Source organism: Pinus tabuliformis, chromosome 1_2 (assembly GCF_031772625.1).
Source record: "Pinus tabuliformis cultivar Carrire ecotype Pingquan chromosome 1_2, CPIR1, whole genome shotgun sequence".
NCBI classification, from domain to species: Eukaryota; Viridiplantae; Streptophyta; class Pinopsida; order Pinales; family Pinaceae; genus Pinus; species Pinus tabuliformis.
Genome location: NC_142298.1, coordinates 708,114,308 through 708,258,486, shown reverse-complemented (window position 1 = coordinate 708,258,486; position 144,179 = coordinate 708,114,308).

Below are 144,179 nucleotides of genomic sequence, written 5' to 3'. Positions count from 1 at the left end.
GGGGTATCACAGGGAAATCAGGAAAGATAATCAGCTCTAATGGAATGACAAAGCTTCTAAAGAAAGAACAAATAGGTGTAACTGCACAATTATGTTCGCTAGAGGTTCCCACATCGAAATCATCTATTTCTCCAAATCTCCAAAAAGTCTTGGACAATAATTCCAAGATATTTGAGACTCCCAAAGGCCTCCCACCTATTCGTGATCATGATCATGCTATTCATTTGATACCAGGAAGTGTTCCTCCAAAAATCAAGTCTTACAGATATCCATATGCCCAAAGAGCGAAATTGAACGTATGGTTGCATAAATGCTAGAGGTTGGTATAATGATCTAACCAAATTCGATAAATTAAGCAAGGGATGAATGGAAGAATGACGAAGCATGGTGGGAACTCATTCAAAAGTTGCAAAAGATCCCAGTTCAAACAATATTTCCAGAACTAGACAAGGAAGGAAAAATCATATGGGAACCTGAAGCAGTCACAGAACCAAGAAATCAAAAGCTACGAAATCGATCAATTTCATAGTATCTCATCAAGTGGAAGAACTTACCCACTGAATATTCCACATGGATGGATGATAACTTTATACAGAAGAATCCATAACTACTCAAGCGTTGAGACAACACTTTTTGAAGAAGAGGGGCATGTTATGTCCATATACTACTAGTGTAACCCCTATTATTATTAGTGCAACCCCCTTATTATATTGTTGTGCCCATGCAGTCTCCATATTGTTATTATTGTGCCCCATAGAAGCCCACTATTGTTATTGTTGTGCCCTTATGTTAGTATTGTTATGTCGACTCTGATTATATTATGACCCCTTAGACTCCTATATATAGAAAGGAGGTCTTGTCATTTGTATCATCCAAGAATTGTTCATTTGTGTAATGTAAAGGAGGTTTCCCCCTCAAAGAGGCTAAATTCTAAGGCGTTTATATTTCTTTTCTATCCTTTTGTGAGTTGGTTTCATAACATACTTCTTATCACAACTAACTACAATTTGCATCATTATACTCATTGTACACTTTTATGGATTTTAAGACCAAATGTCTTTGGAACATAACTTTGAATTGGCCTATATGGCTTTACATGTATGTATGTCCTCAAAATAGACGAGGAAACATGGTTCCAAAATATGTTTCATCGATATTGTCTATGTACTTCGACCTTGGATAGTAAACATCTTCGCACTTTAAACAGTAAATTTTCTCTATGATATTAGCTTTGTGTAGATGTCCCTTGAAATGAAGACAATAACTCCTTGAAAATGCCCCAAATGAATGGCCAGTCCATAATTGCAACAAACATCATATCCAAATCTTAGATGTGAAACATCAACACAAATTATTATTAAAGAATGCATGCCTGACATAATGGGAAACTGCTCCTTTTGTTCATCCATGAACAATGAGTTCTTCCCACCAAGCTTTGTGTTTATTTCTAGTATAACATTAGCAAAGTAATCATGCCTGCATTTTTTGACATGGTCTTTGTCCCATGAAATTTTTCGATCTGTGGACGTGGTTAAAGGTCCCCAACAACAGTGAACAATTAAACAAACAATATGATTTTGGTTTTTTGGAAAAAAAATATCAACGTCGAAATGCAGAAAACATGGTGTTATCCCATGAAAAAAATAAGGATCAAAACTTGTTTATACAACATTTGACACAACTAAAAAATCCCATCTTTCCAAACACAATTCCATCTATGAGAATATTTAGCAAGCACCCATGCTCGAATTTACTGTTGCTTCCAAAGCCACAAAGATTGCAACATATTCCATACAAGTAACACGTCTCATGACTATTTGTACAATAGGCTTGTTGCATTCCCTAAGTAATAGAACTGAAAACAAAACCTTTGTAAACAGGATAGGGGAACTAGATGAAAGAGAAATCTCCACTACTATGAGGACTTGCAACAGGAGAATTTAGGGATGAACACCTTGACCGACCATTACCCATGTCAACTAGAAACTTCCCTAAACCTCATTGCATATAGAACTGAACTAGCACCTCTGAAAACCAAGCCCATTATGATTTGTATAAGGGAAATTTATACAGTAGCTTTTTGTTTTCCATTTGTGTTCTATCTATTCATCAAACACCTTATTGATTTCACGAAACCTTTCCCCATGGTGAGTCGATGCCTGAAACTTTTGCAAGAAGGAAATTACATGTATCCCTCATGCATTATGAGCATGTGCAATATATTATTCCTATATCTCTGTCAATGCCAAAATTTCTTAAAGGTGACAATGTTATTGCAAAGTAAATCATTGTATGCTTGTATGTATATTTTTTAATTGGGAATGATATAACCCACACTCGTTGTGGGATAATGCGACACATAGATATATCTCACTACCCTTGTCAATGTAACTCGATGAGATGGGGCTCACAGCAGTATGTGGGTCTTTGATTGAGTGGGTGAAATAATGTTTCAACTCTGTGGTCATGAGTGTGTATGCGACTTGGACTTTGATAATAATATAGTTTTAAATTACAAAATTTTAATAGATCTCGTAAAAAAATCCATGTAAAAAGTTAATAAAGGCAAAAATAAGACCAAGGTCATGGGACACATATTCCAAGTTGAATGGTGGACAAAACATCCTAGTGGGTGTTCATTCGGCTTATTATGGCTAAGGAATTTGGAAAGGGCAATGGAAAAGGCTTTGGAAAGGCAAAATGGCATTTTTGGCACATTTATTTATGAAAATAATGGAAATTAGGAGAAAAGGAAGGTGAAAGGTCATAGGTTGCATGTGAGGAGGAAAATGAAGGAAAATAATGGAAATTGAATAAAATATAGGCCTCGTTAATAAAAAGACTTCTGAGGATGATTTGGCAAGAGTTTGCTAAGGTTTGGTCAGTGTAACCTTTTGCTAGTTCAGTTTTGGAAGTCTCTCATTATTCACTCTCTCTCACACTCTTGGACACTTAGAGTTTTATTGGAGCATTCTATCTTTGGAGCAAGGAAGGTAAAATCAAGAAAAGGAATGACAAGGAAAAGAAAGCAAAGCAAAGAGCAAGCAAGCAAGAGCAGGATCAAGTAGCTTCAACAGAGTACTTGCAAGTAACATATTTCATGTGTGATTTCCTAGATATTTTTGACATGCATGGCTTTGCATGTTGTTATTTGGTTCTCAGGATGTCGGTGGCATGGTATTTTCGGGTTATGACTGTGATTTTCAGCCTTGCCTTGCCTTTTTTCAGATAGCCATGGTGTGATGGGATTGTTTATTGGTTTCTAGATTTTAAATTTTCAGAATCTAGCGCAGAGGTGCTCTCAAGAAAATTCCCAAAGGCCTAGGAATCCCTTGATCAATTTTGGTGGGATACAAGGTAAAGCCTGGGGGTGGAGTCTTGGTTTAGGTCCTAGTGATCCGGTGTGGATTGTGGCAAAGCCTGAGAGACGAGGAGATGAAAAAATCCTCAAGGATAGTGATGGATTCTGGAGGCATTCCAAGCTTGGTTTGGTTTTGTGATCTCGGTGCCAGTTTTGGTGAGATCACAGTTTGGTGAGGGTGGAGGTGTTTAAACTCTAGATTCCCTTGGTTGTTTATGGATTGGTTTATCCATGAGATCCCACATTCATTCTTGGAATATGGCATGGGGGTGACTGGCTAAAATAAATATTTCGTTCAGCTATGTCTATGGTCAGGTGGTACATGGAAGTCTCGAACCTGGTTGGCACTTGCCTATGTTTAATTGAAGCTAAGTTCTCTTACTTTTGTACTTGTTATTATGTGGCCTTAATGGTTGTTATCTCATTGTTATTTACATGGTTTAATGATGGTTATAAGAATGGTTATATGATTGGTTATAGCCATGGTTATTTCATGTATTTATTTATAACTGAAAGGATAATGGATGCAAGACCTAATTGATGTCAAAACAATTAAGGGAAGAGGGTGGTGATCCTTCTTATCAAGTCTCGCATGAGTTATCAATCATTTATGCTTTGTCTTGTATTCATTTCATGTAGATTGCATTGATGCCAAGTGTTTGACCGAATGTCAGTCCCAGTTGGGGGATGGTCAGGCTTATTCCTAGAGACAGTTTTTGGTTGCAAGTCTTTTTTTCATGTAAATTATGGATTCTGAAAGCTACACAGGTTTTTGGCCAGTGACCAGGATTCGCAGGCACAACACTGGGGAAAAAAAGTCCCCATAAGCTCCCTTTCCCTTGTTGTGGGAGCTTTTGGAGCCTCCTAGATGCACCCTTGTCCATATCAAGGGAGTTTCCAGGAGTTTGATGTACTAAAAATTTAGTTGGTCTCAAGGGTTGGTTACCTAAGTGGTTGGGATGGATCCTAGGAGTTATGTTACTAATGTGGAAGGTCTATGTGGTGTGTTTCCGTCGATTCCACCCTTAAGGTGACTTAGGAGGCCGAGTCTTGTCATAGTATCCCCTCATCTCATGTTTACCCTAGGTAAGCCAGTGAAAGTGGGTAGATATGAGTGGAGGCATTGTTACAAAAATCAAAATCTTAGAGGGAGAAATTATTTACTCTTCATACCCTCACATTGAAGAACCTTGCATTTTTAAATTGGGAAAATACTTTGATAACAATATGTGGGCCTGAGGGTAGTGATAAGGAAATGCAATACATATATCGACATTGTGAATACAAATATAGGGAGAACAATTTGTGCCATCATTTTTAATAAGCCTAGAGAGGGTAGACACAATTTTTGGGGGACTTTTAACAATCATAAGAAGGGGTCATACACGTTATATCTTGAGGGTTGTAACGCAGGGACAAGTATACAATGAATCCAAAGGGATAACATGAGGTGAAGGGCTTGATAGAGGCGCCTCCTTTTAAAACAAGCACTCATATACATATCCTTTTTTTTATTTTTTAAAATCGTGATGAACACAACACTCGTATAAATGGAGTTGAGGATGGGGAGACAAATCCAACAATGGTTTGCAAAACTTTTTGAAATTGTTGATGGGCATCAACAAGATGGACCCTTTTTTAGTCTAGGACCCACAACCATGTAGTCAACTTAGGCATAGTCGCAAGGTAAGTTGTAGGAGTGGAACAAACAATCATGATGTTATTGTGGTTGTATTCAACATAGACGCAAGGGTGCCTACGAGGTTAGAGGAGAGGTAGTCGCGACAAAGGTCATGGTTTCCTCAAAGGTGGATCAACCATTCTTAAGACAAAAGGGCGTGAACTTATACACAAAGGTATTGTAAGTAATGGTGAATGATATTTTGTACTGATATATGTGTCATATCTGAATTATATTGTATCTTGAGGAGCCATCCATAACGGATAAAGCCTCATGCCCTACATAAGCATCAATAACCTGATTAATAAAAGGTGTGGGATAGTTATCCTTAGGGCATGCTTTATTCAAATCCCAAAAATTAGTACATATGCATATTATCCCCTATTTCTTCTTCATGAGTATAGAGTTGGAAACCAAAGATGTATATCCAATGGGGTAAATGAACCCACATTTGTGCAATTTATCATTTTCAAGTTTGATAGTTGCAGCTTTGGATGGATGCAGTGGTCATTGCTTTTTCCTCACTGGGGAGCATTAACTAATGTGACAAAGTTGTGTTTTACGATGGTAGTGTAGGAATTAAAGTGTAGATTCTAAATTGTTCATGATATTTACTAAATCACAAGGCTAGAAGCTACTCTACTCATCTGCGGAAGCAAATTCACAATCGAGAACACAAATCATTAACATGCATCAATATTTAACACACATACATAGATATTTATCTAGGGGAAAGCAACTGCTCAAAACCCCTTACTATATGTATTGCATTAATCAAAGAATCTCGATGAATACAATATGTTATGCTCAAGTTTGAGCTCAACCTACACCTGTATATTCTATACTATGCTTGACTAACTAAGCTTGGCCAATACTTCACCAATATTCCAAGCTTCCAAGCTCTTATTTCCTTGTGTTATTTGATGAGGAAAGTTCTCATTAAGAATTACGCAATTCCTTTAGGCCCTTCTTTGACTACATGCATGACCTGTACAACTTGGAATAGTTTACAACTGATAGTACACTGCCCTTGAACTCCAATCTCAATTGGGTAACTCGAATTATCTGCATGCATGAGTTAATTTAGGCTAATTGATCAGTTAATTGGATGACTACTCAGTATGAAAAAAGTTACACACCCTTGTCACTCAATGTGAAAAAAGTTACACACCCTTGTCATTAATAGTGAGAACTAGTTACACTGACAATAACTCAAATTAACTGAAATATATTGCTACAAATTAGCAATCAATCATGTAGAACTGAACTTAAGTATCTCTAACTCAAATTTATTGAGTTAACTAAGTGACAAGAGCCATGACACGTTAGTTAACTACCTCCAAGTATTTTGTTAAAATTGAAATTTGAATTTCTTCTAATTTAATCAAGGCAAAATTAAATTAGGAATTTCTTGCTGCATTTTCAACAGGTAGGGATTATACCAGCAATTTTTTAACATGGCCAAGCAAAGACATCTCTATATTCTTAGAACAAGGATTAGTATGGGATTTGTGAACCAATCGGTGAGACCCATAGGAATTAAGCCCTTGGTTTCCACTACGGAAATGGTGTCTATGAATGATGCATATGGCAAGAAATATTTGGGAGGAAGAAAGACTAATGATGCATGGGATCCCATGGGAACTTTGGTGTTGGCATGGCCTCGATGATATATTCATCAGAATGGAAGGTACTTGAAAAGGGGGATGGAAGTGTCATTGGGTCATGATGCATTGGTTAGCATGTGGAGGTGGTAGTATACAATCATGGCTTTGATATTGTGCTTGTTTCCATAGGACCAAGGGAGGTGGACAAAGCATAGACTAGTTTATTCCATGCCATCCTAAATGGTGTTATCTTTGTAATGGGAAAATCATTATCGACACCATGAAATAATGAGCAGACAGCTTGAACCATTATCCCTATAGAAGAAGACATGGAGTGGATAATGTTGTGTGTCATCAACACTAGGGGGGAGTATTTCGCTAATGTTCATTTATGATGAGCTAGGGGATAGTTCCAAGAGTCATTTCGATGCCATGGGAACCATGCATAAGGAAATATTTTGGCTTGGGATTGGTAAGGAATGAGATTCCTCATGAAAAACATTTGTAGGGTTCTAGTTGATGGGGGTTTGAATATGTCGATTTTCCATCAGTAGAGGGCAAAAATATGTGAAATGATTGGTTTCATTACAAAGGGCACATGGGTGCGATGTACAGTGAGTAACCATAGAGGAGGCGTAGTAAATGGTTTTAGGAGCATCATCGGCATCCAATGTGGGAGGAAGAAGCAATTCGGCTGTGGTAGCATGATGTGGTGAAATTAATGCATCATAATATTGAGGGAGCTTGGGGCAATGATGTATGTAATATATGTACAAATGGTGCAAGGATTCTTGGTACATAATCCCTTGTTACGAGGCATAGTGGCTTTTTTGCCTATAGTTGGAGAGGAGGGAACAGGTGCCTCGAGGCGTGAACAATGACTTTCAGTTTTTCTAATGAAGGATATTTATTGGTCAAGTGTCATGATATGTCGCATAATGCACATGGGAGAGGTACCCTGGGAGAATATGTGTAATTGGGGTCTTTCTTCTTGGATTTCTTCATGTCCTTTCAGGAGGTGCCCTCTGGTGTGTTTGTGAGCTTTGGTTGGCCCGCAGGTAGTAAAACTTCCCTAGGAGTGTTGGGCATAACATGACATATGGGAACTATGCCTAACATAGTCAGTGTGGCAAGTGGTTCCAATTACTAGATAGGTAACACCAGAGCCATGTTAGGCAGGGTAAGCACAACCATCATTTTATGTGAAACAAACCCAAGTGGGGGGTATAATAAAGGAGTTTGAGTAATAGAATATGGAAGGAATGTAGTATCACTTGCCATAGTATAAGTGTATTCCTATGGTGGTTTATTTCCCTAAATTTGTTTTCCATGTGATGCAGTTACTATGCACAAAAGAGCACAGAAGTGGATGGTACCACAGGAGGGTCTCCTGAATACATGCCTGGGAGGGAAGAGTTTTTGAAGATTCCTAGGAAAACCTCGTTCAAGGAAGGGACCAATTCTTTTTATGACCATATAAAGGGTACCACACTATTAGGTGAGGGGGAGGTCCTTATTTCATAGTGTGTTAACTGGTCTATATTGATGATTTTCCCATTATGGGGGAAACTCATGGTGTAAAAAACTAATGATGTAACTACTTCCATTGTAAACATGTGACTTCATCCAAACAAGATATTATAATCAATAGGGGCATTAAGGACTTTTAATACCAATGAGAATTGTGTTACCGACAATTTCAACCAAGACATCTTGCAAGAGCCCTATAGATGACTATGTGTAGTCATCATATGCCCTCAAAGTAATGGAAGAAGTAGCGACTTCAAGGGAGCAGGGAAAATTTGAAGGATGGAAATTTATCTTAAAGTTTAGAAACCTTGGCAAATCCTACTAGCCTATAATATGAAATCTATAAAATGTTTGGATATATTTTGGTAAAAATATTCAAATTTATAATATTTTTATATAGTCTATATATAATTTTTTGGCGATTTTTAGGGTAAAATAATTTCATTCTATAAAATTTGGGCAAATCATTTTTACAAAAAAATGGAAATTAGCAAATCTTTTTTTTGGATAAAGTATAGAAAATTACCCCATGGGTGAATATTAGCCCCTAAAATTTTCCCTGCAAGGGAGCCTAGCTTCTGCCAAACTAATTTTGACATAATGCATGTGGATTCCCCCTCATCAATTATGCATTGGTGGATAGTGACATTTTGAATAGTCACTGGAATTTTGAATGTGACTAAAGAGGGGAGTTGCAGCTCCCCATTGTCCAAGTCAAAGGTGATTAATCTCAAATCCAAAGGATCAATAATTCCTAATGTAGAAAGGAGGGTTTTCCATTGAGTTAGACATGTTTTAAGAACCTCCAAAGTTGACATGGCATATGGAGATTGCGCAAGATCATTGATAATGCTAAACTATATGTTACCTTTGCATTATGTGATGTTCATCATAATGCTCCCTTGACCATCTTAGAAACAAGTTCGATGGGAGGTCGTTGGATTGTCAAAGGTGGTGTAGTTTTATTTGTTGGCATTGTTGTAGGGGTTGAGGGATCAGGTTCTAAAGGGGCTCCGTAATATCAACTGTGTTTGGAGTAGGAAATATATTCCATGCATGTAGATGTCATGATTGGTAGGGTCAAATAAATTATACCCTACATAGTTTTGATATTGTGAAGGACTAACCTCATGTTATGCAACCAGATTTCCTTGATCAGAAAAAGGGTTTTGCATCACGATGGGTGGTTGATTGGCTCTAAGTTTCCCCCTAGCCTCTCACATGCATTTAAACTATGGGAGTTGGGGAAAATGGTGGGTATAGTGCCCATATTCTCCACATATTGCACAAGCATGACTAGTTTGAAGACCATTGTTCTTATTTTGTTTCTGCGGATTGTTGGTACACTAGTTCGGATTTTGGTTTTGATTGGGGGCTTGCCCCCAATTTACGCATTAATTCGGTGTTTATATTAATTTCCCCCTTTCCCTTGGTTCACTTTATGTTTGTTTTTTCCTCTCTTCTTATTTTTTGTGTGGATTTGCAATGTTGATTTGCTTGAATGATTGTTATAGCTAAAGAAAAGAAGGTTGGAAAATATTAACACCTACATTCCGCTAGGGTGTAGTGTTATTTTATGGAGGGCCATGAAAGGGAAAGTATGGATTTCCTTGGGGTGGATTTCTATAGGTAGGTTGCGACGTATATGGAACATATGATGTGCTTGTTAGGTATTAATACCTTGGATGGGAGGGTTAGGATAATATTTAAGAGGATTGGTAAAATACCTAGTAGGATATGGTGTTGGTGTTGTAGATGTACTAGTAAAGTGGGAAAATTATGGAGGATAACCATATGTATTCCCTTGATATGGGAGAGGATTCCTAGGTTGAAATTAGGTGGCATTCCCTATCAACCCATCAATAATATTAGATGCCCCACATTTTTCTTGAGTGAAAGGTTGTAGGAGAGTAGAATCTAGTATGATAGAGCAAAGGTACCCTGATTTTGTATAAAGAAGCTAAAATTTTCAAGCCTTGGCTATGGCTTCTTATTCATTTTGTGGCATGGTGGTTGGTGCATCTTTTGTAATAATAGGAAAAATATATTTGAGGAAGAAATCTAAAAGAATGGTTGGGGTGGTGTCCACCTTACAACAACTACGACATTTATGCCATTTGTAGATATGGTATGTTATATGTGTGTAGGGAGTATGTTGAAAATGTGTCAATAATTCCAACTCAATGTCATGATGAACTGGGAGTTGGAAAAAGGTGAGGAAATATTTGGCCAAAGATTCAAAGGTGTGATGTGCTCCTGAAGCCTTGTTGACATACCATTTCGTCCCAGGGCCATTCAAGGTACGCTGAAAAAGTTTCAGTCTAACTTAGTCCTCAATGATGCTATTAGAGGAACACCATAAGTGAAAAGACATGACATGGTTGGTTGGGCCTTATCCCTAATTACCTTCAAATTTTGGAATATATGATGGTAAATTGGTTAGCATGGCCATCCATGTAGGGTCATGGGATATGGGATCATTTGTCATCTTCGACAGATAAAGGAGGTTCAGTGAAGCTACAAATGGGAAAGTCTATGTGGTGTTGGTCATTATGGCATGACCTTTTTGAGATGTACTAGTGTTATATTGAGAGGAATGGGTTCGTAACAAATTTTTACCAAGTATGGATGAACCTAACAAAGTAGAAGGGATATATCAGCTTGAAGTGGAAGGTTGAGTATGGGGTGGTGCAAGACCAGGAACTACTGCCTCTAAGAGTGGGAAGCTTTCAATATGCTTAGAGTGATGGGGAGTCATGGGGTCCCCGATGGTGCCCTACTAGGTATATGAAAGTACTATGAGGGGTATTTTTATAAAACCAAAGTATAAACACATAAGATAAAGAAAAAAAAAAAAATGAGAACAGATGGTAACTCCGGGAGCTCTTTGCGCGGCGGAAACCTAGGGTTATCTCGGCGCTGGTTGCAGCCTGAGCCTGCGGCGGCTCGGCTTCCGCTGGTGGGGGTACTGCTTGCCCATCCGGCTGCCTTCGTCTGGTGCTTCGTGCTGCCAGTTTCTTCCTGCTCCGGGGCTTGCTGCATCTGGTGGTTCTGCGACCCTCGCGCAGCGCCCTTCTTCATCTCTCCTCAGCGAGACTCGATTCTTTCGGCCTCAACTGGTGTATCCGGGTAGGCTGCCTCCCATCTGCACGGCCGTGGTCCGGGGTTTTGTTTCGAGCTTAGCGGCGGCGGCTTTTCTCCTCGGCTTCCTCGGCTTTTCTCTGTTCACCGACCGACCCTTCGTCTTGGTGGTTTAAGCAAGGGTTTTGGCCCTTTGTTCTTTGTGCTGCGCCGCAGAGCGGTGTCAAGGGGTTTCGGCTTCCTGACGTTCTTCATGGGGGCGAGGTGGCTGCTCTAGCCACCTCTGCCCTCGAATCCGGCCCGCCTCTGCTCTTGTCGGGACCTGTTTTGGGCTCCCTTACTGAGGCTGGGTTCTTTTTTGGTCCTTTGCTTGTAACCAATGCAGCCATGGAGAGTGTTGAGGGATCTGAGGTGTGGAGTCTTTCTTTGCACCGATTTGTGCCGCTTTTCTATGGCTGTTGCGGGTTGTTTCTTTTTCTGGCTTCTCTGGACATATGGGAGGATTTCTTCCTCTGGCTTCTGAGGTTATTGGGGGAGAGTTGAGGGGATGGGGGAGGTGTGACTACCTCTACCAATTCGTGCCTCTCCCCTCTGTTATTTTGGCAGCCATTTTGAAATATTTCTGTACTCCTCCGGAGCTATCGTTTATTTACTGTTTTTATTTTTCTTGTAAAGGGTAGGCGTATACTCCTGTTGGGGTTTACATACCCTGTATCTGGCTGCCCTGTCTGTGGGCTTTATCTTCTGGAGGCCCTGCTGAGGGCTGTATCTGCATACTTCCCAGAAGTATTGGTTAGTGTAAGTGGTTTACCCACAATATTGCATATGCGTTTCAGCATCTACAACATGTAATTTTCTGAAATTAATGGAAATTACGCGCTCTATTTCTTCGGAAAAAAAAAAAAAAGATAAAGAAAAAAATGAAAGGTTATTTTTTTCTTTAAAAATTCTTGGTGTGTGAACAATCCAAAAAAGTTTGGCATGGGCGTTTTGCATATGAAAAAATCCTAAAGTACTTAGCATCATTCCACTCAATCAATAACTAGGCATTTATAAGTTTTTTACGATAGTGGGGTCTTAAGCCACTGGCTGAAAAAAAAACAACTATATGGATGGAGAGTTATAACGATGAGTACTAGGACCACGTCCCGAAGAAAGTAGTGACGCTTCCAACAGTTGTTCAAAATTGACTCTAGGTGCAAGTGATCCAACACCCACCACGTATATGGAAAGATACTCCAAGTTTGGCAACTAAGATACCTTCATCTAGTGGGGGTGAAAGAATCTCATATTCTGGTTGTCAAAATTGGACCGAGAGCCCCTGCCAAGAATTAGGAGATTTAAGGAGGCTTGTGATAATCCGCAGCATAGGCCCTTCCCCTTCATGAATTTCTTCTCACTACTGGCTTATTTTCACTGGGTTGTGGAGGATTTCAAGCCCCCTAAAATAAAAATTTCTATGTTTCAATATGAAATAACTAAGGGAGGTTGTTGGGATGCCTACTCTTGTGGTCTTAACTTAAACTCTTAATTATTTTCAAACCCCTGTGGGGAAATTAAATGAGTTCAAGTTAAGGTTTCTTTTAAGAAGTCTTGATTTCACTTAGAGTGTGCAAAATAAGATTCAAATAAACCAAGTACAAACCTCTAATTCCCTGCAAGATCACCAAATGGTGCAAGAGGGAAGGCGTACTCTTTAGATAAAGTTTATATGAACTTAGTGTGTGGAGTGATGTGTGTGCAAGGTGTGAATGGTGAGCATTCAAAGTGTGTTTGGATTGTAATAAAGATGGATATCATGAGATCTGTTGCAATCTCCCCCTAATTACATTAAGTAGGTTGTACCTTAAAAAAAAGGAAATGATGTGCTTATAATGGGATGCTTACTCTTCCTAATTAAACTATGTGAATTTCCAATCCTATAGGGAGATGGAAGGTAGTGATTTTAGAAACATTTATGATTCCATGTAGGATCGCCAAATGGTGAAACAAGGAAGGGTGTACTCTATTTCTTAATAATGTTATTCCTGGTCCCCATCTACAAACTTTAAATCAAATATACAAACAATCCATGTGGAAAAGAACTTGAAAAAATTATCTACTTAAGTGGCTAATGTATCAAATAAAGCTTATCTAAAAATGCATAAAATTTGCAAGAGTGAAGTCAGGTCACTAAATGTTACCTTCAACTTAGAAAAAAAGGAAATTACAATGAAAAACTATGTTTCAAGTAATTTGTTTAGGTTCTACCTACACAGTCACAAGGAAAAACATGTTTATTTTTTCGATACTCGTAAGGGCAGCCTGTGAAAAAAAAAATCAAAAATCAAAAATCAAAATAAAATAAAAAATCAATCAATCAATCAATCAAAAATCAAAACAAAACAAAACAAAAAACAAAAAAATAAACAAAACAGAAATAGAGTATTTTTCAGGAGTGTTATACGAAATTTATACCTACGGATAAGTATATCTTCCCTAAGTGGGTAGTTACACTTAGAAAAACTGAAGTAAAGATGTTTAACCTTTTCCTACAATAAACAGATAATATAAAAGAACCTACTTGTGATCCTTTGCTTTCTTTGATCTCCTTTGGGTTGCTCCCGTTGCTCACGCTCAAACTAAATTCGCTCAATTGGTACCTACCAACAAAAACAGAAGATGACAACAATCAAAGCATGTGATCTATTTATTGTAAGCAAATGGAATTGACAACATTTGAACATACATTCATCATAGATATAGAAAAAAGTATTGGAAAAGGAACAAACAATTTTATTGATTGATAGAAGGAGAAGTTACAACCAATGTGGTTCGATATCGTGTCACTCATCCAGCTTAGTCCAATCCCTCATCACACCAATAGCAACATCAATCCAGTAGCATAACATTACTTTGACAATGATTTCAAGTCTCTAAACCAACATTATTTCTCTATAATATCCAAGCCCTCTGTCTCTATGATGGGAGGCTAATTTATAGATGAATGCAAGTGGTTTTGTCATTAATATGGCATTGAATGGTTTTCCATAATTGGATGATTAGTTTCCATGTTAAAAGGGATGAGAGGATAGAGGATTAGATGATCCAAGGCTATCCTAAGTCGAGCTCATCTTGATAGGATAGGAGTTGGGTTCCTTCTAGAAGGCTCTAGAAAGGAGGAATATACTCAGGATCCAATGAAAATTTTGAGGATTCTTGCCCAGCGCAGGCTTGAGTGGGCTTAGGTGCTCTACAACGTAGCCTTGAATGGGGCTACCTGCTCTGCAGAGCACTTACCCCTGACTAGGGGTGCACTAGTGACCCAAGGAAGCACTTCAGCAGGGTTTGAAGTCAGGAAACTCTCATGGATGAAAGCACTCAATGAGGTGGCATGTCTAGGGCATGTAGCAACTGAATTAGAGTTTGATAGACCCTGTTTACACTGATTTTATTGTCGGGAGTGATGTACCCAAATAGACCTGTAACAGTTTCCCCCTAAAACATGAATTCAAAAATGATAATGTTGAGTGATATGCTTTATGATGTGATGAGGAGGATCTGAAGCAGATGGTGACCTGCATCAATTACAATACATAATATCATGATATCTTTGAATTTTTCATGAATTTCTAAGGGAAGGCATACCCATGCTCAGCATATAAACTTTTCATTACATGTACATAAATCAGATAGTCGTCTATAGATATAGATCCATGATAAGATGACTATCTGTGTAAATCCATCATACAGATGATTTAGTACTCTCCTGAAATCGCAGCCCGGATGGATGAAACTAGATCCGGGGTCCTCTATCTCGTCCAATCATTTTCTCAAGTACGATTCTAACCATGTGAAAATGTGATCTAAAGTCGAACATGGGAAGACACCGTCTAATTACCAGCGAATGATGTAAGTTGTTAACAGACGCGAGAGAAATCACCAATAATGATAATTATTCTCAAGGTACTATAGTACATTTTGCATGGCATGAATAGATGTTTTGATGTCGAACACCATATAAAGCCTTTCGGTTGATGGCCTGTGATGTCAACCTGTCGTCGGAAGCGAGAAACTTTCCATTGATGTATGCAAGCCTCAAGGTATTGGAAGGGTGTTTCTATGTCAACTTCCTGGATAATGTACTAATGTTGACAAGAAGTGAATCATCACAGGAGGGCCTTGATGTATCCCCCATCAATGACACAAAACGAGTGTAATGATTTTGAAGACAAAATGTGACTGATGACACAATGTTCAGGAATGGCGATCATGAAAATGAAGGTATATGAGTATTGCAAAGGATGAAGTTTACTGAGTGACTTCTCTTGAACATGTCGGCGACACTAAATGAATTAGCAACATTGACCCAAAACCAAAGTGATGGATGGTGTGATAGACCATAGGTATGATAACCATCAAGAAAATAACCAAACCCAAATAGTCATAGAGGTGAAGTGAAAGTGTAATGTTCAAGAGCGACTTGCTACCATAAAGTGATTTATGCTTTTTTCCATTTTCCCCAGCCATTGTTGACCAATACCTCTTTATTTTGTAACAAGCTTGAGGAGGATAACATATGCTTGATGTATAATTCTACCCTTCGGGTGAATCCATCGCTATGTAATGTTTTAATGAGTCTAGCGAAGGTGAAGCTCGGTCTTGTCATGATGGACAAGTTTGTCGATATTTGATGCTTTAATGAATTTAAGGATAATGAGAACTTGGTCCTTTTCATGTTTCGAGATTTTTAAAAGGGACAACAAGAAAACTCCGTAAGTTATTTTTCGTAAATTTGTATCTCATGTCTGAAAAAGCGTAAAATAATACAAGAGAGAACCTATTGACCATGTTCGATCAACGTATTCCTTTTTCGTAAGTAATCTATCTCAGTCCGGAAAAGGGTTAAACTTATACTAAGTAGATGTCGTTTCCAATCCATTTATGAGCTGAAAAGGACAAGCGATCGACAATATTTTCATATTTTGAGATTCCGAAAAGAGCTAAAAGAGGACTCTAGGGGGGTTCCTTTTTCGATGTTTAAGAGAGCTCGAAAAAGAGATAAAAGTATGCTTTGTGGTCAAAAGTACATTTTACGATCATGCATGTCAAATTCACTATGTCAGTTGTAAACCTACTCAAAGAACCACCAAACGGATTAAACATACCTGTTTCATTGGTAAAAATAGGTAAAAACTATAGTTTATTCATTTAATGAACATGAAATAACCAAGTCATTTTACCATTTGACATTTACCATTCATTTTTATGCTCTGAACCAATTTTTTACCTCAAGCTTCAACAGCTGATTGTGGGAGATTCTGTGGATCATTCTTCGTGCTGTTAGGACTAGGTAGGAGATCTACCTCTTCTCTTTCATTTAAGGTCATTCTTTTTCAATTTCAAGCAAAAATTTTAGGGTTTTGGGGTCCCTAGGGTAAATATATCACGCCCTAGGATCAATTCACCCTTATGCATCGAAAACTGCACTGCAGAGCAGTCAAACAGAAGGGAAACTGCTCTGCATCACATTGTCTAAAGATCAGGGGTGCGTTGGGCACAATTTAGAAATTTGATTCATCATTTCTACCCAAAATCTCTTCAGTTTTTTGCATGAAATGGATCCTAACTAAGCATATGGTGTGATTTCAGACTTTGATCGAATCAAAATGGCTATCACATGGCATGAAAGAGAACATGAAGAACATGATATGGTTGCCCTAAATGATCTTAGTATTGTTGAGGCCCTCAGATATTGTGGGTTACTCAAATATTTCAGGTTATCCGAGATGAGGCAATAGTTAGAACTATTGTAGTTCTTGGTTCATTCATGGGATCCAGCGGAACAGGTTTTTCACATAGGGGACAAAGTGCTCCCTATATTGATCGATGATATTTACTTTCTCACAGGATTGTCGAGACGTGGTGCCCCCATTTCTCTTTCAAGTTCTGCCCGTGGGGGTGAATCAGTGAGGGACTACATTCGAATATTTTGTCGACCAGGTACATAACCTAGCCAATATGGAAAGATAAACATCAGGGATGTTTGTGATATGCCCTTTCGAACAATCCTCTTTACTGTCACAAAGTTGGTGGGTAGCGTGACACTTCATGTTGCAGATAGATCATACATGCAGTATGCACTCGAGTGTCTCAAGCCAACTATGTTCAACTGGCGTGAGGCAGTATTCTCTTTGATGAAAGACCAGCTAACTAAAGTAAAAAATGGTAGGATGAAAAATTTCAGCTATGGATCGATCTTGATCGCTTTTACTTTGGAGATAATTCCATTGATGCAACCTCAGCATGTGACACTGAGTTTAGCTGGTCCTAGAGATCCACGGATGCAAAGATGGGTAGAGTTGATGGCTAGCAATGTTGGCCAGTCATCGATCTCATTTTCTATCTCATTCTTCAGTTGGCTCCATCGACAACATATTTTCATAGAGGAGCATCCATATGCAGGGACAGATTTCCATGGAGATCTAAATTTGAGATTACCAGTGGGTGCTCAATGGGGTGCTATATGTATATTGTTTTGACCATGTATTTATGATTTTTTGAGTTTTGACATGTTTTTGTGTTTTTTGATGTTTCCAAGACTAAACTAAAAATGTTCTCATGTATACAAATGTTGGCACTATTTGACCAATGGGTCATCAATAGGAGGCGGGTGAACTAGCGGGGCGAAATGTCGAGAGAGCAGTTCTCCAGGATTTAAATCTGATCAAGACACTGGCGGAGTTGCAGCATCATATAGGGGATTAACTGTCGGTATACCGGATGTTCGGATCGAGGAGTTACCGATGAGACTACAGCACCATACTATTGGTGTACCTAGCCGCTGGATGAGGCTATTGTGCATGATAGCTTAGGCAGTGACCTGTTACCATGAGCATCATTAGATCTACTTAAGATGATTTACTGTATGCATTTTGAGGTTTTAAGGTCAGATGACCAACATGTCTTGGACACAATTTTTGGTAAAAACTTTGAACATCTATCTATTTTACTTTCAGTGTTTTTGTATGGTTATGTGTAATCCTATTCAACTGTTGATGTGAATTGAAAATTTACTCTTTACATATGTCATAAATGTATGTTTAACACGTAATTCAGTAAAGAATCAGTCAATGTGTTAAAGTTTTTGGAAATGTGTTGATATTGAATGTAATCAAAATGTCTTTCCACGAGACGAACTCTAAGGAATATACGATGAATAGTTGGATTTCGGACAATATAAACATTCGTAAGTTGTAGTATGATAAGTTGTGAGTCTAGCCTAATGATGATTTGGTGAATGCCAAGTGAAATGGCATAAGAGAGTAGTTCGATCAATGTGCTATACTCAGTGATATTGTTCGTAGAATGACCGATACAAATCCCTTCAAAACTCACTAACTCGCAACTTGGAGCGAATATGGCCCATGCTGCAGAGGATAGATTATGCATACTACGACTAGCACCATCGGCATAACCAACAAATGGTTCCAAAGATTCTGACATCTGCAAAAAATGCAAAGCAGATTACTAACCACATAAAAACTCTAAAAGTCACACTGTGACACACACACAAAATCAAAGCATATATATATATAGTGTTTTTACTATGCACAATCAATCATAGTAACGTTTAAGATACAACGCGTTTCAGGGCTGCAACAATGGAATTACATCATAATCAACCAACGCCATAATGGTTCAAATTTTCTTGTTCCTAATTTATCGGCTTCCTGATCATAAAGCAAGACCAGGTCTCCTTCTCAGAATATGCAAGGCTTGACATTGCAGTCATATTATGCCTTAATTCATTTCTTATGTGCTTTGTTGGCCAATGCGGCTTCACAACATGTTTCATCTATATGGATGAGTTCTAAGAAACATGCTTCCTCATCAAAAGTGTCAGGGAACAAGTCAATTGCGAGTTTTAGTGATGAAATCTCACATTGTATTGGCAAGATTACCTCAAGACCATACACCAATTAGAAAGGTGTGAATCTAGTTTCGTTCTTACCGAGGTTCGATAAGCCCACAAAGCTGAGTACAGGATCAAATTCCAGTTTCGTTTGTGAACTCTTATCATTCGTTGAAGCATTCGCTTAAGGACTTTGGTGATGGCTTCAACTTGTCCATTATCCTATGAATAATAAGGAGTAGAAATATCATGTGAGAGTCCTAACTTGGCAGTTAATTCAGTCATCATGTGATTGCAAAAATGTGAACCATGATCTGTAACTACAGCTTGTGGTACACCAAACCATGCAACCACATGGTTGAAGAAAAAAAGTTCAATTGTCTCACAACTGTAGTTTAATGTAGGCATCACCTCAACCCATTTCGTAAAATAGCCAACGACGACAATAATATACCCATGACCCCGACCGAGTGAGGGTTACATGTCATGAAATCAATGCCCCATTTTTCAAATGGTCCAATAGCGATGACAGGATGCAGTGGTGCATGTGGTAATAGAGTTTTACGATAAAAAATCTGACATGCATGACAACTTCTCACAGCAGTAATGCAATCGTTAAATATGGTAGGCCAGAAGTAACCAGCATGGAGAATTTTCTATGCGGTAGAATAACTAGATAAATTTCCACCACAAGCACCAGAATGGAAATCATTTAGAACTTTCTCGGCTTCCTCATGTGTGAGGCACCTACAAAAAATCATATCAATACCACGACGGTAAAGGGTGTCGCCAATGATCAAATAATCTTTGGCTTGATATCAAATACATAATTTTTGCAAGAGAGAGGTATTGGACTGGAAAGTTTGGGTTTGGAGATAGATCAGTATATCTCCATACCAAGGGTCAGATGACGAGATCAAAAATAGAGACTCATCCAGAATTGATGGTTCCATTGTTGAGTCGATGGTGGTAGAGGGAAGGTCGCAAAGAAGCTCGGCAAAAACTAGAGATTTCTTTGACTTGGATTTGATGAATTCCAAATCAAATTCCTGCAAAATGACGATCCATTTTGAATATTTTCCCCCTATCAATTGATGTGACAAGATGTATTTCATAGGGTTTCAATCCAAAATGACAGTGGTCTTTCGGAGGAAGATATAATGGCGAAATCTATGTACAGCTTGAACAAAAGCCAAAAATAGCTTCTCCACGTAAGAATACTTAACTTTCGTATCATTGAGATTACGACTCAAATAATAGATTGGATGTTCAATCCCATCTTCTTCTTGGACTAAAACCATAGCAATGGTTGTATCTGCACCGACGAGATACAAGAAATAGTTGTTCTGATAATTAGGAAAATACATTAATGACGCTCAAATCAGGGTATCTTTGAGAGCATCAAAGGAAGCTTGCGCAACCTGGTCCCAATGGAAGGGAATTCTTTTTTTCAAAAGATGAGTAAATCCTTTAGCCATTTCGGCATATCTGGGAATGAATCTCCTTAGAAAGTTAGCCTTCCCTTGGAGTCTTTGTAACTGAAGTAAATTGGAAGGTGGAGGTAGATCAAGAATTGCCTTAACTTTCAAGGGGTAGAGTTGAATTCCTTCTTTGGACATTACGAAACCAATCAAACTACTAGAACCAACACAAAACACACATTTATGTGGATCGAGTTGAATTTTGTAGTGTCGGCAACATAAAAAGATGTCTCCCAAATGTTGCAGGTGATCAACCCGTTTCTGTGAATGAGCAGGAAAGTCATCTAGATAGGGTTGAATGATGTGTTTGATGTCGTGGAAGGCATAATTCATTGCCCTCTAAAAAGTTGCCCCAACATTATTCAAACCAAAAGGGAGTTTCCTATATGTGAATGTGCCCCAGGGACAAATAAAGGCAGTTTTAGATTGGTCTTCTGGGTGGATATTGATCTGATTATAGTCGGAAAATCCATCCATAAATGAAAATATTTCACATCCAGCACATTCATCAATTATCTGGTTGATAAAGGGAGTGGGATAGTTGTCTTTTGGACAAGCATGATTAACATCCCTATAATAAACACACACTCGTATTGTTCCTTGTTTCTTCATGACATGAACAATATTGGAAACCCAATCAATAAGAGGAATGGGGTATATGAAACCAGCATGTAAAAGTTTTTCAACTTCTGCTTTTATGGCAACAACCTTCTTCGGATGAACAGGACGAAAGCGTTGTCGTACCGGCTTGACATCAAGATACATTTTAATCTTGTGTTTAACTATACTAGAATCAATACCTGGAATTTCCTCATATGACCAAGCAAATATATCGCAGAATTCATGAAAAAGAGCTCGGTAAGTTTCAAGTTCCGCTGGAGAACAAGTTTTGCCAACATGGATGTTTTCTACAATTCCAAGCTTTGTCGAAATATCGATAGAAATGGTTTCTTCAATATTCGATAAGTTTCGTTTGGCATCAATTGTGCCTATAAATACAGAATTTGAAAGGAAATCAACAATTAAAGGGCGATTTAGTTCATTTGGAATATCTTCTATGTGATCTGGAAGATGGGATCGATGATGATAATCTGCCCATGGTTCTTATTCTGTCATTGATTGGATGATTCCTTCATTAGTAGAAAATGTACGTGAAAAAGGATCAGAGGAAGTATAATATTCTAACGAACGATCAACCCATACAATCAGTGATGATGGATTTGGATTTGTTGTGCAAGCCAAAAATATTGATTGCTATGCGAGCTCAATTGGGCTTAGCGGCATGGTTTCATTATGCATATCAACTTCGGAATTATTGGAAATCTTCCATGAGTCAGATGAAGTGGAAGATATCATGTTCCAGGTCTCAACTTTTGCAACTTCCACCGTTTGTGATAGTGACGGTAGTGAAAAGGTGACCATTATGGAAGAATCTTTGAAGAGACCTACTCCAATGTTCTAAAGAGATAATGGAGGTCCGTGAACTAACGGAGAATTTCTAGTTGCCTGTGAACTAGAGGCAAAGAAAGCGAGTTGATCAATTACTGTGATTCCGCCTTTATGAGGGAAAGTGATCATACGAAAGTATGTCGAAACCACAGCAGCCATAGTGTAAACCCACAATCTTCCTAGTAAAATAGTGTATTCAAGGGGTCCATCAATGACCTCAACTTCAACAGTTCCTGTTTTTCCCACTCGTTTTATCTACAAGTTACTTAAAATTCCACAAGGTGTATAAGTGCAACCGTCAAAAGCTTTTAACGTCGTAGGTGATCACGACAAAGGTAGTGAGCCAAGTGTTTTCTAGCAATTCATTGACATGATACAAGTAGATGCACCTTCGTCAACAATGGTCGGTGAATGAGGTGATTCAAAGCATTTACTTGGATCAAGAATGCTAACTGTGTTGGTAATTGTGGTGTATAACCCACATGATTAAAAACTACGAGATTGGAATCCGTTGGATCAATTCCACCAATTGTTGACAATAAAGCATGCTTTTGGGAGGGACAATTTTGAAGCACCTCAAGCGTTGACATAGCAGAAGGTGACTGATCCAAATCTTTTACTATGTTATAATTTTGTGTTGCTCGAGCTCGAGGGTTGAATGTAGATTTATGAAAAACTCCCTTAGGTGGTTTTATTGTTAACTCTGGTGCAAAGGGTGGTGGAATGGAGTCAGACGAAGTCAAATTCGATGTATTGGATTGATCTATGGCCTAGTTATTCGATGACAATGGTGGATTACCGTAATATTTACTTCATGTAGTCACCAAAACATCAGTCTTAGGCTTAGTGGCAGATAGCATAAGCACTTGTGAAGTGGAAGCATGATCTGTAGCAACCAAATGAGTCTCTGGGTTTGGAAAAGGATTTGTCAACACAGTGGATGTACTAGAAGTCTTAAGAAGTTTTGAGACTTTAGAGCGGTGAGGACAGTCTCGTGTAAAGTGCTCCTCATTACAAATTAAACATGGGTAACGAGGTTTCCTAGCTGGAGAAGAGGAATCAAATGATTTCTCTTGAGGGGGAGAATTTTGTTTCTTTTTGGTTTTCCCTTTTTTCTTGCTTCCAAGTTGCTTTTCATTTTTACCTTTGTCAGATGACACGACATTTATTTCAAAAGCAAGTGTATTATCAGGTGTATTAGAGGTTTGATTTGAAATAGAAAGTGTTTGACTAGATGGTCTACTTGTTGTTTGAGTGCTTGAAGAACCTATCACACCGTCACCGGCATGAGAGTCCTTACTGGATGGAGGTGGTGGAACAGTAAAAGCTGGTCTAGGTGCATTTGGAATATTATCATAGAGTGTGCTAGACTAGGTGTAAATCAAGTCTAAGTAATGGGCACGATCAATTAATTTCTCTTCAGTAACAACTCCTCCTTTAGCCACATCCTCGATGATAGATGGCAACAAGGATTTAATAAACAACTTAGCTAAAAGTTGATCAGGAACAAAAATTTTGACCATTCGACGACGACGACGCCACTCATGAATATGATCAGAAATGTGAGTAGTAGTGGTATGTTTAAAGTTGGTCAACAGTTCCATTCCAGTTTCATATCTGATGGGTAACTAGAAATGGGTTAAAAATGTAGTGGCTAAGGTTGTGAAGTTGTCAAATGAAGCTCGTGGTAATTCAATATACCACTTTGCAGCTGGACCAGTGAGCATTCACTAGAAAAGACGTAGTCTTACTGAATCATCATTTAGGGAGTTGGATGAACACCATAAATGAAAAGTCATAACGTGATTGGACAGATCTTCTCCACGGTTTCCATTGAACTTAGGAATATCAGAAGGCAATTTGTGTGGAATCACCGGCCACCAAGCTTAATAAAGAATGGGATCATTGGTAAGCCGATTTAAATCTGGTAATTCAAGTGTTGTGACAAAAGGAAACTGTCGGTTTAGGTCGGGTTGAGCATAACCAGGGTAAGATGGAATTACCTAGGAAATAGGCCTTTGTATACCAGCATAAGGAATTTGTTGCTAGTAACCTTGATAAGGGTAGGTTTTTTGAGCGCATATAGTATAAGGTTGTTGTTGGGAACCATGATAAATTTGTTGTTGACCAAAACCAGCATAGGCTTGTTGACAAGAACCTAGGTAAGCTTGTTGTTGACCAAACCAATCATAAGCTTGTTGACCAAGTCCAGGATAAGTTTGGTACTGTTGGAATTGTTGTTGTTGGTATTGTGGCTGCCACGGTTGTTGATACAATGGTTGTTTCCCACCAATATAAGTTTGACCAGGTTATGGATAAATTGGACCAGTATAAGTCTGAGTCATCCCAGTTAATGGTAAATTGGTCTAAGATTGTTGGATTCTAGACACAAACAATTGTTGTAAAATGGCCTAAGAAGACTGAGTCTGTAGACCTAAAACTTGAGGGTAAGAGGTTGAAGGACCAGCTTGCAAAGGTTGAGATACAATCAACTAAGCTTGTGACTGTGGTAAAGTTGTAACGACAGGCATAGTAGGTATGGATGAAATAGGTTGTATTGGTTGTGATGAATACACAAGCCTTGGTTGAACAGGCATTATAGGTTGCCATTGACAAACAATCATTCCAGAATAAGTTGGACCTAAAGATGATGGTATACTGCCATATGGTGGCCCTCCAGAGTATGGAGACTAAGCAAATTAGGCATATTATTCTCCATATGGAGGTAATCCAGTGTTAAGTGGATACATTAGATGGTAACCAGATGGACCAGCTTGATATTGACTTGATGGATCAAACTATTCAGTATCCGTAAGTGAAGAACCAGGTAAAATTCCTATGGATGACATGGGTGAAGACCATGGACTAGAAGAAACACTGGAGTGAGTTCCAGATAATGATTGGTAACCCAGTGGGACAGATGGACCACCATACATATGTGACTCAAGTGTTGTGGTAAACATCGAAGACGTAGTGACAGTAGATGTTGTCATAGCTGTAACAGATGATACAGTCTGGGATGTTGTTTCAGCCATAGTCAAATGACCCAATAAATGTCCTAATGAATCTACGGGAGTTTGAAAGTAAACAGGATCAAGAGGAGCAGTATAAGTTAACCAAGGAAAAGAAGGATAAAGATAAAGCCCTGGTCCAAAACGAGTTGGAGTTCTAGGTGAAGTTTCTTCTTCAAATTCCTCTTCAATAGTAATCAAACCGGGTGGAAGGACTTCACCATAAGGTCCGTAATAAATTTCCGGTGTTTAACTCTGCAGTAAAGGAGAAGTCTCAACAGTTACAGATGTCTAAGGATAAACCGGTCGATCGTCTTCCGGTATGGGAATCACTTATGGTTGTTCAACTTCGGGATCGAAGTGTTCTAGTAAAAGAACAATGGGTTCAGGATGAATTTCTTGAACAACTTCTGGTTGAGGATCAACTTCTTTCTAGACAACTTTAGTTATCGTTTCACTAAGTTCACTTTCAGTGTCCTCAGGTAATTGTAAAGGTTCCACTTCAGTAGCAGATAAACCAGTGATAGTAGGAGTAACTGGAATCGCAGTACGTACCGGTATAGGTGACTCTGCTAAATCATATGAAGAACCCAAAGCTTGTGATGTACTGGACTTAGTTAAATGAGATCGCTTTTGTCGACTAGGTGTAGCTTCAGGAGGTAAATGTTGGGTTGTGCTATATTCTTTCCACGACTAGCCCACGTAGTTAACTGAGGGGTTGGGGGGGTGGAGCCCCCCTTCGTTGCACCAATTGTGTAGCGGGGGGGTCACAGGGGGTTTGAGGTGTACTCGTAACTCCACTTTATGGGGTTCAGGGCAGCGCTGCGGAAAATTTTGGCTTTGGACCCTATGTTAGGTTAGGCGGACCCACCTATGGTTTTGTGCATGACTTTCGCACATGTTTTTTGGACACGATGGTTTTCGGTCCATGGTATTCGACATGATGGTTTTCGGTCCATGGTATCTGACGCTTCGGCATGTATAAATATGTATTATAACATTGAAAGGAACATAATGAAAAATCAAGATGGTAGTCCCAGTTTTGGGATCCAACAGAAAATCTCTGTGTATATGTGTTTTATGTATTATGCTCTCGCATTGTTTATTTTATGTGTTTTAGAATTCGTATGCAGGTAATTTCTGTACGGGGTTAAAACCTACATTTGGTATCAGAGTAGTTTTGGCTTCAAGGGGATGCCTTTATTGCTGAGGGGTTTCGCTCAGGCCTGTGGTAGACCCTGTTCAGTGGGAGATCTGCGAGATCGATTCTGGTGGTGAAAGAATATGGCGAGCAGTGGAAAGATAGAGATCGAGAAATTTAATGGTCAGAGTTTTGAGTTGTGGAAACTCAAGATGGAGGATCTGTTGGTGGATAAAGATCAGTGGATCGCGGTAGATCCGAGTACTAAACCAACGGGAGTGTCCGATGAAGAATGGAAGAAGTTGGATTGAAAGGCAAAGAGCACAATACGATTGTGTGTCTCAAATTCAGTATTGTTGAATGTATCAGGGGAAGCTACGACGATGGATTTGTGGGACAAGTTAGGGACTTTGTACCAATCTAAGTCTCTGGTGAATAAATTGTTCCTGCGGAAAAAGCTGTATAACCTGAGGATGAAAGATAGAGACTCGGTGACTGAGCATCTGAACGCATTTAATACTGTGGTAAGTCAGTTAGCATCTATTGATATTAAAATTTCATATGAAGATAAGTGCATCAGTTTGTTGTGTTCTCTACCAAATTCGTGGGATAGTTTGGTTATTGCAATAGGTAGCAATGCAACTACCTTGCAGTTTGATGAAATAGTCTCATCCTTGCTAACGGAAGAGATGAGACAGAAAAATATGGAGAGCCAGAATGGTGATGCCTTGTCTGTATGAGGATGGTCCCAGAACAAAAACAAAAATAAGTCATCGAGTAGGAGATCTAAATCTCCAAGAAAACCTGTAAAAGTGGTGTGTTGGAAATGCGGAAAGGAAGGGCACTACAAAGGGACTGTAAATCTAAAGCTCCTGATAAAGGAAAGGGATCTGATGATGCTCCTTCTGCAGAGGTGAAAACCACCTCAGATGAAGGTGGGGATGTGTACTTGGCTTCTTCAAGTACACATGTAGATCATGAGGCATGGTTGATTGACTCAGGTGCATCCTTTCACTTCACTCCCCATAGAGAGTGGTTCTGTGAGTATGAGAAATACAACAGTGGTGATGTCTTCTTAGGGGATGATAGGAAGGCTAGAATCATTGGTCGTGGAAAAGTAAAGTTGAAGTTGCAAGATGGAAGGGTTAGAACACTTCTGAGTGTTTTTCATATTCCTGCATTGGCCAGAAATATGATTTCTGTAAGCAAGCTGGCTGATGCAGGTGTAAAAACAGTGTTCGAGAAGGATACCTGTAAATGGTTTGGGGAGCACTGGTATTGATGCGAGGAGTTCGAATTGGAACTCTGTACAAGCTACAAGGTAGCACTGATATTGATGGGTGCAACAGTTCTATGGTTCTTGAAAGTGGAGCAGAAAATCTAGTGGTCTCTGGAGAGAAGACCATGTTGTGGCATCAAAGGCTTGGACATATTGGAGAGAAGGGCCTTTGAATACTTCATGGTAAAGGTATGGTAGAAGGTATGAGTAATGGCTCTCTAGATTTTGATTTCTGTGAAAATTGTGTATATGGGAAGGAGAATCGGGTGAGTTTCCCCTCTGGTAGTAAGAGGGCGAAACAGATATTAGAACTTGTGCACCGTGATGTGTTTGGACCTGTGAAGGTTCCATCACTGGGTAAGTCTGTGTACTATGTATCATTTATAAATGACTTCTCAAGGAATACATGGATATATTTCCTTAAGAAGAAATCTGAAGCCTTTGACAGGTTTAAAGAATTTAAGGCTCTCGTGGAAAATCAGACAGAGAAGAAGATAAAGGCGTTGAGGACAGACAATGGTGGAGAGTTTTGCAGCAACAAATTTGAAGAATTCTATAAGAAGTGTGGTATAGCACGATAGAAGACTACTCCATATACACCTCAGCAAAATGGAGTTACAGAAAGAATGAATAAGACGTTGATGGAAAGGGAAAGAAGAATGCTCAGTGGTGTCGGGTTAGGACAGGAATTCTAGGCAAAGGCGGTGGATACTGCATGTTACCTGGTCAATAGGTCACCTTCATCAGCGTTGGAGGATAAGACTCCACAAGAGGTATGGACTAGTAAGAAACCCTCTCTTTCACATCTGAGGGTATTTGGATGTGATGCATATGTACATGTTCCAAAGGAGAAACGAACCAAGTTGGATAGTAAATCTGAAAAGTGCATCTTTATTGGGTATAAGGATGGTTTAAAGGGTTATAAGCTTTGGAACCCAGTCACACGGAAGGTTGTGTACAGCCGACATGTGGTGTTTAGAGAGGTAAAAGATGTTATTAAACATGAAGTCCAACCAAAGGAACCTGAGAAGATAGAGTTTGAGATTAAGGAGGAAGAATCAGACTCTACAGTAGAGGAGGAATCAGAAGATGAAGAGCCACAAACTCCGGGTGTGAGAAGATCAGTTCGAGAAAGAAGGCAGCCAGAAAGGTATAGTCCATCTGCTTTCTGTTCAAATTTTGCTTTATCTATTACTAACGATGATCCCAAAACTGTAAAGGAAGCAGTAGATTCAGAGGATGGCAAACTCTGGAAAGAGGCCATGGTTGATGAAATGGCATCTTTGCACAAAAATAAGGCTTGGGATCTGGTGGAGTTGTCGGATGGAAGGAAACCCATTGGCAGCAAATGGGTATTCAAGAAGAAGACAAATGCAAAAGGAAAGGTGGAGAAATACAAAGCTTTATTGGTAGCAAAAGGTTATTCCTAGGTGTCGGGAATTGATTTTGGTGATATTTTTTCTCCTGTTGCCAAGGTAACTTCTATTAGATTACTTTTATATGTTGCTACTGCTTTTGATTTTGAGGTAGAACAGATGGATGTGAAGACAGCATTTCTTCAAGGGGATCTGGAAGAGGAAATATACATGAAGCAACCTGAAGGCTTTACGGTGAAGGATAAGAAAGAACTGGTCTGCAAGTTAAAGAAGTCTTTGTATGGGTTAAAATAGTCACCAAGGATGTGGTATCAGAAATTTGATACATTTATACGGGGACTTGGCTTCACCAGAAGCAAAGCAGATCACTGTGTGTATTTTAAATTAATTGGTGATTGTGTTATTTATCTGGTCTTGTATGTGGATGATATGTTGCTGGTTGGAAATGACAAAGAAATTATCCAGGATTTGAAGAGCCAATTGTCCTCCAAATTCGACATGAAATATCTTGGTGCTGCAAACTATATTTTGGGCATGGAAATTAAAAGAGATCAGGCAAAGAGGAAGCTCTAGTTAAACCAGGGGAAGTATGTCGAGACAATACTACAGAGGTTTAATATGCAGGATAGTAAACCTGTGAAGGTTCCTATTCCTGTCGGTGTGAGGTTATCTCCTGAACAGTGTCCCAAGACACAAGAAGAGGAAGAGGACATGTCCCGTGTTCCATATGCAAGTGCAGTCGGTAGCTTGATGTATGCAATGGTCTGTACTAGACCAAACATTGCACATGCAGTGGGAGTATTGAGCAGGTTTATGTCAAAACCAGGGAAGGAGAACTAGACAGCAATGAAGCAGTTTTTCAGGTATTTGCATGGCACTAGTGATTATGGTTTGTGCTACCAAGGAAGATCAGGATTGGACAGAATGTTGGATATTCGTGGCTTTGTTGATGCATACTAGGCTGGAGATCTGGATCAGAGAAGATCTACAAGTGGGTATGTGTTTAACCTATTTGGAGGTGTAGTCAGTTGGATGAGTAAGAAACAATCTGTAGTTGCACTATCAACTACAGAGGCAGAATACATGGCAGCCACTCATACAAGCAAGGAAGCAGTTTGGTTGCAGAGATTGTGTTCAAGTATGGGGTTAGTACAGGGAGATATAAGGATAGACTATGACAGCAAAAGTGCAATTTTATTGGCAAAGAACCCCGCATATCATTCAAAGACAAAGCACATTGATGTTCAGTATCACTTTGTGAGGGATATGATAGAAACAAAAAGGTGTTGCTAGTAAAGGTGGACACTTTGAAGAATACTGCAGGTGCATTGACAAAATTTGTGAGCTCTGAGAAGTTCTCTTGGTGTAGGGAGACAATGGGCATTTTAGGGCTGGAAAAATGACTAAGCTCTCTTGTGGCCCCCTGTGGAAAGAAAACAACAAGTGGGAGAATGTTGGGTTGTGTTATATTCTTTCCATGACTAGCCCACATAGTTAACCAGGGGGTTAGAGGGGGGATGGAGGCCCCCTTCGTTGCGCCAATTGTGTAGCGGGGGGCAGGGGGTGTCGGGGGGGTCACAGGGGGTTTGAGGTGTACCCATAACCCCACTTTATGGGGTCCAGTGAAAATCTCTGTGTATATGTGTTTTATGTGTTATTCTCTCACATTGTTTATTTTCTGTGTTTTAGAATTCATATGCTGGTAATTTCTGTATGGGGTTAAAACCTACAGTAAAGGCATTTTATTCGTTGTCCTACGTGAACGACAGGGTAAAGGTTGATTTTCTTCCACGATTGTTGATTGATTTTATTATAAAAAGAAATAAACAAAAAGAGGGTAATCTAGGCAAAAGAATTACCAAGTAACTATGAACTGTAGTATACCGCCTCAGAGGAGCCAAGGACTTAACATGCGTGCAGGTAATCTCCCTGAATGTTGTTTTCAGTGTATCACAGTATACAAGGCAGCTAACTCGGCTACCTATGGATGGATAGCAACATAATGTAGTCCTCCCAAGTATACCCAAAAATACGTGGAGGCCCAATCCGTGTTAGCGATGTCTAATGCGAAACTGCAAAGTGAGAGCATTCCCTTATGATTTTCGTACTATAACACTGCCCGATATACCCGAAAGTACGTGGATGAGCTACGATATACTTATGTACGTGGAATGAGGTATCACACTAGGAATGTATCGCGGACTGTTAGAGACAGCTGTTATGTTTAACAACGCCAGAACACGTCTCTAGCCTATACCTCTAAATGTTATGCGTTAAGTTACAATGCTCCATTAGGTTAATTGAGATAAATTTTAGTTGATCTTGTTTAAAAGTTTGCCTTTCAGGTTCACTGCATGATGTTTCTGAAACTTCTAGAATGCAACTAAGATGGGAAACATTCTTTTCATTTTATTTAAATAATGAAAACCGTAACTAAAAGGGATAGAGCAATCAAAATCTCTAAACAAAAAGCATAGAGCACATCTAATGCAACTTTCCTTATACCATTCCTACAAGCACACAAAAACTTCTAAATGCATTATGCATGTTTTTCTTTTCATTCCTTTAATGTTTAGATGAACATAAAGAAACTAAATGCACAAACGATCAATCAATTCTTTTCACAAGAAACAAAGACTTTATGACAGTTTCTTTTTCAGAAAAGTAAAGACTAATCAATGTAAGCTAACTTTGGGATTGATTCGACAATGATAAAGAAAACATAAAGAAACATTGAAAAAACAAAGCCAAAGTGGGCATGGAAAAGAAATGCTAATTTGGACTTCAGGGACAGAGAAACATTGACCATTCAGCAAACAAGATGTGAAACAGTTTGGAAAAAATCAAGCAAAAAGATGGGTTTTTGGCTTGACAGGGACCAACGCAGCCCTAAGTGGGAGACAGTGCATTGCAGAGCATTGTCTCTAGGCTAAGGCTGCTCTACAGCGCACTGTGTCAAGAACAACAGTGCGTTGATGCTAGAGAGCACTATCAACACACAAATAAGCACACATTTTGACCAAACAAGCTTCAAAATGACTGAATATAGGTAAATGAACTCAAGAAAAGTCTACTGGTGCTGCTAAGACAAGGGATAACTACCAGGAATGATGGTCGTTCCCCAGTATGGTCGCCAATTTGTTATACGGAATTTATACCTACGGATAAGTATATCTTCCCTAAGTGGGTAGTTACACTTAGAACAACTGAAGTAAAGATGTTTAACCTTTTCCTACAATAAACAGATAAGATAAAATAACCTACTTGTGATCCTTTGCTTCCTTTGATCTCCTTTGAGTTGCTCCCGTCACTCCCGCTCAAACTGAATTCGCTCAATTGGTACCTGCCAACATAAACAAAAGATGACAACAATCAAAGAATATGATCTATTTATTGTAAATAAATGGGATCGACAACATTTGAACATACATTCATCATAGATATAGGCAAAAGTATTGGAAAAGGAACAAACAACTTTATTGATTGATAGAAGGAGAAGTTACACCCAATGTGGTTCGATCTCATGTCACTCATCCAACTTAGTCCAAGCCCTCATCACACCAATAACAACATTAATCCAGCAGCATAACATTACTTTGACAATGATTTCAAGTCTCTAAACCAACAGTGTTTCTCTATAATATCCAAGCCCTCTGTCTCTATGATGGGAGGCCAATTTATAGATGAATGCAAGTGGTTTTGTCATTAATATGGCATTGAATGGTTTTCCATAATTGGATGATTAGTTTCCATGTTCAAAGGGATGAGAGGATAGAGGATTAGATGATCCAAGGCTATCCTAAGTCGAGCTCATCTTGATAGGATAGGAGTTGGGTTCCTTCTAGAAGGCTCTAGAAAGGAGGAATATACTCAGGATCCAATGAACATTTCGAGGATTCTCGCCCAGTGCAGGCTTGAGTGGGCTTAGGTGCTCTGCAATGCAACCTTGAATGGGGCTACCTACTCTGCAGAGCACTTACCCCTGACCAGGGGTGTGCTGGTGACCCAAGGAAGCACTTCAGCAGGGTTTGAAGTCAGGAAACTCTCATGGATGAAAGCACTCAATGAGGTGGCATGTCTAGGGCATGTAGCAACTGAATTAGAGTTTGATAGACCCTGTTTACACTGATTTGATCGTCGGGAGTGATGTGCCCAAATAGACCTGTAATAAGGAGGTGGCCTGCAATCTACACATAGTGTTAGAAAACTAAATACCAATGGAAATAATAGAGAAATAAATCCTACAAAGAACCAAAAAGATCATAAAACAACATTAGATTCACCATTTTATGGTGTGGAATTTATTGCAATGGTGTCCCAAATTCCTTGTCTCTTTGCAAGTTGGTTGTTACTTATAATGATTCCCACAATTAGAAAATGTTAGTATTTATACATGGAATACTAATTGAATTTTAGTAATGGAAAAACAAAGCATAGATAATACATTTAGAATAATGAAAGGAAACAAGAAACAATGAGAAACAAACTAGATAAAGAGAATGGGAAAAAATCCTCTTTATTAGCTACTGGTGTTAGAGATACAATGTGTCAGTATTGAAGACACTAGGAGAGAACCAATATGAGAATTTTGCTCTCTAGTTCCCAAAAATGATTTGATTTCTCCAATCCTTTGCAATCGCCTCTCTCTCAAAGAAACATGTAGAAAAACTCTTAATATGGGGGAATTCTTCTTGTCAAAGAAATTCTAATTATTTGTGAATTTTTTTGGCAGCATAATAATGCACTGACTTTTGCTTGCCTTTGGCTCTACTTCTCCTTGTATTTATACATTTTGAATCAAAGTATACCCCCCCTCCTTGGCTCATTAATGAGATAAAGACTTAGAAGGGGACATGATAAGTCCTTTTAGGGATCCAAAGCTTCTAACTAAGAATGGTGAGGCTCAAAAAAACTAATTGACTCTGTACAGTTAGAGAAATATGGGCCATTTGGTGTAATGTGGTCCAGGGATTATTGAATTGGTGCTTTGGTAGATCACGACTATCAAAGAAACAATCACACATTTATGTTAAAAGTAGCTTTGGCATGCTCATGCAATTCGATTTTTAAAATGAACATTTAGAGAACCTTTTGATTTTTGGGTTCCATGATGTTTCCAATAAAAATTAATATACATGTGACATTAAGTGCATACTAACTTGTACATTTGTATGTACGATTTTTTTGTAGAACCAAATATATATGTATATACATTTTTCCAAGCGAACACGAAGTTGGGGTCTCAGAGATGAACCAAGTTACCAATGTAAATAAATCAACCCAAACTTCAAATGATCATAACTTTCAAACAAGGAGTCGGAATCAAGCGAAATTTATGTCGATGGAAAGATCTTGGAGAGTCAGAGATAATGGTGAAGCCAAATATGGAAAATAACCAAAAACAAAATTACTTGAAATATAGCAATGCAAAATCAATTAAAAGTGATATTTGCTAAAATTCATATGGGTTCCCCTTAATTTTCTCAAAAATTAAGGGGAGGTGTTGAGGCCTCAACGCTTTCTAAATTTCCTAGAGGTCATAAAACTTTTCCAATCTAGATATTGACTTTAGAATCGGATTTACAAATATTTTTTCTATACTAGATGATGATATTTTCATTAATCAGTCATGTAATTATTTGTCAATAATATATTATTTGAAGGTTTCTTCTATTTGGAGGAATTTTAGGATATGGGAACCATCATAAAAAGCTTCCCAATTTGTAATATTATCTAGAATCGTAGGCATGTAGATCAGTTCCACATAAAAGGAATTAGTGAAAAAGTTTCAAAAAGGAATTAACCTAGACGAAACATTGGCCAAGAAGTTAGAATTAACATTTTGAAAATGAGGAATAGAACAAATATTGAATGCAAATAAATGATCAATATTGTTCCATACCTCATGTTGGTAATTTTCAAAATGACTTGAAATACAGTGAATTAAATTCCATACTTGTTTAACCACAATCTCAGAGTCACCGAATACCTTTAAAAAATTCACATCAAGGTCCATTTGTTTCTTGAGCCCATAATCAAGGCCTCATATTCCATAGTGTTTTTTGTGCACTCGAACTCCAATCTACAAGAAATAAAAGTTTTATTACCTTTTGGATTTATGAGAATGCATCCACCACTTACACCCTCCTTAGAATTGAAGCCATTGAAAAAAAAGGACCATAATTCAACTTTCAATTTTACATCCAATACATCTGAATTTGGTGTGAGATAAACAATATTTGAAAGATGTGAACAATTTACTAATTCCAACTCTCTAAGCAAATCAGCATGGGGAATCTACTTGAAAGTCTTTGAAAAGGGTGTCAATGCAAAAATTTCCCAGATTAGTATCACTAAAAAATGGGCTTATTGGGGGCTTATAAATATGTCACCACATTCTTCATATATATTTCATGATCTACCTTAATTTTGTTCTCTTATCCCTTATAAGATAACCACATCTGGGACCAATTAATGGAAAAATACATGTTCAATTTCAATGGCTAGTCCTGGTTGAGCAACAAACCATAATGACGAGGGATGTCAACTACAAAAATGTTATTGGTCTGGAAGAATTTGGGGTTAGAGGTTAGTCTAATAAGGACACTCGAAAAAATTCCTAACACAATAAAAATAGACTTTCCAAGCTAAACAATGCAGGTATCACATTTATGTTGGCATTATGACTAATATGTTGTCCTTGATGGAAACCTACTTGATAAAGATATCAACATGATGATTATGTAGATGCTACAGGTGAGATGGACAAAGGAATATTAGTTCAGAGACTAAAAGATGATAAAGGTGAATTATAGGAAAGTTTACGCAGGTCTTGTGAAGAAAGGTCACGTACATATGCGAGTATGGTAAATAAAAGTCGCGTACAGTTTCCACATCATGGTATTGTTAATACCAAGGGTCTTTACCATGGTATCGGCCCATAGTAATGAGTACGAAAATGAATATTTGATCCCATCAAAGAATACCATCAATGTTACTAAGGATTTGGCCTAAGGTATTGGTTAAGGCCTAAGATATATAAGGAGATGGAAATCCAAGTGTTATGTGTGCAAGTTTCGTGCTTTCTATGAATTATTTGATCTGAAATAGGTGTGAAACAAGGAGCAAAGAAAAGACACCAATCTGAAAAATCTGAACGAAGGTATGTCTCAGTGATGACATAAGTGTACACGGGTTTGACACTAAGAAGTCACGTACATACACGGATCTGCTACTGGATAGTCACGTATATATTCCACAGTATGGACAGATCTGTACGCAAGTGTGGTGAATGATAAGCATGTACATACATGGATATGCTTTATAAGAGTCGCGTACATATACTAGCATTTTTCAAGATGAGATGACGATAATGGTTGATATGTTATGTTATGTTTATTGTTGTATGTCGATGAAGTCTCTCTTATAGTAATTTTTGCTTGACATAATTGTTTGGACTAAATTGATTATGAATTAGAAGTTGACTAAGTGATTATAGTGTTGTGTGATATTTTGTATTTGGTTCTGTTATTTATATTGGCTTCGGTATCTGTTTGGGTGATTGATTCAGTAACACAGTGATTTAGATTCAATTTTCAATATTTTGAGATTTGTACGCGAGTATCCTTCAAAAGAAACACATACATACGCAGGTATGATCAGTAACAATAGCGTATACAATCTTATGCATGTTTGATCAGGGTTTGTAGTGGCAGTAGTTGGTTTCTGTGATGGGTAACAGTGTTTTACTTGGTATATTGATGAGTGGGTATGCATTGGTATGATTTATACTGAATTGTTCAAGTTGCATTGGTTACATTAGAATATTTGACTAGATTTTTTGAATAGTTGATTTCATAATTGTTGAGAGTGGATCCAGTTTGAAACATTCTGAAAAGTGATCCACAAAGAGATGAGGATAGCAGTATTCACAAAGGGGGTTGTAGCTCCCTTCTAGTAGGAGCTGGAAAATGAGAGAAGGTTGTAGCCTTCTGCAGGTAGGAGCCTGCGTACTGGTTAAAGTCTGCGCTAGTACAAGATTGTAAGAAGATTATTTTTAATAAAATAAGAAGACAGAGACAACAACAATGGTGGTTTTCTCCCACATTGGGTTTCCACCTAAAAATCCTGGTGTTCATATGGTTGTGTGTGTTCTATATGCTTCTTAACTACTCATACTTATTATTTAATTGATGAATAATAGAATAATAATGCATTGATTAATGTTGTACAGATGATCAGATAAGTTATCTAGATATACGCAGGTTTCTATAGTAACAGTCGCATACATACGCTAGTTTCCTTTACAACAGTCGTGTATAATAATTAGAATAAGAAATTGAAATTGTAAGTGTGTAAAATATTGATTCACACCGCCCCCCCCCAGTATTTTTCCAGACAATTGGTATCAGAGCAGGTCCTTCAGAAAAAGCTTGATCGCTTGAAGGAAGATTCGTCAAGATGACCAATCAAGAGGGAGTAGCATCTATCAGGCCACCATTGTTTAATGGAACCAACTTGGTTTTCTGGAACTTCATAACAAGAGCTTATCTATAGTCACTTGGATCTGATGTTTGGGAAATCGTTTAAGGAGGCTACCAATATCCATCCTCCACTCCTACAGAGTAAGCAGAAAAGAAAAAATATGAGACCAATGCAAAGGTTGTCAATGCTCTATTTGGAAGCTTGGAAGAATTAGAATTTTTGAAGGTTATGCAGTTGAATACAGCAAAGGCTATATGGTACAAGATCATCCAAAGTTAGGAAGGCGATACTAAGTTAAAGAGTACCAAACTTCAAACATTTAGAATTCAATATGAAACTCTCAGAATGCATAGTGATGAAAGTATTGCAAGTTTCTTTCTTAGGCTAGATGTGATCATCAATTCAATGAGAAATCTTGGTGATGAAGTGAAAGATTCAATGCTTGTTGAGAAAATCCTAATATCTCTAACTCCAAAATTCGATTCGAAAGTATCTCCCATTGAATAAATACATGATTTGAAGAAACTTATTGTTGAACAGCTTCATGGGATATTAACATCTTATGAAATGAGAAAGGGGGGTCCCTCAGATATCAGAGAAGCAACATTCAAAGCTACTTCTAAAGTAAACAAAAAGGAGGAGCTTAAAGAATCAAGTAGGAACTAGAAGATTTAGAGGTAAGCTTCCTTTCAAATTCTTTGCTTGTGGAAGAGTTGGTCATTATGCTTCTAAATGCCCTTATAAAGAAAACCATGCAAAAAGGAAGAATTCTGCAAAAATAAATTTTAGAGGAAGGTTTGGAAACAAGAAAAGTTTCTACAAACACAAAGATAGCGATGGTATTTCGAATGGTGAAGAAGGTGAGTTTGATCAAGAATGTCAATTACTTATGGCATTTATAGATAAATGTATTGATGAGTCTAATGATCTTTTTATGGATGCGCTAGAAGAAAAGGATAATATCATTGAATAAACAACTCAGATTAAAATTCGTCTAGAAAAAACTAAATTAGCAGAAGAGACACTGAAGAAACAAATTCTAAAAAGGGAGAGGCATAATGAAAAATTAGAACTATAAATAGTAAGTCTAAGAAAGGAACTTGAAAAAGAAAAGGTCTAAACCTTAGATTTTCTAAAGGATCTAAGGCCCTAGAAGAAATCATCAAATACAATGCTCTCTAATAAAAACATGTCTTGGAGACAATGGAGAATCATCAAATACTATAAAATCTTCTAAAATAGGTACAGGAAGCTATCTCAATCCAGTAAAGGGAAGCAGTCAATAAAATTCCAGCTCTCAGCAAAGGAATGAGGGATCAATGCCTCTCAAGTAAACCATCCTTACCACACTCAAAAGGGAAACTATACAAAAAGGTACTATACTCCCAGAAATTTCTACTTCAATGGTCAATGCTTCACTTGTCATAATTTTGGTCATAAGGCTGCTCAATGTGTCACTTATAAAACTATCATGACTAGAGAAGTAAGAAAAAAAGAATGAGATTGCATTAAAGAAATACTCTTCCAAAAATTTCTCACCTCTTCAAGATGAAACATAATATTCCTTTTGCAACAAATTTGGGCATAAAGAGAGTGAATGCATAAGCGGAATGAGACCAACTCTTTAGAATGAACAAAAACCAACAACATCCAAGTTATGGAAAAAGAAAACCATAGAATCTGAAATTTGTGGCTTAGATTTGTATGCAGGAGACCAAGAAAATCTATGGTACATTGACAGTGGATGCTCAAAGCATATGACAGGTGATAAAGATAAGTTTATGTCCTTTAATGAAATAAAGAAAGAAAATAAAACAATGTAAACTTTAAAACGGGAACTATAAACTCAAAACGAGAACTCTAGCCAAAAAATCCCCCAAAAACATGAAAAATCAACTCGAAAATGAAAAGTGTTGATGCTCGAATAACACTTTTTTTTCTAGGGTAAATTTTCAACATGTTTTAAAAATGGTAGTGAAAACCAATTTTTTGTGCAAAAATTGTGCAAAAAACACCCTGAAAACGAAAAGTGTTGATGTGCAAGATTTTATCATGACTTTGAAAAACATTAAAACTTCAAAAGAATAATGAAAACATAAATTAAAAAAACACACACACACACACACAAATTAAAGCAATGAAAAAAATTAAAAATAACAAAAAGTAAATAAAAATATATATTAAAAAAACATAAAATGACATTAAAAAATATAAAAATAAATAAATAAATAAAAACAAAATTAACCTTAAAAAAAAAAAAAAAAAAATCAATGTTAAAAAAGAAAAACAAAATTAACCTATAAAAATAAGAATTAAAAAATTAAAAATATATATAAAGAAATAAATAACAACAAAAACATATTTTCAAAAAAACAACATAAAATAATAATAATAATAATTAAAATTAAAATTAAAAAATAAAAAATAAAAATAAAAAAATTTAAAAACTGTTAAAAAAACAAAAAAAACTATTAAAAAAAACATTTTAAATAATTTAAAAACAAACAAAATCAAAATAAAAAAATTAAAAAAAATTATATTAAACGTAAAAACAAAATTAATAATAAAAAAAATCAATTAAAAAAAAACATAGTTAATTAAAAAATGAGAACATTAAAAATAAAAAAATTATTAACAAAACTTAAAATAAAATAAAAAATAAAATAAAATAAAATAAAAAATAAACTTAATCTAAACAATGTTATGGATCACAGAAGTCTAAATTCCTTAAAATAAAATGAAATAAAAAATAAAAAATAAAAAAAAACCGCAGCTCTGCCCGCCGAAGGCCGGGCCCCCCAGCCCCTGGGCGAGAGCTACCATCCAATTTTTTTATTTTTTATTTTTTTATATTTTTTATTTTAATTTTAATGTACTCATTTTTAATTAATTATGTTTTTTTTTTTTTTTTAATTTCTTTTTTTTTGTTTTTTTTATGTTTCTTTATATGTTTTTTAAATTTTTTTTGTTTGTTTTTTACTTTGTTTTTAAATTGTTTAAAATGGTTTTAATTATTTTTATTTTTATTTTTTTTAATCAGGTTTGTTTTTAATTTTTTTTTATGTTTTTAGTTTTTTTAATTTTTTGTATTTTTATTTATTTATTATACCTGCAGCGTGCATGGTATTAAGCATTCAGTTTTGCTTTGACTGCCTATTAGTTTGCCTTTGACCAAAAAATTATGTCGTTTATCCATAGTTTAACATTGGGAATTCAATTATTATTATTTTCTAAATATTTAAATTTATTTAATTGTAGGGTCATTGGTTGAGGTCTTATTATGGGTTGTTTAGTAACTTCCATTTCTATTAGTTACTAATTTTTTGTTTTTGTTTTATTTCCTTTTTATTTAAGTTTTTTTTTCCTTTTTTATAATTTCCATTTGCATGACTTTTAATTTTTTTCTATGTTTTCAATTTTAGATGATTTTTTATTATATTAAAAACATATTTTAATAATTTACTTAGATATATATATATATATATATATATATGTAACCCCCGATCGGGGTGCGATAGGGAAGTCGAGGTGGGCCAAAGGGGATGGGAGGTGGAGGCGCCAGAAACCATCCACTTGGGCCCAAGGACAGAGGGGACATCGGGATGTGGGAGGACGAGACAGCAGGAAGGGCAGCAAGAAGGACAAGGCAGGGAAGAGGAAGGCACAAAGCGAGGACAGGTGTGGTTGAGAACGGAAGGCTTGGGGGCAAGCGAGAGGGCGGGCAGAACAGAGTCGGCAAGTGGCATGAGAGCAGAGAGGTACCCACGGCAGGAGCAGCCGGAGGCACGAGGGAATTAATGAGAGACAGAGATGGAAGCATCAGAGGTTCATCATTCCGAGGAAAAGGAATGAATGAATGGGCGGCGAGAGGAAGAAGAGGGCATGTGGGAGGCTGGACGGAAGAAAGTTGGGACAAAAGGATAAAATAAAAAGAGGTGAAGGTAGTTGAGAGAGGAGATAGCTGCATGCAAAGAAAGAAGGCAAAGGAATGAGAAAAGAAAGGTGGTGGACACAGGTGGCAAATGCAGGCTAGTGGACGCAGGCTGGTCGACGAAAATCAATGGTATGTCACCTTGAATGCCTTAACTGATAGAATTGAAGTAATGTTTAATTCAGAGGAATTGGGGGAGGGGGCTTGGGAAAGCCATGACTCAGAACGAGTCATGACTAGGGGTTCCTGGGACTCTAACCTGGTCTGGAATGTTAATGAAGCAAAGAGTTATGGTAAAGTTAAAGGGTCTCCTTGGGAAGACGAGCAGAGAGGGAATGAGGGAGGACGGGGAGACAATGGGGATTCCATTAAGGGAGAACACAGGAAGATTAAAGCCCCGGCCAGGTGGTACTTGAGGCACGAAAGGGAAAAATTAGGTAGCAGAGACAGAGCGGAGGGTATTATGGGGGCCAATGAAGCAAGGCTATGACTAGCCTGGCTTGAGACGAAACCAAACTGGAATTTCCAAAGCAAGAGTTAGGGGATAACCAAGGGCAAAATTCGAGTGGGGATACCTGAGAGGAGAGAGGCCGGGAAGGGAAACCCAATTGAACTCCAGAACAGGGATAAGGGAACCCAAATTAGGGACTCCTGTAGGACCATAAAGGTTGACCCGCATGTTACGGGTTGTCGGGGAGGGATGAAACAAAGAGGAGAAGAATTGAGAGGTCGAAGCCTGTTATGTCAAGCGAAGTCAGGGGGGAATCTGAGGGAGAAGGAGGGAAAACCCAAGTTGCTAGGACTAGGGCGAGAGGCCAAGTCTGGAGCAATTAAAAATACGACAATTTGGTGTGTATGCATTCAGACTGATGACATTTCTTGTTTTATTGTTTTAGGTATTATAATAACCAGTGTGCAGCGCAGTTTGGAGGTACGGATTACGCTTTGCGCTGTAGAGAGAAAACCTACAATGGAGAATGATTCGGGCGAAGAAAAATGTAGCCAAGACAAAGAAAGCATGGCTCGAGAAGGAAAAGAGGTGGCTAACCGAGGCAGCAGAGGAACTGGGAAGGCAGGGAAAAGGACCACCAGGGGGAATGCAACCTCCAGCAGAGGCCAAAGCAAACGAGGCAGGAAATCTAGAAAGAAGCATATGCACTCTCATTAGCGCTTACATGGCTGGAAACCCGCCAGAGGTAAGAGCACAAATAGCCGGGTGGGAGAGGGAACTCAATGACAGCATCACCAACCAAGACATTGGGATAGAAGAGTGGGAAGCCATGGTGCAAGACCCGAGGAACACCCGTGGTCGACATACTCTATTCCGACAAACAATCCATTGTAGAAATTCCCATTGTAGATCACCTGGTAATGCAACGTGCTAAAGCAAAACACTTGATCTACTTCTACAAACAATTTAGTGGAAGCTTAATCAACCATGAGCAACATCAATAAGAACACATATAACTGATAAGGAGGAATCAATCATACATAACACAGAAGAATTTACCTAGGGAAAGCACCTGCCTAAAACCCCATCTCTGTATTATCATACAAGTGGAAATATAGTCTGGATTACACAAAGCCTTAGCTCTGAAGCTATCCAGCTCTCAGTACAATCCCTCTGCTACTCATAAACAGTCAAAGGCTTCTCACAAACCTTCTTCTCTGCCCTCCAAGCCTCCTATTTCTATGCACAGTTTTTCTTGGGTCCTCCAGCTGCAACCTGTGTGATTCTCACCTCACACACAACACTGACCTCTGAAATAACTGCACAAACCTGAAGGAGATAAATCCTCATCATGGATGAGTTTCCTTTATAGGAAAAATATTCATCCAACTGATAGTACACTGTCCTTTCTCTGATCTCAACTGGGCCTCTGACAAAACTGACATGCATCAGTTATCCATGAGTGAATACACAGTTATCTGAAAATAATAGTTGTCACATGCATGCAAGCATCAACAAACTATATCTCATTAATTTAACAACTTGTTAAATTAATCTAACTGAACTTGACTAAGTTAAACTAAGTCAATTGATCCTCTCAATATAGAACTCATCCTTAATTCCTCAATCAATGGAGAAAATCAAGGACACATTCCCCAATTAGTGGAGAAATAATTGCATGTTCTCACAAAGACTTCAAGTTTGCTTTTCCTTAACTAATTAACTCATGGAGAATTAATTAATTAATATTCCAAACTGCTGGTAAGATCAAACTCGAATTTACTTCCTATAGATAGACCAAGGACTGCTATAAATAGTAAGGGACCCAGAAATGCTATTTTTAGAAGATGCTATTTTTAGCAGTTTCACCTCTCACCCAAGGTGTCCAAAATGCTCATTAGCAAAACTGCTATTTTTAGAAGTGCTATTTTTAGCAATTCTACTTTTAGCACTTTCTAAATTTAGCATTTCTTGTTGCACATTTTTCAACCTCCATCAATACTGGGTTATGAAGAACATAGTAGCCCGAGCTATGGCACTAAACAAGGAATAGGAGGTACACGAGGAAGCCAAAACAAAGGAGCCTAGCAGGAAGGATCTCCACAGGGAGATAGCAGCAGTCCAGATTCAAGTCTACCGAAACAACTTAGCTCTGAGCAGGATAGAGCAAAGTCTACAGGACATGAGGAGAAGTGAGATGTCGGGGTCTAGTGTGAAAGCCCCAGCCCCGGTGGAGTCCTTGGATGAGTAAAACAGGTTTCTAGACAGAATTTTGTTATATGTCGATTAGCCTTTACTTTCCTAAGTTGATGTTTATTATAGATAGAATAGAAAATGTTGCATGGATGGTGGAAAAATACTTATTTAAATTTTGGACATCTTTTAACGCTGACAGGTGACCAACCTGATTTCCTACGGGCAAGTTGAGGCCACCTGTTATTACTGTGAAAAACATGTTAGTGGTTGGATTATATTAATAGAGAAAGTACTACCAAGCTTATATATATATATATATATATATATATATATAACACATATTAAAGTGCATATATGTTGTTTGCATGGGGTAGCTCAAGTGGCAATGGCAGTGGAAATGAAGTCTCACCGAACCGGAGATCTTGAGTTCGATTCTTGTGCTACCCTCCCCAGAAATGGGGTGAATAACGGACATGTAAAAACTCGAAAATGAGAAGGTCCTACCGAAGCTTACAAAAAAAAAAAAAAAAGTGCATATATGTTAATATAAATAATATTAGTTAATCATATTTTTTAATTTTTGATGATGGCTTTCAACAATACAATATTTTATTAGTTGTTTTATTTTTGTGATGAAATTTTATGTCTTTATTGTTTTTTAAATTTAATTAAGCTTTATTTAAGCTAAGCTACTATGTAGCCCTTGTTTTTATAGTTTTTTTTTTTTCATTTTTTATCGTTTACAAGATAAAAATATTTTTACATTTTTTATGATTTTTTTCGTCTTTTTAATATATATTTTTATATTTGTTTTTTTAAGTAATCAAAATTATAAAATAAAAAAAAAAAAAAAGGATAAATAATACAACTAGAAAATTTGTTAAGTAATCAACATTTAAAAAATAATTGGACATTAAAAAAAAATATATATATATATATATATATATATATATATATATATATATATATTTGTCAAAAAATGTAACATTTAAAAAAAAATATCCACACTTAATACATTAGAAAATTTAAAGTGTCAAAAATAAGCCCTCTAAAAAAAGGAGTTGATGCTGCATCAACACGTTACAACATCAGCATGAAAATCACTAACATTTAAAAACAAATATTTATATTTGATACATAAGAAAATTAAAGTATCAAAAATATGCTCCCAAAAAAAAGTGTGTTCTAAATCAGCATTTTTCAAAATTAGATGATTTTTTTGCTACCTCAAAAAAATGGGTAATCATATCACTTCTTGTTTCAAAGTTTACATTGTTAGAATGTAGCCGTCGGAAATAACTCACCTGTTGTTATTAAAGGGAAAGGAAATATTTTGTTAAAGGATAAGGTTAAAGCCGGAAATGTTTTGTTTGTTGATGGATTAAGATATAACTTGTTGAGTGTTAGTCAAATGTGTGACCAAGGGCATGAATTTGTTTTCAGATCAAATAATTGTGTGGTACGAAATATCGATATAGGTAAGATCATAATAAATGGAACAAGAACTTCAGTTAATGTTTATGTCTTGGAAGGTGGCCAAGAGCGTTGTTACTTGAGCAAATCAGAAGAAAGTTGGTTTTGACACAAAATATTGGGACATTTAAGCTTCACCCAATTACACAAGTCAAGCAGAATGGGAGCAGTACATGATTTGCCTAACATATTTCTGCCAGAAAACAACATATGCAAATCATGTCAATTTGGTAAGCAAACCAAAGTTCAGTTTAATGCTAAAGAAGGTACTTCAAATAAGCCACTTGAACTTATTCATATTAATTTGTGTGGTCCTACAGAAACGAAGTCTCCTCGAGGTGAACAATACTTCGTATTATTCATTAATGATTTTACTAGAATATGTTGGATCGACTTATTGAAACATAAAGATGAATCATTTGAAAAATTTAAAGTCTTCAAAGCTTTAGTAGAAAATGAGTTAGATTTTAAAATCAAAAGTCTTAGATCTGATAGAGGATGAGAGTTTATATCAGATGAGTTTTTCGACTTTTGTGAACAACATGGTATTAAGAAGTAGTTTTCTATAGCTAAAACTCCTCAGCAAAACGGAGTGGCAGAAAGAATGAACAGAACAATCCAATAAATGGCATGTGACATGCTTGATAAGTCTAGAGCGCCTAATACCTTATGGGGGGAAGCAACATATACATTCGTGAATGTCCTCAACAAAGCTCATATTCGGGTAAATAGTAATAGAACTCCTTATGAACATTCGGTAAGCCTCCAATAGTTAAACATTTTAAAGTTTTTGGAAGAAAATGTTACGTAAAGAATAATGATGATAAGCTTGGAAAGTTTGAATCTAGAGTCGATGAACGAATTCTCTTTGGACACTCTTCTAGAAGCAAAGGATATAAATGCTACAATAAAAGGCTTCAAAATATTGTTGAATGCATTGATGTTGTAATTGATGAAGCATCCACAGGTACCAAAAGGGAAGCACCAACAGATGACAAACTTGTTTCTACAACAAGCCAAGAGGTTGTAGGAGAGGGAACTAATGAAGCACCATAAGAAGGAATTGAAAACACAGAAGCATCAAAAAAGACTTCATTAAGGTATTTCAAAAAAATCATCCAGAATCTCAAATTCTAGGTGAAAAGGAAGTTGGAGTACAAACTAGAAGAACTCTTGTTGGAACTTTTAGTTATCTAGCCTTACTATCTACAATTGAACCTCAAAATGTAAATCAAGCAAGCAAAGATGAATGTTGGGTTAAGGAAATGGATGAAGAACTTGATCAAATAGAAAAGAACCATACATGGGAGTTAGTACCAACACCTCATGATAAAAATATTATTGGGACAAAATGGGTGTTCAAAACAAACTAAATGAAAATGGAGAAGTAATTAGAAACAAATCAAGACTTGTTTGCAAAGGCTACGCTCAACGGGAAGGAATATACTTTGAAGAAACATTTGCACTTGTAGCTAGACTTGAAGCCATAATTATGTTTCTTGCACTTTTCAAAGTATTTCAAATGGATTTTAAAATCTGAATTTTTAAATGGGGATCTAGAAGAAGAAGTTTATATTGAATAACCTGAAGGATTTATTCTAGGCAATGATAAAAATCTTGTTTGCAAACTTAAGAAAGATTTGTATGGATTAAAACAAGCTCCTCGTGCATGGTATTCTCGTCTTGACAAGTATCTTCAACAACAAGGTTTCAAAAAGGGGTCAACAGACATCAACCTATATATAAAATTTGATACATATAAACTTTTAATAGTACTTGTTTATGTAGGTGACATCATATTTGGAAGCAATCTAGAAACTATGAGTCAAGAATTTTCTTCTATATTTCAGCAAGAATTTGAGATGTCTCTATTTGGTGAACTAGCATACTTCTTGGTCTTCAAGTTCAACAAACAAAGAATGGTATCTTTCTCTCACAAACCAAGTACCTCAAGCAAATTTTGAAGAAATATGGAATGGAAGACTGCAAGCTTGTATGCACACCAATGGTAACATGATGCAATCTTAGTTCACATGATGATTCTCCTTCAGTAAATCAACCAGAATACATATCTATGATCGAAAGCTTGCTCTACCTTACATGCACGAGACCAGATATTATGCATGCAGTTGGGATTGTTGGACGATTTCAAGCAAATCCTAAAGAAACTCATCTTCATGCAGTCAAGAGGATATTCAAGTATTTACAAGGAACTCAAAATTTTGGTCTATGGTATCCCAAAGATGTATATTTTTCACTTCATGCTTATACAGATGCAGATTGGGCAAGTAACATTGATGATCGAAAGAGTACTAGTGGAGGAGCATTTTATTTGGGACCTCACTTGGTATCATGGTTCAACAAAAAACAAAGCTCCATTGCTTTATCTACTGCTAAGGCAGAATATGTTGTTGTTGCATCTTATTGTACTCAACTTTTATGGATGATGCAAACATTGCAAGACATTCAAATCACTTGTCCTCAACCTATACCTATTATATGTGATAATACTAGTGCCATAAGTATTTCGAAAAATCCTGTCATGCACTAAAAAACCAAGCATATTCCCATCAAATATCACTTTCTGAGAGAACAAGTGCTTGAACAAAATGTCAAACTGGAGTATGTTCCTTCAAAAGAACAAGTTGCAGATATATTTACAAAGCCACTTCCACGTGATTCCTTTGAATATCTCAGACATAAACTAGGAGTGGTCTCTGCCTCCTCATTCTGTTAAATATTCTGACAAATCTTTCATGTTTAGGGGGAGTTGTGACTGTAACTTATTACAGTATACTTTATGTATGCAGATCTCATGAAGGATAGTCACATATATATGTGAGTTTGGTTCTGAACAATAGCGTATGTTTCTCTATAATGAAGAAATAGTGGGAGAGTTTCTGGTATATTTCAGACAGTTGCTTTGTGGCCCTCTATTTCTGGGATTGGTTGGTTATAGTCTATTGATTTTCAAATGCTACTAAAGTAATATTGGCTTATGATGGTTATGAGTTGTTGATGTTGTTTTTGGCTTTACTAATTGATGAGTTGAATGTGATCAGACCTGATAGTGAATAAGTTGGCACATGTTCAAGGGGAGCATTTGCTATATTTTTACTTAGCATTATGATTTCTTAAGAATTCCTTGTTACAGAATGATGGTTATGATTTGTGATGTTGTTAATGACACTTTTGTTTTTGAAGTTTTGGATGATGACTATATGTTGCTTGAGAAGCTGATTATGTTATGCTGCTTTATGATGATGATGCAACATCCTATATGATATATGATGGTTGTTGAAGACCCACATGGTCTTGCTTTGTTTTTGGTTATAAATATCATATTTTTCTCTTAATGTAAAGGTCATGTAAAGACCCATGATGTAATAATTGTAAAAATTAGTCATGTTTTGACTATTGGGGTCAAGTCAATTATGTATCTAATCCCATTATTTTGGGCATTTGATGTAATGTTGAGTCAAATATGTAACCCCATTGTGTTGGGTTATTAATGTAAGAATGAGTCCTTAGTAATAGGAACAATCATATTTAGTTGAGTCATAGAGCCATGTACTTCCTTGAAAACGTTTTAGAAGATTCAGCATATGCTCAGGGGGAGCATGGTCCATATTCATATCCAACAGATCACCCCTATAGTAATCCTCTCTATAAAGGGAGCAAGAAGTCTTCATTCAGCATTGATCAACCCTTTTCCCTTGATGTCAAAGGGGGAGAGTAGCTTGGTGTTTGGAGAATAATGCTTGGAGAGAAGCTTGGTATGTCTACAAATGTGTTTACAGGTATCTATAGGTAGTGGTGACCAAACACCAAAGTGGTTGCCATCAAGTCCAAAGGGGGAGATTGTTGGCATTATGACTAATGTGTTGTCCTTGATGGAAACTTATTTGATAAATATGTAAACATGATGATTATGCAGATGTTAGAGGTAAGATGGACAAAGGAATATCAGTTCAGAGACAGAAAGATGAAAAAGGTGAAGTTTAGGAAAGTATACGCGGGTCCTGTCAAGAAAAGTCGCATACATACGTGGGTCCTATGAAGAAAAGTTGCGTACAGTTTCCGCGCCATGGTATTGGCATTAATATCAGGGGTTTTTACCATGGTATTGGCCCATAGTAATGAGTGCAATAACAAATATTTGATCCCGTCAAAGAATACCATCGGCATTACTAAGGATTTGGCCTAAGGTATTGGCTAAGGCCTAAGTTATATAAGGATATGGAGATCCAAGTTTTATGTGTGCAAGTTTTATGCTTTATATGAATGATTTGATCTTAAACAGGTGTGCACCAAGGAGCAAGGAAAAGACACAGATCTGGAAAATATGAGTGAAGGTGTGTCTCAGTGGTTACAGATTTGTACGTGGGTTTGACACTAAGAAGTCGCGTACATACGCAAATCCGCTACTGAATAGCTGCATATATATTAGGCAGTATGGACAGATCTATACGCAGGTGTGGTTAATGATAAGTGCATACATACGTGGATATGATTTATAAGATTCGCGTACATCTACTAGGGTTTTGTAGGATGAGTTGATGATAATGGTTGATTTGTTTTGTTATGCTTATTGTTGTCTATCGATGAAGTCTCTCTTACAATAATTTGTGTTTGACATAATTGTTTAGGTTGATATTGATTATGAATTAGAAGTTGACTAAGTGATGATACTGCTATATTATAATCTTTATTTGGTTCAGTGATTTATGTTGGCTTTGGTATCTATTTGGGTGATTGATTCAATAGAATAGTGATTTAGATTAAGTTTTCAATATTTTGAGATATGTACGTGGGTATTCTTCAAAATAAATGCACACATATGTAGGTATGACAAGTAACAATAGCGTATACAATCTTATGCATGTTTGATCAGGGTTTGCAGTGGTGGCAGTTGGTTTCTTTGATGGGTAACAATGTTTGACTTGGTATATTGATGAGTGGGTATTCATTGGTATGATTTATAATGAATTGTTCAAGTTGCATTGGTTACATTGGAAGATTTGATGATCCTGTTTTTTTTAATAGTTGATTTCATAATTGTTGAGAGTGGATCTAGTTTGAAACATTCTGAAAAGTGATCCACAAAGACCTGAGGATAACAGTCTTCACAAAGGGGTTTGTAGATACCTTCCAATAGGAGCTGGAAAATGAAGAAGGTTGTAGCTTTCTGCAGGTAGGAGCCTGCATACTGGTTAAAGTTTATGTCAGTACCAGATTGTAATAAGATTATTTTTAATAAAAGAAGAAGATAGAGACAACACCAACGATGGTTTTCTCCCACAATGGGTTTCCATATAAAAATCATGGTGTTCGTATGGTTGTATGTGTTCTATCTACTTCTTGATTGCTCATACTTATTGTTTAATTGTTGAATAATAGAAAAATAATGCACTCGTTAATGTTGTACAAATGATCAGATAAGTAATCTAGATATATGCAAGTTTTTGTAGTAATATTCGCGTACATACGCTAGTTTCCTTTACAATAGTCGCGTATAATAATTGAATTGAAAGTGTGTAAAATAATGATTCACCCCCTGTCTTGGTATTTTTCCTAACAATTTCTAAGGATGAATTCATAAATTTTGTGCAACTGCTAGGGGAATGACATTCACCGAGGCTCCTGAATCAACTATGTAATTATGTACATTCTTATTTCAAATTTCAAATGTGAATAGAAAAGGAGGTGTCATGGAGGTAGACATTTGTCCTATCAGAGCGATGTCATTGATGATCAATTTATTGTCAAAAGAGCTATCAATTTCGGAGATATTCTTAGATGCATTGCTTAGCTTAGGACTCTTAATGGTATTTTGAATTACCTTCAGGAGTTCAATTTGGTTCAAAACAAGAAGATCATATAATGAGATGTTCACTTTTGAATTCTTATGATCATTGATCGAATTGTATCCCGAAGTCATGATGCTTGAAGGGACACTAGTCTAAACGGTTTGAAGAGAAGACCTAAGGGCTGGGGCTATTGCTCTAGTAGGTGACAAAGCTTTATCCACCATGATTAAACCTTTAATTCAAGTGTTATATTCCCATACCTCACTATTCTTTTGACTAGAGGAGGGAAAAGCATCCCATAATCCATTTATGGATGAAAGATGTTCTCCTAGTTGCTCTTCATCTTGTTCTTCGCCTCCTAAGGCATTGCCTTCATGGTTTTCTTACCTCAATCTCAAACTTGTCTCCAGGGATTTCAAGGCATAAAATGTGTGCTATAATTGGGCTACATCAGGATGGGTTGTGGTATTATTAGTTTGGGGATTGAACTTCTTAAAAGGGAGCTTATTGTTATATTAGGATGAGCCCTCTCCACCTGCCCTTTACAAATCACTGACTTTATTTGTCATATTCTGTTTTAACCTGATCATATATGAAATATCATAGAATGAGTATTCCGTTGAATTGGAATGGTCATAATCATTTCCTTGTTTTTTTATTCAAGATAGTTGGTTTATCTTCATAGACCATCGCTTTCCTATGGACACTCATAAGATCCTTTTCAACCTTAAAGGTCTCCTGGAATTTTTCCTGTAAAGTAGCATTTTCAAATCATTTGACAAACATGGCCATGGATGGCAGCAAGAAAAAACTGTAAAATTAAATGGCCACTTCATCTAAAGGTTGGGAAGCTTAAGGAATCTTATTCCAATGGAGGAGAAACCTCTGATTAAATTATTTTACTTTCTCTTTGGGGCCCATTTTCATCCAAGATAACTCCTAGAGAAGACTCGTCGGATTCTTATCTTCTCAAAACTTTCCAAACTCCCAACTCAAAATTGACCCATGGGATAGAGAAAAGTACCGAGAGGAAACTTTTCATTCAAAAATATATGGGAATAAGTGGCAAACTACATATTTGTGTTCCATGTTCATGAGCCATAAAGCCAACATAAATTTCTTAACGTGGTCATTTGGAGCATCACCTTTGTCAGGATCGAACTTCGAGAGGAATTTCTCTAGATGTTTAAGTTTGGGAACTACAACGACATATTAAGCTAATCAAGGTTTATTCCCCATGATTAGGTTTACCTGAATTTACCGATGATGGAATAAAAATTAGGTGAAGATTGCTTGGATGGAGAATTAGGCTTTGAAAAGTCATTATATGGTGAGTGCGGAGAATGGGGTGGTGTTGGCAATTGTCGGGAACTTCCAACCAATAATTTCTCTATATATTCTTCCAAAAATTCTTCAACACTCAATGGGGAGCTTGTGGATAAGTAGTTTTAGGTATCAGTCTCCAAGGATTTAGATCCAACAACGAACTTTGGTACTACCTGCTTAGCCTTACAAATATATTATATCCCTTTCTCACATGCTATAACACGGGTGAGTCATCAACTAGTCCAAAGTAAGTTAGAAATATGAGGATTCTTAAGTCCAAAAGTACAACTAGGATAATTATCTGATGAGACTTGAGTTGTAGTTCTAACTTTAAGGGAGGAGGTAATAAGCATATGTGGAGAAGAGGATGAACTTGGTGCTAGATTTCTAACAATTTCTTTATGGGCCATTCATATCTTGCAACCCTATGCTTTTAAAAACTTGTGGGCTCGGCCTTACTGAGAGAATCAGAAGAATATGTATGTTCCCATGTGAAGGGGCCCTCCTTCTAGCACCACTTCCGTTGACAAGAAAAATGTGAATTTCACAATAATGTCATCGATGAGGGGAGGAGATCTAATCTCAAGTCCCAATTAGACTCACTATCATTTGGTATAGTAAAATTCGACCAGTATGTGAGCCTAATTGCCACTTTGAAGGTAAGGACTCTCGTTTTATGAGTTGTATATTTTATCTACCATTAGCAATTCTTTTAATTACTTCGATTTAATTTTAATAATGAGTATTTGAAGATTAGGGAGATTTCTTATTATACCAAATAGAATAGAAAGTATTGACTAAATTCTTGGCTTAAATACATGTAGAGTATAAGATGATTGTAGACTTGTCAAAATATTGATCTAATCTACAACAATGAGAAAACAAAATAGTATGGACATTGACCAATTAATTTTAAATGAGCCTAGACATCTCATAAATTTATACCAATATGCAAACTCATGAAATATAATAAAAAAAAATTACAATACAAGAATGATACATATATCTCCTAGACTAGTCAATTGTATTGATCAACAAAACAAGTCCTTCACTACAAAATATTGCAAAATGGGGCCTTCAACAGAGGCATTCATCCTTACAAAAGTATCCCCTCTCTCTTCCCCCTCCTCTCTATGCAGGGATATTTTATTTAATATTTACAATGAAATAACAAAAGGGACTTTAGCAAGTAACGCCCTAGGCACAGTGGAAATATTAAGACTTCTTTGATAAGGTCTATTATCAATGCATATTCCAGGTAGTGTGGATGTAGAAGATTTTAGCAATATTAGGATCTTCCATCTTCCATAGCTGCCTCCTTCCATTGAATGCTTGATCTATTAGCCATTTCATGTTTTCCTTCATACCAACAATATAGCAATGAAGTTGTGTCACCTCTCTAGTGGAAATAATGATGAACTTTTCGATTGATTCTTCATCCAATCTCTGGATTTGTTCTATCTCAGGTACTATCATAGCTCGAACTTTAGATATTTCGTGAAGTATTGGTCTAGTGGAGGCAGAGCTAGATAGGACTTCCAAGGTCTCGATTTCCCATTATTCTATCATTTTAGAGGCCACATCCCACATTCTTCTAGTAAATTCAATGGCTTCAATCATCGTTGTTTTCCTTTCTTCATGCTCTAATTTCTACACATTAAGCAAAGATTAGTAATTTATCTTTTGCTCTTTTCCTCACTATCACAATGAATACAAAGCATCTACATGCTCCTTTTTCCATTCAATAATCTTTTTGATATATTTACTAGCTCTAACGTAGGCTTGTTATTCAACATCAATGTCACAAGATACGTGTTCCAACTGTATAAAATAGTACTAACCCTATTAAATATTTTTATATAAGAAATTTTCATTCTTTAAAAGTCATTATTAACTCTAATCTCCTGGGATTTCAATACCTTGAGGCCAATTTGAGTCCTTTGTGCCTATTCGACCCTTGCATTATTTTCCTATGTGTGGTTTGTGTGTGGTTTCTTTCAATTTCATTTCATTAGGATGAGCCTCCTTGAGTTGCACTATATATTGTTTTGATTGAACCTTAAAGGACTCTGATATTTCTATAGGTTGTGTTTCCAATCCTGCCTATTTCTTACCTTCTAAATGTTTCCCTCGGTATTTCAATTGTTGTTGCAGTGACTTCACCATCCAACTCAATTGCTCCATGTCCAGGGATAATATTTGGGTGGTAGCTTTATTAGTTGTAGCCAAAGCTCCCAGAATCAAGGCTCTATTTACTACGACTTGTTGGTTGCTATTTATGACTATAATCCAAATTATATGATGCTCTAGCCTCTCATGGATAACTTCTTCCTCCCCATTGGTTCTGGTCTTTCTCCTCTTTGGTACGTTGCAGATAACTACTCTCCTAGATTTGTTGTAATAATAGTAGCCCAACTCAACGAATTAATTGTTGAGGTCTTTGGGATGATCTATGATAGGTGTCACACATGTTTTTTTAGAGATTAGTGGGACGGAGGAGATAAAAATATGTGGAATGTGGGCCCTTATACCTAAGTCACTATCATAGAATGTGGCTCAAGGATTTCTTGTTGATGAGAGGATTTTAAGGAATGTTGTGGCTCTTAATTCCCCTTACGAGTATCCCTCTATGGCATGTTTATCTCTACTTGTGGTTCATCGTCATCGATGGTTATTCATTCAATGACCAAGGCTTTGGATTGGGCCATCCTTTGTTTCTCTACTCTCATTTTGGCCTTAAGTCTCTTCTTTTTTAGGGCTTTAGCTTAAATTATTTCATCTTCATTCTTATCCTCTCAGAGCACCTTTATCTCAAAGAATGTGGTTGCTTTTGTTTTTCTCTTTTTTCCACTTCTAGAAACTTGATAGGCAGCAAGTCTTCATGTTCTATCAATTCCATTCTCAACTTCAACTCCTTGTGTGTGAGCACATCCTAGAACATTGAGTCTTCAAGGATAGACTCATGTTCATATGGATATATAAGTTTTACAAACTTACAGTGCTTTTAACCACACTGTGGGGATCATTCCTCCTTAATATGTCCGTGAGGAGTCTGAGTTACTTGATGCTATCAGCTTCTTTTACTTCCCAGGGAACTTTCATTAAATCATAGTGGTCTATTCTTATAGGGAACCCTAACCAAGACCTCTTATTGTTGTTGGCCACGGCTAATGCTATCATGCCTTTGGCAGTTTGATAGGTGATCTCTTAGATCATAAGCCTGTCGAGAGCCAACTAAGGCATCAAGTGAGGGATCAATGAACAGTCGAATATCCTGATCAGGGAAAATTTTAAGAACCACCCTAAATTTATATGTATAATAAATGGCTGAATCCCCATGATACATAGGAAAAATGGGAGGCGATTTTATCACTAATATAATATATATATATATATATATATATATATAGATATATATATATATATATATATATATATATATATATATATATATATATATATATTGGCGAATCTCTCACCAAATTATATTATCTTGTAAACTCATGGCGAATCTTTCACTGAATTATAAAATCTTGTAAGATCTTGGAAAAGATTTCACTGAATAATAAAACATTGTGAAGTCTTGGCGAATGTTTTGTTAAAGTATAAAACCATATATGATAATAATAAAACATATTCATTAAATTGTAATATACTAACATACATGTTTGGAAAAAAGAAACATAATTTTCACTTCCTACAAACAATGTTGCAAGTTTTAGTGGCCATATTTGTCATGGTAGGAGAGATTAATGTTTTCTCTACCACTTTTGTCAAGCTACCACTTTTGCCAAGCTAACAAATATCTTTCTTATTCCATAGACTCCAACTGCGAAAAAAAATAAATAAATAAATAAATAAATAAAAAATTACATCAAGTTTGTTTACCGCAACATACCAACAAGTAGCAAGCCCCAACTATATAATATAATGAAGTAGTAGGTATCCCAAAGGCCTAAAGGGGATCTAATGGAAAGAAGTGACCATTGTCAAAAGCCTTCCAATCAATATATAAATATATAAATGTAGATTTATTATTATTTTAATTGGAAATCTTCAATTAAATAATAAAATTTAATTACGTCTCTCCCAATCTAAATTGCTTATTAGCATAATTCACTACCTTCATACCATTTTTAACAGTGTTGTAACATGTGGATTAATTTCCTTACGACAAACTAAGAATAGCATAGAAGATGAAAGGTTGTACAAACCAGCATATTTTTCAAACAACTAATCCAAGATCAATACCTTAACTTTTTCATGAAGATATCATATTGAGAATATTTGAAAAATGGTGGGAAATTTGGGCAACGACAATCTCTCTTCTACGAGGGTGATGCGGAAAAAGTTAAGATTTCATTGTTTTGAATTTTTTTTTGTTAAATCAGAAAAACCAATATTAATGGAGATATCAGTATCTTTTACTAAATTTTGTGAAGTGACTAAATGTAGCTTTAACCATTCACCTTAAGATTTTTTTTTACAATATAATTTCCTAAGTCTATTTAATATCTTCATTATCATAAAAACCAACCTATATCCATCTTAACTCCACATCTACCACTCTTAGAGGGATGAAATCTATTTATCCCTCCCAGCACTTGGTAGACCCAAAATTAAGATGGATCTAAGCTGATAGAATTTCCCCTTTAAATAGTCTATGCTCACATGAATACCATGGTATTACCATGGGTCAATACCATGGGTTATCATAAACCTGGAGCTTAAAAACTACTATTAGTAATTTATAAAAATTAATAATTGATTTTTATTTTATTTTTTTATTTTAACCAAGTTAAAATGTTTAAGTGACATTAAATTACAAGATCCATTTTTACTCTTGATCTACCAAGCCCCGAGAGGGATCAAATATTTTTTCACTCTATGTTAGTTTGCATATCACGATATTTGATCAGAGTAAAGATGGATCTATGCTAGTTTAATTCCCCCCTTTAAATAGGCTGCATTCCATGTGAATACCATGAGTCAATACCATGTGCCATCTTTATTTTTATTAATATTAATATTAGGGTTAATAATGTTTTTTTGCATGGTATTAATAATAATTTGGCCCATGGTATTTGGCCCATGGGCTTCACCTAAATATAACGCATTTTTTGAGTGTTCATAAATATAAGGTGGCTTATGGACTAAATATAAAAAATGTTTTATTTATTAACCATACCTCTCGTTTATTTATATTTTTATTAATTTACCATACCTTTTTTATAAATATGGTATTTGGCCCATGTGATTCAATTAAATAAAACCTCTTTTTTGAACCTTCTTAAATAGAAAGAGGGTTATGGACTAAATATAGAAAGAGGTTTTATTTATTTATTTATTTACCATACCTCCACTTTATTTTTATTTTTATTTATTTACACGCTTGCGTGTTCATAAATATAAGGTGACATATGGAGTAAATATAAAAAAATGTTTTATTTATTTACCATACCTCTCGTTTATTTATATTTTTATTAATTTACCATACCTCTTTTATAAAGATAGTATTTGGCCCTTAGGATTCACTTAAATGAAACCTAGTTTTTGAGCCTTCTTAAATAGAAAGAGGGTTATGGACTCGATATAAAAAGAGGTTTTATTTATTTACCATACCTCTAGTTTATTTGTATTTTTATTTATTTACCATACCTTTGGAGTAAGTATAAAAAGAGTTTTTATTTATTTACCATACCTCCACTGTATTTATCTTTTTATTTATAACCATCATAAATACATTTTCTTGAAAATGAGGGTGAATGGAAGATTGTAACTCCTAATTTCAAGGGCTAATTTACTTTTTTTACCCTCTCCCTTAAAATAAGGTGGGCTAACCTCCATACCTAATTTTTTTATAAAATAAATTTGAGGCAATTTGTAACAATGTACTATGATAAAAAAATATTCGCCCAATAAAAAATATAAAACCCCTTAATTTAGCCCAAGGGCGAAAATTCCTTGCTTCTTTGGATATCTTGGGTGTTGGGAAAATTAATAGGATCCTATGGGTTTAGGCCCAGAACTAGTCAAATCTCATAAAATAATTTTTGGTAGTGGTATGTCCACAATTCTTGAAAGTAAATATTTATAGGGGGGTGACGTAGTCCATTTCCAGATCATTCCAGGGAATTTATTTGTAGCACAGAAAGCATCTATCAAATAATCTGACATATAAAATGAGGTCCTTTCATTGGCTAGAACGTTCTTCACTTTCAAAACAGCTTTCAATAAATTGATTGACAAGATGCTTGACCAATTAAATATACAACCCATGGAGATTATTTCTGTTGCTAATGGAAACCACTCAATTTTGAAATGTGAAGCATTAAACTCACCATAAAGTTTATTGATCATGATTGTGAGGTGGCATAATGGTGCCCCCAAATGCTACATACGGTATTGTTTGTTGGAACATTCCTTGAACGAATCAATATCCCACCACTAACCTTTTACAATATTGATAAGCTTGGGATGGGTTGCAAAGAAATAATCTAAAATTTGCTTATTTAGTTTGATCTCAACTAGCATGAAATGGTAAGTTTCACTGGTTATAGGAGAAACTTCGAGCGGTGGGTCCAAGCCTTAGTGTTTGGAGAGGATACTAAGTTGAAGACACAAAAATTACATTCATTTACAACTATCCTAAGATAACATACACAATGGAATTTGTATTGTTATATCATTTATGGTAATTCTCTATGAACTAATGACCAACTTGGTTGGAATCAAGTCAGTATTTATGCACACAAGTTATATGCCCAGTGGTTGGTTTGATACAAACTAACAACCAACTTGGTTCGCTACTTTTTTCCAAATCGAGCCTTTCTTTGTGAACATAAGCTCTATACACGGGCACAACTAGATTGACTCTGAAGTGGATGGGAGTGAGATAAAAGGGGAAGGTTTCATGGGTCATCCAATTTGTAACTTTGGCAAGAAATGATTTTGTGGATATAATTAACTTACTTGCATATGTCAAGAGATAATTATACTTGCCACATATGCCAAAGGTGAGACTATATGTGCACAATGGGATTGATCATGACTACTTAGTATGAATTCTAGTAGTTAAATGTCTCTAACACACAAAGCATGATTTGTGATTGCAGGAGGCACTTTGAGTATTATCAGAATCATAAAGATTTAGAGGTAAGGTGTTATCAGTAAGTGACCTGATAAAAAATATTAAATATGTGTAAATGCTTCATTCCACATCCTTTCATGATTTGGATACTTTTAATTTTTGTTCACGATCTAGTTAGCTACCTTGTTGTCTGCTCATTTGGAATGGCTATAGGTGGTCGAGATTGTGGACTGGCTTGTTTAATATACACTTAATGTAAGGACTAGTTCTATACCAAGTGTAAGGACCAGTTCTATATATATATATATATGTATGTATGTATGTATGTATGTATGTATGTATGTATGTATGTATGTATGTATGTATGTATGTATATATATATATATATATATATATATATATATATATATATATATATATATATAAACAATTCACAATAAAATACAACCAGAAGAGAAAAACATTGGGAATTCAAATTTATTCAGCAACTGTCTAACACATTCCTAAATTCCATTTCACTGAACATATCATAAAATTGACATATATTTAACTAAGGCCACAAGGAAATCATACAAAATAATATTGCAACACACATGTACCGTTCACTAGAAAACGAGACTCCACTTGATTTGCCGTTACTTGTCTTCCCTTGTTGTCGGTCGCCTCCGAGAGTGAATGACGTCGTACTTGATCCGAATGCGATGACCCACCAGTTAACCTCCCAACCTACTCCTTGGGTACTTGGTATAGAACTAGTCCTTACACTTAACCTTTCTAAAAAGATCTTGCTACTTTAAAAGTGGTTCATTATTTATTTATTTGTGGGAGATATATTTAAACAAAGAGAAGGTTCAGGATATTAGGAGATGAGTTCTTAAAAACACCCAATTGTGATTAAGAAGGCATCAATGATTTTTGTATTCACAACTCTTCTTGTGTTTATTTACGAAGTATATATTTTTTCATAGTTGTGTCTACTATAATTCCTATGGAGGACAACCGCCACTCCAAAAACAGAGTTCACCATTCCAATATGTTATTAATTTTCACAGTTGAACAAATGAATAAAGTTAAAAAATATGAAGGTAAAAAATCCAATCAATGCATGAGATACAATAAATTATTGACATAAGTAAATTTTCAACAAATAAGTTTTAAATATAATGGATAAATTATAACTATAATATTGACATATTTAAAGTTTCAACAAATAAGTTTTAAAAATAATGGATAAATTATAACTATAAAGATACATATATTTTCATTAAATTAATAACATAATTAAAGTTTTCGCTTGAAATTTTGTTACATATTTCAGGGTGGTTGTTAAAAGTTTTGTAATGAGAGTCATACTCTCATCTAGATATTCTGGATTGTAATATTTGCATAATTGAAGTTTAGGCTTAACAATTAGTAACAATCTCAAACATCTGTGTCAAAAAGTTAGTAATAAGGATTGCACACTCGTGAATACATATATATGTATTAATTACACACACACATATTTGATTTTTTTCTTAAAAATATTATTTTCAATGATTCTTGCACAATAAATAGAAAACATGTGGTAGCAATGTGCAAAAAAGCAAGAGCGGTGACATTGCCACCACATGGCTCTTGTTATATAACTTTCAAGCAATGTTGTACAATTCGATTATAAAATCAATGTATGGAATGACAAAGATGTACATTAATATATTTACACGTTTTTCGAAACATATTGAGCACAATATTTCCTTGTGTGGCATGGAATAATAATATGAAGTTACTTATAATATCTTCCCCCATTTTTGGCGCACTCTAATTTAATCATGACCGCTACTTATCTCGTGTTTGAACTGATCATTGATTGTAACTATTTAAACATTTCATAAGTTGTGTTTAAGGTTATATTTATGCCTATGGAATTGAAACCGAGATATTTCAATAAAAAATTATAGCATAACTTTCTTTTCATTTCTTTAAAAACAAAAAACAAAAAAACATTGTATCTTGCTATTTGTTGGAAATGTAACTAGGTTTGGTCTTCATAATCATAATTGTACTTGTATCAATGTGTATTTCATGTAAAAGCAAAAAGAAGAAAAATAAATTTATTATTATTATTATTTTCTAGCAAAGCATGTTCATCATGCTTCTAGGGTTTATTGCGTCAATAAGCAAATTTGTGATGAGTCAAAAGTATCATTTGGAAAATTTGTAAGAAAAAAAATTGAGTCAAAAGAGTCAATTTTGTCACCACAAGACCAAGTTGGCCCTCCAAATGGACAAGTAGACCAACCCATAAGTTGTGTCTCTTCATATGGTTGAACAATTATATATTGGAAAATGTGCTCCACATTTTGGCAACCAATTCGATTTTTGTGCAAGAAAGAAGAAGAAAATTGGCGAAGTCAAGAGAGAGAGAGAGAGAGAATTCAAAGGAGAAAGAAATGTCTATTTTTTGCCCTAATCTATCCACATGTGTGAGATTTTCTATGGTATTTCAACACTGGTATAGGGCCAAAATTGCAAGGCCCAAAATTTCAGGAAGTGACCATAATTCTGATATTTGACTAACAATGACTTTTGTTGACTAATATTTGTTTTAAATGGCTTGAAGGAGGGTTGACTTGGGTCTATGTGGCAGTCTTGGTCTTGGTCTTGGGTCTTGGATTTCTCACTTTGATCTGATTCTATAAGAAGAGAAGTTGTTTGGGTTTCCCCCTTGCGGGGTTTTTCCCTGGCTTTGAATCTACATCGTTGTGTTATTTGTCTCTTATGGTATTTGTTTTTATGTTTTGGTAATTTTTTGATGAAGAGAACATAATAAAAGAAATAAGAAGCTAACATATATTCACAAGCAATTATCAAGTAAGATAAATCTACTTAATCTTCATGCTTATTGATTTCTCAACACGGTTTCAAAGTTGAGCTGAAGGGAAGGCAGGAAGTCTAAGGATCACATATTGTTGGAACATTTGAAGGCACTCCTATAGTAGTCATCTCACTTTCAAGACACTCTTATAGCATTTACATTTAAGGACACTATTTGCATAAGTTACATATCTTTCTATCAACACTGGTCAAGTTTGCAAGGATAATTTTGGGCAAGAGAATGGAAAATTATCTCTGAGTTTAGGACGAATTATGTTGTAGATCCTAAAGCAGGGTTGAGTTTCTTTTGAAATGTTAGACAATGGTGTTGATACTTGTTTAATAATTGTGATAAAGAGGTGATTTATTTCAAGGAGTAACGAAGAAGGAAAAATCATATAACAAAGGTATTGTTACAGGTTAATTTGGGCACATCAATCCTGACTTCCAGATCTGTATTATTTGGGTCCATCAAACCCTAATTTAGTTGTTTTCATTTCCTAATGAGGTCAACCTACATCATGCTTTCCTTCCAAGAGTTTCCATGACACCATTCATCCAAAAAATGCCCCTAAAGAGATCAGCGCAGGTAGCCTTATATTAGGCTGCATTGCAATGCAGAAACTGCACTGACTGGATGCACTGCAGTGCAGTTAGCCTTTGTTTCACCTGCGCTGAGTGAGATTCATCAAATTTTTTAGAGTGAATCCATTGGATTCAATGGATACTTCTGGAAGTTTCCAGGTTGGTTGAGCTGGCATTTTGATGAGGAAGAGGATGAATGAACCTCAATCCATTATCCCTTCCTCCATGGAACCACTTCCCAATTTTGGTAGAGCATTCATGAGGGCCATTAATGGCTTAACCTCCTCCATTCAGCTATAAATTGATCAAGCATTCAAAAGGCTAGTCTAGGTTGGAATTTCTTGAGCTAAGGAAATGTTGTTTGAATGAGATTAGTAAGAGTATTGTAATGATGTCGAATTGTTGCTTTTTCCATTCATGTTCTTATATGATGTATATCGTATTCTGGATTCTATGATATGTTTAATTGACAGGTCTTTATTGTATGCTTTGATGGGTTTCTATCTCGGCTTGTGTGCAATTACTTTCCAAGTGAGTTAAGTACGGAAAGGAGAGGCGGAATCGGTCAAAGGAGAGAGGGAGCAAGCGAAGGTTACAGGTTGGTTTCTTTTCCTCCTTCTCTTATCTGTTGATTAAAGAAAAGGTACCGAATTACTTTGACTGTTGTTTCTAGACTAGCTACTAAGTCTAGAGGGTTAGGCGTTTGATAAAACACTAAATTTTCCCAAAACAAATTGGCGACCATATTGGAGAAGATCCTCTTTACCCTTTTAGTAGCTTATCCACCTCCTTAGACACCTTGACATACTTTACTTGTTGTAATTCAGCCTTTTGCATTGAATTTTGGTCAAAATTTGAGGTTAGATGACTCTTGAGTGGCCTCACAGGAATCAACGCAGGCTAGCCTTAGAGACAGTGCACTGCAGCGCAGTTAGGCCTTCTTTGACCTGTGCTGATTAAGCTTGGAATATTTTAATCAGCGCAGTTTGGCCCTCTTTGACCTGCGCTGATCAATTTTGAAATCATTGAAATCAGCGCAGTCTTTAGTGAGAGCCAGTGCTCTGCAGCACAGTTAGCTCCTCTGTGACCTGTGCTGATCAACCTTAGGTTAAATTCCCACCTTTGGATTGAGTTTTTGCCAAAATTCTTCTGATTGCTTGCTTGTTGAAAATCAATGATGTCTTATCTCTGAAAACAGTCTTTTCATCTCCTTAGCCAACCATCCCTACTTTGATCAGATTGATTAATGTTTTCTTTATCATTATCAGTCTATAGTCAAAGTTAGAATATAGTTGATCAATTGTTTTTGTCAATAGAAAAGTGTCATAAAATCATCATTTTCTTCGAAAAAATGAAGTGTTGTAAATTCTTCCTTCATAAATAATCGATTGATTTATTTGTGCATTTGATTTGTTTTTTCATTTAAAGTGTCAAAAATATTCATTTCTTTAAAATCGAAAGTGTCGTACAATCTTCCTTTCCCTTTAAAAGAAATTGTCACAAATTGTCATTTTTATGAAAAGAGTTCTAAATCGTTTGTGCATTAGTTTTTCTTATTGCATCATTCACATTAAGAGAAACTAAAAAGAAAAACATGCATTGTGCATATTAAAGTTTGTGAATGCTTGAAAGGAATGGTTTAGGGAATTGCATTAGTTTGTGCTCTTTGTTGCTTGTTCAAAAAGTACTTGTATGTTATATCCCTCATAGCTAGGACTTTCATTGCTAAAATTAAATGGAAAGAGTGCTTCTCATTCTAGTTGCATTCTTAGGAATTTCGAAAAACATCTCGTATTGAACCCTCAAAGGCAAATTTTAAGCAATATCAACCTAAAATTTACATCAATTAATGTAATAATGCATTGGAACTTAACAAAAAACATCTAGAGGCCTAGGCTAGAGACGTGTTCCGGCGTCTTTAAACCTAGTGGCTGTCGTTTTCACTGAGGTTGGGTGATTCCTCCTCTCTGATTCGATAAGTGCTAGTACGAACTTGTGCTCCCTATACCGTCGAGTATATGGTGGGAGGCCCCAATAGGTTGAAATCCTTTATCCCTAGGAAGCCGAGTCTATCGCCTTATCGATCGCAATGCACCGAACATGGCATTCAGGAAGATTGACTGTCGTACGTTAAATCCTTGGTAATTTCTCTTTCATTTATCACCAAGGTGTATATTGCAGTTTTTCAATTAGTCTAGTAATTCTTCTTGTCTAGAATCTCTAGAGCAATCACTTTCGTTCCTTTTCGACTCCTTAAAAGTAAAAGGATCATCTAAGCACTTGTCCTTTCAAGCTCATTAAACATCGAAAGCGACTAGAGTCATCTTTTGTTTTTTCTCAACCCTTTAAAAATGAAAAAGTGAAGTTGTGTTCTAGTGTCATAAAATTAATTGACCATGGATAACGTCCTCCTTGCTCGTTCCTTAGTTGATCTTAGGTTGAAACATATGGCAACAAATCCGGAGTCCACCAATCAAGGAATTCCTTTTGATGGGAATCCTAGTCCTTTTCCTCCATTTGGAAATATTGGTGCTCGATACATGGCTACATTATCCCTTCCGGGATTTACCATTGGCTTACCAGTATGGTTTTTTTCAACCTCCTTGGTTCAAAATGTCGTGATTTCTCCGCAATCGAGTACACCTCCAACTAGACAAAATCAACCTCTAGTTGATCCTAAACTTGATCCTTTGCCTTCTTCCTCGGTTGTTTCTTCCTCCCCTTCTTCCTCTTCGCCTGGTGAAAGTATTGGTACTAGTAACCAGGTGGCTAAGAAGAAGAAGAAGAAGCAAGTTCAGCAGAGGGGAAACCAAGCAACCATTGCTTTAAATGCAACATCAGATGAGAAACCATCCATAAAGCCTCACAAAGTTCGATATCCATGCAAACTTTGTGCGGGAGACCATTTTCTTCGAAATTGTCCTGATATTCCTCAGATCTTAGAAGAATGGTCTTCTCGTTCACATCATCCTATGTCATCAACTTCTGGAGATCATGTTGGTGACACACCATCAACTAGTGGTAGTAAAGTTCATGGAAAGATGGGAAAAGTCAAGTTTCCATGTAGGTTATGTGAAGGGAATCACCCCATTCACCTTTGTCCCTATCTGGATGAAGCCAAAAAAGTGTTGGATAACCATCCTACTTCACCGTAACGACTTCCATCTGGTTACAGGAAACTATCCCTTAATCCTTCACTAGTTGATGAATTGACTGACCAAAATCAACCGTCGGTCAAACTCACTCTCTCTGAAAGTGAATCCAATGAGTCTATACCCGACCCAAATCAACAAGTCGAGGTAACAGTTGACTCGATTTCACCTTCAGTCAATCGTACCTTTCCCAAAGAGAGTGAATATGATACCACTCAAGTTCTTTTTGTTTCTTCAGATTCTAATGAGCTTGGGGGCAGTCCTCCTGTTCCATCAAGACAAGAGGAAAATCCTCCCATTCTCGTAACTCAAGGGGTTAATTCTCCCGTTTCTATGGTACCCCCTCCAAGTAGTCTAGTCACTTCCTTTGATTGGAATCGACTGGCAGGATTTCGCCTTCCTTCTTATGTGCCTTTCCAAATCATAGTACAAGTTTGTAATATGATTGTATCAGGCACCATTATAGATGAAGGTGCATCAGTGAGTATCCTTTCCTCAACTGCTTGGCAAGCGCTTGGTTCGCCACCGCTTGTGCCTGTTACCCAGAATCTGTTAGGTTTTAACAGAGGAACCAGTCAACCATTAGGGATCCTCCCTCAGTTACCTATTACTTTGGGAGGAAAAACCATTTATCTGAATGTGATGGTAGTCCCAGGCCCTTTAGATTACAATTTACTTCTTGGGCGCAACTATGTTTATGACATGGGAGCTATTGTTTCGACACTCTTTCGAGTGATTTGTTTCCCGTGTGAAGGCAAAATAATCACCGTTGACTAGCTTTCATTTCCCGGTCCAAGTATAACTCCTAGTCAACCATCTTCCCTAGGTGGTCCTTTTATACCAATGGTATCATCCCCGCCACAGGTTAATTATGTGGCAAATTGTTCCATACCTACACCAACTGACGATCAATTCAGTGATGTTGTACATCATGTACTGGGGGCTTTGGAACCAGATCTCTCCTTCATGACCCCTTATGAGTCGTGGTCAAATCCAAGGATAGTTCTTTTACCATGTCAACCTCATTAAAAAATGAAACAACTCCCATGAGGATAGTTCCTTGTCTTGTGTCAACCTCATTAAAAAATGAAACAAAGGAGCTTGAGGATAGTTCCTGGTCTTGTGTCAACCTCATTAAAAAATGAAACGGAGGATATGAGGATAGTTCTTTTATTGTGTCAACCTCGTTAAAAAATGAAACAAGGAGCCCGAGGATAGTTCATTGTCTTGTGTCAACCTCGTTAAAAATGAAACCAAGGGTATGAGGATAGTTCTTTTACTGTGTCAACCTCATTCAAAAAATGAAACAGGTCCATGAGCATAGTTCCTTGTCTTGTGCCAAGCTCGTTAAAAAATGAAACAAGGAATATGAGGATAATTCTTGGTCTTGTGTCAACCTCATTACAAAATGACAAGGAGCTCGAGGAGAGTTCTTTGTCTTGTGTCAACCTCATTAAAAAATGAAACAAGTTCATGAGGAAAATTCCTGGTCTTGTGTCAACCTTGTTAAAAAATGAACCCAAAGGTATGAGGATAGTTCTTTTACTGTGTCAACCTCGTTAAAAAATGAAAGAGTTCCATGAGGATAGTTCCTAGTCTTATGTCAACCTCGTTAAAAAAGAAACAAGGAATCTAAGCAGAATTCCTTGTCTTATGTCAAGCTCATTAAAAAATGAAACAAGGCCCCCTAGAGCAAAGTTCCAAGTTGATTCTTTGAGTAGATCTCTTAAAATCCCAGTCGAGTCTTTCACTTGATCTCATAAAATAACCTTCATTCCATCCACTTGATAGCCTTGAGTAGTCTACTTAGGTGAATGTAATGAAGCTTGGGGGGCATGCACCTTATGGTAAAGTTAAGTTTCCCTGTAGGTTATGTGAAGGGAATCACCCCATTCACCTTTGTCCCTATCTGGATGAAGCCAAATAGGTGTTGGATAACTGTCCTGCTTCACCGCAGTGACTTCCATCTGGTTACAGGAGACTCTCCCTTTCATCATGTTGGGGGCATGTAAACCAATCTCAATTATAGTTTTTCATTTTAAGCTTGTGTAAAAATGAAACTGAATCCAAGCATAGTTTTTCGTTTCAAGCTTGTGTAAACATGAAACTGAATCCAAGCATAGTTCCCTATGGTTCAAGCTTGTGTAAAAATGAACCCATTTCCATTTTAACCCTTGTGATTTCCATTCTATCAGCCTTTTTTGTCAGATGGGCCTTGGTTTTCTTCATTCTATCGCCACCATCCCTTTGGCCAATCATACGCTTTCACTTGGTTGTTTTACCTTTTTTGAGGAACAGTTGCAATGAGTGGTCTTATTAGCCAACCTCTTCACATAAATCAACATGTTTTGAGAAGTTCCAACATCACCGGAACTAGTTGCTACCCTAGACACCACTCATTCCTCAAAGTGGAGTCCTCTTTAAGCTCTTTTCAGACTCTCTAAACATGAAAAGATTATTGAGCGCTTGTCATTTCTAGCTCGTTAATGGATTAGAATCAATATCTACTCAGTATAGTTTTACCCCTTCTTCGGGCTGAGATAGATTAACTACGAAGAAGGTACTCGTTGATCAAACATGATCAATAGGTTCTCTCTTGTATTGTTTTATGCTTTTTCGGACTTGAGAGACAAATTTACGAAAAAGAACTTGTGGAGTTTCCTTTTAGTCCCTTTTCAGACTCTCTAAATGTGAAAAGGACCGAGTTATCTTTGTCGTTAAACTCGTTAAAAAACATCAAATAGTGACAAACTTGTCCATCTAGACAAGACCGAGTTTCACCTTCGCTAGACTCGTTAAAACATCAAATAGTGATGGATTCACCCGAAGGGTGGAATTATACAACAAGCATATGTTATCCTCCTCAAGCTTGATAAAAATAAAGAGGTACTGGTCAGAAATGACTGGGGAAAATGGGAAAAAGCCGAGAAAACTTTATGGTAGCAAGTCGCTCTTGAACATGACACTTTCACCTCATCACCGTGACTATGTGGGTTGGGTCATTCAGCTTGATGGTTATCACACCATTGGTCTATCATACCATCCATTACTTTGTTTTGGGTCAATGCTACCAATTCACTTTAGTGTCGCCGATATGTTCAAGAGAAGTCATTCAGTTCAAAACTTCATCCTTTACAATACTGTAAACCTTCATTTTCATGCCTGCCATTCCTGAACCTTGTGTCGTCAGTCGATGTTTCATCTCCAAAATCATTTACCTCGTTTCGTGTCGTTGATGTGGGATACATCAAGGCCCTCCTGCGATGAGTCACTTCTTGTCGACATCAGCACATCATCCAAGAAGTTGACTTAGAAACACCCCTTCAGTACCTTGAGGCTTGCATACATCAATGGCAGGTTTCTCACTTCCAGCAATAGGTTGACATCACTAGCGTTCGACCGAAAGACTTTGTATGGTGTTCGACATCAAATCATTTATTCACACCTTGCAAAATGTACTGCAGTACCTTGAGGGTCATTATCATTACCAGTGATTCCTCTCGCGTCTGTTAACGGCTTATATCATTGGCTAGTAATCAAATGATGTCTCTCCATGTTCGACTTTAGATCATCTATTCACATGGTTAGACTTGTACTTGAGTGAAAGATTGGACGAGATTGAAGACCCCGAATCTAGTTTCATCCATCCGGGATGTGATATATTCAGAAGTACTATATCAAATGTACAATGGCCTTACATTCATGGGTCTATATCTGTAGATGACTATATTTGCACATGTAATGAAAGTTTATAAGCTGAGCATGGGTATGCCTTCCCTCAGCTAGTTAGTGAAAAAAAATTCAAATTATCATGATATTTGTATTGTAATTGATGCAGGTCACCTTCCACTTCAAAACCTTCTCTCTAAATGGTAAAGCATCTCACTCGACATGTTTATTTTCGACTTCATGCTTTATGGGGAAATTGTTACAAGTCAATTTGGGCACATCAATCCCGACTTCCAAATCCGTATTATTAGGGTCCATCAAACCCTAATTCAGTTGTTTTCATTCCCTAATGAGGTCAACCTACATCATGCTTGCCTTCCAAGAGTTTCCATGACACCATTCATCCAAAAAATGCCCCTAAGGAGATCAGCGCAGGTAGCCTTCTATCAGGCTGCATTGCAATGCAAAAACTGCACTGACTGGGTGCACTGCAGCGCAGTTAGCCTTTGTTTCACCTGTGCTGAGCGAGATTCATCGAATTTTTTAAATGAATCCATTGGATTCCTCATCCAATGGATACTTCTGGAAGTTTCCAGGTTGGTTGAGCTCGCATTTGGATGAGGAAGAGGATGAATGAAACTCAATCCATTATCCCTTCCTCCATGGAACCACTTCTCAATTTTGGCAGAGCATTCATGAGGGCCATCAATGGCTTAACCTCCTCCATTCAGCTATAAATTGATCAAGCATTCAAAGGCTGGTCTAGGTTGGAATTTCTTGAGCTAAGGAAATGTTGTTTGAATGAGATTAGTAAGAGTATTATAATGATGTCGAATTGTTGCTTCATGAGGAGAGAAATGATTAAAACTAGAAGGAAGACACTGAATCAAGCATGAACATTCATGGGTTGTAATCTTTCCTTTTATCAATAAAGAATTCAAAGATTTTTCCATTCATGTTCTTATATGATGTATATCGTATTCTGGATTCTATGATATGTTTAATTGACAGGTCTTTATTGTATGCTTTGATGGGTTTCTGTCTCGGCTTGTGTGCAAGTACTTTCCAAGCGAGTTAAGTACAGAAAGGAGTGGCGAAATTGGTCAAAGGAGAGAGGGAGCAAGTGAAGGTTATAGGTTGGTTTCTTTTCCTCCTCTTATCTGTTGATTAAAGAAAAGGTAGCAAATTACTTTAACTGTTGTTTCTAGACTAGCTACTAAGTCTAGATGGTTAGGCGTTTTATAAAACACTAAATTTTCCCAAAACAAGTATACAAAGGAATTTTGAAGTATGTTAGGCCAAGTCTAGAAGGCTCCTATAGCTGTTACAGAGCCTCAAAAGAGACCGAACATATCAGTCCATTTGGCAACAGAGTTAAGACCTAGTTAAGGTATGTATCTTATGTTGAAAGTATTGCAAGGAGGATGGAGTCTTTCTGTGATAGAGACGATATTAATCCTCCTGAGATCAAGTCCAAATATCTCTGTGAAGAAAGTGAGGGAGTTTGAGTTGAATCCTATGACATAGATCGAGTTAAGTTCAAATTGTATCTCCATGATCAACCGTTCGAATTATATCTGTGGAGGGAAATCTGAGTTAATATATTTGTGTTAGTCCAAGATCCATTTTTAAATCTCTAAAATATATGACCAAAAGTTTGAGCCCCATTTGACTTGGTTTATATGCATGCTCAAGCACAAATGGAAGGCCAGATCTATGAAACAATGAAAATTGTATGTCCATATCGAAAGAATCAAAGTCCAATCACTCTAAGGTGTATCTAAGGTGTCCAAAGTTTTGTGATAATTTTGCAACATATGACAACCTTAAATAGAAGATTCAAAATCCATATCTCTTTAATCCAATAAATAAGGTTGAAATACTCTCTTAGGAATCCAAGTAAAGTGAATCTCTACTTCTGTGGGAAAAGGTCCAAAATTATACATATATCTGTGTGGAATTTGAAGTAATGATCCATCAATATTTCATGTAATTGCATGTGAAAGGGTCTATGACACATATGTATACTCCCATGTGAAGCATGAGGTCAAGGACTTGTTTCTCCTGGAAACACGAAGTTTTGTTTTCCTACAAAAATGAAGTGATTTGAGCCCTACTATGACATGATCCAAGACATGTCTTGAAATTTTGTTGTTGATATGATTAAAAACTTGATCCATTACTATTGTTGACTTAATCCAAACACCTTATATGAGGCTACTATACTTAGTCCTAGATCTTGCAACAAAATATTTTTGTAGAACTACTTCAAGTCCTAGCCCATTAACCTAATATCATCACTGAACTCAAGTGAATGTTCTTGAAAGTATTTTTGAATTGATAAATATGACATCCATGATACTCAAAGTGTGAATCATTGGTAAAACAAGTGTACTTGAAGGACCAAGTATTCATAAAATCCAAGTGTCAAACTATCTACAAAAGTTTGAAGAAACCAAGACAAAGAATTTTTGTTATTGAGGGATTGAAGCATATTTTGTTGGAGAAGGTTGGTGCATGACCACATAAGAAATGTTAAAGGACTTTATCTCTATAATTTCATAGTTGAAGGTCTGATATATCTTTGTGCAAGGAACGACAATTGAAGAAAAATCAAAAGACCGGATTCTTGCAAGGAACATGTAAGATGAAAAAAAAGGTAACAAGATCTATGAGGATATGTTAGAGTTTTTCAATATGGTATTAGAAGGAATAGATTCTACATGGGATTGTAGAATGAACACTCTTTACAAAAGAATTAAAATTAGTCACCTTATCATCTAATAAATTTGGATTGTTTATATAATGTTCTATAGTCAACTTAGTAAGAAGATTTAGAAGCAGGAATTCAGTAAGAAAGGACTAAAAGGATTTTCGATAGAAACAAAACCATACCAGAGTCTCCAGCATGATATTCTGTTTCAAGCATCAACATAACAAAATCTAGCATTTGAAAAATCTAAGGAAAATGTAATACCCTCCTCCCATATTTACCCAATCTAACTAGTCCACTCAGGTAAACATGTGACGAAGAGTTACTATGATATGATTCAACTCCCCAAGTACAATTAAGGAAGTGGAACCGACATGATAAGACAAATCTGACCTTCCACACATGCTACAGAACCTTTAGGAGCCAACCAACCCTTCCATGTGACCAAGCCCTGAGGCAACCTGCTTTTTCACTACCCTAGAGCCTCAATCGCTCCCATGACAAGGCATGCATGAAATTGGGACCCCCCAATCTCTCCCACATCAAGGTATCCATGCGATTGTGGCCTTTTTCTAGTTGTTCTGTGCCAGCGACCCCAGATTTTGTGCCACTTTTTCAGGGCCAGGACTTAGGCCACATCCATAACTTCATGAAATTTCTAGAAATGGTAAATAACATAGAAACAAAGGTACTAATACAAACACTTGAACAAGGATTTGACCTGACCCCTACTATCCATGACAGGCATTTCGTCAAACATATCACAAACATGTAATCTACAGGTCACAACAACAGATCTAAGCATAGGGATATCATAATTATCCGAGAATTGTCAAAGAGGACTAATATCTCCTAACAATAGTTGCATTGTTATCTATTAGGTCATTCATTCACTAACATTTCATATACTAACTGAAACATTATAAGATCCATACATCATAACTATCATAAAGAACACTTATAACCAACAAATAACTAGAGATATATCAATGAGGAAACAACCATTAAAGCCACATAATATCAAGCACATCTACTCATGAAAGTACCAAGGAAAAGGAGCTCTTATTAACATATGAAAATCCAACCAAATCAGGGACTTCCATGTACCACCTGACCATAGTTTGGGCTGAACCAAATCTCTCTTTCATCCAATCACCCCATGCCATATTCCGAGCATGAATGTGGGATCTCTTGAAGCAAAACAAACAAAACCAAACTAGGGCTTCCAAAGGAAAAACCATCTCAACTCTCAACCAATGATTCCACATCACGTCAGACATCACTAATCATCACCTGATCAGTCTCTACCAAAGTTGTCCAAGGCTCCAGAGAATTTGTTCCAACCAAGGCTTCCATGACTAGTAACTCAACTCATAGTTGTTGTCGGAGTCTAGAGTAATTGTCCAACCAGGGCTTCGAGGACTAGTAACTCAACCCACAGTTGTCGTCGGACTCCAGAGCGTTTTTCCAACCAATGCTTCCAAGACTAGTAACTCAAACCAAGTTGTTACATGGCTTCCAAATCATTTGTCCATCCAAGGCTCCAGGAACTACTAACTCAACCCACAACCATAAGTAACATGAGAACCAACCAGAAAACAAAAGGAAAGAAACCCACAACACTATGGTTATCCAAGAAATGGCAAGGCTAGGTAAAACCATTGTAAATACAGGCAATCCTCCATACCAATGACAAATCATAACCAAGAAACCACATGAAGTGCCATGCATGCAAAAACTAGCAAGGAAATTATACATGCTACTCGGTACCTGCAAGAAAAACTCATTGTAGATGTTGATCCCAATGTCCTATTGTGCTTTCCTACTCTTCCTTTACCTTCTTGATCCAAAACCAAAGTATGCCACACTCCTCCAAGGGTGCTCCAAGAAAACTCTAAGTGTTCAAGAGTATGAGAGAGAGAGAGAGAGAATAGAGAGAGAGCTCCAAGCTAAAACTGACAAAATTCTATCAACTGATCCTCATAAGCCTTTTTATTAATGAGGCCTCTAATTTCTTCAGTTTTCCATTATTTTCCTTCATTTTCTCCTCACATGCAACTAATGACCTTTCACCTTCCTTTTCTCCTATTTCCATTATTTTCATAAATAAAATGTCAATTAATGCCTCATGCTTTTCCAAAGCCTTTGCCATTTTCTGTTGCCAATTTCCATAGCCATTAATTAATCACAAGTGATCCCCATCACTATGTTTTTGCCCTACATTAAACTTGGAATACATGTCTGTTATGAAACCATCTCACAAAAAGATAGAAAAGATAGATAGACACCTTAGAATTCAGCCTCTTCGAGGGGGCAACCTCCTTTACATTACACAAATGAACAATTCTTGGATGATACAAATGACAAGACCTCCTTTCTATATATAGGAGTCTACGGGGTCATAATATAATCAGAGCCGACATAACAATAATAATGTAAGGGCACAATAATAACAATAGTGCGCTTCTATGAGGGCACAATAATAACAATATGGGGACTAAATGGGCACAACAATATAATAAGGGGGTTGTACTAATAAAAATAAGGGGTTACACTAGTAGTATAGGGACCTAACATGCCCCTCTCCTTCAAAAAGTGTTGTCCTCAACGCTTGAGTAGTTCTTGACGCTTCTGTACAAAATTCTTGTCCTCCCATGTGGAATCTTCAACGGGTAAGTTCTTCCACTTGATGAGATACTCTGAAATTGATCGATTTCGTAGCTGTCGAGTTCTTGTTTTTGTGAATGCTCCAAGTTCCAATATGATTTTTCCTTCCTCGTAAAGTTCTGGAAATATTGTTTGAACTGGGATCTTCTGCAACTTTTGAATGAGTGGCCACACTTCTTTGTCCTTTTTCCATTCATCCCTTGCTTCGTGTATCCAATATGGTTGGATAATAGAAATAGCACAAAACAATGCTTCCACATCCTCATCCTTTCTTGAGAGTGCATCTGCAACAACATTTTGCTTCCCTTTTTTGTAGATGATTTCAAAGTCATAACCCAACATATTTGTGACCCATTTTTTCTGTTCTTCTAAAGATAATCTTTGTTCTAAAAAGTATTTAAGACTATCATGATCCATTTTTACCTTGAAGTGTCTTCCCATTAGGTAAGGTCGCCATTTCTTAAGTGCATGTAATATTGCCAACATTTCCTTCTCATAAATTGCTTGCTTGAGATGTAGCTGTAAAAATACCCAATCGCCTACATCAAAACTTCTTTCACTGTGATGTTGATCTGCCTATTGTTTCATTCGATTCTGCACCAAAGTGGCATTATCCTTTAAAAGTTGGAGAACTTGTTGTTGATGCTCGATGTGATATTTCACTGCTTGAATATTTTTCTTCTTGATATGTCCTTCTATCTTGAGAGTTTGAGGAGTGGTAATTTCTTCGAATGCATTACAAGATATGGTCGGATTCATTTCTTAATGCTCGATGTGATATTTCACTTCTTGAACATTTTTCTTCTTGATATGTCCTTCTATCTTGATAGTTTGAGGAGTAGTAATTCCGGCCAATGCATTACAAGATATGGTCAAATTCATTTCTTCTTTCTCGATGTTATCTTTCACTTCTTGAACCTTTTTCTTCTTCATGTGTCCTTCTATCTTGAGAGTTTGAGGAGTGGTAATTCTTGCCAATGCTTTACAAGATATGGTCAGATTCATTTCTTCTTTCTCTGGGGTTGGTTCCTGGTGTATATCCTCTTCTTTTGATGTTTCTTGATCCTTTTCTTCCTCCTCTTCATAATCTATGTAAAATAGTTTCTTCTCAGCACACTTATGACCTTTAGTGTTTTTTTTATCACAATTGTAACAAAGCCCTTTTTCTCTTTTTTCTTCCAATTGTTGTGGTGTCAGCCTTGTAGGTTGTGGAAGGATAGGAGAAACAATACTTCCATCTTTATAGTTGTGAGGGGTAGACTTCCTTGTTGCCATAATTTTTCTTTGCACTTTTCTTGCCCTCACCAATTAATCAGGTTCCAATGACGAATGTCATGTTGAATGTTATCCTTTAAAGTCCCTATGGAGACATCAATCCTCTGCTTATCTAAAATTTCATTTTCTCTTATATTCAATTTTTGAAAGTCCTCAATGTTCTCTACCATTGAACACTTTTGTTTGAGATTTATCAATAGGCTAAAGAAGGTGTTGCTCTTTGTATCCTCATAATGTGCTATCATTTCCTCCGTGAAAATTGACCACGTAACAAGTGGTTTACGAGAACAAAGCCCTTTATACCATAAAAATTGATCTGGTTCTAAATAATTAGATGCAATACATACCTTTTGTAATAGTGGTACGCCATGTAGATCAAAATATTTCTCCATCTGTAGTATCCAATTTACCGGATCCTTGCCATCAAACTTCCTCATCTCGCTTTTTCTTGATTTTAGGAGCTCGATCTTGAAACGATTGTAACTCTGTAATTTTAGATCTCCAAGTTCTGAAATTTCATCCTGTAGTAGCCCTCTGAGTCCTCTTTCTAACCCTGAAATTCTGATCAAGATTGGATTTTGTAAGGAAGTGTTATGTCAAATCTCCCACGATGACCCGATTATAGACTGGTTTAGTAGAGCGAACTTGTACGAAGTGCCACATGTCACTGTTTCAATGTTAGGACCTGAAACTGATACAAAGAAAACTACAAACCATCCTCTTTCTGTAACTTCTTACTAAATTTCAATTTGATGCTCAGAGAGAAAGTTATGACTATTTTTCCAAGGTCACCTGTTTAGGATGTAATTCGAGAGTCTACAAAAACCCTAACTTCCTCAGATCATATATCCAAAAATATAGCAAGCCAAGATCTCCAATTTGGATGCAAGGTTCAGACTAATGTCTTCTCAAATAGATTTTTTTTTAGCTTCTGAAACTTTGTAGCAAAACAGTTATAGCGAAAATGCCACGATGACCTATTTGGAGCAGCGAAACCCTATAATCCACAGCTCTTATACCAAATGTTATGAAACCCTAGATCTCCACGGAAGAAAAAGTAGCTGATGAATGAGACAAGTTGAGGCTCGTGGTTATGTCTCCCTGGTTGAGAGGGATTAAGGACCTCCTCCCTCGTTGAGAGGGAGTGATGATGGACACCGCTTTCTCCATGTGTCATGCACTATGGTCAGAATTAACAATCCTAAGCCTAGTGAAGGAACTGGTAGGAAGAATGGAGGATTGGATAAGAATCTAGGATCAATACTCCTTGAGGAATGGTATCTAAGATAGGAGAAATCTCAAGGACTAATACTCTTTAAGGATTAGGAATCCAAGATAAGGATAGTCTTGAGGTCCAATATTCGTTGAGGATGGGGGAGATATCCAACAGAGGAATAGTCTTGTAAGAACATACTTGGTGAACATCCAGATGGGGTATGTGCCTTGAGAGGTGGTGGCAGTGTCCAAATGTATGCCTCCCAGCATTGTGCTTTGATCTAGTGGAGAGATAGAGCTTGTCAGTCAAGGCCTTGGTATTTGTAATTGATAATGTTGGTTATCATGATGCTTGATGATTCTTATCAATCTGAACTCTTCTTATGAGAATATTTAAATTTTAGAGTATCCTAGTATCCTCTTGATTCATTACGAATACCTCCTTATCCAAAGGATCAGTAAAGTGCTCAAAATTCAAAGTGTTCAAAAGTGCTTGAAACCTATACCAAAGCATAGATCTTGATGATCTGAATCCAATGCAACTTGAATCCCTCAAAACCGATATCGTATGCTCCTGATATCACGTTCTTATCATTTTCCCAAACAGGTAAAAAAATTGCAGGTTGGATGCAGGATTACTGACTAGATAGTCCGAACGCTAAATAGGCAGGGTGACTGGGTAGGTTGACTAGGTTTCTCGAGCCAATGGAAAGCTACCACTTGGCCTCACCACACTGGTCAAAATTTTTGTGTTTTTGATTGGCCGAATGTGTGGTTTATTGGCCCAATGGATGGGAGCCATGTGGACCAATGGTGGGTAGCCACGTCGCCTCCCAATGGGCGGTAAAAAATTTGTATGCTTAAACTGCCTCCGGGAGAATCGAACACAAGACCTTTGAACCAACATTGTAGTGCCTTACTGCTAGGGCACACGGTGTTACTTGTTATGTATAGTCGCCAACATATATTTAAACTGAATTCAATGCAATGTTTAGGGACGGGGCTAAGCCTTGGCCCCCGGTCACCTTACTGCCACAAGACCGCAGGAAGTAGGAGCCAAAAGCTCAAGTGTGCCCCAACCCAAAGTTTCCGCACCCACAGTTGTTAACCACTGGACCAGTGCCAACAAACGGTGGAAGCTGGGGACCAGCCCACGGTCCCAACACACATCATGGAAGCACAACGCGGGAGGAGAATGGGGGATAACAATTAAGCCAAGCCCCAAGTTCTATGGTGGCTCATGTGACCCAGTGCGCAGATAGAGCAGAGAGATGGCAGGTGGGCACAAAACTTTAAGGATAAGCCCCAGGTTATATGGCACTCCATGGAACCGTTGCCGAAGAGCCAGGGGACTATGCCAACGGGGGTGGGTAGTTAGCCCCAACCCACGAGCGCATGGCCCCATGTGGCCCAGGTTTTCTGCCATAGGACTTATATGGCATTTAAACAAAGCGACATTTTGCACCCAATTCGGCACGAATCTCGCCAGTGCCGGGAGAAATTGTCGCTCGGCCCACCCTGGAAAGGCGGAGTTCGTAGGATGGATAGCAGATCAATGAATTTTGTAGGTAAGTTAGCAGGGAAAACTTCTAGAGAGCATAACTTCTTTATTTTTTTACCAAATTAAGCCCAACAAGAGCCCAGCTAGGGGTTTTTTACTATTCTGAAGCCATTGGAGACAATATTTACATTCCGAAAATTGTAAATCTATGTAAACACAAATTTGAGCACTTAATGAAAGAGGCCCAACATTGGAAGTTGGACTAGGAAATGTAGCCCAGGAGAGGGATGAACTCCTTTATCATTTTTGCTATCATGTGTTTCTGATATGGTATTTTGTCTCTATTTTATGTTGTTAACTAAGTTTTAAAACCATTATTTTATGTGTGTTTGCAAAGTGATCCATTGCCTAAAATACATAAAATTTGATGCATTACATATCAAGGTTATTTTGAAGGTTTTGTTTTGTTTTCAAGTGTTTTCTGATGCTTACAAGGTTGAAGCTTAAAAGAGGAGAAGGAGAACTTGTGGAGCCAAGGTCTCAAATTGTTTCAAGGAGAACACTCATACCTCAAGCTTCACTAGTCTTGGAACATGAAGAAGGTCCTCAAGGGATGTTTGAAGATGAAATGACTTTCATAAAAGCTTTTTTTGAAATGTCTGAAATGGTAAAAGTTCCTTATGAGGATAGGAACTCAAGGTTTCAAGTAGAGAGCTTAAAGCCTCCAAAAGGAGATGAAGGAAAATGAGAAAAACCTCCAAAAGGGAATGGAGGTAATGGTGACAACCCACCACCTTCACCTCCCCCAACATCCTCATCTTCATCCTTATCTTCATTCTCATCTTCTTCTACTTCTTCTACCCTTTCACAAAAACACCCAAATTCTCAAAAGGGACATGGTAAAACTAATATTTTAAAGCTTGACATCATGTTTGAATTGCCTATGTATGATGGACAGGTAGATGATGAGAAATTAGATAATTATATTCGTCAGATTGAATTGTATTGTAGGATACAAATAATCAAGGATGATGAGACCAAAATTCAGCTTGCTTCTCTTAGGTTGGAAAGTGCAGCACTTATTTGGTGGGAGGCCAAAACTCAAGAGGACATGAATAAACATGGTAAGGTTTTATCCTCTTAAAATAATTTTGATGTTGCAATAAGAAGACAATTTTATCCATTAGCATACATGCAAAAGGATATAATGGGTTGGAAAAACTTTAGGCGAGCTAAGGGAAAAAATGTGCAAAGCTATACTTAAGAATTTAGGAAAAGAGCTTTGATTTTGGTTATAGATTTGTCCTCCCAAGATACTCTACCAAAATACATTAGAGGTTTACAAAGTTATTTGAGACACAAAATTCTCATGTTTAACCCTACAAAACTATATGAAGTTTGTGTACAGGAAACACATTTAGAAGCAAGAGGGAAGAATGCTTCTGAAGAAACTAGTGAGAGTCATTTAAGTCTGGAGAAAAAGGAAAAGTGAAGTTCAAAGGCAAGGATAAAAAGAATTCTTTAGTCAAGAAAAAAGGAGAAAAACTCACATTTAAACATTGTTCAAAAGAAATCCATGATGAAGACCATTGTTGGGAACTTCATCCTGAGATGAGACCAAAAAAAATTAATAACAAGGAGAAAGAAAAGATTGTTGCAACTACACAACAAGATCTAGGATCTAATTCTAGAGATGAAACAAAAATCATAGTTATGGGATTGAAAGGTAAGGATTCTATTGCAAGTACTAGTTCTTCTAACAAGCCCATTGAAACTCAAAATGAAAGAGAAAGTATAGAGCTTTTCCATATTAGAGTCATCACAAAAAATAACAAAGTAGATACTTTGTTTGATAGTGGATCACAAGAAAACCTTATTTCAAAAGACATTGTCAAGAAACTAAATTTGGAAACCATTCCTCATCCTAAACCTTATCCTTTGGGTTGGTTATGTGATAATGCCAAATTGCAAGTGACAAGAAAATGCATACTTAAATTCGCCATCACTGCAAATTTTATTGATGAAGTAGAACTCGATGTGGTACCACTTGACATATGCAGGATTGTTTTGGGAAGCCCATACTTATATGATAGGAAAGCCATCTTTCATTGCAATTAGAACAAATATCATTTGTTTAAAAATGGGATTAAGTATATTGTTATAGAACATCTCAAGGAGTTGAATTTGTCTCTTGTGAATGGTGGACAAATGAAGAGGTTTGTTAATTCTAGTTATAATTTTGCATTGTTGATGATTAAACATAAAGATGTTGATGAATTTGAAGCCTTCCAAGAATGTGATGCAACATTAAATTCTGATTTAGTTGAAGTTGTTAACACGTGCGTTAAGATGCTTCAAGAATCTGACATGTTGCCTCCTAAAAGAGGAAAATGACATGAAGTTCAATTGCAGCAGGATTGTCCTAATCCAAACATTGGTTTGAACAAGATGTCAGTGTTAGAGAAGGCAAGGATCAAGGAGCAGATGCAAGAGCTACTTGAAAAAGGGAACATTGGTTCTAATACATCTTCTTATGGGTCTCCTAATGTTTTGGATTTGAGGAAGGATGGTATATGGCGATGGTGATCACATTTGGTGAAGAGTCAAGCCAAATACAAGGATAGACATGATAAGCATCGTGTTGACCACAGTTTTTAGGTAGGAGATGAAGTAAGGATTTGAATCAACAAAGAAAATCTTTAAGGTGAAAAGAACTTGAAACTAGGTGATCCTCATTTGATTGAAAACCAGGGAGATAATGTTCAGATTCTTTCAAGAGAAATTTTCTCTCCTGAATATCTTAAATAATTGCAGCAAGATCCTATTCTTGGCAGAAAAACAAGAACTTCAAGAAGAGTGAAAGTGAAGCACCTTCATATGAGGCTCAAAGGTACAATCTAGGAAAATCCAAATGGATTGAGATTGGAAGGGTGAGGGAACCATACCCTCATTTGTTTGTTGACTAAAAATAGTCTTTTGGATGTCCAAAAGCTTCCAGTTGGAAGGAGTGATCTAGGGGATCAGTAAAGTGCTCAAAATTAAAAGTGTTCAAAAGTGCTTGAAACCTATACCAAAGCGTAGATCTCGACGACATGAATCTAACACAACTTGAATCACTCAAAACAGATATCGTATGCTCCTGATATCGCGTTCTGATCATTTTCCCAAAATGGTAAAAAAATTGCAAGTTGGATGCAGGAATGTTGACTCGGTAATATATATGCTGATTGGGCAAGGTGACTAGGTTTCTCAAGCCAATGGCAGGCTTCCACTTGGCCTCACCACATTGGTCGAAATTTCTATGTTTTTGATTGGTTGAATGTGTGGTTTGTTGGCCCAATGGATGGGAACCACGTGGGCCAATGGTGGGTAGCCACGTGGCCTCCCAATGGGTAGTAAAAAAAAATTATGGCCGAACTGCCTTCGGGAGATTCAAACACAAGACCTCTAAACCAGCATGGCATCACCTTAACACTAGGGTACATGGTGTTACTTGTTATGTATAGTGGCCAACATATATGTAAACTTAATGTAATACGATGTTGGGGGATGAGGTCGGGGCTAAGCCCTTGCCCCGATCACCTTACCACCACCGAATCGCAGGCAGTAGGAGCCCAGGGCTCGGGCTTAGCCTTGGCCTGAGGTTCTGACACCCACGGTTGTTAACCTTGTGACCAAAGCCAACATACGGGGGGTCGAAGATGGGAACCAACCCACGATCGTAGCACACAACATGGAACCATAGCGTGGGTGGAGAATGGGAGCTAACAGTTAAGCCAAGCCCTAGGTTCTATGGTGGCTCATGTGACCTAGTGTGTGGGCAGAGCGAAGAGCTGACAGTCATGCGCGAAACTTTAGGGATAAGCCCCAAATTATATGGCGCTCCATGGAACTGTTACCGAAGAGCCAGGGGGCTATGCTGACGGGGGTGGGTAGTTAGCCCTAGCCCCCGAGTGCATGGCCCCATGTGGCCCAAGTTTTCCGCCATAGGCCTTATAGGGCATTTTAATGGAGTGACATTTTTCACCCAATTCGACGTGAATCTCACCAGCACTAGGCAAAATTGTCACTTGGCGCGCCCTAGAAAGGCAGAATTCGTAGGATGGATAGCAGATTGGTGCAATTTGTAGATCACTTAGCAGCAAAAACTTATAGAGAGAATAACTTCTTCAGTTTTTAGCCAAATTGAGCCTAACAAGATCCCCAACTAGGGGTTTTTTTACTGTTCTGAAGCCACTAGAGATATAATATTTACATTTTGAGCACTGTAAATCCTTGTAAACACAAATTTGAGCACTTAATGAAAGAGGCCCAACATTGGAAGTTGGACCAAGAGATGTAGCCCAGGAGAGGGGTGAACTCCTTTATCATTTTTGTTGTCATGTGTTTCTAATATGGTATTTTGTATCTATTTTATGTTGTTAACTAAGTTTTAAAACCATTATTTTATGTGTTTAGCAAAGTGATCCATTTCCTAAAATACATAAAAATTTACTTGCAAATTTTTCCATCACCTTCAAGTTTGCATTACAAATCACCTCCCTAGTTAATAGTGAGTGTTGGAAATGTAACTAGGTTCGGTATTCATAATTATCATTGTACTTGTATCAATATGTATTTCATAGAAAAGCACAAAGAAGAAAAAAAAAGTATTATTATTATTATTATTATTTTATAGTCAAAACATGTTCTTCATGCTTCTAGGGTTTATTGAGTCAATAAGAAAATTTGTCATGAGTCAAAAGTCCCATTTAGACAATTGTAAGAAAAAGAAAATTTTTATTTTGTGTCAAATTTTTCAACACAAGACCAAGTTGACGCTCCAAATGGACAAGTCGGCCAACCCATAAGTTGCCTCTCTTCATATGGTCGAACAACTATACATTGGCAACTGTGCTCCACATTTTGGCAATCAATTTGATTTCTGTGCAAGAAGAAGAAAATTAGTGAAGTGAAGGGAGAGAGAGAGAGAGAGAAAACAAAGTCAAAGGAGAAAGAAAGGTTTATTTTCTGCCCTAATATTTCCACATGTGTGAGTCCTTTTGTGGTATTTCAGCAATGGTACCTGAAATTTTAGGAAGTGACCAGAATTCAAATATTTGACTCGTATTGAATTTTTTTTACTAAGATTTGTTGAAATTGCTTGAAGGAGGCTTTACTTGGGTCTACGTGGTAGTCTTGGTATGGGTCTTGGGTCTTGGATTTCTCACTTTGATCTGATTCTATAAGAAGAGGAGTTGTTTGGGTTCTCCCCCTTGTGGGGTTTTGCCCTGACTTAGAGCCTGCATCTTGTGTTCTTTGTCTCATGTGATCTTCATGTTTTTATGTTTTGGTAATTGTTTGATGAATAAAACATAATAAAAGAAATAAGAAGCCAACATATATTCACAAGCAATTATCAAGTAAGAGAAATCTACTTAATCTTCATGCTTATTTATTTCTCAACACTGCTTATGAAGAATCAAAGATACATTACATAATTACTTGATATATGTTCATACTCATAACATCTGATATATAGATAAGAACACCAGTGAATATGGTCTAGGTAGGCCTAAACAAAAAATTTTGTAGGCCGGAAAAATTATTTAATGGTCTTAGAATATAGATTTTACCATTTACATTGGCAATATTTGCATGTAACAATAAATTTATTCCTATACACAACCAAAAATAAATTAAAACTATAATACCAAAAAATATGAGATAAAAAATTTATTAAGGCAATTCTAACATGAGCAGAAAGGGATCAGAGGATTGGTGGTATCGAAACGCTTCAGGCCGAGTCGTTTTCCATGGATTTTCTTCAGAATGCCCTCAGCAAAGTCCCGATGCCCTGCTATTCGAATGCAGGAAGACCTGGAAAGGATGCGTATGGGCGGCTGCTTAACTGTAACGGTAAGGGAGGCGAGATAATAGAGGCTGTAATAGTTTTTACCATTGACGTTTTTGGTGATTTTGCACCCAGTCCAGAGCTCTGTCAGCTTCTTCCTGCAGAAGATAATCATACCTACCCTCTGCTCCTAGTTCAGTGGATCAGTAGACTGCATGATCCCTCCATTTCGTTTGGCTGTGAGGCTTCGGGGGTTTTAGCGGCGGCAGATCTGAAGCACGGCAGCTTAAAGCCGGTGTTCGAAGGGAAATGCGGAGAGCAAACGTGCCATACCCAGAACGCGCGATGCAATGGCACGGGGGAAAGGAGAGAAGAAAATTGGGACGCGGCAGGGTTGGAATCTGAAGGTTCTTACACTGTTTCGGTCGCTGCAACCAAAGAAGGGGGATTGCATGATGCAGATCTGCTCCCTCTCTCCATGGAACGGCCCAAACATTGCAGATCCTGCCTGGATCTATTCGATCTAGCCACTATTCGAGAACAGCTAGAACCCAGGCAGCAGATCGGTGGCAATGAGCATAGATCGAGCAGAGGGTTTGAAGAACTAGACATGCAAATGGAAGATCGACCAAATACGAGGTCAGATCTGGAAGATTGTTCACAGCCAGATCACAGGGTTCAGGTAACATCATTTCGTTTTCAGATTTTTATTAAAACCCCTGAGGGGAAATCCTGTTTAGTGTGGGTACATGCAGAAAGTACCATCATGCAGTTGAAACAGCAAATCTGGGCATTGACGGGATACCCTGTTCAGATCCAACATTTGGTCAGTGGTAGGCGGTCCCTCCAGGATAGTAGAACCCTGAAAAGCTATGAGATTAGTCCAGAAACAACCATTGTTTTAAACCTAAGGCTGAGAGGAGGGGCTTTGCCTCAGGGACAGCCAAGCTCCTCAGGGGGAGACAAGGGGAAAAAGACAGCACCTCAGCATCAACCCAAGGGAGGCTCCTCCTACAAAAACATTTTACAGGGCAACAGAGATTCAGGGTCCTCTCCAGATCAAGGCGGATATACACCTAGGCCATACATAGTAGATCAGCTAGGGCAAACTCCAGCCCTCAACTTTGATTCTACAGGGCTTGATGACTTCGTTAAGTCCTATGAAACGCAGGCTCTAATCTGTCGTTTTAACAGTTTTTGGCCAAAACCAATGGATCTATTTCACTGGATTTTCACCACTTGGACCATGGAATGTGACATACATTTATGCTCCAAAGGTTTTTTTATAGTTAGATTTGCATCCATGGAAGTCAGAAATACAATCTTCAGTGCTGGGCCTTGGTTTTGGGGAACATCGGGGTTGTTTATGACCCCATGGTTTCCAGATTTCGATCCAAACAAAATGACTGTATCCAAAGTGCCGGTCTGGGTCCGCCTATATAACCTTCCCCTTCACTTTTGGAGTGAACGAGTATTGGAAGGAATTGGGAACAACATAGGGAAATATATCAAAACAGATCTGGAAAGGATTGATGAAAGGGTCTACACTTTTGCACGCATTTGTGTGGAAGTAGATCTAAGTAAAGGGCTGCCGGACAACATAAGGCTGATCTACAAACAACAAAACTGGCTGCAAGCACTAGACTATGAAAATACTGCTTTCAGATGTAGGCTCTGCAGGATGACAGGACACCTGCAAAGCACATGTCCAGAAGCCAAGAAAGCAAACAGTAAAAAGAAGCAGAAAGGGAAGCAGAGGAAAGGATGGCAATTCCCCCCCCTAACTCAGAGGACGAAGAATCAGAAGCAGAAGAGGAAGAGATCTCTGCAGAGAATGCTGAGGTATCTCAAGGAATGGAGACTCAGAAGGAAACCACATCAGAAAACAAGGCTACACAACTTTACTCAAATCAGGCAGAGAAGGCAAGTGAGGATCTGAGTATGGGAGGAACCAAACGGCATCACCACTCAGATACTTCAGATTCAGACAAGGAAACAGCCTCACAGAAAGTAGAAACACAGTTAGTCATAGCTTCGATCGAGCCCACTCAAGGAGAGTGGCGCAAGGTCGAAAAGAAAAAGGGGAGAAAAACTTGAGTTTTCTCTTCCGGACTCCAGTTTTTCCCCTATTTCTCCCTTCTTCTTTCTTCTTTTTCCTTTTTTCTTCTTCTTAATGCACGTTAGTTTGTTAACGTTGCTGGGGGTGCAAAAGCACTCGAGCCCAGATGGGCAGCTTATGGAAATGCTTCAATGCATCTGCTAGTGTAACTTTTCATTTTTTTAATAAAAGGTTACCGATTTTTTCCTGTGGAAAAAAAAATAAATAAAATAAAAAATAAAATAAAATAAAATAAAATAAAAATTATTAAAAAAAATAATAATAATAATAATAATAAAAAAATTAAAATAAAAAAAAGATGTCACCCTTGGATATCAAAAATGAAATCGCCTTGTTATAGGTCATGTTGTCGCATCCAATAAAATGGCCTGAAAACTCAAATCAATCAACATCCTTAACACTTTTTCATTATCCCTTTACAAAACCTTGAGCATTATCTTTTCAAAAATTCTGAGTTTCTGGGTCAATTAGCTCAAAAACTATTTTTTAGGCCCTAGCGCACCCTGCACTTTAGTCCACCAACAATGTTTGCAAGTCGCATAACTGAGCACCTACATTGACCAACGCAGGTTGCTCTCCTTTAAAAGTGCGATACTTCTTGAATTCCGGGGAAAAATAAAAATTATTTACAAAATTTCTTCTTCCAAAAGCTTCTAAGGTGGTTTTAACCATTTACCATCGATAGAGATCTCGAATTCCTACTGTAAAGGTCGTATCTCTTATCCTTAGAGCTTATCCTCCTTCATATGTGGATCTAAATCCTAGATTGGTAAATCCTAAACTACCACTTTCACCTTATAAATTCACTGCCTCCCATAGACTCTGGGTTGGCTTTTGGAGACTCTTAGCTATGCCCTGATGCTGCTACTTTTTACCTAAGGATACATTACCATCCTCGATTTGAGATTGAAAGTTTGCTTTCTAGCTAAGGAAGGACAAGTTTTTGTGGGAGACATCAACATTGTTAAGAGTTTCAAAAGGTTTTTAGTCTTCTCATACATTTCATTAATACAAAAAGCTTTGTACTTGTATCTATTTGATGCTTATGTATTTCAATTCCCTTTTGACTCATTGATTAGAGATATTAGTCTATGTTGTCTATGTTTTGTAGTTCTCTTGCTTGTTGTAATTGTTTTGCAGGTCCCATTCATAGTAATTGGAGTTATAGCTAAACTTTGCAAGACAAGAGAAGAGGAGGACTTGCGTTGGACTCTAGGTAGGCTTTCTCCTCTGTTTTTTAATTTCTCTAAGGAAAGCACAAGTCTTTTATATCCGTTGTTTCTAGATCAAGCCACTAGATCTAGGGAATTCCATTTTGCCCGCAAAAGAGAATTTTCCATATAACAACCCTGGAGATACAAGGCGCATCTTTAGAAAAGATGGAAGAGGCCCAAGAATTTTTTATCCCCATCTCTCCATTCTCAAGATGGATTTTCCTTGCATTTAAAAAAAAAAAAAAACTTGTTTGAATAGTTCATGTACCATCTTATTATGATCCCTGTAAACGTGAAAAAAAGTCTATTAGTTGAAAGTGCTACACAATTTTCATTTTTTTTATTTCCAGAAATAAAGATTTAGAACCTGAATATCTAACTTTCTTCTTAGCATAACTTGCAACAAAGTACTTCAAAGTTTTGATTACGAATTTGTTAAAGCAAGAACAAAAAGTATTTCTAAATACCAGCTTATAGCATAACCTATCTAAGTTTTGAGGCAATGATTCTTAGTGTATCTTAATGGTATAAATTTTATAAAATATAATTTTTTATTAACAATTTCCATGGATTCAAGTAATTGGTGCATTGTTGAAGATTTTTGGACAACAATGTGTTCTCAATGGGAATACACAGTTGTCTAAAAATCTTCAGCATCATCATCAAATTATGAACTGTGGAAATCTACATACAAAAATTGGTGCATTGTTCTTCTTCCTTCATTTCCTCGCGGTTGAAGTTCATTTATTGCACTTGGTTTGAAGCTTTTGATTGATCTCCTTTGGTCAAATTTAAGACTATATTACTAAGCATGCTACACTTTGCCTCCAATATAGCCATTTGATGTTTCTATTAAATCGAAATACCCATAATTGTTCTTATTTATGATGCTCATTCTCATGAATCTTCGTTGTAGTTGTGAAGATTGAGAATTTTTTGCCATGTGTCTTTTTTTCATGGTTTTTATGACCCATAATATCTCTTGAAGTTCCAAATAATCCATGCCAAATTTTCCACAATCCAAACTCTCATTCAAAAAAGTGTTCTCAGAGTTTTCCTATACCTAGATTCCTTGTTTCACCTTTAGGCCACAAAGGTTCTCAGAGATAAAACTATCCATATTGCAATTTGCTAGAGTAAATTTTTGTTGAGCTAAAGATGGTTCTAATAGAGAAGGCCAACTTCCACAAGAAAGGAAGACAAGAAAATTTGTAATAATTGTAAAGTTAGATCTAATACTGGTCAACAAAAAGTAAACCTCCTTTTCCTATTAGGACATAATTATTTTGACTTGTATTCCTCGGAATATTTAAACAAACTTAGAAATAGAACTAGACAAGTAATGATGAAATACTTCAAAGACAAACATCTTGGAACGTGAAAAACTCACATATGAAAGTGAACAAACTTCCTAGGAAATAATTGGAACACATATTAAAACCATAAAGCCCAAGTTGAATTTAAACTAATCAAACACGAGTCACCTTGAATTTGTATAGAGTAGAAAGCGTGGCTCTCTTATTGATTGGAACAAGAATGAATGTACAAGCTATTCCCAACAAAATGATAAAACTTACCAGAAGGTCTTGCAAACTCAAAGCTCGGGCTCTCCAACAAAGAATTTTAGATTGGTCGCTAACTATCCACCTTGACAATTGAAACTTATTCTCAATAATTCAAAAATCTTGTCAACCCATGGGCCAAGCATGTGAAAGAGGGCCTTGTGTCTCTTCTTGTTATTATGCCTACAACACAACTATGCTACTTGTTTGAGTGTTATGTGAAACCCTAAATGCACGCTACATGCTTCCTTCTCTGTAATAAAGTATTGAAGGAATGGATTGGTTGTATAGTTTATCATTAATAGTGAAAACCCCATCTTTTAGGGTGGTGGAATTTTTAGCGTAATTGTCCTCCAAAGAATTATTCTTTCTCAACACATAATATAACTTAATGCAAGTGAACTTGGTTATTTCTTGCTACACTTAGAGTCCTTACTAATGCTAATAAGTTGTCCACAATGGTTGAATTGAATGCCATTTGAATCTCACGCCACTATTAATTATTGTACATGTATTCAATGACAATCCTCAATCCTTGTAATAAAGCATAATTGCTTGTTAGTTGAAATTCTAAGCCTCATGCATAGGAAGCTTCAAATGTTCCTCCAAGGTTCATGATAACCCTCCAACGTCTGCCACTACACACACACAAGTTCCTTTAGGACCCATGATGACCCCTCCCACACGTGCCATCATTATCTGTGTGTCTATGTGTGTGTAAATGAATTCCATACATCAATTTGGTGTTTGGTTAGGTTGTGACCATAAATTAAATTATATGTGTATGTATGTGTGTTCCAAGGAATAGCTCATAGGGATCCCCCAACTTCTTTCCTGGAATATCCAGATGAAGGTTGACTCAATTGCTATAATGATAACAATTCATAACCCAATGAACTTGGCCATGTTTAAACTGGCAGTTGAGACTTTACCATTGACAACATGTCTTTGACAACTAGTTAAATCAATTAACCCTTATATATATATTTAGTTCCTCAATTATAACAGGGATTTCCAAGGGAGGTATATTATTTGGATGTTGGACATATATAACACATATTAATTTGCTAGTTAATTAAAGTCCACGTTTTAAATTTGTATCATTAGTTTGCACATTTACATCATCGTTTAAGATAATACATAGTGCATCAAAGGTTCTTTGTTACATGGCTTGTGTTTATCATGTAATATAAGTTGCTCGTAACTTTTAAAAGGTAAACCTTAATGATTAGCTTGATTAATCAATGCCCTTGTATGAAAGTTCATAGAGTTTAGTATGTGTTTTTTTAGATAGTGACTACCACGTTAGTCTTAACATATAATTCATTTAAAAGTACCACATGCATAATAAGATTTTAATTTTAATGTGAAAGCTTAGAATAATTCAACCAACCATCTAAATTAAATTCAATTAATTCCTTATATTTCTTATCATATTATATTAGTACATATGAGGATATGTTGACTTTTTATTTATTCTCAAGGGAATATGTTCCTGCTCACCAATTTCTTAGGGATTTCCAATGCCTACATAATTTTAGAAAAAAATGTCTTATATCTTGGTTGTAAAGGATAGAAACTCTTCAATGCTTCTGTTTTTTATCATGACCTAAGATTCTTAAGGGTTAAGTAAAATCAAAGTTGACCTGGAATTCTTAAGGGTTAAGTAAAATCAAAGTCAATGATATTATTTTTGTTACAATAGTTTTTTTTGTTAACACATTCATATATATATATATATATATATATATATATTAGGTTGTATTGACTTTTAATAAATTTAAAAAATTATATTCGTGGCTCCTGCCCACCAATTTCCTAGGGATTTCCAAAGCATACCTAATTTTTTTTTTTAAATGTCTATATCTTGGTTGTAAACGATAGAAACTCTTCAACACTTTTGTTTTTTATCATGACCTAGGATTCTTAAGGGTTAAGTAAAATCAAAATTAATAATAATATTTTTGTTGCAATAGTTATATCAAGCACAATAATATTTTTAATGTGGTTGTGCTAGTTATATTTTCATTAGCGGAAGACTTCCTATTTCAACTTAAGGTGGATGAGGATCTGTTGACTTTTTTTTTTTTAATTGACAACCTAGATTGATTTTCAAGGGAATATGTTCAACATATGCTTCATCTGAATGCTTATCAACAACTATAGTGTGTTACACAGTTTGTTAGGTTCCACTCACTTTTATTATTCACCACTTGGCTCCCGTCCACCAATTTCCTAGGGATTTTCCAAGCATACCCCTTCGTCAACATTGATACTGAACTCTTCACGGTACAAGAAGTAGAGATGGGTATCAAGAAGATGGTTGTTGGAAAAGCAAAAGACTTAGCTAAACTCCAAGCAGAATATCTAAAGTGGGGCTCAAAGATTCTTGCACCTCACATTACAAAAATCTTCAACAACATCATACAACAAGGGCTCCCCACAGATTAGACAACCAGTCTGGCAATACCTCTTGTCAAGAGTGATGACGTCTATAATCCCTCCAATTATCAAACCATCGTGATAAACCCTTTGTTTGCAAAGCTATTTGGAAGTATGCTAGAAAACAAAATTAGCAAGTGGGCAGAAGAAAGAGATAAGTGTGCTAAAGGGCAAGCAGATTTTAGACCTAAACATTCCATAGTTGATCATTGTATAACTTTAAGGAGCATCATTGAAAAAGTTTGGGAGAAAAGGAAGAAGTATTTTGTTGCTTTGTTGATTTCAGAAAAGAGTTTGACTTGGTTCCTAGGGATAATCTTTGGCACAAAATGGAGGAACTTGGGGTTCCTAAACATTTGAGAGCAGTTGTGCATAGGCTGTATGAAGAGGTGAAAGTCAAAATTAGAACTTCAGCAGGCATTTCTGAAAGTTTTAGAAGTGATATCGGGATCAAGCAAGGTTGCCCACTGTCTCCTACCCTTTTTGGTTTATATATCGACAAGCTTGAGGAGTGTTAAATTCGCAAGGGGGTGATGGTATCTATTTGGGAAATTTTGTTATAAGGCCTATTTTGTATGCAGATGATCATATTCTGATTACTAAATCGGCTCTTGGTTTGCAAGAGCACTTATTATCCCTTGAGCATTTTTGTAGAAGTGTGGGGATGCAAGTCAATATCAGCAAAATGAAAGTAGTGGTCTTCTATAAGAAAATAAAACATAATGTGAGGACCATATCCAGACTATATACCTTCTTCTTTTTTTTCTTTTTCTTTTTTTTTTACAACTAATACAACAGAAAAGGAACACATTGAAATTCAAATTTATTTAGCACACACATTCCTGCCACTCATTTTAGGAAACATATCATACCATTTTCATACTTTTAACTAATATCAATAGTAATGAAATACATATGTACCGTTCACCAGAAGGCGAGACTCCACTTGCCCTGCTGTTGCTGGTATTCCCTTGTAGCTGGTCACCTCCACGAGTGAATGATGATGCACTTGATCCGAATGCGAAGACCCATCGGTTAACCTCCCAGCCTACTCCTTGGGTACTCTTCTTCCCCGCGGACCCCCGAGCTGCAATGGGGTTGTACAATGGAGGAAAGCACTAGCTGGTAGAGGAGAGCACACCTTGGCTCCATAGTCCCCTCTCTACAATCCTCTACCTCACCAAACTCACTATAGCTTCGTAATCACTGCTCTGACATCATCTCATTCATCCAACAATAGGGTTTCCCCCCCAAAAAGTCCCTTCTCCCATGGCTTGCCCCTTCTTTTATAGGAGTCCTCATAGGTGACACTTGTCATGTCATGCATAATTAATTTTTTTTTTTTTTTTTTTTATAATTCAATAGCTTGATTATTCACCCACCCATGTGTCATTCTCACATCAAGGGTCTCCCAAAATTATTTACTTAAATTTTTATTTAAAACTAATATTTTCCTCACCTCAACAAGATTCCTATTTCTTCTCCTAGTTGTCTCTTTATTCCCCCCTTTTATTCCTTAATTTGTGTTCATTACTTGAAGTCAATTAATGAGTCAAGATTTTATCCCCAATCTACTCTCTAATTTAACTCAGGTTATCTCCTAGATGGATATTCTTATGTTGGTTGTTGACACATGGAGCTTCTCTACATATCTCTAAATTTAATTTATTATTCTCATTTTAATTTACCTTCCTCTTTTCTTAATTAGGTTTAAATTAGTTTAGGATTAATCTTTATCCTTACAATTATGTTTGTCCTTCCCCTTTTTCCTAATTAAACCACATAATCTTCCTAGTATTTTCCAAAATGGGAAGGGTAGAGTTTTTAAGGTACTCTATTTTAATTCTTCCTATGATCCTCCTTATTCCAAGTTTTATTTTTGATTTAATTACATTGGTTTCTAATCATCATTTACCCTTGATGTAAATTTACCTAGTTTTCATTCCTTGCTTATATTTATTTATTATTATTTATTTTTAATGATTCCAAGGATGCCAAGTTTGGTTGTGCCCTTCAAGAACTTCCCTAGAAGTTCCAAGGGTGCCACACCTAGTAGTTTATTTGTGATGCCAAGGGTGCCAAGTTGGTCGTGCCCTTCAAGAAATTCCCCTGAAGTTCCAAGGGTGCCACACCACTTGCCCTTCAAGCATCCAGTGACTACGAGGGGAAAGTATAATGCAACTTCATAGACCACTATCATCTCCTATGTTGCCTGCTATAGTGAGACTAATGGTGTCGGGGATCAAGGAATCCGCCTTGATGCGCGCCCCCCGGTAAAGTCCTCATGAGCGACCCAACTTTGGGACCTGCCCTCATGGCATCGTGATCTTCAAGGCGAAGGTGTTTCAACCCTTCCAGCCCAAGTCACAGCGGGAGTGCTAGTGGGTGAGATCAGGGACTCTGTCCCACCCCTCCCATGTAGTTCCATCCACTTGTACAACCCCATCACCCATATGTGGGTCATTCGGTCAAGCAACTAATCTGTGTCTGCAACCATTAACATATCATCAGAATATAGTTAAACATATATGGCAGATTTCAAGATCGACTTAGACTTTAAAAGATAAAATAATATGAATTTTCATCAAACCAGGTGTCATCGACATGTCATATGCGAGTGCCTCTGATGGTTTCCTGCCATACTCAATAATCATCAGTAACAAGGTTTCTCAATGTTAATCAATTATCATAATAGCATCATTAACAATTCATGGTCATTCATATCATTGTCCATTGTAAGTCTGAACTAAAGGAAGTAGGTAACATAGGGGACACATCCCTCATGGCTATCATCAATAATCATCAATGGAAACATACCTATTCATTAAGCTATCAACATCGTAACATCGTAGAAATATACCTATCCATCAAATTTATCCTCATTATGCTTTTAGTAGAGCGCATACATATTCTTTACTACCCTCATCATAAATTCAAATAGAGACCAACTTAACTATTTAATATTGCAATCATCAGAATACTGATAGATAAGCTACATAACCATTCATGCTATCATAATATCAATGGAAAGCATTCATAAACATCACAACCATGAATATCTCAATCGCTAATAATAGTGTCATGGGTCCAGATCCTCAATCTGAGGTCCTCGAAGAATAAAGTGTCTAAGATAATGTCGTATTAAGGTCAGGAAACTAGAGTGGGCACTACATACACCCCCTCTTAACAATGGACTTCGTCCCGAAGTCCTCGAAACATAAAGGAAAACGACGACACATATCCTAGGAATCCTTCCTGAAACTCTTGCTAACCTTCTGGTAACAGGTATCTCTGATTTTTAAATTAAGCACATTTTTTTTATTTTTTTTTGCATAATTTAACTTTAAGTAAAATGTCAATATGTGGATTTACTAGCACAAAAATGCAAATAACAAAGCACCAATGAAGAGAATAACATGCCTTAGTTCTCACTAGATCAAAACATATTAGACTGTCATATATCCAGGAAACATGATATCAAGGTCCACACAAACTAATTGCTTTGAATTTACAACTAACTGAATTATCATCGCATTACACCTCTTACTTACTATACAAGTCCATGCTGACACTGATCATTTCAAAAGAAGCACGTGTATGTTCTTCCTATGTTCTCAATTTGCAAAATGTAACATAAAATACAGATTCCTTCACAAGCACATTAATAGTCTCATCTCAAAAATTCCATTATCCATACCTTCAACACCATTCTTGAATTACTTCAGCATTTTCAAATGTATAGCTACTTCCTTTTCTGCCAATACCTCTCATGGGAAAAATTGCATTAGATACATTCAGGTCCAGCATAAGCATATTTTCAAGAGCTATTCTCAACTGTCTCCACCCTGAATCTGGGCTTGATCCATAAAAGATTATCGTTTCCAATAGTTTTTAGGCATCCCAGAGAGACTCTAAGACAGTGGAGTCCTGCCCAACATTAGAAAAGGAAATTGGTTGCAGATGGTTGCCACAGAGGAGCGAAATAATGCAATACTTACACAAACAATCTCCTACTTCAATCCCTCTAATAAATTTAGTCATCAACATAAAACCTTTTAAGACACACGATCTTCGACATTTCGTAACATAACTCAAATACCACAGTGAAGTGAGTATACAAGAAGATAAAGCTATGATGGTCAAACAAAATGTATAAAGGGATTCTCATTTCCTAACATAAAAGTAATAATGCACGTAGTCTAACAACAACAAATACATACAACTTCTCTAATACAGATAAAGTTTGAAGACTATCCTTGCTACCTATCACATACAAAAAGTGGCACAGTGAACATAAAAGGGCTCTTAGCTAGTTACAAATCTACCTAAAGATATTTAGTGAGCACAATCAGAAATTACATCCACAAAGATATATGCAATGGAAGGTTTATTACATACAAACTTAAAAAGAGGCAAGAGAAGCTAGTTGCAATTGGGAAACAATTAGTTACAATGACCAAGTCTAGCTGTAGTCACGAGAACGAATTCAGTTGCAACTGCAGGGAAGTTCAAATACATCCTACAACTTTACAATACCCACTTGTAAGCATGAACAGTTCTGACATCCAAATGTTACAAGCCAATAATGTAATATGATATATCATAAACTTCTATCATTGGGAATAAGGAAACTGGCACGGTACTTTCAAACTTTCAGGATATGGGGAAACAATATATACAAACATGCATGCATATAAGATATTTTAGTATATAAAGCCCAAGAAGTTAACTCAACTGGTTGTCGTCAATGTCACTGGGCATTTGGCTAATTTTGTGCCAGCAGGTGTCCGGTTTGAATCCTCTGGGTGATACACTGACTATGCAAATGGGTTCACTATGAATGACATCCACAAATGTGGGGAGACATCCCTTGGATTCCCCCACAAGGTTTTCAAGAGAAAAAGAAATATCATTTTTTTAGTATTTATTATTAATAAAAACTAGCATTGTTGTATGATAACACTATTTTTTTGCAGTAGAGACTATCTTTTTCTTAATTGTTTTCTTGACTTTTTTAAGTAGAGGAACAACAGTTCTGAACCAAAAATCGAAGGAAATGTTCTCGATAGGCTTGCTAGGCATTCCAAACCAGAATGGTTTTCCATACCAAAACAAGGAGCAAGCGGGCCAAATGTTTCAGTTGCATAGTCATGAGGTATTATCATGTTTAATAGTGTGGCTTATATGTTATATTGAGCCATTATATGATATAAGTAGTTATGACAAAAGAAAGTTGGATAAGTATTTAAATGATTCAGGAAATAATCACAGGCTTATTTGTGGTTAAAATGAGTCAATAAATTGTATAAATGTTTTGGATTTATAACAACCTAGAGGTAGTAGAGGAATTACAATTCATTCTAGGATAATCTCTTTAAGGAGGGTAACCCTAGGCCTGTAAAAGGGCTTTCCACTCAATCGCTAATATTCTTTATGTTTATCAGTGAATGCACTTGCAGTTTCAACTCTCTCAATCTCTCATTTCTTAGACACCGTGTCTTGCTCTATCTCCCATTGTGTGTAGATCTTCTTGACAGGGTCCTGCGTGCAATGTGCATTATTTGCAGGGTTATATTTACCTCTCATCATTTGGGACTATTAGGATGTCCAAACCTATAAGAATCTTCTATGAATCCATCACTTGTTCTTAGTTAGTTATTATATCAAAATAACATGGAGGATATACAGCATTGAAAGCAGGATTCCTATCAGCCGTGTGCATCACCAGTGTATTAAATGATAGCCGAAAATCACAAAAATGATGAGAAACATTGACGAGAAAAAAATAAAGAGATTGACTTACATTTAATATTATGTTCTGCCTATTGGACCACATGCCCTCGTACCTTTTCCTGTGAATGCCTATGACATACTGTGACTACCTTAAGCTATGTTTACCACTTGTGGTGTATCTTAATGTAATCATAAATTATAATGTATCTTATGTATTCATAGATAAAGGCACAAAGCCATGTAGGCTGTAGCCCAGTAGACAAATAAATATATTGGATATAGCAGTTACATATAAATATATTAAATGTAACAGTTACAAAGGTATAGTGATATGCAATAATGAAGGTTCTCTAATATACAAGGCATAAGAGACGTGTCTGCCTTATGTAGATAACTCTTGCTAACAAAATTTAATGTAAATAATTATTATTTGGTCAATTACAAGATGCAGCAAGATACAGATGCAGGATGGGACCATATGATCTTAAACCGGCCTCCAGAAGAGACAGGATGACCACTGAAGCATAATGACGATAAACTGTCACTGTTTTATGCTGTAGTGGTTATGAGACCAAGTGGAAGCAAGAAATTTTTTCCTTTTTTTTTTTTCAGATTTTCTTGTGGCAGGCTTTTCTCTTAGTCTCTTCACGAGATCACAGCCAACTGCCAGACCATAGTGCCATTAGAAGTAAAATGGCCATGGCATTTCAAAATTGAAGTTATAATAGAGATTTTAAGAAAAATAATGGAAGTTACAACTCTTTTAGGTTGTGACACAAAATCCTCCAGGAAATTCTTGTCATGCACCTTTCTATCTGTCTATGTACCAAATTGAAGCAGGACCTGTGCCATAGAAGCAGAGTGGCAATGGCATTTCAGAGTTGGGGTTATATAATAACAATTCTAAGAGGTATCATGTAAGTTACAAGTATTTTAAGTTTGACACCAAACCCTCATGAGAAATTATTGCAGCAAGATTATCTCTTTGGTTATGAACCCGATTGCAGCAAGATAGGAGCCATTAGAAGCAAAACAGCAATGCCACTTCCAAATTGGGGTCATAATAGTGAACCTGATCAATATTGAGAAAGTTACTGGCATTTAAAATCACAGCCTCAACACCCTAGCAGAACCACCCAATGACATGGAGGGCACTGTGCCAAATTATTTTGAAAACATAGGGAGAAATAAGATAGAATATAACTCCCTATACCACTAGGTAAAATTACATCTTATTATTATTAAGAGAGACATAAAAAAAAAATTTATTCATCCTCAACCTCCTTATCACAAAAACCCTCATACATAAACATCATATCATCACTTTCTCCAGAAATTAAATAAACCCGCAATTATACATACATCATAAACAAATACTATGTACCTTGCCTTTCCGGAGCCATAGCAAAGAGGTATTTGAAGTTCATCTAGTTTCAAAATCTTTTGTCCTACACATGTATCATCTTTATCTTCCTTTATATGTGTATGCAGACTTTCCATCATTCTCTTGTCTAACTGCAAAGATGAGATCTTCAATGGTTAAATCTTAATGCTATATTTTTGCAATAGAGATGATGCCACAGAAGTCAATGCTACGGTTGATGCTCTAGCGATGATGTTATTATATAGGTCGACTTTATCATTTTTATGCTTCACAGATAATCTCAATCTCCTTAAAATGATTTGTATCAAACTTGATATATTCAACGATGTGCTTCAGGTAAAACAGGTTGGCTTTTATGATACCGATCTTCATAATTGATATATGACATATGCATTCCTTAACCATCATCATCATAAACACCTTGGTCATTTAAGTCTACAGTTGTACATTACTGTTTCTCTTAAACTGCTGCAGTAGGGGCTACAGTCAAGTCACATGTCCTTGTCGTTAAGATTATCTGAGACTCGTGGTCAAAGTTACACGATTTGCATTTTCACTGTCTATATAATTTTAGATGCTTTACAGCGAGGTGATAATCACATTCAATCATGTATGATGTCAAAAGCAATGTCAAAAGCAATGTCTCGGCTCTTTAGGATGTATAGTCATTCCATATAAAGCAATGAGCCATACTAATGTGAGTCATGTCATATTATAGGCGGCCACAAGAGCGAGTTTTTTCCAGAAGTCATAGGAGCCACTTTTTGTTAAAGCAAGCCATCGTTTGATTCATATCAAATAAAAGTGTTGATACATGAGCCATTGCAAACAGCGGAAGGAATGTTAACCGAGGGAGAACACTCGTGTACAAGATAAACCATAAACAGTCGAGATAGCAGCGCGCCATCAATACAACGTCCAGAAATGGCTAAAACTCTGAAGCTAACACGGGGAATTAACACGTTGTAAGAAACCGGTAATCAATGCAAGTGGAGCACATGGGAATCTGTCCAGCCAACATGTGTGGAGATATGGAGATGTTTTCAATGGAGATGGATCCACCTATTACCCATGGATTAGAGAAAAAAGTCGGAGAAAGGGCACTACATAAAAAAAATTTAGAAAAATGGCCTCTCCAGCTCGTTATTTCAACAATGTTGTTCGTCTGAGAGTGAATTTTCAATATACATAAAGCCATCGAAGTTTTTGGCACATGCCCATCTCCATTATACTCAAATCCATAGCAGCAAACAAGCTTCTTCGTCTTCAAAATACCGTTGCCCTTTACAGCGCTACCAGCATTGCTAACAGGAAAATAATGCAGGGGAATTCTCTAATATGGTTTAGAAAAGGTCTGAGAATTCATGATAACCCAGCTTTGGAATATGCATGCAAGGATGCCAAGCATGTGTTTCCCGTGTTTGTTTTGGATCCATGGTTCCTGGAACCTGACCCAAATGCACCTTCTCTTGGTTCTGCCCATGTGGGTATCAATAGAATTCAGTTCTTATTGCAGTGCATTGCTGATCTTGATGGCAGTTTGAGACAAAGAGGATCTCGTTTGCTCTTGTTCAAAGGAAATCCCATCGATGTCATTCCACAGCTTCTGAAAGAATGGAGCATCAAGAAATTGTGTTATGAATTCGATATAGAGCCTTATGCACAAAAACGGGTTGGCTTTGTTAAGGCACAGATTAATTGGGATCTGTTTTTAAGAAAAAGAGGGCTAAATGCAGAAGAAATTTTGAAGGTTCAATATGAGCTTCCGGTGGGGATTTATGGCACAGAACGCATGGGTATTATGTAGTGCCCATGGCCAAACACACATCAAGCTCTTGCCTTCGCGTACGACCAGAAGTTTCAATTACGATACCTTCTCTGTCGTCCTACCATCGCCTGTCAACAAAGCTGTATTGTTTATTTCCCATCAAACTCACCAACTCTATCAAATCCGTTTAATTCTGATAAAAATCCAATGTACCATCTAGATTTTTTGTAGGGTCATTTTGTTTACAAGTTTGTCACCTACAGTCTACTTTCCAAAAGCTTTTTCACTTCCTCTTTCTCTTCAAATTCGATGTCGAGAAATAAACTGTCTCCATTTTTTACAGATTCGGCCACTTCTTAACTGTTACGTGTTACATAATGTTCCTCATACTTTCCAAGAGTAGATCTTAAATCCAGCAAATTCTGTTCAATAAATTATCTGTAATTGGGTTGATTCGCCTCAACGCCACCCAATAAATGAAGCAAAATCTAATGAAAATTCAGATCGAACGCCCCCCAATAATTGAAGCTAAATATAATGAAAATTCAGGTCATCTTAAATATTAGTGCGGAACTGGGTTTTTTTCCGATTCAATTCCTCATTGTGCAAATCACGGAGAGACGTGATTGATGATTTCTCTTTCCCATGAAAATTTATATTGTAACTGAAGTAGTATTGTGCGAAGAATCTGAATAGTTTGGGTAAACAATTTGCTTTTCCAATTGTATTTAGAAATCCATATTGTTACTGAAATAGTCATATCTGGTGTTGTGACTCATAAAATAGTTATATCTGATGTCGAGCAGGGTTTCCACCCACAGGTTATTAGCATTAAAAGAGCATGATGGAAATAATAAGTGAGCATAGAACGAATACTGAAGATCTGGAGAAGCCAGCAGCGTTTGGCGAAGTGACTATGAATGATCGGCTTGTTGATGAGAGCAAGACTGGTGGATTGAGGAACGCAGTGAAGGATTTTCTGTTCCCTGACGAATTTGTGAGCAGAGATTATTTAAAATTCCCCGCCAGACGAAATTGCAAGGGATAAACGAAGGAGGAGGTCGGAGGTTGTCACATTAGTTAGAGATTTTCATCATATTATTTAACAAAACTAGCCATACATGCATGGGCCCATAGGCCTCAAGGGTTCAACATAGCTCTGATACCAAGTGTGAGGACCATATCCAGACTATATACCTTTTTTTTTTTTTTTTTTTTTTTTTTTTTTTTTTTACAGCTAATACAACAGAAAAGGAACGCATTGAAATTCAAATTTATTTAGCACACACATTCCTGCCACTCATTTCAGGAAACATATCATACCATTTTCATACTTTTAACTAAGATCAATAGTAATGAAATACATATGTACCGTTCACCAGAAGGCGAGACTCCACTTGCTCTGCTGTTGCTGGTATTCCCTTGTAGCTGGTCACCTCCGCGAGTGAATGATGACGCACTTGATCCGAATGCGAAGACCCACCGGTTAACCTCCCAGCCTACTCCTTGGGTACTCTTCTTCCCCGCGGACCCCCGAGCTGCAATGGGGTTGTACAATGGAGGAAAGCACTAGCTGGTAGAGGAGAGCACACCTTGGCTCCAGAGTCCCCTCTCTACAATCCTCTACCTCACCAAACTCACTATAGCTTCGCAATCACTGCTCTGACATCATCTCATTCATCCAACAATAGGGTTTCCCCCCCAAAAAGTCCCTTCTCCCATGGCTTGCCCCTTCTTTTATAGGAGTCCTCATAGGTGACACTTGTCATGTCATGCATAATTAATTTTTTTTATTTTTTTTTATAATTCAATAGCTTGATTATTCACCCACCCATGTTTCATTCTCACATCAAGGGTCTCCCAAAATTATTTACTTAAATTTTTATTTAAAACTAATATTTTCCTCACCTCAACAAGATTCCTATTTCTTCTCCTAGTTGTCTCTTTATTCCCCCCTTTTAGTCCTTAATTTGTGTTCATTACTTGAAGTCAATTAATGAGTCAAGATTTTATCCTCAATCTACTCTCTAATTTAACTCAGGTTATCTCCTAAATGGATATTCTTATGTTGGTTGTTGACACATGGAGCTTCTCTACATTTCTCTAAATTTAATTTATTATTCTCATTTTAATTTACCTTCCTCTTTTCTTAATTAGGTTTAAATTAGTTTAGGATTAATCTTTGTCCTCACAATTATGTTTGTCCTTCCCCTTTTTCCTAATTAAACCACATAATCTTCCTAGTATTTTCCAAAATGGGAAGGGTAGAGTTTTTAAGGTACTCTATTTTAATTCTTCCTACGATCCTCCTTATTCCAAGTTTTATTTTTGATTTAATTACATTGGTTTCTAATCATCATTTACCATTGATGTAAATTTACCTAGTTTTCATTCCTTGCTTATATTTATTTATTATTATTTATTTTTAATGATTCCAAGGATGCCAAGTTTGGTTGTGCCCTTCAAGAACTTCCCTAGAAGTTCCAAGGGTGCCACACCTAATAGTTTATTTGTGATGCCAAGGGTGCCAGTTTGGTTGTGCCCTTCAAGAACTTCCCTAGAAGTTCCAAGGGTGCCACACCTAGTAGTTTATTTGTGATGCCAAGGGTGCCAAGTTGGTCGTGCCCTTCAAGAAATTCCCCTGAAGTTCCAAGGGTGCCACACCACTTGCCCTTCAAGCATCCAGTGACTACGAGGGGAAAGTATAGTGCAACGTCATAGACCACTATCATCTCCTATGTTGCCTGCTATAGTGAGACTAATGGTGTCGGGGATCAAGGAATCTGCCTTGATGCGTGCCCCCCGGTAAAGTCCTCATGAGCGACCCAACTTTGGGACCTGCCCTCATGGCATCGTGATCTTCAAGGCGAAGGTGTTTCAACCCTTCCAGCCCAAGTCACGGCGGGAGTGCTAGTGGGTGAGATCAGGGACTCTGTCCCACCCCTCCCATGTAGTTCCATCCACTTGTACAACCCCATCACCCATATGTGGGTCATTCGGTCAAGCAACTAATCTGTGTCTGCAACCATTAACATATCATCAAAATATAGTTAAACATATATGGCAGATTTCAAGATCGACTTAGACTTTAAAAGATAAAATAATATGAATTTTCATCAAACCAGGTGTCATCGACATGTCATATGCGAGTGCCTCTGATGGTTTCCTGCCATACTCAATAATCATCAGTAACAAGGTTTCTCAATGTTAGTCAATTATCATAATAGCATCATTAACAATTCCTGGTCATTCACATCATTGTCCATTGTAAGTCTGAACTAAAGGAAGTAGGTAACATAGGGGACACATCCCTCATGGCTATCATCAATAATCATCAATGGAAACATACCTATTCATTAAGCTATCAACATCGTAACATCGTAGAAATATTCCTATCCATCAAATTTATCCTCATTATGCTTTTAGTAGAGCGCATACATATTCTTTACTACCCTCATCATAAATTCAAATAGAGACCAACTTAACTATTTAATATTGCAATCATCAGAATACCGATAGATAAGCTACATAACCATTCATGCTATCATAATATCAATGGAAAGCATTCATAAACATCACAACCATGAATATCTCAATCGCTAATAATAGTGTCATGGGTCCAGATCCTCAATCTGAGGTCCTCGAAGAATAAAGTGTCTAAGATAATGTCGTATTAAGGTCAGGAAAACTAGAGTGGGCACTACACATTATAAGTTCTACTTTGAAGGCAACATTCTCGAAGAAGTTGCGGATTACAAATACCTTGGAATTGACTTCAACAAAAATCTAAGCTGGAATGTTTGTAGAAAGAAAAGAACTTTGGGGGGTTGGAAAGCATTTTATGCTTTTCAAAATAGGTGTAGAGAGGCAGAGTTATGGGACTGGAAAACCACTCAAACTCTTTTTGGGCTTCTAGTGATTCTAGTGATTCTCTATGGTTGTGAACTATGGGCCAACAGTACACTCGACATGCAGTGGAGACAAATTGAGAAAATTCAGAAGCGTTTGATTACAAACAAATTTAAGATTAAAAGTGCAGTTCCTTATGATATCTTGTTAAGTGAAACAGGGACTGCTCATATTGAAGCAATTGTTATGGTGTGAATCATAAGCTATTAAAAAAATGAGAAAATGTAAGAGGGTAGATGGCCTAAGGTTGTCTTTAATGATACATTGTGCAAGAGGGAGAAAACTTAAATGCAACAAAATAACAAATGGTTTAGTAAATGGGGTATTTGCTTGAACGTGTGTCCCATAAATAGCAAAGAGATAAAAGCTTTTGTTATGTAAAAGTTCCACAAGCGTACTTGGGATAATGAGCTAGGAAGAAAGAAAAATTACTATATTGAAGTGTTTAATCCCACTCATAGTCATCAACCAAAAGCATACATAGAGGCCAATATCTCTTGGAGAGCCAAAATTCTTATTCCTAAGTTAAGGACTAATTCTCATCAACTCCATTGTGAAATAGGGCGCTAGAAAAGGCCAAAAGAAGTGTGGGAGGAAAGAGTATGCATTTTTTGTTCTTCCGGAAAAGTGGAAGCAGAAAAACATTTCATTTTAGAATGTGAAGCCTTCAAAGACAACAGGGAAAGTTATGCAGATATGTTGGCAGCTAGCTCTTCGGATAATCTATTTAGCGAGGGGTTTGTCGAGAAGCTTGGAGCATTTATTTTGAAGCTTCACAGAAAAAGGGTTGAATACATCAAGCAAATGAAGAAGCAATTTGTCCAATGGGCTATCTTTAGCTTCGTGGACATTAACATAGTTATGAGACCAAAATTCAGCTTGCTTCTCTTAGGTTGGAAAGTGCGACCAAAATCATAGTTATGGGATTGAAAGGTAAGGATTCTGTCGCAAGTACTAGTTATTCTAACAAGCCCATTGAAACTCAAAATGAAAGAGAAAGAATAGAGCTTTTCCATATTAGAGTCATCACAAAAAATAACAAAGTAGATACTTTGTTTGATAGTGGATCACAAGTAAACCTTATTCAAAAGACATTGTCAAGAAACTAAATTTGGAAACCATTCCTCATCCTAAACCTTATCCTTTGGTTTGGTTATGTGATAATGCCAAATTGCAAGTGACAAGAAAATGCATACTTAAATTCGTCATCACTGCAAATTTTATTGATGAAGTAGAACTCGATGTGGTACCACTTGACATATGTGGGATTGTTTTGGGAAGCCCATACTTATATGATAGGAAAACCATCTTTCATTGCAATGAGAACAAATATCATTTGTTTAAAAATGGGATTGAGTATATTGTTAAAGAACATCGCAAGGAGTTGAATTTGTCTCTTGTGAATGGTGGACAAATGCAGAGGTTTGTTAATTCTAGTCAGAATTTTGCAATGTTGATGATTAAACATAAAGATGTTGATGAATTTGAAGCCTTCCAAGAATGTGATGCAACATTAAATTTTGATTTAGTTGAAGTTGTTAACACGTGCGTTAAGATGTTTCAGGAATCTAACATGTTGCCTCCTAAAAGAGGAAAATGACATGAAGTTCAATTGCAGCAGGATTTTCCTAATCCAAACATTGGTTTGAACAAGATGTTAGTGTTAGAGAATGCAAGGATCAAGGAGCAAATGCAAGAGCTACTTGAAAAAGGGAACATTGGTTCTAATACATATTCTTATGGGTCTCCTAATGTTTTTTATTTGAGGAAGGATGGTATATGGCGATTGCGATCACATTTGGTGAAGAGTCAAGCCAAATACAAGGCTAGACATGATAAGCATCGTGTTGACCACAGTTTTTAGGTAGGAGATGAAGTAAGGATTTAAATCAACAAAGAAAATCTTTAAGGTGAAAAGAACTTGAAACTGGGTGATCCTCCTTTGATTGAAGACCAGGGAGATAATGTTCAGATTCATTCAAGAGAAGTTTTCTCTCCTAAATATCTTGAAGAATTGCAGCAAGAACCTATCCTTGGCAGAAAAACAAGAACTTCAACGAAGCACCTTCATATGAGGCTCAAAGGTACAATCTAGGAAAATCCAAGTGGATTGAGATTGGAATGGTGAGGGAACCATACCCTCATCTGTTTGTTGACTAAAAATAGTTTTTTGTATGTCCAAAAGCTTCCAGTTGGGAGGAGTGATCTAGGGGATCAGTAAAGTGCTCAAAATTAAAAGTTTTCAAAAGTGCTTGAAAACTATACCAAAGCGTAGATCTCGACGACCTGAATCTAACGCAACTTGAATCACTCAAAACAGATATCGTATGCTCCTGATATCGCGTTCTGATCATTTTCCCAAACAGGTAAAAAAATTGCAAGTTGGATGCAGGAATGTTGACTCGGTAATCTATACGTTGATTGGGCAGGGTGACTAGGTTTCTCAAGCCAATGGCAGGCTTCCACTTGGCCTCACCACATTGGTCAAAATTTCTATGTTTTTGATTGGTTGAATGTGTGGTTTGTTGGCCTAATGGATGGGAACCACGTGGGCCAATGGTGGGTAGCCACATGGCCTCCCAATGGGCAGTAAAAAAAAATTATGGCCGAACTGCCTCCAGGAGAGTCAATCACAAGACCTTTAAACCAGCATTGCATCACCTTAACACTAGGGTATGTGGTGTTACTTGTTATGTATAGTGGCCAACATATATTTAAACTTAATGCAATGTGATGTTGGGGGACGAGGCCAAGGCTAAGCCCTGGCCCCCAATCACCTTACCACCACCGGATCGTAGGTAGCAGGAGCCCAGGGCTCAGGCTTAGCCCTAGCCTAAGGTTCTGACACCCACGGTTGTTAACCATGTGACCAAAGCCAACATACGGGGGGTGGAAGCTGGGAACCAACCCACGATCGTAGCACACAACATGGAACCACAGCGTGGGTGGAGAATGGGAGCTAACAATTAAGCCAAGCCTAGGTTCTATGTGTTGGCATTATGATTTTGGTTTGGCTTTATGGTACAGGTGTTGTACTTGATGGCAACTCACTCAAGTGGCAAAACTCTTTTCAGGCTCTTAAAATGATGGAAAATAAGAGGTTCGCAGGTGCATCGTTCAAAAGGTGCGGACCTGCAGGTTCGCCATCCAGGGAGTGCAGACATACCTGCAGGTTCACTGTTCATAAGGTGCGGTCCCCCAGTTCACTCACTCCAATGCAAAGAAGCGCGCTCACATGGGGTATCCTATGTTTGGCCCTTGGTATTTAGCCCGTCTTTTACGATCCTATGGTTTTGGCCCGTGGTATAGGATCTAATTTATTGAACCCCGGTTTGGATCCCTTGTATTGATTTTTGATGGTTTTGTCCCATGGTGTGGATAAGGGTTTGACTATAAAAAGGGGAAGGAGATCCCTTGGCTAAACACTTGTAAAAATTGAATATCTTAAGATCTGAAATTTTGGGTGTTTGGTTTTACAAAGCTAGATCTAAATTAAGGAGAAATCTTAAGGCGAATCTATTGATAAGTCGTGGACTCTCGGGTGCATGATCAAATCTGTGGATCTGACTGACTGTGGCACATGGAAGACTGTTAATTTGGCCCTAATCAGAGGTTTGCAGGTGATCCACGGCATAGGTGTGGGGGTACGCAGTGCAGGAGAAGACGCAGTGCGGGGGTACGTAGCGCAACAGAAGGCGCAGTGCGAGGTACGCAGCGCAGAAGAAAGCAAAGTGCGGAGATACGCAGAGGCACAGAAGGAACAGTGCGGAGGTACGCGGTCAGACAGACAGTGCAGTGCGTATCTGAGTTGAGGTACGCAGTTCAGCAGAAGGGGAAGGTGCGGTGGTACGCAGAGCAGCAGAAGGATACAGTGCGGATCTGCGCAGTTCAGGCACAGAAAGACTGCGGATATCCGCAAGGTTATATCGGTGAAGTTGCGGACCTGTCTTGAATCATTTTTTGGCTGTCTTTTATCTATTGCTGCAGAGTTCTGGGTTTAGATTTCTGGTATTACTTTTCTGTTTACAGCATTCTGAGAAGTTGGGTGATTCATTGGTTGATTGTATAAGGAGATTGGGTGATTTGCATGTACTTGATGATTATTTGATCTTCTTGGATCCAGTCTGAAAATTAATGAAACGTGGTCCTTAAAGAAGTAGAAGAGAAAAGGGGGTTGTAGCTCCCTTCCAGGAGAAACTGGAAAATGAGAGAGAGTTGTAGCTCTCTGCAGGTTGCAGCCTGCGTACTGGTAAAGGACTGCACCAGTACAAAATCCTTGTAAAAGAAGTTTCTAATTGAAAGAAGATAGAGACATATTGCAGCAGGTGGTTTTCACCCACATTGGGTTTCCACCTTATATCTGGTGTTCTTTGGTGTGCTTATCTATTTTTCTTGTTCTTGTTCATTATTATATGGCACTGACATACAAATTAATGATTAATATCTGAAGAATAAATTAAAGTATAAATCTGGAAGGCATATTGAAAAGAATTTGATAATACTGATTCACCCCCCCCTCTCAGTATTATTTCCAACAATTGGTATCAGAGCAGGTTCTTCAGAAGAAGCTTGATCGCTTGAAGAAAGATCTTGCATCATGAGCAACTACGAGAGGGAAGCATCAATCAGGCCACCGATTTTTGATGGGACAAACTTCGTTTATTGGAAGGTAAGAGTTACTGCCTATCTTCAATCTCTTGGTACAGAAGTCTGGGATATCATAGATACAGGGTATACTTTTCCATCAGCAACTCCTACAAATCCGGCTGAGAAGAAGAAATATGAAACAAATGCAAAGGCAGTCAATACTCTATTAGGATGCCTATCTCAATCAGAATTTGTCAAGGTAATGCAGTTTAAATCTGCAAAAGAGATATGGGACAAGATTGTTCTGAGCTATGAAGGAGATGATCAGGTAAAAAGAGCAAAACTTCAAACCCTCAGGATTCAGTATGAAAATCTCAAGATGTATAATGATGAAAATGTGGCTAGCTATTTTCTTCGTGTAGATGAGATTGTTAATTGTATGAAAAATTTGGGTGAAGAAATAAAAGAGGTTGTTGTGGTTGAAAAAGTTCTAAGATCTTTGTCCTCTAGATTTGAATCTAAAGTTTTTGCTATAGAAGAAAAAGAGAATCTACAAAGCCTTAAAATGTCACAGCTGCACGGAATTCTAACTGCTTATGAAATGAGGAAAGGAGGTCCATCAGACAGGAGAGAAGCTGCCTTCAAGGCTTCAGGCAAAGGTGAGTACTACGAGTTAGGACACGTGTCAGAAGAAGAAGAAGAATCAAATTTTGTCAGAAATCTTCAACGGGGTACTGGATGGTTCCAAGGTAAGTTACCTTTCAAATGCTTTACTTGTGGAAGAGTCGGTCACTATGCTGCCAAATGTCCTCACAAGGATAAGATTGACAAAGGGAAGGAACCGGTTAGATGGAACAAGAAACAGAATGCAACTAAGAAAAGTTACTACACTCATGAAGATAGTGATGGCCTATCAAATAGTGACGAAGATGAACGAGGTAATGATTATAAACTTTTAATGGCTTTTGAAGATGATGATTACATGGATGCTATAGATGTGGATGACTTTTATGAAGATATTTCTAGACTCAAGACATGTTTAGAAGAAAAGAATGTGATCATTGATACTCTGCAATTTCAACTTGATGAAAAAGAAAAATCTCTTGAAAAGTTGGAATGTGAAATTGAGAAAACAAAGGTTCTTAATCTTAAGTTTGTTAAAGGATCTGAAACTCTCGATGAGATTATCAATGTACAGCGTTCTCCTCTAATTAAGACAGGTCTGGGTTATAATGGAGAAACATCTCAAGCATCCACCTTAAAGAGTTATCTTGATGCAGCAAGGAGGAATGAGCAAAAGCCTGATGGAGATCATTAGGTAAAACAGGGACGAATTACATCAAGAACAAACAAAGACTACCAGGTAAACCAGGGGCAATCCATCTTAAGGGTGAACAAAAGCTACAACCAGCCACATGTAAAAACTTCTCAATTTGCTTCAAGAATGGATGACAGTAGAAATTACAATCATTTGGCTGGTAGATTTGATAATCGCAGAAGTTTCTTCAATGGCCAATGTTTCTCTTGCCATAACTTTGGTCACAAAGCAGCTCAATGTGTTGCCTATAAGACAATCATGACTAGAGAAGCTCAAAAACAAAGAAGTATGACCGGGATTACGAAAAGGACCTATAACAACTTTTCGGCCCTTGAAAATGAAATTGAATGTTCTATTTGTAATAACTTTGGTCATGAAGATTCTGAATGCAGGAGCAGGTTTCGGCAAACAAAGGAACAAGCCTCAAGCACCCGAACATGGAGAATAAAGGAACCACAACCAGAAAGATGTGGGATAGCCTTTTATGCAGAAGGACAGGAAAATCTATGGTACATCGACAGTGGATGTTCGAAGCATATGACAGGTGATAAAGAAAAACTTGAATCATATACTGCTTTAGAAAAGGGTAAGAAAGTCTCTTTTGGAAATGATACCCCTGCAGCCATAAAAGGAAAAGGCACTGCTCATTTGAAAGAAAAGGTCAAAGATGGAAATGTTTTATATGTTGATGGCTTGAAGCATAATCTACTGAGTGTCAGTCAGATGTGCGATCAAGGAACCGAGGTAATATTTCGATCAAATGGATGTAGCGTTCGTGATCTTGATACAGGAAAAACAGTGATCAAAGGCAGAAGAACTCCAAATAATCTATACATATTTGAAGAAGGACAACAACAATGCTATTTGAGCAAGGATGATGAACATTGGTTATGGCACCGAAGGTTGGGGCATCTAAGCTTTTCACAAATAAGGAAAGCATGCAAATACCAGGCAGTTCGTGGTCTTCCAGATATCAAAATTCCAGACAACACCATATGTAAATCATGTCAGTTTGGTAAGCAAACCAGAACTAACTTCCCTGAGAAGGAAGGATCAGCCAGCAGGCCTCTTGAACTAGTCCATACAGATGTATGTGGTCCATTTAGGACAAGGTCACCTCGAGGAGAAGAATACTTTATATTATTCATTGACGACTTCTCCAGGATGGTTTGGTTGGGACTTATGAAACACAAGGATGAAGCATTCGAAAAATTCAAATCTTTCAAAGCCTTGGCTGAAAATGAATCAGATCACAAAATTAAGTGCCTCAGGTCTGACAGAGGTGGGGAGTTTACCTCAAATGAATTTTTCGATTTCTGTGAAGAACATGGAATAAGAAGGGAATTCTCTACAGCTAGGACTCCTCAGCAAAATGGAGTGGTGGAAAGGATGAACAGAACGGTCCAACAAATGGCTCGTGCTATGCTTGATGAGTCTGGGACTCCCGCAACCTTCTGGGGTGAAGCAACATTTGCTGCAGTTGTTATTCTCAACAAAACAAATGTCCGAGTGAACAGCACTCAAACTCCTCATGAGCTCTGGTATGGTGAGACTCCTTCGGTAAAGCATTTCAAAATTTTTGGGAGCAAATGCTATATCAAGAACACTGATGAACAGCTTGGCAAACTTGAACCTAGAGAAGATGAAGGCATTCTCCTTGGTTATTCTCCCCACAGCAAAGCATATAAGTGTTACAATAAAAGACTTGGAAGAATTGTTGACAGCATTGATGTAGTGGTTGATGAAAAAGGATACATCCCTAGGCAAGTAAATCATGAAAATATCGAAGAAGATGAAGACTACTCTCCAGATCAGACAAATGATGAAGAAGAACCTCAAGAGGCACCTGAGGAGCAAATAAGGATAGAAGAGAAGACTCCATCCAGGTACGTTCAGAAGAATCATCCAGAATCTCAGATTTTGGGGCAGAAAGAAGCAGGTGTACAAACAAGAAGAACAATTGCAAAAGCCTCAAGCTATTTGGCATTGCTCTCCTCCACTGAACCACAAAATGTAAAAGAGGCATGCAAAGATGAATGCTGGGTCAAGGCGATGGATGAAGAACTTGAGCAGATCGAAAAGAACAACACTTGGGAGTTGGTTCCTAGACCAAAAGATAAGAATGTCATAGGGACAAAATGGATCTTCAAAAATAAGTTGAATGAAAATGGAGAAGTAATTAGAAACAAGGCCAGACTTGTGTGTAAAGGGTATGCTCAACAAGAAGGAATAGACTTCGAAGAAAATTTTGCTCTCGTTGCTAGACTTGAGGCCATCCGAATGTTCCTTGCTCTCTCAAGCTTTCAGAAGTTCAAATTATTTCAAATGGACGTGAAATCAGCCTTTCTGAATGGGGACTTAGAAGAAGAAGTGTACATTGAGCAACCAGATGGTTTCATCCTTGGGAATGATCCAAATCTTGTATGCAGACTAAAGAAGGCTCTCTATGGTCTTAAACAGGCTCCAAGGGCTTGGTACTACCGTTTGGACAAATATCTTCATCAACAAGGTTTTTCAAAGGGATCAGCAGATAGCAATCTTTACATAAAAATTGAAAATGAAAAATTACTAATACTTGTTGTGTATGTAGATGATATTATCTTTGGCAGCAATGAAGAAGCTATGAGTCAAAGCTTTGCCTTGGTGATGCAGAAAGAATTCGAAATGTCTTTGCTTGGAGAACTGACATATTTTCTTGGATTGCAAATCCAACAAAATGAAGGCGGGATCTTCTTGTCTCAAACCAAGTATCTCAAGCAGATTTTGAAGAAATATGGCATGGAAGATGCAAAACCAGTATGTACCCCCATGGTCACAGGATGTAGCCTCAGTGCAAATGATGAATCAATAGCAGTGCGTCAACCAACCTACAGATCTATGATTGGAATTCTACTTTATTTAACAGGTACCCGACCAGACATCATGCATGCAGTGGGAATAGTTGGAAGATTTCAGGAAAATCCAAAGGAAACTCATCTTCAGGCAGTGAAGAGAATTTTGAAGTACCTTCAAGGAACTCAAAACTATGGCTTATGGTATCCTAGAGATACAGATCTCACACTTCATGCTTATACAGATGCAGATTGGGCCGGAAGCATGGATGACAGGAAGAGCACAAGTGGTGGTGCATTCTTTATGGGTTCCAGATTAGTATCTTGGTTCAGCAAGAAACAGAGTTCGATTGCTTTATCTACAGCTGAAGTGGAATATGTGGCTGCTGCATCTTGTTGCACTCAACTCCTTTGGATGATGCAGACCTTGCAGGATTTTCAAATCACTTGTACTCCACCTATCTCCATCTTATGTGATAATACAAGTGCAATCAACATTTCAAAGAACCCAGTCATGCATTCAAAGACCAAGCACATACCGATCAAGTATCACTTTCTCAGGGAACAAGTGCTTGAACAAAAGGTCAAGTTGGAGTATGTTCCTTCTAAGGAACAAGTTGCTGATATACTCACCAAACCATTGCCCAGGGAGACCTTTGAATACCTCAGGCAAAAGCTGGGGGTTGTTGATGCATCATCTTGTTGTTAATCATCTGTTTCAGAGATTGTTGGTTGTACGCGAGGTTCATTTGGGGTATACGCGTACATTTGCTGGCTTATGGATTGGTCGAAGATCGAATGGCACAGGTTCAGGGGGAGCACATATAATGCATTGTTGGCATTATGGTAGCACAGAAGGAGAACATGGATGCTGATCTAAATATTGCTGCAATATGTCTCTATCTCTTTCTCTTATGGTATATGGAGGATTATGGTTTGTAGATCTGGTTTACCGTCAGGGGGAGCATGATCAAAGATTTAAGCATGGTCTCAGGGGGAGCATAACCCTTTGCCCTTGATGTCAAAGGGGGAGAGTGATTGGTTGTTGTTGCCATCAAGTCCAAAGGGGGAGATTGTTGGCATTATGATTCTGGTTTGGCTCTATGGTACAGGTGTTGTACTTGATGGCAACTCACTCAAGTGGCAAAACTCTTTTCAGGCTCTTAAAATGATGGAAAATAAGAGGTTCGCAGGTGCATCGTTCAAAAGGTGCGGACCCGCAGGTTCACCGTCCAGGGAGTGTGGACATACCCGCAGGTTCACTGTTCATAAGGTGTGGTCCCCCAGTTCACTCACTCCAATGCAGAGAAGTGCACTCACATGGGGTATCCTATGTTTGGCCCTTGGTATTTAGCCCGTCTTTTACGATCCTATGGTTTTGGCCCGTGGTATAGGATCTAATTTATTGAACCCCGGTTTGGATCCCTTGTATTGATTTTTGATGGTTTTGTCCCATGGTGTGGATAAGGGTTTGACTATAAAAAGAAGAAGGAGATCCCTTGGCTAGACACTTGTAAAAATTGAATATCTTAAGATCTGAAATTTTGGGTGTTTGGTTTTACAAAGCTAGATCTAAATCAAGGAGAAATCTTAAGGCGAATCTATTGATAAGTCGTGAACTCTCGGGCGCATGATCAGATCTGTGGATCTGACTGACTGTGGCACATGGAAGACTGTTAATTTGGCCCTAATCAGAGGTTCGTAGGCGATCCACGGCGTAGGTGCGGGGGTACGCAGTGCAGGAGAAGATGCAGTGCGGGGGTACGCAGCGCAACAGAAGGCGCAGTGCGAGGTACGCAGCGCAGAAGAAAGCAAAGTGCGGAGATACGCAGAGGCACAGAAGGAACAGTGCGGAGGTATGCGGTCAGACAGATAGTGCAGTGCGTATCTAAGTTGAGGTATGTAGTTCAGCAGAAGGGGAAGGTGCGGTGGTACGCAGAGCAGCAGAAGGATACAGTGCGGATCTGCGCAGTTCAGGCACAGAAAGACTGCGGATATCCGCAAGGTTATATCGGTGAAGTTGCGGACCTGTCTTGAATCATTTGTTGGCTGTCTTTTATCTATTGCTGCAGAGTTCTGGGTTTAGATTTCTGGTATTACTTTTCTGTTTACAGCATTCTGAGAAGTTGGGTGATTCATTGGTTGATTGTATAAGGAGATTGGGTGATTTGCATGTACTTGATGATTATTTGATCTTCTTGGATCCAGTCTGAAAATTAATGAAACGTGGTCCTTAAAGAAGTAGAAGAGCAAAGGGGGTTGTAGCTCCCTTCCAGGAGAGACTGGAAAACGAGAGAGAGTTGTAGCTCTCTGCAGGTTGCAGCCTGCGTACTGGTAAAGGACTGCACCAGTACAAAATCCTTGTAAAAGAAGTTTCTAATTGAAAGAAGATAGAGACATATTACAGCAGGTGGTTTTCACCCACATTGGGTTTCCACCTTATATCTGGTGTTCTTTGGTGTGCTTATCTATTTTTCTTGTTCTTGTTCATTATTATATGGCTCTGACATACAAATTAATGATCAATATCTGAAGAAAAAATTAAAGTATAAATCTGGAAGGCATATTGAAAAGAATTTGATAATACTGATTCACCCCCCCTCTCAGTATTATTTCCAACACTACGGTGGCTCATGTGACCCAGTTCGTGGGAATAGCGGAGAGCTGACAGTCATGTGTGAAACTTTAGGGATAAGCCCCAGATTATATGGCGCTCCATGGAACCATTACCGAAGAGCCAAGGGGCTATGCTGACAGGGGCGGGTGGTTAGCCCTAGCCCCCGAGTGCATGGCCCCATGTGGCCCAGGTTTTCCGCCATAGGCCTTATAGGGCATTTTAATGGAGCAACATTTTTCACCCAATTCTAAGCGAATCTCATCGGCATTGGGCAAAATTGTCACTTGGCGCACCCTGGAAAGGCAGAATTCGTAGGATGGATAGCATATCAGTGTAATTTGTAGATCACTTAGCAGCAAAAACTTCTAGAGAGAATAACTTCTTCAGTTTTTGGCCAAATTGAGCCCAACAAGATCCCCAACTAGGGTTTTTTACTGTTCTGAAGCCACTGGAGATATAATATTTACATTTTGAGCAATGTAAATCCTTGTAAACACAAATTTGAGCACTTAATGAAAGAGGCCCAACATTGGAAGTTGAACCAAGAGATGTAGCCCATGAGAGGGGTGAACTTCTTTATCATTTTTGTTGTCATGTGTTTCTGATATGGTATTTTGTATCTATTTTATGTTGTTAAATAAGTTTTAAAACCATTATTTTATGTGTTTAGCAAAGTGATCCATTTACTAAAATACATAAAACTTTACTTGCAAATTTTTCCATCACCTTCAAGTTTGCATTACAGATCACCTCCCTAGTTAATAGTGAGTGTTGGAAATGTAACTAGGTTCGATATTCATAATTATCATTGTACTTGTATCAATATGTATTTCATGTAAAATCACAAAGAAGAAAATGAAATTTATTATTATTATTATTATTATTATTATTTTATAGTCAAAACATGTTCTTCATGCTTCTAGGGTTTATTGAGTCAATAAGAAAATTTGTCATGAGTTGAAAGTCCCATTTGGACAATTGTAAGAAAAAAAAAATTATTTCGAGTCAATTTGTTCAACACAAGACCAAGTTGACCCTCCAAATGGACAAGTCGGCCAACCCATAAGTTGCCTCTCTTCATATGGTCGAACAACTATACATTGGCAACTGTGCTCCACATTTTGGCAATCAATTTGATTTCTGTGCAAGAAGAAGAAAATTAGTGAAGTGAAGAGAGAGAGAGAGAGATAGAGAACAAATTCAAAGGAGAAAGAAAGGTTTACTTTCTGCCCTAATATTTCCACATGTGTGAGTTTTTTTGTGGTATTTCAGCAATGGTACCTGAAATTTTAGGAAGTGGCCAGAATTTAAATATTTGACTCGTATTGACTTTTTTTTACTAAGATTTGTTGAAATTGCTCGAAGGAGGCTTTACTTGGGTCTACGTGGTAGTCTTGGTATTGGTCTTGGGTCTTGGATTTCTCACTTTGATCTGATTCTATAAGAAGAGGAGTTGTTTGGGTTCTCCCCCTTGTGGGGTTTTGCCCTGACTTAAAACCTGCATCTTGTGTTCTTTGTCTCATGTGATCTTCATGTTTTTATGTTTTGGTAATTGTTTGATGAATAAAACATAATAAAAGAAATAAGAAGCCAACATATATTCACAAGCAATTATCAAGTAAGAGAAATCTACTTAATCTTCATGCTTATTGATTTCTCAACATTGTTTATGAAGAATCAAAGATACATTACATAATTACTTGATATATTTTCATACTCATAACATCTAATATATAGATTAGAACACCACTGAATATGGTCTAGGTAGGCCTAAACAAAAACTTTTGTAGGCCGGAAAAATCATTTAATGGTCTTAGAATACAGATTTTACCATTTACATTGGCAATATTTGCATGTAATAATAAATTTACTCCTATACACAACCAAAAATAAATTAAAACTATATTACCAAAAAATATGAGATTAAAAAAGAAGAAGAAGAAGATGATGTCACCCTTGGATATCAAAAATGAAATCGCCTTGTTATAGGTCATGTTGTCGCATCCAATAAAATGGCCTGAAAACTCGAATCAATCAACATCCTTAACACTTTTTCATTATCCCTTTGCAAAACCTTGAGCATTATCTTTTCAAAAAGTCTGAGTTTCTGGGTCAATCAGCTCAAAAACTGTTTTTTAGGCCCTAGCATACCCTGCACTTTAGTCCACCAGCAATGTTTGCAAGTCGCATCACTGAGCACCTACATTGACCAACGCAGGTTGCTCTCCTTTACAAGTGCGATAGTTCTTGAATTCCGGGAAAAATAAAAATTGTTTACAAAATTTCTTCTTCCAAAAGCTTCTAAGGTGGTTTTAACCATTTACCATTGATAGAGATCTCAAATTCCTACTCTAAAGGTCATATCTCTTACCCTCCTTCATATGTGGATCTAAAGCCTAGATTGGTAAATCCTAAACTCCCACTTTCACCCTATAAATTCACTGCCTCCCATAAAGTCTGGGTTGGCTTTTGGAGACTCTTAGTTATGCCCTGATGTTGTTACTTTTTACCTAAGGATCCATTACCATCCTCGAGTTGAGATTGAAAGTTTGCTTTCTGGCTAAGGAAGGACAGGTTTTTCTGGGAGACATCAACATTGTTAAGAGTTTCAAAAGGTTTTTAATCTTCTCATACATTTCATTAATACAAAAAGCTTTGTTTTCCTATACTTGTATCTATTTGATGCTTATGTATTTCAATTCCCTTTTGACTCATTGATTAGAGATATTAGTCTATGTTGTCTATGTTTTGTAGTTCTCTTGCTTGTTGTAATTGTTTTGCAGGTCCCATTCATAGTAATTGGAGTTATAGCTAAAGTTTGCAAGCCAAGAGAAGAGGAGGACTTGCGTTGGACTCTAGGTAGGCTTTCTCCTCCATTTTTTAATTTCTCTAAGGAAAGTACAAGTCTTTTATCTCTGTTGTTCCTAGATCAAGCCACTAGATCTAGGGAATTCCATTTTGTCCGCAGAAGAGAATTTTCCATATAACAACCCTGGAGATACAAGGTGCATCTTTAGAAAAGATGGAAGAGGCCCAAGAATTTTTTATCCCCGTCTCTCCATTCTCAAGATGGATTGTCCTTGCATTTAAAAAAAAAAAAAAAAAAAAACTTGTTTGGATAGTTCACCTACCATCTTATTATGATCCCTGTAAACGTGAAAAAAAGTCGATTAGTTCAAAGTGCTACACAATTTTCATTTTTTTTATTTCCAGAAATAAAGATTTAGAACTTGAATTAGCATAACTTGCAACAAAGTACATCAAAGTTTTGATTACGAGTTTGTTAAAGCAAGAACAAAAAGTATTTCTAAATACCAGCTTATAGCATAACCTATCTAAGTTTTGAGGCAATGATTCTTAGTGTATCTTAATGGTATAAATTTTATAAAATATAATTTTTTATTAACAATTTCCATGGATTCAAGTAATTGGTGCATTGTTGAAGATTTTTGGACAACGATGTGTTCTCAATGGGAATACACAATTGTCTAAAAATCTTCAGCATCATCATCAAATTATGAATTGTGGAAATCTACATACAAAAATTGGTGCATTGTTCTTCTTCCTTCATTTCCTCGTGGTTGAAGTTCATTTATTGCACTTGGTTTGAAGCTTTTGATTGATCTCCTTTGGTCAAATTTAAGACTATATTACTAAGCATGCTAAACTTTGCCTCCAATATAGCCATTTGATGTTTCTATTAAATCAAAATACCCATAATTGTTCTTATTTATGATGCTCATTCTCATGAATCTTCGTTGTAGTTGTGAAGATTGAGAATTTTTGCCATGTGTCTTTTTTCATGGTTTTTAAGACCCATAATATCTCTTGAAGTTCCAAATAATCCATGCCAAATTTTCCACAATCCAAACTCTCATTCAAAAAAGTGTTCTCAGAGTTTTCCTATACCTAGATTCCTTGTTTCACCTTTAGGCCACAAAGGTTCTCAGAGATAAAACTATCCATATTGCAATTTGCTAGAGTAAATTTTTGTTGAGCTAAAGATGGTTCTAATAGAGAAGGCCAACTTCCACATGAAAGGAAGACAAGAAAATTTGTAATAATTGTAAAGTTAGATCTAATACTGGTCAACAAAAAAGTAAACCTCCTTTTCCTATTAGGACATAATTATTTTGACTTGTATTCCTCGGAATATTTAAACAGACTTAGAAATAGAAGTAGACAAGTAATGATGAAATACTTCAAAGACAAACATCTTGGAACGTGAAAAACTCACATATGAAAGTGAACAAACTTCCTAGGAAATAATTGAAACACATATTAAAACCATGAAGCCCAAGTTGAATTTAAACTAATCAAACACGAGTCACCTTGAATTTGTATAGAGTAGAAAGTGTGGCTCTCTTATTGATTGGAACAAGAATGAATGTACATGTTATTCCCAACAAAATGATAAAACTTACCAGAAGGTCTTGCAAACTCAAAGCTCGGGCTCTCCAATAAAGAATTTTAGATTGGTCGCTAACTATCCACCTTGACAATTGAAGCTTGTTCTCAATAATTCAAAAATCTTGTCTACCCATGGGCCAAGCATGTGAAAGAGGGCCTTGTGTCTCTTCTTGTTATTATGCCTACAACACAACTATGCTACTTGTTTGAGTGTTATGTGAAACCCTAATTACACGCTACATGCTTCCTTCTCTGTAATAAAGTATTGAGGGAATGGGTTGGTTGTATAGTTTATCATTAATAGTGAAAACCCCCACTTTTAGGGGGATGGAATTTTTAGCATAATTGTCCTCCAAAGAATTATTCTTTCTCAACACATAATATAACTTAATGCAAGTGAACTTGATTATTTCTTGCTCCACTTAGAGTCATTACTAATGCTGATAAGTTGTCCACAATGGTTGAATTGAATGCCATTTGAATCTCACGCCACTATTAATTATTGTACATGTATTCAATGACAATCCTCAATCCTTGTAATAAAGCATAGTTGCTTGTTAGTTGAAATTCTAAGCCTCATGCATAAGAAGCTTCAATTGTTCCCCCAAGGTTCATGATGACCCTCCGACGTCTGCCACCACACACACACACACACAAGTTCCTTTAGGGCCCATGATGACCCCTCCCACATGTGCCATCATTATATGTGTGTGTGTATAAATGAATTTCATACATCAATTTGGTGTTTGGTTAGGTTGTGACCATAAATTATATTATATGTGTATGTATGTGTGTTCCAAGGAATAGCTCATAGGGATCCCCCAACTTCTTTCCTGGAATATCTAGATGAAGGTTGACTCAATTACTATAATGATAACAATTCATAACCCAATGAACTTGTCCATGTTTAAATTGACAGTTGAGACTTTACCATTGACAACATGTCTTTGACAACTAGTTAAATCAATTAACCCTTATATATACATTTAGTTCCTCAATTATAACAGGGATTTCCAAGGGAGGTATATTATTTGGATGTTGGACATATATAACACATATTAATTTGCTAGTTAATTAAAGTCCACAATTTAAATTTGTATTATTAGTTTGCACATTTACATCATCGTTTAAGATAATTCATAGTGCATCAAAGGTTCTTTGTTACATGGCTTGTGTTTATCATGTAATATATGTTGCTAAGTAACTTTTAAAAGGTAAACCTTAATGATTAGCTTGATTAATCAATGCCCTTGTATGAAAGTTCGTAGAGGTATTACGATCAAATACATTTGAACCTCTTGGGGTTCCCATTATTTTTATTCATAATTACTACAATTCTTCATTTGTAAAACTAGGGTAAATAGGGGAAACCTATTAGAAATTTGTAAGGTACGAATGTCCTCACTTAAATTGCCTAAGACATAAAAAGAAAGACATATTCCTCAAACAACAACATAGAAAATTCTAAAGGAAAAAAATGCTAACCCCATGTTAACTCCAATAACATAAACATAAAGCCAAAAATTACAAAAAATACTTTTCTTAATTACAATGTAAGTTATTAACATCATTTTCAAATGTAGATTACTATTACTATTTTATTACAAAAATTATTTTTCAAATAACTAATAAAAAAATAGTATATAGAAAAAATATAATATTTTTTTTTATAATAATTTTTATATTTAAATATTTGATAAAAAAATTTATATAAAAAATATAATAAAGCTTAGTATCTGTGTTTTTTAGATTGTGACTACCATGTTAGTCTTAACATATAATTCATTTAAAAGTACCACATGCATAATAAGATTTTAATTTTAATTTTAATTTTAATGTGAAAGCTTAGAATAATTCAACCAATTATCTAAATTCAATTCAATTAATTCCTCATATTTCTTATTATATTATATTAGTATATATAAGGATATGTTGACTTTTTATTTATTCTCAAGGGAATATGCTCCTGCTCACCAATTTCTTAGGGATTTCCAAAGCCTACCTAATTTTAGAAAAAATGTCTTATATCTTGGTTGTAAAGGATAGAAACTCTTCAACGCTTCTGTTTTTTTATCATGACCTAGGATTCTTAAGGGTTAAGTAAAATCAAAGTTGACCTAGAATTCTTAAGGGTTAAGTAAAACCAAAGTTAATAATAATATTTTTGTTACAATAGTTTTTTTTTGTTAACCAAAGTTAATAATAATATTTTTGTTACAATAGTTTTTTTTTGTTAACACATTAATTTAAGTTATATTGACTTTTAATAAATTTAAAAAATTAGATTCGTGGCTCCTGCCCACCAATTTCCTAGGGATTTCCAAAGCATACCTAATTAAAAAAAAAAAAAAATGTCTATATCTTGGTTGTAAATGATAGAAACTCTTCAACACTTTTGTTTTTTTATCATGACCTAGGATTCTTAAGGGTTAAGTAAAATCAAACTTAACAATAATATTTTTGTTGCAATAGTTATATCAACCACATTAATATTTTTAATGTGGTTGTGCTAGTTATATTTGCATTAGCGGAAGACTTCCTATTTCAACTTAAGTGGATGAGGATCTGTTGACTTTTTTTTTTAATGACGACCTAGATTGATTATCAAGGGAATATGCTCAACATATGCTTCATCTTAATGCTTATCAACAACTATAGTGTGTTACACAGTTTGTTAAGTTCCACTGACTTTTATTATTCACCACTTGGCTCCCCGTCCACCAATTTCCTAGGGATTTTCCAAGCATATCCCTTGGTCAACATTGATACTGAACTCTTCACGGTACAAGAGGTAGAGATCGGTATCAACAAGAGGGGTGTTGGAAAAGCAAAAGACTTAGCTAAACTCCAAGCAGAATATCTAAAGTGGGGCTCAAAGATTCTTGCACCTCACATTACAAAAATCTTCAACAACATCATACAACAAGGGCTCCCCACAGATTGGACAACTTGTCTGGCAATACCTCTTTTCAAGAGTGGTGACGTCTATAATCCCTCCAATTATAGAACCATCGTGATAAACCCTTTGTTTGCAAAGCTATTTGGAAGCATGCTACAAAACAAAATTAGCAAGTGGGCAGAAGAAAGAGATAAGCGTGCTAAAGGGCAAGCAGGTTTTAGACCTAAACATTCCATAGTTGATCATCGTATAACTTTAAGGAGCATTATTGAAAAAGTTTGGGAGAAAAAGGAAGAAGTATTTTGTTGCTTTTTTTATTTCAGAAAAACGTTTGACTTGGTTCCTAGGGATAAGCTTTGGCACAAAATGGAGGAACTTGGGATTCCTAAACATTTGAGAGCGGTTGTGCATAGGTTGTATGAAGAGGTGAAAGTCAAAATTAGAACTTCAGCAGGCATTTCTGAAAGTTTTAGAAGTGATATCGGGGTCAAGCAAGGTTGCCCACTGTCTCCTACCCTTTTTGGTTTATATATCGACAAGCTTGAGGAGTGGTTAAATTCGCAAGGGGGTGATGGTATCTATTTGGGAAATTTTGTTATAAGGCTTATTTTGTATGTAGATGACCATATTCTAATTACTAAATCGGCTCTTGGTTTGCAAGAGCACTTATTATCCCTTGAGCATTTTTGTAGAAGTGTGGGGATGCAAGTCAATATCAGCAAAACGAAAGTAGTGGTCTTATATAAGAAAAGAAAACATAACCATTATAAGTTCTACTTTGAAGGCAACATTCTCGAAGAAGTTGCGGATTACAAATACCTTGGAATTGACTTCAACAAAAATCTAAGCTGGAATGGTTGTAGAAAGAAAAGAACTTTGGGGGGTTGGAAAGCATTTTATGCTTTTCAAAATAGGTGTAGAGAGGCAGAGCTATGGGACTGGAAAACCACTCAAACTCTTTTTGGGCTTCTAGTGATTCTGGTGATTCTCTATGGTTGTGAACTATGGGCCAACAATACACCCAACATGCAGTGGAGACAAAATGAGAAAATTCAGAAGCGTTTGATTACAAACAAATTTAAGATTAAAAGTGCAGTTCCTTATGATATCTTGTTAAGTGAAACTGGGACTACTCATATTGAAGCAATTTTTATGGTGTGAGTCATAAGCTATTAAAAAAAATGAGCAAATGGAAGAGGGTAGATGGCCTAAGGTTGTCTTTACTGATAGATTGTGCAAGAGAAAAAAAACTTGAATGCAACAAAATAACAAATGGTTTAGTAAATGGGGTATTTGCTTGAACGTGTGTCCCATAAATAGCAAAGAGATAAAAGCTTTTGTTATGGAAAAGTTCCACAAGCGTACTTGGGATAATGAGCTAGGAAGAAAGAAAACTTACTATATTGAAGTGTTTAATCCCACTCATAGTCATCAACCAAAAGCATACATAGAGGCCAATATCTCTTAGAGAGCCAAAATTCTTATTCCTCAGTTAAGGACTAATTCTCATCAACTCCATTGTGAAACAGGGCACTAGAAAAGGCCAAAAGAAGTGTGGGAGGAAAGAGTATGCATTTTTTGCTCTTCCGAAAAAGTGGAAGCAGAAAAACATTTCATTTTAGAATGTGAAGCCTTCAAAGGCAACAGGGAAAGTTATGCAGATATGTTGGCAGCTAGCTCTTGGGATAATCTATTTAGCTAGGGGTTCGTTGAGAAGCTTGGAGCATTTATTTTGAAGCTTCACAGAAAAAAGGTCGAATACATTAAGAGAATGAAGAAGCAATTTTTCCCATGTGCTATCTTTAGCTTCGAGGACGTTAACATGATTTCTTTCTTTCTTTCTTTCTTTATGTTTTGCACATTATTAATCACTTGGCTCCCCATCCACCAATTTCCTAGGGATTTTCAAAGCATACACTACATATTTCTTTATGTTTTGCACATTCGCCTGCATGCGTTGCCATTCTGTCTTCCCTAACAAGAGAGCTTCATGTAGCAATGCCACTTGTTCTTTCAAAACTTTATTCCTTTCTGCTAAAGTCTTGTTCTGAGTTGTTATTATATGAATTTTATGATCTCTTTCCTGCTCTTTAGCTTCTAAAACCTCCAACCTTTGTTTTGCATTTAGCAATTCTTTCATATAAATATCAGATGATGATCCGAACTTAAACTGGAATGCAACAACTTAGAGATATACTCGTAAACACAAAGATGCAGTAGAAAAACACTTCATTTCATTAATAGAAAAATATTGAACTATGCTTACAAATAGAATGGAAATAAGATAGGTCGGGCGATGGTAGCTTATCTTTGAGAAGAGATGTGGTGACTACATGCCTCTGAACTGAGTTACAATGAGGCTCAAGGGCCTTTTTATTATTGAACAATAAGAGAAAACCCTAAACAACCAAAACCCTAACTCGAGGAGATGTAACACCAAGAGTTTATGGGCCCCGTTGGGGTTAGTTGGGCAGCCAACTTCCTGGGGTCGTAACTTGGTTGTATTATCTCTATTTGACGCATATGATACCTAGTTGGAAAGATCTCTCCAAGGACTACAACTACTGATGTGATTATTTAATCAACTATTGGTATACGTTTTGCCAAAAAACGTCGTTTAGGGCCTCAAAACGGCTCAGGAAGTTTAGGACCTGAAAAACTGCCAAAAATAGTAAATTGTGCTACAATTAAGAAAACTAAAAAACTTAAAGAAACAATGGTGAGGGTCCAAGTGGAATAAGCGGGTGGCCACCAATATCCACCTGGATCCTTCCTCCCCCTTAGGAAGAAATAGTCCCCATTGCGTTGAGTTCCTCCATGAGATAAGGAAACTTCTGCTAAACTTGGTCCCTGGTGAGCCATTTGCCTTGGTGAAGGAGTTGGTCGGCTTTGACAACTCGATATAATTGTATCCTCTGTTTTCGAGTGTTCTTGATCTTTGTGTCCATGATCTGATCAATTGTGGCCTATTCCATGCAGTCTGGGTTGAGCTCTGTTAGTGTGAGTTGTTCTGCAATGTGAGATGTGTCCAACAATGGTGGAAAGTATGGCCGAAGGCGATCTACATTGAACACTAGATGCAGACCAAGGAACGACGGGATGCTGACCTCGAAGGCATTTTCCCTGACGGCCTTGGTGATGGTGTATGGCCCATATCAGAGCGGGTGAAGCTTGCGGTGGGGTCTAGCAAGGCGCTCCTTCTGCAAATGTAGCCAAATTTTGTCGCCCACCTGGAATTTGTGTGGCACTCGATGTTGATCATGGCACTTCTTGTACTTAACAATATTGGATCTATCCAATATATCATGGACTTGCTGGCGGATGTGTCAAATGCGCTCAATGAAGTTGTTAACCCTTTCAGCTTCTGACTGCACGTGATTCGAATCTACCTGAGTGGCTGCAAATGGTATGGCCACATCAATGGGGCATAATGGCTAAAATCCCAGCCCTACCTAAAAGGGGATGTGGCATGTTGAGCTGTGGAGAGCTCTGTTGTAGTTGTGTTGGACATAGGGGAGACTTTCATCCCATGTGCGTGGATGATTCGAATTGTACATGCGCATAATGCGTACGATCATCATGTTGACAACCTATGTTTCGCCATCAGTTTGGGGATGGAAAGTCGTGGACTTAGTGAGTTTTGTATCCAACATCGACTAGAGACTTGACCAAAATGCACTCAGGAATCTACTGTCTCGATCTGAGATAATGGATTGTGGGATCCCAAAGTATACCCACACTCACTCAAAGAAGATCTTAGCAGTGGCCTCTATTGTGGTAATCTTCTTGCAGGCCGCCATGATGGCCATCTTAGAGAATCTATCGACGACCACGAAAACGCAATCATCGACGTGCTTAGTAGAAGGAAGGCCCGACATATAATCCATGGAGATAGATTCCCAAGGCCGACTAGGATTAGGTAGAGGAGTATACAGGCCTTGCTTCTTGATGGTTGGTTTAGCAATGGCGCAGGTGGTGCAGGATCTAATGTACTTCCCAACATCCTGACGAAGTTTCGGCCAATAAAAATACTTCTACAATACTGCCACGGTTTTCTCTAATCTGAAATGTCCAGCGACTCAACTATAGTGTGCCTCCCAAATCATCCTGGCCCACTCACTTGAAGGAACACATATGTGTCCCAAGTGGCATAACAGTGCATCCTGAAGGTGAAAATTTGGAACTTTCTTCCCTTCCAGGAGTGTTTGGTATATGCTACCAAATTCTAGATCGCTCTTGTAAAGATGTGACCACCCCAATGTCTCGTGCCCACAGGAGTTGAGCACAGTGATTAGCGCCATGACTGGTGGTCGGCTAGGCAATTAACGACATTATTGGTGTTACCCTTCTTATACTTAATGTTCAAATGGAACTGTTGCAGATAGGTGGACCATTTCTGATGACGATCGTTCTACAACTTCCCTTGTGTCTATATGAACTATAGAGGCCGGTGGTCTATGTGGATGACCATTTCCTTCGCCATAATGTAATGCTTCCATTGACGGCAGGCCTACATAATGGAATACATTTCTTTGTCGTAAGTGGGATACTTTCGGACTGTGTCTGAAAGTGTCTCACTGTGGTAAGCCACTGGATACCCATGTTGAGTAAGAATTGCACCAATAGCATAGTCAGAGGCATCTATCTCAATCTCAAATGGTTGTTGCGGGTCTGGTAATGTGAGCACTGGTGCAGAACAAAGGCAATTCTTCAACTCGGAGAACGCCCACTTCTCGGTTTTCGACCAAAAGAACTTGGCTTTTGCTCCGCCCTTGGTCATTTGACTTAAAGGCTAAGCACTATGAGAGAAGCCCAACATGAACCTACGGTAGAAATTGGCAAGACCCAAAAAGCTGCAGAGTTTTGTTAGAGTGGTTGGGGTTGGCCAATCCCGAATGACTTGTATCTTGGATGGGTCCACATGTACACCCTGATCATCAATGATGTACCCCAGATATTGAACTTGGGTCAGGCCAAAGGTACATTTCTCCAAGTTAGCACATAGCTTGTGTTGTCGAAGGGTTTGAAGGACCTGTCGAATATGGTGGAGGTGCTCTTCCCAACTCTGATTGAAGATCAAGATGTCATCTAAATACAACACCATGAATGCATTGGTGAAGGGCCGCAAGATGTCGTCCATCAATCTCGTGAAGGTTGCAGGGGCATTCGTCAATCCGAACGGCATGACCAGCCATTCAAAAAGGCCCCCCTTGGATTTGAAGGCAGTCTTCCACACGTCGGAGGGTTCGATAGGCACCTGGTGATAACCGGATTTTAAGTCAATCTTGTTGAAATATTTGGCCCCCTTGAGCTGGTCTAGAAGGTCATCAATCTGCAGGATTGGGTACCTATTCCGAACAGTGATCTCGTTCAACGCCCGATAGTCAATATAGAGCCTCTAGGTCCCATCATTTTTCTATACCAATACAATCAGGCTCCCACAGGGTGATGAGCTTGGCATGATGTGCCCTTTCTGCAGTAGTTCCTGAATATGCCTCTTGATCTCATCGATCTCCAGAACAAAGCGACGATAGATCGGTCCATTGGGCAGCGACACGCCGGGGTCAAATTGATGGAGTGCTTGACTTGATAGTGCATAGGTACCCTTGTGGGTGAGGCGAAAATGTCCTTGTACTCCTCCACAACCTTGTCCGTTTGTTGTTGTTATGCAGAGGAGCCTTGCCTGGAAGCCATGGACAAAACCTTGTTCTTGCCTTGGGGGTGAATCATAAGGAAAACGGATTTCTTTGTCTAGGAAATGATCTTACTACATTGCTTTGCAGTGATCAAAGAGATGGCGGTAGGCGGGGCTACCTCCATATCCTGTACAACTTATTAGCCAAAGTAATAATCATAGAGCGGGGTCTAGACTCATATACAGCATGTCGCTTCCACAAGTATGGTTGTCCTAACAATACATCAGAAACTTCAAGAGGAGAAACGTCACACAATACCTCATCTGTTAAGGGCTTGATGCTATAGGGAAGGTGACACTGTTGGCTGATGCGAAGATCTCATCCTTGGTGAAGCCACCCAATGGTGTACGACTATGGATGTATTGTAGTCTTTAGGCCCATCCACTTCATGACTTCTGCTAAAATGGCATTCTTTTGGCTCCCACTATTGACAATGAACTGCAATGGAGAAGCCTTCACCCACATCTATGAGTGGAAGAGGCGTTCCCCCTCCTCTGGATCTTCAGGCTCAATTTTCTGGATCTTTGTGGTGGCCATGGTGGCACTGGGCTCCGCATTAATGATCTGCTTCCCTTTGTCAGTCCCCTTACTGGGTTCTAATTCTGAGTTGGAACCTGCGTCTAATTCGGAAGCCTTCAGCTCGGCCACCAGTGACTACTTGGCCCGACACTCACTTTTATTGTGAGTGGAGCTCTTATGGAATTCATACCCTTTTCCTGTATCCTTCCTCGTCTTCGTGGTGTTGTTCTTCACTTGCAGCTTCGGCAGGTTGTCCTAGGTAGCCTCGCCTTGGCTTGGTCCCTTGTTCTGTGGTTTAGGGGCAGCTTTTCCCTGCTTTGGATTCGCAGATCCAAAGTCCCGCTTCATCTGTTTAAAATTATATGCCGTGCCGAGCGAGGAAAAGTCTAGGAACTCCATATTGTCCTGGATGTACTTGTGTAGATAGCCATAGTACTTGAGCACCAAATGTCACTCAGTATCCGTGATACCTAGCTTCATGAGAAGGGTATGGAAAGCATTTGTGAACTCCGACACATCTTGGTCCCTTCCTGTCGTAGCGTGGTCCACTTTATGTATTTATCTTCATAGCTCCCGACAAGGTAATATTGTTCCTTGATGGCGTCTCGGAAAGAATTCCAAGTGGGTGCAGCTGAAAATAGTGAGGGTTCACTCTCATCCTTTTGTTCACAGTAGGTTTCCCACCAGTCCTTGATGTGTGGGGCGACTTTGAGAAATGAAAACGTAATCTTTTCCCAATTGGAAAAGTCATGAACTAAAAAATATCCTTCCAATAGATTTAACCATTTATCTACGGTGTCTGCATCTATGAGGCCTTTGAATATGGGAATATTGAAGTTAACTTGTACCTTAAAAGGAGTGGCACCTCCAAAGTGGCTACTGGATGAAGATGCATTGCCTGTGGGTAGCTATCGAAGGATCTGAGCAAAGATATCCATCACTGCATCCCTCTATCGCTCGAGGGTTTCTTCAAGCAACATTTTGAAAGGATCTCCTGCCCCCTCATCTTTCTTTTCTTCCACCATGGGAGGTTGTCGAGTTTTGCAAGGTTGATCCTGCAATGGTTCAACCAAATCGAGCCCTAACTCCTTATCTGCTGACCTCGTTGGGGACATGCAAAGAAAAACAGAGAACGAGTAGACTACTTTGATACCACTGATACAAACTTAAACATGAATGCAACAACTTACAGATATACTCATAAACATAGAGATGCAGCAGAAAAGCACTTCATTTCATTAATAGAAAAATATTGAACTATGCTTACAAACAGAATGGAAATAAGATAGCTCGGGCAATGGTAGCTTATCTCTAAGAAGAGATGTGGTGGCTACATTCCTCTGAACTGAGTTAAAATGAAGCTCAAGGGCCTTTTTATTATTGAACAATAAGAGAAAACCCTAAACAACCAAAACCCTAACCCGAGGAGATGTAACACCAAAAGTTTATGGGCCTCGTTGGGGTTAGTTGGGCAGCGAACTTCCTGGGGTTGTAACTTGGTCATATTATCTATGTTTGACGCGTATGATACCTTGTTGGAAAGATCTCTCCGAGGACTACAACTGCTGACACAATTACTTTTGTGATTGTTGATTACATTTTGCCCAAAAAAAAACATCGTTTAGGGCCTCAAAATGGCTCCAGAAGTTTAGGACCTGAAAAACTGCCAAAAATAATAAACTATGCTACAATTAAGGAAACTAAAATCTGAAAGAAACAATGGTGAGGGTCCAAGTGGAATAGGTGGGTGGCCACCAATATCCACCTGGATCAAATGAATAGGTGAGAGGTGTGGATGTGGGACTATAGAAGGCAAAATCATCAATGACTTTTCCTCTAGACTTCTTGTTGCCACGTGCTTGTAGAGGGGACTTGTTTGAGTGCTTATATCTTGATTGTAAAGGATAGAAACTCTTGACTTTTTATTTTTATTTTTTTAATTGACTACCTAGGTTGATTCTCAAAGGAATATGTTCAGCATATACTTCATCTGAATGCTTATCAACAAACGACTGGAGTTTGTTAGGTTGCATTGGCTATTAATAAATTTAAAAATTATATTCTTGCCACATGGCTCCCCGTCCACCAATTTCCTAGGGATTTTCAAAGCATACCTAATTTTAGAAAAATTGCCTTATATCTTGGTTGTAAATGATAGAAACTCTTCAACGCTTCTGTTTTTTTAGGTGAGATTCTTAAAGGTTAAGTAAAATCAGAATTAATAATAATACTTTTGTTGCAATAGTTTTTTTGTTTGTTAATAATTGAAACCTTGGACTATATCAACCACATTAATATTTCTGTTAATAATTGAAGCCTTATATTTTTATAAATATTCAAATTTTATTAATTAATAATTATTAATTAATATTATTATAATTTTAGAAATAAATAGAAAATATTCATAAATATCATTTGCAAAAGGCATAAATAAACTAGAAACTTTTCACACATACACAAAATATTTGACAAAATACCTATTATTATTAATTTTGTTCAATTGTTTTGCTTAATAAAGTGTTGTTATGTGTTTGAATTTAGAAATTACTTATTAATGCCATATTATTATTAATATGGTTATTAAATTGATTTGAATGAATTTATTATTAATTTTGCTATTAAAAAATTATTATTTTAGTAATTTATTTAATTATAATAATATTTTCATATTGGAGGCTTTTGTGATTCATGTTTTAAGCAAAGATTTTCTCGAGAAAACACATAGATATCTTAGGGTCGACATGTTTCGAACCCCTACTAAGATTCATAATCAGGATAAAGATGGAGAGCAAGTGAATTTTTTTATAAATTATATATATATATTTTGATGATTTATTTAACATTAAGAAAATAGGAGATTATTTAGAAATTTTTAACATTTTAGTTTTATATTCTCAAAGCATTAAGAAAAGTGTTCTATGATTACCTTAGTTTTATTTATTTAAAAGATCCAAAATAAAATTGTGGTGTGACAAATATTTTGAATAATGGATTTAATGTAAATATAAGTTATATAATTACGTCGTAAAGCGTTACTCTTTGCGAACAACTCCCCCAGTTGCCACTGTGTACAGGTCTGCAGCGTTGGATCGAATGTTAGATGATTGAAAACTCTTCGATCGTTGGATCCCACAACATAGTTGTCAGACTTCCTTGCCATTATGTTGTTGCCAAGTCAGTCGTTGTGCAATCGTTCTGGAATGGTTGGCTTTTGGTTTGAGTCTCTCAAATGGGGCGGTGGCTGCCCTTTTTGCTAGACGAGAATGGGCGACATTGTTTTAGAAGTCGTTTCATCAATGAGAGCGAGAGACATTGTGCTGGATGAGAGCGGGAGACATTATTTTAGAAGTTTTTTCATCGAAGGTTCAACTGGATGAGCAGAATAAATTGCGATTTTCAAGCCTTCTGGCTAATGTAATTGTGTCACCCAACATTTCTGTCCCCATGCCCATGCCTATGCCTGAGACAAGCATATTAACTCCATCTTGTTCTTCGTTGCTATCACGCTCCATTGACAACCATGAGAGTTCATCCATGGTCTCTTATCTACAATATCCCACCATGTTTAGAGGTGATCAAACTAGTATACCGCAGGATACCCATCAATTTTCTATATCCACCACGGAATTCACAAGTGGGTTGCGTCCTTACCTGCAACCGTTGCAATGGTCATCTTCTTCTGGGATTTTGATCGGTAGCCTTGATCTTGAGACTTCCTCAGTGAAACTTAGTGTTCCAGGTCCACTGTTATTCCCGCAAACCAGTCAGGCCAGCGGTTTCCCTGTTGCGCCCTCAGCGGGGAACATGATGATGAGCGCATTTGACATATGGAGACCGCCAAGTAAAACGCCGAGCCAGCCCATGGTTGAGGGTCAGTACAGATTGAAGAGAAGCCTAGCAATCTTGAGGAATATTCATGCAGAAAGATTGGGACAAATCTCAATGTCTGGGAGCGAAAGACCACCAGGGGGAATGGTTTCTAGTGGTCAGGTTCATCATCTAATTTCTGAGCGTAGGAGGAGGGAGAAATTGAAGGAGAGATTTGACGCATTGCGTCCATTCATCCCTCGTGGCGCAAGGGTACGTTCCATGAAAATTAATTTTTTGTTGTAATGAAATGAATTTTTATGGCCATCCATTGACCTTTGGATTTAATCTCTATAGCTATTGAAAATGTAATAACCAACAATTCTTCTCTTAAATTTAAGTTAGAAGTAGGTACAAAAAAATGATTTGTTGTTGTTAATATATTTGTAGAAAGACAAGGCTTCCATATTGGGGTATACGAGAGACTATTTAACTAGTCTCAAATCGCGGGTGGAAGAACTTGAAGAGAGGAATAAACAGTTGGAATTAGAATTGAAGAAGCTCCCACGTGCTCAATCTCAGGAGGGTGCAGCCACCAGCACAACCCTGCAACAGTCTCAGGAGGGTGAAACCACTAGCACAAGCCTCTAACAACAGGGCTCCACAGGTAGTGAGGGCGGTGACAACTTGGTGATAGTTGAATTATCAAAGATTGGAGGCAGTATTGTACCACTTCTTCTGATGAAATGGAAAATATACTAGTGGTGGTTGACAACCCTATAAATCTGATTGATTTGATGATTTCTCTACTACAGAGTCTAAGAGAAATGAGGGTTCCTCTTGTTTCCATGGCCACGTCCACAACACATCATGAACACGATCCATCACACTTGAGATATCGAATGACTGCAACCATCAAATTGCAAGATCATGTAAGAAATATATATAACTCCATTGCCATTCTGGTTCCATTAGAGAAATATAGTTGTATTTAAGTCTTCATCATATTTATATTGTTATTAATATTTGTGATTGGTCAAGAAATTTGCACGACATGGAGCAGGTAAGGATAGGGTTGGTGAGTAAGGCGAGGGAACATGGTGGGTCACCACTATTGTAGGAAGGTTAGGTATGGTCAATGGTTTGGAACTTTGGACTCTCGATGTCCAGATGGATCTAATTTCATCTCAAATAATTATTCAAAGTCTGCCTCTTGAATAGATGAGTGCATTCAATTTGAATAATAACATCATTATAGTTTAATGGTTTTAACGATTTTGTGAGGGAAGTACATTGGAAACAGTTTTGACATATGAATTAAATATTGTCTTGTGATACAGATAGATTGCATACAATGATTGTAAGTTCCAAGAATGGAATTAATTTGTTGTCATAGGGTGGTTAAAAAAATTGTGTTCTTTGAAACTATGAAGACGGGTCGGGATGTGTGAACCAAGCCGACAATAGGACTGAGAGAAAAATGTTACAATGGGAGGAAATTTCCTTAGTCTCTGTATGAGGGTGCTTGGAGAAATACCATCAAAAGAGGAGCGTTGAATCCACACTTTTTCACTATCCCAGTTGACACCGGAGGAGCTCACTGTAGGTGTGATCCACCACCCAACATGAAATCACCCATATTTATTCACTTCCATCCCACACAAGCATTCTTAGTCTTCATCCAGTGAAATCGTAGAGTACCAAAGGATAGGCTCATTAGGGGAAGTCAGGGCAGTAATACCTGGCCCTTCCCCTTATGGAAAATGGAAACAACAATAGCTACCTAGACGTAGGAAGCATAGAGAGAGGGGCTTAAACTCAACACTTTATGGATGGAAACAACATAGCTTGCCTCAGACATCACTATGGATCCTTCAAGAAGTTCTATGTTTGACATATTTTTGTAATGAATGCCAGATGAGAACTATCATTATCTGGATAATCATGATAAAGAAAGATTAATCAAACTTAGGGTGGGATGGCCACTCCTCCCCCTCGATTCAACAAGGTGAAGTTTGTGGATCAATCCTCGGCCATATGTCTTGTGTTTCTATAGTTTTTCATAATTTATAAATTTAATTAAAAATTCTATCATAGTTGTATCAAATTCAATGAGGGAATATATGAACCATTTTCAAATATATTTATTTAAATACTGAAAAAGGTTACTCTTCATATTATATTTAATTAAAAAATAACTAAACTAACTATAAAGTTGCAAGGAGTTAGGAAATGTTGAGCTTATTTTAATAAGTATTTTATACTATAACACAAATAATTAAAGTTTGTCTTTTCATTTTTAATCATTATTTCAAGAGAATAATATTATAGATTATATTGGGTGTAGAATAGACGATGACAGGGTATTCTATTAAGACACTCCATGGTGAAAAGGTCATCGATTTCAAACTTTATGGGCAAAAATCTAGCCATGCTAAGGGATGGTGTGGCTCAGGTTGGATGCGATCCCCAGGTAATTTTGATGGCGGGTTAGATACCTCTCGATTGTGGCGAATCCAGCTAGAGGTTAGGCTTGCTAGTCATATCAAGAATCACACTACCTAACCAAAAAGTAAATACTAGATTTAGCTCTAAAATATACAAGCTATGTATATAATAAAATTTATTGTGCCAGAGGTGCTCTCTGGCCCAATATGGTAGAGAAGTTGTAATATAATCTTTAACATTTTGAATAACTCAAATTACATATTTAAAAGAAAAAAAATTAATGTAATGTAATGTAGGTCAAAATAAAATAAAAATAACCCTATAAAAATAAATTAATAATAAAAATAAAAATGACCCATGGTTTTGAGAATCCATGGTATTGAAATGATTATTAAGTTCATTTAGTTGATTGATGGCTAAAAGGTTGTCAATAGGTTAATAAGTTGTAGATGGTTGGTTAGTGAAGTTTGGGTACACAAGTCCTGTAATTTGATGGGGTAAGTGCAAGTTTCTCATAATTTTGTTGTATTATGGTTGCTTTTTTGAATGGTCGCTAGATGATTTTGTTCATTATAATATTTATTTTATAAATATTGGTAATTTATTTGTGTTAATCTAAAATGTTTATTAAATAATATTTAATAAAAATCATTGAGAAGACATGTAAAATAAAGGAAGCATAAATATAAGGTTTAAAAATATGGAAGCATATCAAGATTTAGCTTAAAATAAAATAGAGAGTAGTTTGAAGTGAGGAAGTATATACAATAATATATATTAAATTCAATAATAAGTTTGTGAGATAGGAGAATGTCAGTTTTATTTAACATTTTAAGTCAAGGTTTTTTGTACTTTGATATGGGGTTCAAATGGTATGTTGCCATATTAATGATCAACATTTAAATTTGATATAATTATCCAAGTTTAATGGGATTTGTATTTATTATTTATTCATTTTATATCAAGGCTTCTCACATTTTTCACTTTCGGAAATATTTGATGTTGATTTAACTTTCTAGTTAGCTAACTCAATTTCAATAAAAAAAAAATTACCTACTTTTGAGAAAGAGTGAAATTAAAATTTAGGATTTTGTTAAAAAATAGGTAATTGGTTATACTCCTATACAATAATTACACCGTAAGGAGTACCTCTTTGATAACAACTCCCCCAATTTCCATTATACAATGGTCTGTAGCATCGGATCGGATGTTAGACAATTGAAAACTCTTCGACCGTTGGATCCCACAATAAAATTGTCAACTGAATTCCTTGCCATTATGTTGTTGCCAAGTCACTCATTGTGCCACCATTATGGAATCGTTGGCTTTTGGTTTGAGTCTCTCAAATGGGGCAGTTGTTGTCCTCTGCAACTGTATTCAAAGTCTAAGTTGATCTATTATCAAAAACTATGATGGGTGATTATAAGTTGAGGAAAATTGTGCATGTGTGAGAATGATATAGAGACGAGGTGATGGCAGTGGATTTCATTATATCATTTTCGCTAGTTCTTATGTTGCCCTGAAGGTTTTTTTGTTTTACCATATGGCAACTTAGATCTATGGTACATTTTAGATTTATGTTCATATCACACATGCAGCTTTGGGAAACTAATAACTCTTTGGCAAAATTTTCTTTTACATGTTTTATCACATTTGTAAATATCTTCTGCATTTGAACTATGTTAATTTCATTATTATAATAATTTTTGAACTTATATAATGTATGTATGGAGCATGGAATGTAGAACATTATTCCTTGCCATTATGTTGTTGCCAAGTCACTCGTTGTGCCACCATTATAGAATCGTTGGATTTTGGTTTGAATCTCTCAAATGGGGTAGTTGTTGTCTTCTACAACTGTATTTAAAGTTTGAGTTGAGCTATTATCAAAAACCATGTTGGGTGATTATAAGTTAAGGAAAATTGTGCATGTGTGAGAATGATAAAGAGACCAGGTGATGGCGGTGGATTTCATTATGTAACACCCTCCTCACACATCTACCCAAGTAACTAGCCAACCAGGGTAAATATGTGACGAGAGGCTATTATGATTGGATTCGACCTCCTATGTGACCTTAAGGAAGTGGAATCGACGGAACACATAAACCAACCTCTCCACATCAACAAGAGAACCTTCAAGAGACATGTCAGCCACTCATACATCCTGTCCCTAGGTCCCGCTGATGTCCTGTACATCTTAAGCCTCACTCGCTCTCATGCTATAGGCATGAGAGCATCAAGAAACCCAAAGTCGCTCTCACAAGCTTGCCTGCCAGCATCCAGAGACCCAATTTACCAGTGTTATGCTAGCGTCCCCAGGATTTGAGCCACTTTTTCAGGCCAAAAGCCTAGGTCACTGCCCATAATGGAATGATAATTTAGGAGCAGTAACAGTGCAAGGAAACAATGACGCAAAAGCAATAAGTTAAACAAGACCTTAATTAGACCCCTACTAGCCATGATAGGCATTTCGTCAAACATATCACAAGCATGTAATCTATAAGTGTAACCAACATAATTAAACATAGGGATCTTGTAATTATCTGAGAATCGCTAAGAACCATTGTTCCCTCATGTCATTTGTTGCATTACCATCTATTAGGCCATAAATACATTATCCATTCATTTACAAGTAAAAGCATGCTGAGATCCATACATAGTTGTTGTCATAAAACACACATATAACCAGCATATAACAACAGAAATACTCATGAAAGTACAACCATATCTACTACATATAATCCATCAAAATGCTCATATATATACAAGGATAAATAACCTTTCTTTAATAATGCAAAAACCAAACCCAGGCCTGACATGGCAGCGCCATTTTTGGCTTCCCTCTCTGCCTTGTAACTCCTTTCTGCCATTTTTGCAGTCTGTCATATCTGCTCATATCTTCCATCATCTTATATGCATTAAAATTCTCTAGAAATGTGTTGAACATCCACTCGTTGAGGTTTGCACTGCAAGGATCCCATATACCACTGTGGTATATACACTATGTCCCAGCCATTGTATAATTATGCAATAAAGTTTTGGATTTGCGTAGATGAACCTCAAGGTGGAAAAGTCTGTTGTCTGGTGTTGTTAGAACAATCGAATAGAGGTGCATGCAATGGTGGCCTAAACGAATGTTGGTTGTGGTGCAGTGAGAGTGGAGATGTTGCCAGGAGTTGTTGCGTGAATGGTATTACCACTGTGTTACTGTATTACTATGTTGCAGTATTATATTACTTGGGATATATGTTAACCAATGTTACCACTGATACCACATCGCATATCATCATCCCATGAAACCTCTGTTGCTCTCTGTCTCATGCGTTTTTAATATATCTAATGTTTTATTACACCACCTCCTCCTCACTCCAGTTTTACATTCTATCCACGGCGGTATCATTGTAATTACACCATACCATCAGTCATAATGTATTCATTTAACGCCATACGTTGCTTAGTATCGAACGTTGTCTCCATATTCTTGTACCTCCCCGCAGTCATACCTCCCATTCATTCGTATTCATTTAACGCCATATGTTGCTTGGTATCAAACGTTGTCTCATACACATTAAGTTGAATGTTATCACGACATTACCATATCGGTTCCTCCCAATCCGTTGCATACGTTGAATGCCAGTTTTTTTTATATAAAACCATGGTGTAATATTACACATACCACCAGTTCTATGCCATGTGTTTGGATACCCACTGTGATACTACATCTCATTATAATATTATCATACCAACGCCCCTTTGAAATCGCCCTTCGTGGGCCCATTGAATTTATTACATTGTATTACGTTGGTATTACACTGTCATATGTGTTTTAACATTGTGTTCTTTCAATATTCCACTGCCTGCATACCATATATATTACTGTTTTTAATATGTAACGTGTCCCATCAGTCATAACCATGGGGCCCGAAACCCCCTCCCCCATATACTCCCTACCCCATATACACTTTCTCCCAATAATACCTTCCCCAAATAACACCTCCCTCAAATATACCTCTGCCATATATCAAAATTAGATTTTTTTACCATTAGGAGTAAAATTTTGCAGCAGAAGTATTTTTCTACAGTACACAGATTTTACAATGCATTCATTGATATCTATTGTGGGAGTGGTTCTCACTGGGAAGGAGAACTATCCAGAATGGTCGCGGAAGATCAAACACACTCTCATTTTTAATGAGTTGTGGAAAGGAGTTTGTGTTGGAGAAGGAGACAAAGAACCAGAAAAGCCTACCTTAGACAAGGAATTCACCATTTGGGAAAATAAGAATAGCAAGGCCTATGCCTTGATTGCAACATCTGTAAATGAAGAGGTGAGTCACCATATTTCACCATTTTCAAATGCTTTCGAAGCCTTACAAAAATTGAAGGAACTCTATGACTCACACTCTGCGCTTGAAGTTGTTCAACTCATGATTAAATTGTTCAGCCTTGAATTACAAAATGATGATCCTCTTTCTCTTGCATCAGAAGTAAAATCTATTATGCATGATATCAAAGTCACTAATGTTGAACTAGGCATTCCTCTGATAGCTTTTGTCAAGGCACTTTATCCCACTTATTCAAATTATCTTGAGTCATTGCAAGCAAATGGAAACCTCAACGAAATTACCTTTGACTCCCTTGTGAATAAATTTGCTGAGAGAGAGAAAGATTTTGGGGAAAAGACAGCTCCTCAATCTTTTGAAGAAGCTGTATGTCTTGAACATAGAGAGAAGAATCATGCTCCAGATTCTTCCAGAGGAAGAGGTGGTCAAATACGAAGAGGAAGAATAAATTTCAGAGGCGAGGGGGCAGACTCTCTCAAGGAGAAAAGTCTGATTTGGATTGCATATGTTGCAATAGAGATAAATCACATGATGCATCCACATGCAAGTTGCCTTGGGACAGAATTGAGCAGGAAAGAAATCAACTCAAAGGTAAAGCTAATGACAAAGAGAAAGGTAAAGCACCTGAATCCGCTCACTATGTTGTGGCACATTGTAATATTGGAGTAAATGAATACTTGTTTAATGCTTCACTTGCTTCTTGGAAAGATGATTGGTTGCTTGATTCAAGAAAAAATCGCCACATGACTTTTAGAAGAGATTTTTTTGGAGAATTTACTTACAATGTTGATGGAGCAGTATACTTTGTAGATAAATCAAAACTCAAGCCATCAGGGCTTGGTACAATCAAGCTCAAATTGCCTGGTCTTCCAGACTTTCTTCTGCATGATGTTTTATATCTCCCACGGCTAAGGAGAAACTTGCTACTTGGTCCACATCTGCCAGTAAGGACACTCCATTCATATGTTTGATGGCAAGGTTGAGGTGAGAAAAGCATCAGATCACTCACTTGTCATGACGGGGATAGAGGAAGAAAGGCTTCTCAAGCTGCAAGGTAACTCTGCTCATGCACAAAATTTCTCATGCAATTCTCATTATGATAAAGGTACATTTCCATCAAGTGTATTATGGCATGCTATTTTTGGAAACTTGAACTATGACAACCTTTGCTTGTTGAAGAAAAATGGCGTTATTGGTTTGCCTACAATTCTTAGGAAATTTAAGCAATGTGATGCTTACATTCTAGGAAAGCATAACAAATAGTCTTTTCATGATTCACTTTCTAGAGCATATAGAAAACTTGAACTCATTCATTCAAATTTATGCGATCCAATGCCCGTTCCTTCTGCAAATGGAAATAAATATATGATGACGTTTATTGATGACTACACCAGAATGTGTTGGGTTTATTTATTGAAGAACAAATCTGATGCTTTTCAAACATTCAAGAACTTTCATACATGGATTGAAAATAATGCACAATCTCATATTGGCTCTATTCGCACTGATAATGGAAAAGAATACACTTCAATGAATTTGAAAACTATCTTCGCCAACATGGGATCAAACATCAAACAGTTGTGCCTTATAATCCTCAACAGAGCGGAGTAGCTGAAAGAATGAATAGGACTTTCTTAAATATGGTACGTTCCATGATGTTTTTCAAGAATGTAAAATTGATGTTTTGGGTTGATGCATTTCTATGTGTTGTATATGTAAAGAATAAATGTCCATCTATTAGAAACAAGACTCCTCCTGAAATGTGGTATGGCCACATTCCTTCAGTAAAGCATCTCATGGTCTTTGGTTCCACCTGTTATGCCTTGATACCAATGGTACATAAAAACAAACTTGGAGCAAGGAGTCGTAAGTGTATCTTCTTGGGGTATTCAAATACCTCCAAAGCATATTGTCTCTATGATGAAGTTAATAAAAAGTTTGTTGTATCTAGAGATGTAATCTTTCTTGAATATTCCAAAGCTAACAATGTTGTTGAGCGGTAACTTGATCTCTTGGATAGATTCGGAAATGCAAAATCATTTCAAGAATTTGATAATCAGATTCCACATCTTGAAGGGGGTATTCCTATACTGTATCAACCTGTGGAATCTTCTTTCTGAAGCACTCTCTCCCCCGCATGAAACTCCAACCACTGATGATACTTTGAGTGATGTGATTGACAAAATTGGGAGACTCAATCTTGATTCAGCCCCAACTCAATCAACTAAGTAGCCTGGACCATCTCAGAAAGGTCCCCCAAAGTGGTTGACAAAGACACTTGAAATTTTTCATCTTGATGAAGTTGGAAAGACAGGAATAAGAAATTCGACCACGCAAATTGGAGGTGATGTAGATGATTCTAATTCACCTGTTGATATGGATGTTTCTTATGGTTGTGAACTGAATTTATCTATAGATTTTGAATCAACTTCCTTCAAAGAAGTCGCTTCTCATTATGAATGGAAAGAACTGATGCAAAAGGAGTATGATGCCTTGATAAAGAATGGCAATTGGAAGCTGGTTGATCCTCCTTTGAGAACCAAACCAATTGGCTGCAAGTGGGTCTACAAGAACAAGTATAAAGCTGATGGTTCACTTGACAAGCACAAAGCCAGGCTTGTGGCAAAAGGTTTTGCACAGAAGGAAGGGGTCGATTATGAGGAGACATTTGCCCCCACAACAAAATGGGCTACCATTTGGACACTGTTTGCCCCAGCAGCTCAAAACGGTTGGAAAGTCCATCAAATGGATGTAGAAACTTCTTTCATAAATGGAGATCTAAAAGAGAATGTTTTTATGTCCCAGCCTGAAGGATTTGCTATGAAAGGACATGAACATAAAGTATGCAAACTTGTGAAATCCTTGTATGGCTTCAAGTAAGCACCGCGAGCCTGGTATGAAAAGTTCACTAAGCATTTGAAACTCAACTTCAAACATTATGATCTTGATGATGCAACATTGTTTATCAAGAAAGTTGGAAAAACAATTGTATATCTTGTGGTATATGTAGGTGATCTTTCGACGACAGGGAACAATGAGAGCTACATTTCATCCATAAAGAAGGAATTGAGGAAAGGTTTTGAAATGACTAATTTTGGATATGTTCATTACTATCTTGGTATTGAAGTAACTCAACATCTGAAGTCTATAATCCTTTCCCAAAAGAAGTACATTGGAGATCTGGTGAACAGGTTTGGCATGGATGAGTGAAATCCTCTAACTACTCCAATGGAACAAAACTTAAAGCTCACATCCATTCAAGGAAAAGAATTTGAGGATGCAACAAAGTATAGACAATTTGTAGGAAGTCTCAACTACATGACTATTACCAACCAGACACTTCGTTTGTTGTTGAAATCCCCTTTAGGTTTATGCAAAAGCCTTGTGAGGGACATTGATCTGTTGCAAAAAGAGTTCTAAAGTACTTGAAGGGAACTCAAGACTTTGGACTCAAT